This window comes from Scardinius erythrophthalmus (assembly GCF_964197995.2).
Source record: "Scardinius erythrophthalmus genome assembly, chromosome: 20".
NCBI lineage: Eukaryota > Metazoa > Chordata > Actinopteri > Cypriniformes > Leuciscidae > Scardinius > Scardinius erythrophthalmus.
Genome location: NC_138240.1, coordinates 26,743,455 through 26,887,633, shown reverse-complemented (window position 1 = coordinate 26,887,633; position 144,179 = coordinate 26,743,455). Strand labels below are relative to the sequence as shown.

Sequence of the window (144,179 nt, the reverse complement as noted above, 5' to 3'; positions counted from 1 at the left end):
GGATGACTTCCCTAATGAATATTCATGAGTCTTCCTCTACCATCCTGGGAAAAAAAATCGCTCCCAGGATGGACCTGCTGTGTCTTCATCCATTGTTTCGTCCATGGTTTCGTCTCTTATCTAAATCTGACCATGGAGTTGACTTTGGCGGAAAGCTGAAGGTGATTGCTGATAGGCTGTCCCAATCAGTGGCGCCTGCACAATCCAATCACATTTGAGAGGGTTTCCGAGATGTTTCTTTTTTCCTTTTTTTTTTTTTTTTTTTTTTTTTTTGAAGAAGTAACGGGTACTCACAGTTATGGATAGAAATGTAGTGGAGTAAAGAGTACAATATTTGCCTCTCAAATGTACTTGAGTAAAGTCATGAGTACTCCCCAAAAATGATACTCGAGTAAAGTACAGATCCCTCAAAATTGTACTTAAGTACTGTACTCAAGTAAATGTACTCAGTTACTGTCCGGCTCTGCTCTCAGGTATGCAGGAAGTTATGGCAAAACAACACAGTTTCTCGTTCCCTTCTACAATTGTTATTGAGACGTTCCCTTTTGAGGGAACTCAATGCTGCATCAGAATGTTGGCGCAAAGGGAATGTTCATACCCACTACGCCATACTGAACAAATGCCTGTCCAAGAGTGAATCATAATGAGCACAAACTTAAGTCACAAAAATTTGAGATCCTTCCGTGGACTCTATTAGCCTGACTACGTCAGACTTCCTACTTCCGCTCAATTTCATTTCGTTTCTGTAGTCAGTCTGAGATAGCAGCCTATCTTTCAGCCTATCTTTCCTATCTATCTTATTGGGATTAGTATGCTACCTTATCCATTTACATCCAGTCTTTGTGCTAAGCTAGGCTAGCGGTGGGTGCGTCAAATAACACTTACAGAACGCACAGAAATGAAAAAGGTATGTATGGACTTATCTAACTCTGGGGGATACTGTGAATAATTCCCAAAAAGTCGGAGTGTTCCTTTAAGCCATTCATGCGTGAGATGCCGTGAAAGTAATTTCATTGGGTATTCGCACGCTGTGATAAATTGTTTCTGTGCTCACACACAGAAAGCCACCTCTGAGACGGCATGTGAGTACACACAAAATTATGTCAAAATGCCTGTCTTGAGGAGTATCCACGTAAACACAGTCGGATATGTCTTAAGTGAACAAAAACGGTTAAGGAAATATCGGATGTGTGTCAATATAACGGATCCATGCATTAGGTCTTAAAGTGAAAGCAGCCTCATAATATAAGGTAATAGGTTTAGGGATAGGTTCAGGGTTAGTACCTAATTATAACCCAGTTATTGTAACTGCTATATTAAGTACATAGTATGTACATGGGGAACAGGACTGTAAAATAAAGTGCTACAGTTTTCTTGTATTTACTTGTGCTATTGCATTTGTTATTATTTTATTATTGTCTTTTATGTTTATTATTGTCGTTATATTAGTTGGGCTAGTGCTAGTTTTTGCTTGATCTGACCTGGCCAGAAGAAAAAATCCTTAGTGTTGAGCCCTGAGTCCATATTTGAGTTTTTTAGCTAGTTAACAGAAATTCTTGTTAATAATAATGATCTGATGACAATTTTCTGTAAGTCAAACCTAAACGTGTACCGATTTGAACTATATTGCAGAAAGATTGGTGTCATTACCGGTATATAATTTATAAAGTTTTTGTATTGACTTACTGGTAGGGTACTTTTGACTTACTATAAAGTAAAATAGTACTGCCAATTTAGAAGGGCATAGAAAGAAGGGCATACGGCATTATAACAACACCAGGGTGAGTAAATTATGGCTTAAATTTATTTTTAGGGTAAACTATCCCTTTAAGTCTTGTAAATTAAATCATACTTTGTACCTGTACTGTTATAATCCACAATTACCCTCAGTATCTTTTAGCACAGTTCCTAAGAAGATGACAGGACATGTCTATGTACAATGTCTAAGTAGTCATTTATAAAATGATAAGGTTAACATATGTTTCTTGAGAACCATATCAGCATATTAGAATGGTTTCTGAAGGATCATGTGACAATGAAGACTGGAATAATGGCTACTAAAGATTCAGCTTTCCCATTACAGGAATTAATTACATTTTATAATATATTAAAGTAGAAATCAGTTGTTTTGAATTGTAATAATATTTCACAATGTTGCTGTTTTTACAGCATTTGATCAAATAAATTGCAACTGGTGTCCATAAGTACACTATAAGTATACTCAAAACATTTCAGTGTAGGCCTATACTTTTTTCATAAGTTAGGTTTTCCCGTAGTTTGAGAACATTCCACTAAATCGTACACTTTTTTTGACATATCTAAGAATTGGGCATGTTTCTCAATTCAAGCCCTCTGCCTTTATTTGAGTCTATTTGTCTATTATCTGTTAAAAAATTTCTCAAGCATAAATTCACTTTTCACTTAGTCACTTCTGTCCTCCACTGGTTGGCCATGTATGGCCAGACACACATAAGCAGTGGCTCGTAGAAAAACAGTGGGGTGGGAGCGCAGGAAGGACAGAACAGAGCGAAATGAGAGGAGAAACGTCAGGAGGTGGATGTGGTTTGGTCTTTGAATTCTCCAGTCTTTAACCCCGTGCTGTGAAATATCACCTTATGGCCACAAAAGGCTGACTGCCTATTCAAATGCTCTTTAGTAAAGGCAGCCAAAAGTGAGCCAGGCCTCTGCACACAGTCTGTATGTTACCATAGTAACCCTTGTCAACCAGGAAGTCCTGTAGTGGTTGAGTGAGAGAGTGAGAGAGAGAGCGAGAGAGTGAGAGATCGAGAGCATGTGTGTGTCAGTATGTGAGAGGGACTTAACAGAGGTTAAGACGGGAGCAAAAACCAGTGAGGGAGAGAGAGAAAGAACTGACCTTAAAGCAGACAAAAAGAGAGAAAAAGTACAGAAAGAGCAGGCTGCTTCTACAGAGCAGACCAACCAGCACGTAGGGAATTGTGTGTGTCATCCTGGGAAATCTGTGCGTGTCACACACATACACACCCACACAAACCGGTGAGTTGATTTTTTCCATCTGACAGCCATCAGCCTGTTAGCGTGTGTATTGTAAAACACAGTAAAATGATAATGTAAACCAACTCATTAATTCATGCAGTTCTTTTTGGCCCAGTTTTGGCAGGGTTGTGTTGAACTGGTGGACCGCTTTACTTTTGAAGTTGATTCTTAACTCTCTTTGAAGGATTAAGGGTCTTTGGTGCGAGTTTTCAAAGCGGTGGAAAAGAGCATAAATGTTGTAGAAAAGCCAAAATGTGAAGTCCTGTATGGTGCTCTGTGTTTACACTGATATTTCTATGTAGCCTATGTGTTGGAAATAATTTGGTTTCAAGTGGATGGACCTTATTGAAACAGTTGTTCCTGCTTAGAGTGGTGTGATTTGATTGACATTTGATTATTGTAGTTTGACCCTAAATGCAATCTGTTCACGTACAGAGTTTGTTGTATTTACGATTTAAAATGAAAAACTTTTGTAAATTTATTCTGTTTGATATCATGATTTAATGTTATTAAATCATGCAATCATTTTGGCTGCACAAAGTGCAATTGGTTTATGTTATCCAATATTGAAAGACTGGACGATGCGGATAAACCATTAAAAAAGGTGATATTTAAAATTCTATGCTATTTTATATAAATTAAAAATAAAACACTGAAAACTAAAATTGTAATGAATTTAAGTGAACTTAAGCATCACAATAGCGTATTATAATGTAGAGTATGAAAAGTGTATTATCATCCTGAGATCTTCTCAAGATTACATTTAACAGTAGGCTATATTTTAATGATCAGTGTTTTAAAGATTCATTTTAAAGTTGGCATGAAATGGAAACATATATTCACCTAAATGTTCATATCTAATCCAAAAAAAAAGATTATAAACAATTATAAAATGTCGATCTTCAGTGAAATGACAGACGTTTTTATTTAGTCCGCTTAAACCCTTCCCTTTCTTACAATAGACTTCAACCTCGCTTTCATATTTGTCTCCATCCAATCAAATCCCTGCCCTAAATTTTCTTTTTCTTTTTCGATAACCTGTTACTTGGATGTAAATCACAATACAGAAAAAAAACTGTACATTGTGTTACATTGCAACTTTAAGATGACCAAATTTTTTTATAAATGTAAAAAGGGGGAAATGATAATGTGCAATATCAACTGATATTGATAAAAACAAAACAAAAAAAAAACAAGATCTCAGATAACCAACATATTGTGGTGAAAATATATTGTGCATCCATAGTATTGACCTTAGAGATATATAATATAATACATCAAGATATCAAGCTAATATTAAGACTGAAATAAATGTACAATTAGTATAATCAGACTGCTTTTCTCAACCTCACATATTCCCATGCTATAGTTAATGCTAGTTAAATATATTTTCCCAGAGTGCTTCTCAAGTCAGTGACTGACAGCTTAATCTCATTGAATATGTCCTGCATTTCTACACGTCTGTCTGGGTGTTTCTCACCGTTGTAAGGCAAATGAGTGCAAACTTCAGTGTCAGCTCCATTAGTGCGTGTTCCAGTGACAAAAGCATGGAGGGAAGGGTCTCCTTTCTCCCCTCTGAACCTGTCAGGTCCATGAGAACGACCTAAGCAACACACACTGATCTCTCTGAGAATATTCTCACATTGTATGTGTGTGCGTGAGTGTGTGCACGTGTGCTTTACATAAGCATGACATTCTATGGGGAACCTCATAGTATGGGGCATTTCCCAGCCTTTGATCAACAAATACATAAGAGTACAAAAAAAGCCATTTTCTTTACGAAGAGACGTCTTGCTGATTTGAATCATCTTCAACAGGTCCAAACAGGGGTTTCACAGTCTCCCCACTTTAAAGTGTAGTTGATTTTGGATGGTGCACAGAGTCCATGTGGAGGAGGAGCCCATGTTGACTCATCGCTATCGAATTGTTTGTGGGATCCATCCCTTCTGAGTCGAGCGATGGACGACCATACATGGTGATCAGACGGACCTGCTGCTGATTAATGTGTGTATCATGTAATAACAGGAGATTGTAAACAGACGCACAGCAAAGCCTTGTATGGTGTCCGCTTGCATTCATCAAGAAGTCAAGAGCAACAGACCTGTAAAAGAGAAAGAGGAGAAAAGTTAGCAATGAAACATATGAGGGGGTCGTTTGCTTTGTTCTGCTGTTTTTGTTATTTTTAATTTTAGAAAGCTTTCCCTTTTCAGCATGCAGAGACCATTTGTTGGCTGACTCCCTTGGAAAGTGTAACTTAAAGTCTTGAATAGTCAATAATTGTATCCTTTTAAAACTCATCTTTGATCACCATTCCGGTGAAAAATATGCATCATGCCTTAACATTGCTTGAATGCAACTCTACACCCTTGCTTCATTTAGTATACGCGGAGCATGAATATGCTAATTAGCCCAGCCTCCACCCACGCCAGCTCACAGATTCACTCGGCCAACTTACTGAGGTAAATGCTGCACAATGGTCTTTACAACGTCGGACACATAACGGTAATTAATATGATTAGCCTTTTGCTTGACTATGTTATGAAACAGCTAATAATGTGTGGCTAATGTTACACAAACTATGTTCCCGTTCACCATTTCAGTCTGCCTTCTAACAATCATCAGAAACACTTTGAACAACTTTACAGTTTACAGTATACTGTAGGTCATCATAACATATGAACATAGCTATATTGCTAAATCCACCTGATTTTTCATATCAACAAAAAAATATACCGGGATAACCTGGCATCTCTCAAGACTCCCCTGCTAGTTCGCTGTTAATGATATGCTAAAGCCCGCCGGCACATTGACGTGATTGGTTACGTCAGAAGTTTGTGATGTCAGAAACACCAGCGATTTCAAACTGCGTTTTTGAGACTATCTTTTTTTCACTGCAGTTTTAAAGAGAAAATATTCAGGAATGGTGCTGACTTATGAATTTGCACACGGTTTGTCTTAAAGCACGTTAAAAACCACCACATAGACATATTAACAACATTAAAAACTTGATTTTCACCAGAGGTGGACTTTATCTTCTTACAATATCCCTCATCTGTGGCATGGGTTGTCTTCGTTTCATTAGGGACTGTTTGTTTGGACATTTCTGTGTTATCTAAACATTGTTTGCTTGAACATCCAAACAGCCTAGCACAGCAACAGCTTGGCCAATGAAGTATTTGGGGTGGGGCAACCTGTTTTTTCAACCAATGGCAAAAGTGAGGAGTTTTAAATAAAAAACCTGTCTGAAAACAATCATTATTTTTGCAACTATGTTATGCACTGAAATGACACTTTTCCACTTTAAATATGTGTCTTTAGAATTTGTCTCTGTCTGTGTTCTTGCCTTAGTTTCTAAAGCCCAAACCGTACTTAAGGTTTGACAGAAATGCTAGTGAATGCTTTCAATACTTTAGTTTAATGGTGTTCACAAACACACACACACTAGAAAGTTTCATCTTTGTCTAGTTTTTGTGCTATTTCTTTCCAGAAGGCATGAGCAACAAAAAATCTCCATGTACACATTTAAACTAGAGTTGCGAATAACTCCTAATCACTCTGCAACATGGTCATTTAATGTTGTTGCGTCTCCAGTAGTTTGTTGTTATCGTTCGATCTCATCCGTTTCTTTTTCAACATCAACCCAAGGATTGGGGACTAAAGTTTTGGCTACGATGTGTTAAGTTTGACCTAACTGGTTGTTGATGTGCCATTGATTTTGAATGTGCCATTGATTTTACCCGAGATCTCACTCATATCGTCTAGTCAGATTCGATTAAGTGATATGATCTAATCATGATGTTGAATCTTTTGGCTCAATCTCATCCCATACTATGCTTTGTCTGTCTACTCTCTTTTATCTCTATAACCTTCACGCACACATAACATCTCTACAGAAAAGCTCTCTCAGACATTTACCTTCATTTGATAAACAAAGTAGCAAAAGATTGATATGACTCATTCAGATTTTATCAGACAATGAACTAGCCTATATATGAGGATTAATACAAAATACATGAATTACTTGCAATGAAATAAGTTTGTCTATATGTTGCTATAGCCTATTCTGTATAGAGTGGCCACCAAAAACTATTTGAATACTAAAACACGTAAAATGTATGAATTCCATTAAGTTGCATACAAAATATGATCTGCAAATTCTTTCAGAGCTTTCTATAGTGTTTTCTTATATCAGTGATAGATTTGTATATTCTGAGCGTCCAGATCGTTTTTGGGGTCACTGAATGTAGGATGTAGATGTGTATAGTATAAAATATGAATTATATAATAGATGTGAATCTAGAGTAAATGTGTTCACCGAATTGAAAGGCACAGTTAATTACTCATCATGAAAGTATGCTACATACTGTATCTGCTGATATATTTATATAAACTACATGATTGAAAAGTAATTTTCCCCATTGCAACAAACAAACCCGCCTACGCTCGGGACATTTTCCAGATGCCGTTGTGAAAATAAATGGAGATGCAGGGTAGAGTTCATTTGATCACTCGCTGGGGAATGGTGTGCAAGCGCTCTTATTTGGACAGTTGGGATTCACAAAAATGGCCAAAAATGTACTGAGCTGAGAGACAGTTCTTAGTTAAACAAAATTGTAATTTCATGCTGACTATAAACTGTAGTTAAACACATGGTTCCAATGACTCACATTAATCCGGTGACTGAGTCTGTTAATGATTGAATGGACACTTTTAAAGGCTCTGAAGAAGTAATAAATGTCTGCATACTCTGTATGACCCCTTACTCTGGTACCTTTCCAATAAGAACAATAAGGTGTGGTCAGTCAGTTTAATTCTTGAATCAAAGCTATTTTTAGTCATTTTCAGTATGCATTACCCCCACATGTAAGTCATTTCCAGTAAGAGGTTTTCTCACACCAAAGATTGAACTTGCTATTGTTATCAAGGTCAACCAGACAAATTTGACAAGTTTTTCCTCAGCATTTTGACATAGGAACAATGAAATCTTGTCAGTACAGTTCTATCTTAGGCTTGTCTATTATGGCTTTTGATAAAAAGGTCTGTGCATAAATTAAACCTGTCCTGAAAAGCAGAATGTTTAGCCTCAAACTGACCTGTGTCTCTTGTGACCTTTGATCTTTAGACAATGATGTAAAGATCCAAACTGCTGCCAACAAGACAAATGAATCACCATTCCATTCCCTCACTGATAATAATGCTTGCATGTTCAACGTGCTTCACTGCAATATACGCATTTTAAGTTTTAGTTTAAGTGTACATTCTTAAGTGGCCTTCTATTTAATTAATATTATATTATCTGCTGTCAGCATGATTGAGAAAGCAAAGAGGAAAATAAAGAGCTGGATCTAATTACATATTTTCTTTAATAAAACAAACTTAGGGTAACATAAAACCAAAACACATTACAATTTCAGACTAACTAAGGCCTTGTTCACACTTTCGTTTGAAAACACATCTTTTTCTCTCCGTTTTGGCCTTCAGTCCACACTGAAACAGCGTTTTTATTAACGAAAACTAAGCTTTTTAAAAACGCTCACAAACTTGAATAAATTTGAAAATGCCGTTTTCGCACTGTAGTGTGGACTGTGAAAACAGAGGTATTTAAAACCAATGTGAAACGAAAATGCAGTTTTCAAATGTATCCGGATTAATGTAGATGTAGCCTAAGGGGCTGTTTACACGACACCATTTTCAACTAAAAACGTAAAACTTTTTATGCGTTTTGACCATTCGTTTACACAACAACAGAGTTTTGGGTGCCTGAAAACGCAAGTTTTTGAAAATGGTCTCTGTAAATAACAAAAACGCTATCACTGAAGATGATGACGTCATGCACATGTGTATTACGTGTTCAGTCTATAGTGTTTAATTGCCATTAATTCTGGCAGAAGAATACTGCGTTTTTAGTATTTTTCGCGTATCCATATGAATGGGGATCGTTTTGAGAATGGAGTTCCCTTGGCCTTTGGAATTAAAATAGCCCCACATCATCACATAGCCTTCACCATACCTACACTGTTTGAAAAATCTGTAGAAATTACAGTATTACTGGCAGCTACTTGCCAGTAACTTACTGTAGATTTAAATTGATGTTATTTACTGGCAACAATTTGTTCAAAATTAAATGAACATTAAACATTAACAAGTCTTTATCTTTACAGAATAAAACTAAAATAAGATCCTCATGCAAAGCATTCTGGGAACCGAAATCTGAAGGAAAAAAACTGAAAAAGGTTGATGAAGATTTCTGGTTCCCAGAATGCTTTGCATTAGATTGTTATTTTATAATTTTATTCTTTAAAGACAAAGACTTGTTAATGTTCATTTAACTTTGAACAAACTGTTGCCAGTAAATAACATAAATTTAAATCTACAGTAAGTTACTGGCAAACAGCTGCGAAACTACAGCAAATTTTTTACAGTGTAGAGATTGGCATGGAGTACTTTCCATAAGATCATCTCTCAATGCAAATCAAACCAGCTATTAGGCTAACTGAAATAAAACCATGCCAATCTCTAGGTATGGTGAAGGGTATGTGATGATGTGGGGCTATTTTATTTCCAAAGGCCAAGGGAACTTTATCAGGATGCATAGTATCCTGGATCCATGAAGTAACTGGCCTTTAAAAATAAAAATCTGCCTGCCTCTATGGGAATTTAACATAGGGGTGTCCAAACTTATGCACCCTGTATTTTAAGGAAGAACATTTATTTATTTACGATACATTATTCATTCACAAAGAAAATTGGTGTCCTTAAAGGTAGGATTTTTCCAATTTTTTTTAATTAAGGCATTAAGTTCAATTTCCAAAAGATGATTTTTTATTCCTCTTTTTAGTCAACTTTAGCATGGGTGTCTAAACTTATGCATAGCACTGTATACATATATATAGGATTTGAAGTATAATACAATAAATCAGAATGTTACACTTTTTCACAAATGGATATTTACGTTTAGAAATATAGATAACTGGAAAACAAAATAAAAATGAATATAAAGATTTCTTTAACGATCAGACCCTTTGTTGACTACTCAAATTTAAAGTATTCTCAGATATTCTGGTTCGTTGAAACAAGTAGCTTTAAACACGTAGGCCTTGATCACTACACAAATTACAGATTGTCTTTATCTTATCAAATGCAATCATGTGTAAATGTGCTTGTGCATGCTAAAACAAACTGTCACGTCACAGCTGGCAGGAGCACTAGCAGTCATTATCTTTGAGGAATGATGTGTCTCTTGCAATAAATTCAGTTTGCACTCACCAAAATGTCATGCTGTCTAGAATAAATAATAGATAAATTGATAAACACTGGCCAAAAAGCATCTGTAAAAACGTATCATACCCGGTGTAAAACATGTGACTCAGTGTTATGTAAGAGCTGTTCACATGTGTTTAAACTGAAGTGCACTCCTTCCCCACTGAAGTCAGTGGATCTGCTGAGTAGACGGGTGGAGCTCGTTCATAAATGTTCCATAGGTCACTCCCTCATATCAGAGAACTACGAATACCAGGACACTGGTGACGTTGCCTTTAAAGGATTATTCAACCAGAAATGTCATCATTTATTCATCCTCCTCATTTTGTTCCAAGGTTTCTGTCTCCAAAAAAGGAAAAATTGACTTCAACATGCAGTTACAATTAAGGGGGACCAAAGCCTTAAAAGCTTCAAAAAGGACCCAAAAGCACCATAAAAGCATCATAAATGTGGTCCAGATGACTAATGCACTGTATTCCAAGTCAAACTATAGTTTTGCATAATAATCTTCCATTGTGCTGTTAAATTTGAAAAGATCCAACTCAAAAGAATTTGAATCTGACGTCGCTACTTCTCCCAGAAATCATATTCCATCAGAAGACTTGATATATAGCGCAAAAGCCATATGAACTACTTTTATGGTTATTTTGAAGCTTGATGGCCCCCATCCTCATTTACTTTTATTATATTAAAAAAAAGAATGCCTCCAGGATTTCCTTCATAAATTCACTTTTTGTGTTTCACGGAAGAAAGAAATTCATATGCTTGGGAACGACATGCGGATGAGTAAATGATGACATAACTTTTATTTTTGTGTGAACTATCCCTATAAAGTTTCCTGTGGAAAACATGATTTCACTTTTCTACCTATTTCCTAAAAGTCTTGGATTCCCACAGAGTTTGAGCATGTGGATAGTTTTCAATGCCATTTAAAAAGATATAAAAGAAAGGCCATAAAATAAAGATGTAATAAGATTGGATTTTCAATTGTTTTCTCGAAAATAAAACCACCTGAAGGCCAATGTTACAGCCATGATGTAATTGGGAGTATGTGCTCTAGAATTGACTACAGACAGGAGAATGTGAACGGATACTGTTCTGTCAGAGCTGTCATGGGTCACTATGAACACCACCTTGAATTTGTTGCTTAATATAACACAGCGTAGATGAATCAATATAACATTCCATTGCAGGGCTAATGCAGGCTATGGGTTTAAGCAGACCATCTCATTGATGAAAACTAATTAGAATGCAATTATACAATGAATGGAGTTTGTGCTTTATAAGGTTTTATTAAAAACAGTCTGACTAAAGCAACACACGCCTGCATAGAGCATCACTGCAGCTTGATTTATCATCAACATGTGCAAGTGATTTGACCGCAGTAATTAACTTACTGACCCCTGCAGTCTACCAGACATTCATTAAGCAGACTTTGTGTCCTAATCAAACTTGTTTCTCCTCACAGATGGTATGCATGTTCGCTGCTTGGAGCAAAAGGCCGTAATACTTAATAATGTTGGTGCCGGAACTCTTAGTGGATCGTAAAAAGCAGAACCCTGATTAAATGTTAATGATTTTTCATTTACGTGTCACAGATTTCCTGCATGTCTGTTCCTATAAAACAAGATGAAACGCAGATAAGAACTAAGTTAAGAGCAGAGTAACAATGTTTTGACAGATTGAAAACACTTAAATTGCTCTTTTCCCATGAAACAGGCCAGACTTTAACCTTAAGGGCCCTACACACCGGGACGAATATCGGCGCGCGTTATTCCTCAGCGTTTTTCAACGTGTTTTTTGTGTTCACACCCAAGCGATTTTCGCTGACGATGAGCCGAGTGAACATGCAAATTCATTTTTTCAGACGCTACTTGCCGTATATCTTCTTCGCCGTTACGTATGTGTGCTCGACAAGACAGTTTTGTGTTTGAGCGCCCCCAAGTTGTGTTTTACTGTAACTTCAGAAGCTCCAGACACGTGAGCAAAAGCACCAATCTCATTGGTTGGATAGTTTTTGACGCGGTGCGTCAAACCAAAAAAACTAACCCGAGGCGTTTTTTAAGAAAATGACGCTTTTACGCGTTGCCGTTTTTCGCGTCGGTGTGCACACTCACATTGGCGCCCTTTGTTTAGTCGAGAGGCGTTAAACGTCGGCGAATATCGTGCACAAAATTCGTCCCGGTGTGAACAGGCCTTTAGAACAAAACTTTGGTTTATCCTTGAGTAGTCGTAGAGATATTTTACTCCATGACAAAGGTTCTTTTTTTCTGCAGAACACAAAAGAAGATATTTTGAAGAATGTTTCAGCTGTTTTTGTACATTTAATGAAAGTCAGTAAGGTCCATTACAAAATTGGACCCCATTGACTTTCATTGGATGGACAAAAAAAGAGACATTCATTTTTTTTTTTTTTTTATTCTTTTGTGTTCCACAGAAGAAAGAAAGTCATATGGTTTTGGAAAGAAATTAGGGTGAGTAAAAGATGACACAATTTAAATATTTGGGTGAACTATCCCTTTAATTGGACATTCACAGACTGTCTGATACATATTGCACACTTCAAGCTTTTCTAAAATCAGAAACTCTATTGTAACAGGCTGGCTCATGTACAGTTTTCCTAAAAGTCAGGATGCATTGGTTTTTATGTTAAACCAGGATCCAACTGTGTATTGCAATATGACGGTCCCTTCCTGTCTAATGGGCGATTGTCAATTTTTTAAATCTATTTTATCTATCTAAACCATATAAAGGTTTTTATGACTTCGAATGCCCAAGCTTTGTTTAGATCATCCCTAGTAAATATTGTGCAGGTGACAAACACATGGTGCAATGTGGAGCTTTAAAGACTTTTCAGATCATTCCTCAGAGGACAGGCCAGTGGTCCCGTCTTGTGCCAGTGACCTCAAAGTTGTGGGAAGCGTGTGTGATGTCATTGCCAAGTCCTCCGCAGGGACATTCCTCATCCCACTTCTCCACATCATCCCAATACCTCCCCCCTTTTTCAGTCCGTACTGGCTGTTCCAAGCAAAACTCAGAATTGTGTGTTGTATACAATTATACATCACTGTTCAAAATTTTGGGGTCAATGTAATTTCTTAAGAAATGAATGCTTTTATTCAGCAAGTATGTATTAATTAGATCATTATCGACAGTAAAGACATTGATAATGACAAAAGATTTCTATTTCAAATAAAATAGATGTAGTTCTATTCATCAAAGAATCATGTTCATCAATTACTGTTGTTCATTTCTGATCAAAAAATCGTACCAACCCCAAAGTTTTGATCGGTAGTGTTTAGTACATGTACAAGTAGCTCTGATCTACTGAACTGATATCTAAAATCAGATTTTTTTCAATATTGTTGATGAAGATGAATATTGTGGGAAAGCTAGTCCCTTACACAATCCAGCGCAGTATGTCCCAGATGAAAACAAAGGATAAATCAGGCCTGTTAGTCTGCAGTCAGAAGAATGTAGCATTTATGCATTACAGATGCTTGTTTAAATTTTGTAATCTGAAAAAATTGCTTGGAGCGTAAAACAAACAACGTTAATGCTCAACGTGTTCTTAGGAGGAATCTGAACATATTTTACCAACGGATATCTGAGAGACGTGACCGTATTAGGTTGTGTTTCAGGAGTCCTCTAACTATTCCAGAGAGAATGTTGTTGGGTGCTGTGCTCTCTCTCTCTCTCTCTCTCTCTCTCTCTCTCTCTCTCTCTCTCTCTCTCTCTCTCTCTCTCTCTCTCTCTCTCTCTCTCTCTCTCTCTCAGAGTGCTCATTTAGGTAATAATGGTCTAAAGAGCCAACTGCATAGTTGTCCAGTATACAGTCTCTTCACTCACATGTCAAGGTGTAAAGTAAACTGTTTTGATTTAAAGACTTTTTGTTTAAGAATTTCACATTTACTTACCTTTAACTTACTAGTCAGTAAGTTTACTTAACAACTATTTGACTAATGGGTCTTCAGGAAGCCCGCATAATTAGTCTGATTGTGGGTTTACCTGAACATGATCGGTTGTTTGTCTTGGGGGAAGCTTATAGTAGACACGTTATTGTGTTATGAAACAACTAACCTTCCAAAAACACCTCTTCCATGGGGTGGTCTTAAAATAATTGAATTGTACACTACCATCCAAAAGTTTGGGGTCTTTTTTTGTGTGTGAAAGAATTCTTTTAAAATAATACTTTTATTCAACAATGATGGATTTAATTGATCAAAAGTGATAGTAAAGACATTTATAATATTTTTAATATTTATTATTATTTTTTAAATATTTAAATTATTTATTATATACATTTTTTAAAATCTAAACGACCCCAAACTTTTGCATGTTAGTGTGTATGGCTGCAGCAAGAGGGTTTTAGAGTGCAAACTAATTAAAAACCTCTAAAAATATAAATAATAATAATAATAATAAAATAAAGTAAAATAATACAAAAATAAAAAAATCTGTAAAAACATAAACTAGTCAAACTCAATAATGACCACCATGACCCATCCCTAGTTTAGTGTGGTATTATGTGCAGGATGTAGCTCACTGACAGGTTCATACACATGTATAATTACACACACACACACACACACACACACACCCACATACACAAATCTCTTTGTTTCCTCCATACATGTGGAGACATACAGTGCAATAAATCAACACTCCTTCACTCTCTGTTGTACCGTTTCTGAATTGGCTATTGAGTGTCATGATTCTTTCTTTTATCTTGACTAAATAACTCTTGATATATGACTTCCCAAAGCACGCCAGTCTGCAACAAAAGCTTTTCATATTTTTAAATGCAAAAACAGGCAATAGGTTGGGCGTCCTCATCTTTATTCTAAAACGTGCTGTATGAATGAATGGCCTTAGTGTTTAATTCAATGAACTGAAATATTTTACCCTTTTACAAACTGGATTAAATTGACTGCTAAAGAGTGAACATGAATAATTTGTTTGTAACATTTTGACATGTCAAATACAGCTGTGATCCTTGCGTGTGTCACATGACCTCATGAAAGGAAAATAGACACACTGGCATACAGGGTATTTGGCGTCTGCTATGCTAATTTATTTGGTAATATATATTTTTGTAATGTTTTATGTTCACCCTCACATTCCAAACCCACATTCCTTTTACTGTGTAACACAAATGGAGAAGTTTAGCAGAATGTCCTGGCTGTTCTTTTCTATACAATGAAAGTGAATGTGGATGGATGCAACCGAACTCCAAAAATGCTTTAGAAAAGTCTTCTGAAGTCATATGATAGCTTTGTGTGAGAAACAGTAAAAAAAAAAAAAAAAATTTCAATGCCTTTGCGTTCTCTCAGAAAAGTGTTGTGTTCCCTCGCGAAAAACCTTTGCGTTCCCCATAGAAACTTTGCATTCGCAAAGAATTCAAAAGGTTTGCAAGTGAACACAAAGTTTCTTGGGGGAACACAAAACATTTGAGAGAGAACGCAAGGTTTTTTGGTTGGAACGCAGAACATTTGTGAGAGAATGCAAATTCTTTGGGGGAACGTAAAAAATTTGCAAGAGAACGCAAAGTTCCTTGGGGGAACGCAACTCATTTGCGAGAGAACGCAAAGTTTCTCAGGGGAACACAAAACATTTGCAAGAGAATGCAAAATTTCTCGGGGGAACGCAAAACATTTGAGAGAGAACGCAACTTTTTTTTGGTGGAACGCAGAACATTTGTGAGCGAATGCAAAGTTTCTCGAGGGAACGCAAAACGTTTGAGAGAGAACGCAAAGTTTTTTGGGGGAACGCAAAACGTTTGAGAGAGAACGCAAAGTTTTTCAGGGGAACGTAATACATTTGTGAGAAAAAGCAAAACATTTGCGAGAGAAGGCAACGTTTTTTGGGGGAACGCAAACCATTTGAGATCGAACGCAAATATTTTTGGAGAATGCAAAACATTTGTGAGAGAACGGAATTTTTTGGGGGGGACACAAAACATTTGAGAGAGAACGCAAAGTTTTTTGGGGGAACGCAAAACATTTGTGAGAGAAAAGCATTCCTTAGTGAAAAATAAATATACCAATATAAATATTTTATGCAATGTATACTACAAATATATTTACATATTTATGTACTTAATATAAATACACTGCAATTGTACTTTTGGCATACTAAATGAATTTACTTAAAGTCTGCATTACTTAAAGTCTATTAGAACAACTAATTTTGTACTTAATGCACTTTAGTTATGCAGACGAAGTAATGCTGAGGTCCAAAGATATACTTAAGTATGGTTGTAAGGTTGACTTGTTATTTTTCCTCCCATCTCATATTTTTTTCCACCAACATGAACCTTTAGGGGCTCTGTATGATGGAAGTAAAATGAGACAACGTTATTTTAACGCAAAGTTTGTTGGGGGAATGCAAAAGTTTTGTGTGATCTTTGCGAGTGATCGCAAAGTTTCTTTGGGGAATGCAGTATTTTTGGAAGAAAATAAGTTCCTTGAGGGAACGCAAAACTTTCCCGACCAAATGCAAAAGCAGTGCAATATCTTTTTCCTTTTTTTTCAATCAGATGAGGGTGAATAAATGACAATGTCATTTTTGAGTGAACTCTTTCTTTAAAGGGGTCATGAACTGGATTGTTTTATTATTTTATAATGTTCCCTGGGGTGCCCTTATAATGTTAGTATGATTTTTACATAAAAAATTGTCATAATTTATAAATAAAAGCCATTTTTCCAAGCCTGATTTCTGCCTCAGATTTGAACGCTCCGTTTTAAGGGGCGTGTCTGCTGTGAGACTGCAGTGCAAACGCCCTCTGCTGTGATTGGCTGACATGCTTGCAATGAAATAGCTAGTATTACATGAACTCTCTCGAAAACTTTTACTACGTTTTTACTATTACAGCTATCGAGATTAACAAATCGTGAAAAGTATCGTTTAAAGCATTATATTTAAATCTATTCCATCACATGGAAGGTTGCAGCATGATGAGCACTGAGCAGATGACAGACAGTCTGTTGATCGCGTGAATAAAGATCTTATCATTGCAACGCAATTTTTGCACTCTCACAAATGCTTACACCAAATCACAATGCAAACACGATGTGAATACACAGTAAGAGCTTCGTTGTGTAGTGTAACAGTGTCATTATGTCATCACGAGTTTGGTGAGTGTCCAGATAAGCTCTCGCGGCTCGTGCTGTGCTGTTTGATTGACAGCTTGGGCGAAAGGGAAGGGATCGTTCTTTGATCGCTTTCTGTAGGCTATATAATTTAATAACAGTTTAAAAAAAGATTATTTTCATAATACTACGAGAAATTATGTGAAGTTGATCGTTTAGTCACTGATGCATAAACAGTATTGAACGATTTTAAGAGAAATCTGATCAGATCTGAACTTGAATAATTACACCGAAATCACTGATCGCAGACCAGGCATTAGAATACACATGGTTACTTACATGTTGCTGGCAGATCCGTGTCGGGAAATTGTGATTGACTGATTTAATAAAGTTTAACCATGCTGGAATCCGAAGGAAGCTTATGACTGTCTTCTTCCACAAACAGGCACTGCACAATATTTAGTAAACAGCATGTTTATTGCTTGTAAGTAGCTCGATCCGGTTTAGCAATTATCATGTCGTCCTATGTTATTTAGCATGTTTGGGCGAATCGGTGGGCGGGGCTAAACAGGCCGTGTTGAAGTAGGTGTTGATCTTCTTCTGCGGAGGCGGTGTTTTATCCTCTTTGACGTCATTGTTCCCCACTTTGAAAAACGAGTCGTTTGCTGAGCCTGATGTCTATAAAAGCTTTTATTGGACTAACAAGGTAGTTTTCAGTTCTGAAACTTACAGGATATTATTATAGTATGATGATCTCTTATATGTCAAAAGCTCAAGGAAACTTTGATTTCTCAGTTCATCACCCCTTTAAAGTTTAATGTATTTCACTTATGTCCCAGATTTCACTATCACTAATTGATACAAGACATAACTATCTATGTTAATAAGCAAATAAACACACCCCCATTGTGGGACCCTCACATACTGAGAGATCATTGTGAAGCACACATACATAAACCCACACTCAATTGTTGTTTTCTCTGTTATGTAATGGAGCTCATTCAAGACTGGTGAGTCATCTGGGCCAAGAGAACGAGAGACCAAGAGAGAGAGAAAGAGAATAACCCAACATATAATCCCCTGTGTGAAAAGCCCAGTGTTCATAGCAGTGGATACAACATTCTGGAAACTGATGGCAATCATTATGGTCTCCTGTTCATAGTTAATCATCTCACATGGAAAACACATCTCTAGGAGTGCTAGGTTTAGGGTTTTGCTCTCAGAGCGGGAAACGTTGATGTCAAATGGAAAGCTAAAGTCATGTGAAATATGACAACTCACCGGTTGCTATGATGACTACATTTTTTTGTGGTTTATAAACACCACTTTTTGTAGAGCAGCAAATTTTCAGCATTTTTGGTTCAGTTGTTTGTGAAGATTTCTACACCAGTTATTTTGATGGGTCTTCTCGTTGTGGTTTTCACACGGTTATGGCTTTTTGGAAAGTTTGACCCCTGGTCATTGTTTAGTTATTCAATTGCCACAGCAACAGGGCAGGAATGTCCACGTCGTTGGTTTCAAAGTCCTGGGGTTTTTGTAGTTGTTTCTGATTTTTCACAATTAATTATTATCAGACAAAACATACTAAAAAGGGGTTGAAGCAGTGAAACAAACTCTAAGACGTCCACGCCACAGATTGAGGTCGAATGATGGTACATTGAGCACAGAATGTGAATATAACAAAATCATCACAAAAAGCTTCCGTCCAACCAAATGCTCAAGCTCTTTAAAGCTTGGATTTATTCATCAGCTGGGAAACTTTTTCTGAAAGTGATTCCCACTATATCATTTCACTGTGCCATTTTTTTACGGTGATAGTTGTGGTGAAGACTCTCAGACTCTATTCTTTTATATTTAGAACGATTTGTAGCTATTTTAGAACTCTTTATTGTTATCGCTATAGTTCACACATCCTTGGTGTGAATGGGCCTTAAGAGTGCAAAACATGCAAACATTATTTTCATTGAATTCATGAATGTTATCAATGTGTGTGATGAGAGAGAAACATACTGTAATGGTTTATTAATCCACTTAACTTTCCTCTGTTGCTCAAAACGATGAATAGCACATATCAAACTGCAGTGTCTCATTGCAGCTGGTTTTGGTTCTGCAACTGATTATTCAGGCACATTTTATTTTATTTTCATTTTAAAATGGTCCAAATCATTAAGTTTTTAATTTGACGCTGTATTTGCACTAAAATATGTAAATTAAATAAAACTCAAATTCATAAATAACATAAACATAACATAAATTCATTTAACAGTGACCCAGTCTTTTGAATATTATTTCATTGGCAAGTTTAAGTTGAGCTTCATATATAAATTCCGATCTTAATTTCTTTTTTAATAAACTTTATAACTATATGTTTTATAATAAAGAACTCTGTAATGGGGTTTGTGCTTTCTCAGGGCAACAATGTTTTGATGTGAAAATTAATTTGGCTCTGATAAAGAGCTTATTTAAAAAAAAAAATAATGATTAATAAAATATATAAAAATTTTAGTGCGGTCAAAACGATTAATTGAATCTAACATAAAAATGTGTATATATAAAATATATAAAAAAAATTTAAATAAAAATGTATAAACTTTTCTATTAGATGCAATTAATCGCGATTAATTGATCTGACAGAAAGCAAATACAACACAATGACATGGCATATACTAAGTACTGCATGACGTCATCTATAGCAACTTTTCGAGCAGACTTTAGCTACTTTCCATTGAATGTTGTAAGCAATAGTGGTAGTGATTTAATTATTTTATGTATATAACAGGACAGTTTGAAAATTACCCCAAATATTGCTGTTGTCAATCACTGATTTAAATCAAATAGAAATAGTGAAGTCCATGAAGTCCTCATGATTTATTACTGAATGTTTTCCCTCCCTAAACGGTGCTTCATCACAATATGCATTTGAGTTAAAGTGTCTACATGATGGCTGCATTGTCAAGGAATAACAGTATTTTTAATGCATTGTGATGTACTGTGTGTTTTTTAGGCAGCGAGTCTAAGATCTGAGAGATTACTGACTAGAATCCCTGCTGATGACATGCAGTCTCAGGTAAGACAAACTTTCAAAGCATCTGTAGATCTGTTCTCTAATTGCTTAACTTATGTTAATGTGAAGTACTTTGCACTTGTACCTACTTATGATCCTTGGCAGCTCAGCATCACCTCGAAAGATGCCCAGGAAACACAGAAAGAAAGAAACGTTACAAACAACCCATTACACAATGACAGGAGGAGAGAAAGAGAGAGCTATTTATGGACTAGACTTGGATTTCCATGAAAAAGCCCCAGTCCCTGTTCCCCCAGCTCACAAAGGCATCTCCATGATTTAACAATATACAGTTTCACCATCTGTGAGAACACGGGGATCTTCCCATGACCCCTAGAGTTCAAACAGAGAACAGGAGCATTATTCAGGTCACAGAGAGAGCAGAAAGTGAGGTATGGTGGGGATTGAGTCAAGAGGGAGAGGAAAGAAGGTCAGGCAGACATTTGGGAATGCAAAATATATCCAGAAACGCTAACCTAACCTGTTATCACCACTCTGGTGACCTCTTCATGACCGTGTTGGTCTAGAATCATTCCTTAGTGAGATTGAATGAGGGACCTCACTTAAACAGGGCATTATAATGAGGTAGTAATGATGTTGTGGCACCTCTAACTGAAGGGAACATGGTCTTAAATCTAAAATGGACTAGGATGATAATTTCATTTTGATACTTCTTAGAAAAGGTAACAAACTGACAGGAGAGGATTTTTTTATCATTGCTAAAGTTTGGCCAAAATCTCAAAGCCCTTCTAACTGGTCACAGGAAAAAACATAATAATAAATATTACATAACACAACATAGCACAACATGCACCAATGCAAAATGTTTCTATATATCCTAATCATTTGTTAACAAACCTGTATTCATTACTTCAATGAGCTAATTGTTTCTGCCTTAAATTAATACATTTTTAAATAAATACATTATTAGCTAACCATCTGATTTGTATGTACATTTCTGAAATACATAACTAAGACAGTTACCTCTGATAACAGATCACTCTAAATTGTAATGTAGACATGCATTTTCTGCAAAGCTGCTTTGAAAAAATATGTATTGTGAAAAGCGCTATACAAATAAATGTGAATTGAATAACATAACATAGCATAACATAACAACATAGCATAGCATAGCATTAAATAGCTGTTAATAGTAGTGATGCACAGCAATTCCGAAAACTGAAATCGAAATTAAAGTTTCACTAATTAAATTGGGGTAATTAGGTAACTTGGGTGATAAATTAAACCAGTTCTTCAGCAACAAACTACTTCAATATTCCAGTCAAACATATTTCACTATTGCTACTGTAGCATTATTTTAACAGCACAGTGAATTGTGTCCACACTGCTGACATGTTTACCTGTAGTAGCATTTCCACATTGTGTGCATAAAATAGACTTTGAAGCAGTTCAACTGTGTCATCATAGCGCTAATTAAACCATTTCAGTCAATGATTTTGGCCCTCCAAACTATTTTGACTAAAAACTATTTTGGCCAAATATTTTTTGGAACATTTGGTGCATCACTACCCTTGTGAAAAAAGTACACTTTAGCATACTTTTAAAAAGAGTACTTGTTATGGAAATAATATACTATAAAAGAAAATACTTAATTGTGACCTGAATATAATGCTTTTGGACACTTACGGTGGCTTAGGCAACCAGTTCTCTTGGTTGGTTATTTTGATCCAGACCAAAAAAGAAAGAGATACATTTAGTCTTTTTAGTTCGCTTATCGTTCAAACTGTCATTGTTAAACCAAACCTAGAAATACAAAACAAACAAGCAAAAACAAAAGGTGTATATTTTGTGACAGAACATCCAAAGCAATGCTGTGTGCTGGGCTAAATGCCCTTGTTGTATGTGCGTACATGTTATGATATTTTTTCAAGCTGAGAACTGATAAAGTAAAACCCAGGTATGCTTGAGCATTCTGTCCTCTTTAGGGTCGCATCTTGTGTCATCACATCCTGTTTTTGGTACGTTTAGATGTCTTTGGTCCATGCTGCATTCATATTTCAGTCGATCCGTACCATAGTTCGTTAGGAAGTGCAGTGAGACCAACCTTTTCTCAGTCCGATTGTTTTGGATGTTTGGATGGCAGCCATCACACTTATTCAAATGAACCGCACTAACAGAGCAATCGTACCAGAGTTCGCTGTACTTGAACCAAACCTGCCAAGTCTGAACACACTCTTAATTGCATGTTATTTACATTTAAATTAAAATGAATTATGGTTTTATGCAATTAGTTCAAGTAAAGCTTGCTTCTTTGATCCATTTAGAACAGGATTCAAGTAATTTCATAATTACTCCCATTGACTTTGAAATATGGTTAAAGTGTACTGCCGAACGTACTAACAAGCACTAAAATATACTTTAATGTTATTTCTTTTGAAACTTGTATGTCATGTATTTAAATATATATTTAATTGCATGTTTGTAATGATTAAGTAATTTAGTACAATTGAAATAGTTTAATTGTAATATTGCATAACATTTATAATCTATTATAATCAAGTATTTACATGTGCTTTAGTATGTTAGTCAACACATCAAAATAAGTGTGCTGCTTTAAAATATGATAACGGATTATTAAAGCATAATGATTTAAAATGTACTTTCAAAATAAAACTTTTAATTTGACATTATTACATTTTTAAAAGTACTTAAGTGTGTTAAGAAACTAACTTAACTTAATTCTTATATGTGACCCTGGACCACGAAACCAGTCTTATGTGTAATTTTTTTTAAATTGAGATTTATACATCATCTGAAAGCTGAATACATAATCTTTCCATTGATGTATGGTTTGTTAGGATAGGACAATATTTGGCAGAGATACAACTATTGAAAATCTGGAATCTGAGGGTACAGAAAAATCGAAACATTGAGAAAATCGCCTTTAAAGTTGTGCATTTCTATTGGCGATAGTGCTGCATCCATTCACAAAAATAAATGTTTTATATATTTAAGGTGGGAAATTTACAAAATATCTTCATGGAACATGATCTTTACTTAATATCCTAATGATTTTTGGCATAAAAGAAAAATCGATAATTTTGACCCATACAATGTTTTGATGGCTTTTGCCACAAATATACCCGTGCAACATAAGACTGGTTTTGTGATCCAGGGTCACATATTATAATATCTGGTATAAAGTAACATTTTTGAAAAATATACTTTTAAGATTTGATAAACTACATGTGCACATTAAGTGCACTTCTTTTCCACAAGTGTGGTCAACAGAGGAATAAACAGGAAGGAATTGGGTCAGGCCAATCACATCGTGTATAGAGTAGGCGGGGGGGGTTTAACATAATGACAACAGAGTTGTGACGGTTCCCTGCTACTTGAAAACAAAGAATGGCTGATGACGAACAGCAGTCTTTCCAATCGGCTTTGGCCGCGACTCTGGAGGACTTGGAGTTAAGTTTTTCTTTGAGAAAAGAGCAAAGAACGCCACTTAAGTCATTCTTAAAAAAAGGAAGATGTGTTCGGAGTTTTGCCGGCCAGATATGGCAAATGTTGAATCTATCAACTGACGTTAGCTCCGCTGTTGGGAAAACGCTCTGGTTGGTTGAAGCGCTGTCCTATTGCGTGCAGAGGGAATATGAAAGACAACCGTTTATCCCACCCCTCGGATTGAGCCGTGTCTTGATGTAGGTCTGGCTTGCCAGGCTAGTATCTACCAGTAACTGCTGAAGATTCACTTCATGTTTTTGACAAAAAGACTGAGGGCCCTATCTTACACCCAGCACAATGCAGTGCCAGGCACTACACAAACGTGTTTTGCTAGTTTCAGCCCGACGCAGTTATCATTTCCACTATGCATTTGCGCCAATTTGTGCAACCATGTGCGTGCTGGTCTGAAAACGAGGTGTGTTCTGGCGCATTGTTGGCGTATTGCTATTTTGAGGCAACAGAAATAGACTCCGCCATTGACCAACTGAAACCTGGTATAAAGTCAATGGCGCAATCTTTTTTTTGTTATTTAAAGAGCGCATTAGTAATGTAAGCTTATAGGCGGGTCCACAACACATGTACACTCTGCTTATTACACACACAGGGTCACGCAGCAGCACACAAACTAGCAAAATATTAAAAATAAAAGGATTAAAATGTAAAAGATTATTATTGTGTACATAAAGATATGGTGGAATTGTACATAAAGATATGGTGGAATCCGGCTTGTCCCGTAGATGGTCCGTTTGCGCTCTGGAGAAGCGTTCAGTCTTTCCACTATCAAATTCTGCCATGTAAATAGCGAATGCAACTGGCTTTTAAAGGGAATGGGAGATGAGACTCTGATTGGTTTATTGCACGTTAAGCCCAAAACACACCCATAACTCATTAAGAGAATAGGGACAACCCTTTTAGATCATGCGCCGGGCGCGCCGACCATTTTTCCCGTTGTTAAACTAGCAAAAGTGGATTCGGACACGCCCTAAATGAACTTGCGCCGTGCGCTTTAGACCCTGCGCTTAGATCGTTAAAACAGGGCCCTGAATGTCTCATGCATTATTTAATTTCACGGAAATTGTGATTCTACTGTAGGTCTCTGAAAAAAATTCTAAAAATCTCTGTTTTTCTCTCAGAAAAGTGTGGAGGTATATGATCATCTAAATGGCTCGCGGATCATCTTCTCAGATGAGGCTCTTCCCAGCAGTGGATCAAGACAGCACTTCATGACTCCGGATATGAGCCAGGAAGTAGTAGTAATCTCTCCTGGTCTTCCTACACCTCCGTTAAGTCCGTTCCACAACAGTTCAGCCTCTTCATCTTCACATCACAAGGCAAGAGCACATCCGTAACACATTACTGTTGCAGACATTATTACATATGTATGTTTTGAACTTTACTATTCATATACACTGAGATGTATTGAAAATCGGGGGATTGGGTTTATAGATTTTCTTGTTTCCATTGAAGCACAAGATGCTCTTTAGAACATTCTCAAATTATTCTGGAGAACATGGTCAGGTTTTACTCTAACGTGTTCATGCAACTTGAGAGCTGCTGTCATTAAAGCAGAAAAGAGACATACCACATAATAATACTTTCTTACACTAAACTTTTTTGTTGTTAATTGAAATAAAATATAAATACTACATGGAAAAATGTAACTTAAAAACCTTAAATGAAAATAAAAAATAATAAAAACTAATCATGTATAAATAATCAATGTAAAAAGTCAACTAATAAAATGACAAAGCACATAACAAAAAATAAACATAAATGAAAACTGAAATTAAATAATTTATTAAATAAATACTATAATAGTAAATAAACAATACCAAAAAAATCACTGCTTTGACTGTTACAAGCTGACTTGGACTGAAGGTTTTCAGGCACATCATTTGTATTGTTCTGCCCCCTTGTGGCATTAATTAAAAAAGGATGATTCATTCATTACTTCAATGAGCTAATTGTTTCTGCCTTAAATTAATACATTTTTAAATAAATACATTATTAGCTAACCATCTGATTTGTATGTACATTTCTGAAATACATAACTAAGACAGTTACCTAAGACAGTTCACCCAAAAATGAAAATTCTGTCATCATTTACTCTCCCTCAAGTTGTTCCAAACCTGTATGATTTCATTTCTTCTGCTGAACACAAAAGAAGATATTTTAAAGAAGGTTGGTAATTAAACAGTTGCTGGTCCCCATTGACATCCATAGTATTTTTTTTTTCCTACTATGGAAGTCAATGGGGTCCATCAGTCGTTTGGTTGCCGACTTTCTTCAAAATATCTTCTTTTGTGTTCAGCAGAAGAAAGAAAGTCATACAGGTTTGGAACAACTTGAGGGAGAGTAAATGATGACAGAATTTTCATTTTTGGGTGAACTATCCCTTTAAGATACAGAATTCATTCTTTTTACAGTTTTAAAGATAGCACAAGCATTTCCTTGCACATGCCACTTGGATTGATATTTTATAATGCAATGGAATTCAGACATTTATAAGTGCAACTTAAGTGTCCAAATGTGTTATGATAACACATTAAGTGTTACTGATTTAATGTTTCCTATTTACCTGGATTCTCTTTAATTCACTGTGAATGTTTCATCAGGTCTCAGATGTCAATGGAGGTGGATTCCCGTCACACAGTTTCGGATCCTACTATGGAACGACACAGACAAATGGTAAATAATCTACTTGATTACAAGACTCAATCTGTCATGTTAAGTGCATCAAAACATCTGATTAGTGTTGGTGTTACTTGACTGAATTAAAATAATTATTATGTGCATCTTATCTGTGGTGATAAGTAAATATAAGAATGGGTTTCTGTCCTACAATTAGAGTTGTAAAATTAGAATTTAGAAATAAAATAGGTACAATGCAATTCCATATGTGTTTAATTCATCATCTCTCGTCCCTTTCAGTTGGATTGTCCAATGGTGGAATACAGAGTGGAGGTTCTGCCACATTGCCCAGGACTTTTGCTACCCGAGAGGAGCGCTTAATAAAGTTCTCTGGAATCGGTCCTGTAGATGAGACGGGCATGCCAATCGCATCCCGATCTGTGAGTCCCAGCATACTCTCTCTGAACCACTGCAATCCCAGAATGCATTCATGCTTCACACTAGCCTGGTTAAAACCAGACCATTCTCAGTAGTAACTGAGTTATGGTCTGGCAAAGCTTAATTAATAACTCATTTCCAAAGGGGCGTCACTAACGGACGTCGCTCAAATGCCTCTGGGCGCAATTGGATAGACCTAAAACCAATCAGAGCGATCGTCATCGTGTAAAGCCATATGTTGCGTCCCAAGTTACTACGCCATAAAAGTATGTACTCTTTTTGTGAAGAAAAGGTATTTACTTTTGAATGTGTAGCAAAAAAGTAGGTAAGCTTTGGGACATACATACTACTTCGTCATCTTTATCGGACGGATCTGTCGCGTACATCCTGTCACGTAAACTGCCCTGTCAATCATCTTGTCACTGATAAAATCCTCTATTAAATCTAATTTCATTTCCTGCCGTTTCGGAGAGAAATGTAGTAGCACATTCATCAGCCAGTGGGTCTTTCATGGAGACTGTCCTCATGTGTTTGTAATTTGAATATAATAATGCATTTAAAAGTTGGTGCGCTTCACCAACGGACGTCGCTCAAATGCCTCTGGGCGCAATTGGATAGACCTAAAACCATTCAGAGCGATCGTCATTGTGTAAAGCCCGCCCCAACATTTCTGATTGGTGCCGCGATTTCGACGGATTAGAAATGGGCTTGAATGAGCTCTTTGCCAGACTACTTGTAGAGCAAATCTAAATTTGCCGGAAGTTGTCTGGGTTTTCCCAGGCTAGCTTCACACCTTCAATGAGCTGAAAATTACAATGAAACACATGGCCATTTTATCCTGTTGTACTGTATGGCTGTAAAAACCAGCCATGCATGCATGCATACTAGTTATCACATCCTTAAATCAAGACTAATGTACTTGAGAAGCATAACTGTGTAAGATAATCTAAGGTAATCTTTATCTGTAGGTGTAGATATTAAGAACATCTCTTGTATATTGTTTATTTTTCTTAACTCATTAGCAAATTGTTTGTCTTGTTTTAAATATAAATCTTACTGACAAGACATATTCAAGATATAAAATATTATGTAGTAAAAATATAGTATTCTGAAGATGAATGGTAATATTTTATGCAGTTTTGCTTCTTAAAGGGGCTATATGTAGAATTCAGAAGGCTTTGTTATTAGTGACACCAGTGGCCGTTAAGTGAACTGCAGACAGCAAATAATTGCTCCTGCACGTGTACAAGAGACTGAACATGATTCAGTGTCACGATATACTCGCAGCAACGTTCCTTTTCATTCTTTGCTGAAGTGAAAAGAATTTGGAAATACATTTGCAGCGTTATACTGTTAACAAACATCCAGACGCCATTCATGCTGCTGAGAGCGACGTTTCAGATGAATATGTAACGTAAATGTGACCCTGGACCACAAAACCAGTCACATGGGTCATTTTTTTGAGATTTATACATCATCCAGAAGCTGAATAATGTATGATGTATTGGTTTGTTAGGATTGGACAATATTTGTCCGAGATACAACTATTTGAAAATCTGGAATCTGAGGGTGCAAAAAAATCTAAACATTTAGAAAATCGCCTTTAAATTTGTCCAATTATGTTCGCGATTGTGCTGCATTCAATCACAAAAATAAATGTTTTATACAGACCATAGACTATATAGATCTGGCTGTGTGAGAATGAATCCCTTTACTTTGCATGACACATTGATATTAACCTAAGCCTACAGTACAGAAGGTATCTTTTGGCATTATCCTGAACATTGACAATAAGCATTAGTTTCATGTGTCAGAACGAAAGTGAGGCTCTCAAGAGCGTGCGTAATCATGTCCTTGTGATTTTTCCGGCAAAAATGTCCCGAGTTCTTCACATGAAAATCAGTCTACAGGGATTTATAGACAACCTAAGAAATCGGGGAAGGTCTCTTCTTTTAAAAGTTCAATTATAAGTTGTGATTAATGCATGAAAATTCTTACATATGGGCCCTTTAAATGAATTAATTTAGTTTTAAAAACAATAGAACATTGTTAAAATAAATGCATATGTTGCACTATATGCATTCTTTATTTTAATGCTCAAGTATTTGATTTTTAGAACTTTATTAGAATGCATTGTTGAGCTTTTTTATCCTGTTGAGACATTTGACTTGTAAACAATACAAAAATGTTAATCACAAATATTTTGTATAGAGTTTATGCCATTTATATGTTTTATTTTGAACAATGCATTTTTTTGTCTTTCCCATCTCTTTCACCAGAGCGTAAACAAGCCTAAGGACTGGTATAAGAGCATGTTCAAACAAATCCACAAGAAACCAGAGGGTATGTGCTCTCACTCTCGCTCTCTCAGAAACAATGAGGAAATTCCTCTCTGTTATTGTCTGTCACATTTTACATGGTCCAGAAAGAATAAAGCCAAACTCTGGCTTAGAAATGTTAGACCTCATTTCTCGAACATTGTTAAACCTTTCACCACATGTGGAACTCAATGAGAAAGTGCACAATCGACCCCTTTGAAAGTGGAACCAGATAGGCTTTACTGAGCATGATGGGATTTAGGATATACCACACTGTGCCTCTCCTTCATCAGTGAACTCCTTCTGAGTTAGAAGATACCGATTTAAACTCTTAAAAATGTAAAGAGCACAGACTATAATTGTAAATAACAAATAAAACAGGACAACAGCAAAAGAACAGCATCAGAAATGTGGAGTGTTGCTGTAACACAAACTCCCGCTGAAATTTATACTGTGCTTTGCCACTAATTACTGTTACAAAACTTCACAAAAACCCTCTAGGATATTTGGCCAGAGTCCTGAGCTTGATTAATGTTCAGAGGTTTGCTGTTGCAGTTTAATATCTGGAAAAGCACCTGATGTAGTTGAGTAATTATGAACGGCATAATGCAGTGTAACACAGCTTTCTCAATGTATTTCCAAAGACACGTTGTTTGATTCAGACTTATTGAGCTTATAGAGAGAAAGAAGTTAAGAGCGGGCTGTCACATGATAAGCTTATGGTATCTGGTCTTTAAATAGTACTGTAAGTAGTTCATTGAAATGACACTTTTATCCAAAGAGACTTAAACTACAATGATTACACAGACAATCTGCCTTGTGATAGTGGAAATAAATCATGGATTGCTCTGTGCTAACCAGTAACCTATTGCTTAAAGCTTATGTCACTACACCACATCAAACCATAGATATTGATATAATTTTAGCTAATAACTATAAAGATGCAGCCAAATATCTGAAGTTCAGTACAGATAGAACATGTTTTCTTAGTTTCATGCATTTAATTGATTATTGGGATATATTGATTTGGCATTCGATATAATATTTCTGCCATGTTTCTTCTGCTTTTTTCTTTTTTGTTGTTATGGCCAATAACTGATACACAATGATGTTAAAATTCTATACTAATCAATCTATGCTACCAGTCAAAAGTCTGTTCTTTTCTGTTCACCAAGCATAAGAGATTTTATTTGATATAATGCATTTATTTTATAATGCTGCATTTATTTAATAACTTTTAGTTAAATATTATTTGATTAAAATTGTTTTCTATTTTATAGTTTTCTATTTAGAACTTTTATATTTAAAAATATAAATGATTCCTGTGATGGCAAAGCTGAATTTTCAGCATCATTACTCTTCAGTGTGATCCTTCAGAAATCATTTTAATACGCTGATTTGGTGCTCAAAAACATTTCTTATTATTATCAGTGTTGCAAGCAGTTGTGCTACTTATTTGTATTTTTTTCAGGATTCTTTGATGAATAGAAAGTTCAAAAGAACAGCATTTATTTGAATGTTATAAATTATAAATACTCAGTTTTGATACATTTTCAGTGTCCTTTTTATACACGTTGCATGTACTAACTCTAGTAATAACAGTAAATTATGCATAATTAAATACAACTAACATTAAACCAAACCCATAGTAAGAACAAGTTGTTAATTAATATTATTACTTAATTATATACCAGCTTAAATAGAGGTTAACCCAAAAATTCCCAATGTTTTTAACAGTAGTGTATACAATTCTATACTATTTTGTCTAAATAAATGTAAAATAAGTTTAAACCTAAAGATTACATTGATATTAAATCATTAGTGTTTTGTAAATATTAATTTTGAGTGTTAAAAGACAGCAATGCTAATTTAAATGTAGAAATAGGAAAAATGAGTCTTTACTATTTAATATCAAATTTAATATAATATAATACTACTACATTTTAAAAATTAAAATATCGGCTCATAACTCATTTTTAATTTCATTTTGTATGTTTTTACTCCTGTAGAGCCTGAGCTTGACTGGAGAGAAAGTAAGTAGCAAAATAGTTATATTTTATATGAAAACATTATCCTTATTTCCCGGGCTCTGTATTCTGTAACTCATCCAGACCGAAGCCTGAATTGTGCTGCAGTGGTTTACAGTTATTTGTGTCTAATGAAAATGTTAAAGCGTTCTGTTTGATGTATTCGGATAAAGACAGTATTCTCAAATTGAATAAAAGTGTGAAACATCTATAAGCTCTCATTGATATGCATTTTTTTAATGCCTGCAGGGAAGCTGTCATCATCATCATCGCCTCCCCCAGATTCTGCCCAGCAGGACAGGCGCTCAGACCCCTTCACTCTCACCCCTCACGGAGCCCTGCCTGACTGGTGAGAGAGAGATCGAGAGAGAGATAGAGAAGTTACAGATACACTGGGCAGGTTAGAATCTGTTGCTGCAAGAACCAACAGTGATTGTGTGTGTGTGTGTGTGTGTGTATGGGGTTTTGTTACAGGGCTGATCTGGGCGATACAGGGAAGCATCCAGAACCAAAGAGTATTTTTGACTTTGAGCCTGGAAAGGGAGAAGCGGTAGAAGATCGTAACAAGGTAAGAGACAGCTGTCATCCACCATCACCTGAGCATTAATGCAGTTTAACAAGAAATGTTGTCATTTAAACGTGCAAAAAGACTGGTGGGGTCTGTGTATTATAATGATTTCTTGGAAAAAGTATCAGATTTTTTTTAGTTTGCCAGTTCGTCCAAAGCAATATTGTGTGTGTTGAATGCCTTTTTGTCACTGTCCATTGGTATTTGCGAGTGGGTTTGACTGAACACTAGAAGTGGGAAAAAGGGTGAGAAGGTGCTGGGGAAAGTACAGTAGTTGTGACTGTTTTGCTGGGTAGAATCTGGATGACAGCTTCCCCATAGGCATTGAAAAAGACAAACTGTATCAATTGCCCCTTTCAAGAAACAATCCTGGTATACAGTATTACCGTAAAAATGACCAGAATTACTTTCCCGGTAAATACATGCGCTGTTCACACAAGCCTTCCGCCTTGTTACAGGTAAGAGTCCATTCACACATCAGTGCCAAAATACTGGTGTTGTGGGTGATAAAGTAACCCCGAAGCAGTGTTAGAGTTAATTAGGTACTTGATGATTGTTTGATTATTGAAGACACCTGATGATAATGAGCAGAATCACACAATTAAAGTTGCCAATTTATTGGACTTTCTATAACAGTGCTATCCATGTGTTCCCCTTGGACAAAAATATATAGATTTGTTGTATATGTTTTATATCAAAATGCATAAACACAATAAATGAAATCAAGTCAAGTCACCTTTATTTATATAGCGCTTTATAAAATACGGATTGTTTCAAAGCAGCTTTACAGTGACAACAGGAAAATGATTCAATGATGCAAACAGTTCATTTCAGTCTAAAAGAAAATAGTGTCATTGTTCAGCTGAAGTCAGTTAGTGTTGATTCCTTTCTCTTGTAAATATCATCAATTATTAAATTAGTTCATTTAATCTATTGTAAAGGATCCACTGGAGGCAAGTGTAAATGAGAACCCAAGTGCAGTTTATTATAACTAAAACAAAACATGAAACAAAAACATGGCATGAAATCAAAAACCAAACCATGAACTTACACTACAGCAGACCACAGGAAACAATACTTGACAAAGACACATGGCAAACATGAGGGCTTAAATACACAGACTAATGACAAGACAAGGGACACCTGTGAACAATGATCAGACAATTAACCAATGACAAGACACATGGCAGGATCACATGACAAACAGGGAATCACATTACTGACATGGAACCATGACAAGACACAGAAACATGACAAGAACAAACCCAAAATTGTGACAGAATCCCCCCCTTTAAGGGCGTCTCCCGACGGCCCAACAAAATCAAAACACAACATAATACCAGGAGGGTGGTGGAGCGGAGGAGGTCTTGGGGGAGGGATGGTGGGCCAGGCCCATGCAGGGGGACAGGACATGGGTCGTGGCATGGCGTGGACGGGCCTGGGCCGTGGCATGGCGTGGGCGGACCTGGGTCGTGGCATGGCGTGGGCGGACCTGGGTCGTGGCATGGCGTGGACGGGCCTGGGCCGTGGCATGGCGTGGGCGGACCTGGGTCGTGGCATGGCGTGGACGGACCTGGGCCGTGGCATGGCGTGGACGGACCTGGGCCGTGGCATGGCGTGGGCGGACCTGGGTCGTGGCATGGCGTGGACGGGCCTGGGCCGTGGCATGGCGTGGACGGACCTGGGCCGTGGCATGGCGTGGACGGGCCTGTGTCGTGGCATGGCGTGGACGGACCTGGGCCGTGGCAAGGCGTGGGCAGACCTGGGTCGTGGCATGGCGTGGGCGGACCTGGGCCGTGGCATGGCGTGGACGGACCTGGGCCGTGGCATGGCGTGGGCGGTCAAATATTTAATTTGAATGCTAGTTATAAATGTACAATATATAACTCCTTTTTAATGTCAGGATAATATAACACTATAGCCGGTTACAAAGTAATTTGTTACTGTAAACAAATGACCTTTTTAGTAGTGTATTGTAGTAGTGTACATTTTAAATATCTGGAGACTTCAGTCTTTATTACATTCACTCTCAAGACTTCTCACTGAGGTCTATAAAGTGGTGTCATTCAGGGGCCATGAGAGAATTGGGATTATTAAATTCTCCAAAAATTCTCAGATTAAGATGTTTGTCAGTACTTCTGATTGTTTATGACTGACTTTGTGTCTGGCTTTGTGTGAATAAGAGAATAAAAGAATCTATTGTTTCATCTCCAGTTGTGGAGCTGTGTGAAGGAGGGCTGTCTTGTGATTCGTATTAAACCCGTTAACCGCTTGTGTGATTTAAAAGCACCAAGTGCTGTTTCTTCTTTTCATTTTCCCTCATTTGCCTTAATGTGACAGCTATCATCTCATTTACTAAAGACAGCTTTGCTTTGTGAAAGTCCCCCTGTGTTGAAAATCCAACCATGTTTAAATGTCTGTTTTTAATATGCTTTAAGACAAACCATGTGCAATTCATAAGTCAACACCATTGCTGAGTATTTCCTCCTTAAAACTGCAGTGAACCAAAGACAGTCTCAAAAACGCGGTTTGAAATGGCTGGTGTTTCTGACGTCACAAACTACCTTGTAACCAATCATGTCAAGGTGTTATGTGAGTGAGTGGAGGCGGGGCTAATTTGCATATCCATTGAACCGCATATACTAAATGAGGCAAGGGTGTAGAGTTACATTCAAGCTATTTTCAAGGATTTTTTTTTTTTAATATGTCATTTTGGTGATCAAATATTCGTTTTAAGGGGGACAGGGGGACTTTAACATATTTGAAAGATGCATTACTTATCATGGTGTTCTGGATGCCTGACTTGGCTTTAGTAAGGTTGTTAGCTGCCATTCAATTCTGCTTTTTAGGTAACAATTAAATGTGTCTAAATGTGGCTTAAGTACATTGTATGATGTTGTAGTCTCAGTTGGTATTTGATTTGTTTTTAGTCTCTGAGGTCTGTGTCACAACTGCCTTTATATCACACCCCGGTTAAACCTCAACCCAGATCTCCATCTATAGAGGTGAGTGTCTGCACTTCTACATCAGACATCATTCTGAACACATCTCGCTTTCTGTTATTATTATATTAATAGCGAATCTATTACAAATAAATGTAATACTGTTAATATGGTCATTTTTAGAGGTACATTTGTTACAATATACAAACATGCCCATCATTTTCTGATTAAAGGTCCACGATCTGGTTAAGTCTTTATTCTGAAGAAAATATTTTCATGCTGTCGGACTATTCCTCTGTACTCAGCATAATCTGAATAAATGAAGGCTATTCTTTTTCTTTTCTCTTTTCTTTATCGCCAAATACCTTGTGATTTTTACACTGTCAAAAGTTCAATTACCATGAAATCACATGAAGTCCCAGATTACATTTAGATTTGTGTGGTACACCAATAGTTTTACATAAAATATAAATATCACACCAATAGTTTTACATAAAAATGCATATGTTGTGTGTGAACTGGTTATCATGCTGTTGTCCAGGCGACACTGGTGTCGGAGCTGAACCGCTTTGAGGCCGAGCTGGACTCAGACATTCGTGGTCTGGAGAGGAAACTGTCACAGAAGCAGCAGCGGCGAGGCAGGGGTGAGGTACTGACTCTCCATTCTACGCATTTATATATATATATATATATTTATATAATTCAAAAAAGTACAGCCAAACAATTTTCCTGTCATTCCAATTTAAATTTCAGTTCAACTTCTTGTGGTTTGTGGCCTGTTCATTTCAATACAAAACAAATACTTTTCTCAAAGGTTTAGAGAGTGAGCGTCAAAGAAAAACAGACACTACAGTTAGATAAGACACGGAGATCATTTGAGAAGTTGTATTTGGCGTGCTGTAAATACGTTGGACTTCATCTGAAAAAAACAAAAACCAAATGGTTTTTAAATCTTTTGGACTTCTAGTCAGACTTTAGTCATCCATTATGACCTCACCGATTTCTTAAAAATTCCTCCACCCTTCAGACAAGGTATTAGTCTTAAGCTTGTACTTGTTGTGCCAAAAAACCCACAAAAAAGTCAAAGGCTTTTTCTGTGTTTCTGGCCACCGCTGTTACCTTCCTGCCAGCGTGCTTCAGGCCGCTGGATAGGCCCTACTCTGACAGCTGTGCATGCTGATCCTCTCTATCACTTCCTGTCATGCTGAACAGACAAAGTCTGCAGCCGCCCACCGCTGATCTTGCCTTTGAATCACGCCAGCCTGCACAATGTCTGCTCTTTAAATCCCAGCCGTGTTTATTTGATCCTTTTCTTGCCATGACTCTCTTTCTGTGATTCTTAAAGAGACAGTTCACCCAAAAAGGAAGATTCTGTCATCAGCTGTCCTTCATTTCTTTCCACACACACACATATAAATAATATAAAAATTAGTACTGGGCAACGATTAATCGCATAGAGAATAAAAGTTTGTGTTTACATAATATATGTGCGTGTACTGTGTATTACTGTGTACTTTGTATATATAAATACACACACATGCATGTATACATTTCAGAAAAATGTGTTATTTATATATAAAATATTTATATTTATATATAATATACATTATTACACAGTATATATTTCTTAAATATATATACATGCACATACAACAAAATAATTATACACAGTACACACATACAGTATATTATGTAAACACAAACTTTTATTTTGGATACGATTAATCGTTGCCCAGCACTAATAAAAATGCATAAAAAAATAACAAAGACACAATATTAATAGACATAAGTTCTCTATATCATACAATATAAATAACAAAATATAAAACCATAGATTTTAAGTGAAGACAGACTGATATTTAAATTGCTATTCGCTAAAATTTGAACAGTTCCTTTAATCTAAAAGGAGCTTTTGGCTCAACGAATTCTGCACCTTTAATTGTTTAAGGCTTTATGATTCCCCATGTGCTTGTGAATTACAAACTGTGGAAATCTTAGCTGATGACCTCACATCACCAGTTCCATCTGATTCAGATTTACAATAGAGGTCTGCACGGGCTTTAAACTGAAACTCGAATCCGGCCCTTGCCCGAGAGCGTTTATCCCCACCCGACCGGACCGGTACGGTGACATTTTGATCTTGAACCCGAAGTCCGTTTCTCACAGCAAATACCTTTTTATAATATGCTGTATTTTAGGATTGCATGCAACGATTAGTAAACAAATACATGTAAACAAACACAGTTTCATCAAGACACAGCGGCCCCCTCAGCAGTTAGCAGACAGTCTAATTTACAATTGCAACCTAAATATATGGAGTATAGGACCCAGGGGAGCAGTGCAGCTCTCTGTTCAGGAATGGTCACCGCCTCTTGAGATTGCTTTCGAGCTACTCCCAAATACTCCTGTTGAATTGTGTCTTTAGGAGAGTTCATGTGTTTTAGAGGTGAATGAAATAGTGATTTCTATTTTCAGGGAGCTAAAGCCAACACAGCAGCCACAAGAACAGAAGAGAACAGACAAGAAAACAGGTAAGTCTCTGAGTTTACTTAATTATACTTTGGGGAAAATCTGGTCAGAAAAGTCAACAAAATATAACAAAACCTCATAAATAAGCTTTTTTTAAAAATTGTTTTTAATAGAAAATATAAATAGAAAAAACTCTTAGGAGATAGGGTCAGTCTTAATCTATAGTAATAGTATAGTTTTATATATGTTATATAGACACAAATGGCTTTTAAGTCATGGAAATATAAGTAATGTTTGAAGTTATAATATAATATAATATAATATAATATAATATAATATAATATAATATAATATAATATAATATAATATAATATAATATAATATAATATAATATAATATAATATAATATAATATAATATAATTATCCTGCATCATAATTTCTCTGTATCTGTACCATTATATTACAATATTATGTGAACAGGTGGAATGAAGTAGTTTAATCTTTTGACGAGGCCACAGTTACAAGTTTCGTCTTTGGAATGTTTTGTAGAAATAATATCTGATAATGCGTCTGTCTAATTAATTATAATACAGTGTGACAAATGCAGCAGATTTCCCTGTTGTTTTCACTCTCTTATTAAGGTCATATGACATGCCCGGCCTGTCTCCTCGTCTGATTGGTTAATTGTTGACTCTTTGGCCGTCGGCCCACATACCCGACCCCATGCTGAGCTCTTTGTGTGCCTGTTCATGTGTTTGTGTATTTGTGAGAGTGTCTAAGTGTGTGTGGCATTACATTGAGGATGTCTCAGACTTTACTCACATGCTTGACCTTGTTCATCCTGTTAATAAAGTAGTACAGTATTGGTTCTTAAACTGTATTAGACACAGTTTTTCTGCCCGCATCGCTGCTCCACAAGCAGTTATCCCCCTCTTTATGTGCTTTGACACAGCAGAGCTATAAAAGGCAAAGTTAGCTCCCTCCAGGCCTATACTTCAGATGTTCATGCCCATTCTGACACCTTAAGGTTCAGTATTTGCTCGCCAGGAGCCCATATCTCACTGGATCTGACACATTCTTGAGTTCTCCCTCTGTTTTTCTGTGGCATGTTGATGTTTTCTGCCCCCTTCAGCCCCCTGCTGACTTCCCCCCCTCCTCCCCCCTCCTCCTCAAAATGCCATAAATGCTACAAAAAGGATACAGAGTGAGGACAGTTTTACAGCTTCCGTCTTTCTGGAATGATTATCAACCCTGGGGCTGAAAACCTGTTAACTGGTTGTTGGGTTCAAAATTTTGTTATGCTGCCATTTCATCAACATCATTTTTTGTTATAGAACGCATTATACAGACAATGTCAAACATTCATCCCCACAAGAGAAAAAAAAAATCAGTAATATGTAGAAATATTGTTAAAAAGGCACATTTACTTGAGGAAAAGTAAAAATGAGTAAAACTATTTGGGATACATGGGATAAAAACAAGTTAATTCAAGAGATATTTTATATATACAGTGTTATCTTGCACCGTATTATATTTTAAGGATGTTTAGAGCAGCAGAAACCTCTACCATTAGTTCAATCTCTCAGGTCTGTCACATATTCATAAATATTCCCATAATTCTGGGTCCTCATAGCTGAGACAGACCATCTGTTGTGTTTTATGGAATTCTTCCTGTCTTCCTTGAGTCTCCTATGTAACTCAGAGGAAGGTTTTTTTTTCAAAGCTCAGGAGACTGAGATCTGTGTTGTTCATTTGTGTATCAGTGTACTCATTTAAAATAGGAATAAATATGAAATTGTTGAATATAGTGCTGTAAAATGAGCGTGAATAGCTTAAATTGTTTGGTCTTGAGAGTTTTGATGACAAATGTTGGAGTTCATGTTCATCTCGATTGCAGATTTTGGTGTCTTGCATGGCAAATTTGTTGCACATTTTGAGGCATTGTTGAGATTTAATCTGAAGTCACACATGAGATTAATGGTTTGTTTCTTTGGGGGAAAAACATGAGGAGACTCTAGAAAAGTCTCTAATTAATCTCCGTTTAATCTCTGCTGTCCAGGCAAAACATCTGAGACGTGAAATAGATCTTGTTCTTTTTCTTACAGTACATATTAATAACTAATAATTGTTTTTAAGGAATGATGTCAGTGTATTAGATGTGAACTTTCACCTCACTGTTTTTGACTTCAGTGTTCTTCATTTATATGATATAGATGTGTCACATGATAATTTTGTTTTTCTTTTCCAGCTATCCCATAATCCCCTGCTCAGCTGTAAAGCAGGGCACACCAGCAAGCTTCATGCATGCTGATGGTAAGATACAGTCATCTTCCTATCCCCTCCTGTCCTCTATTTCCTATTTCCTTGAACTTCTCGCCAATCTTCTCCTCTCCTCTCATTCCCCAAGGCACAATTTGCACAATTAATACAAAGTAAACACGTTTCTGTGAAATGAGGAAAACAAATGAAGTCAGGAAATGTGTAACAAGGAGCAGGATGCAGGTCTTGATTGCAGATTAGATTTTTCCAGTTGTTTTTCCTGGAGATTAATGCAGAAAGAGTCTGCCACTCTAAACACATTAACGTGTGCAGAGCTGGAGGCCCACTGAAATGGTCCTGAGCAAAAAAAAAAGTTAATTTTGATTAAAAAGAAAGCCCTGTCCCAAATGGAACCCTAAGCCCTCATGATCTTCCCCTGAGTCCGCTCTTTCGTGATGTAATTGCGCTTTGACTATTAGTTAAGTCTGTTGTGGAGCTCAAAAGTGCTCATCCAGGGCGCATATCAGCCGCAAATACTTCACATGATCACTACATTCTTCACCCTGAGATGTAAAAGTGCTTAAAGTTGAGGAAGCAACCAATAATTGCAAACAAACATGGATAATAGACACAATCCGCTATTGATTTTGGTATATGATGGGCTGATATCTGTTCTTCTCTTCCCTCTACAGGTCGCACGTCCTCAGACATGGATTTCCCACCTAAGAAAGAAGAGAGAAAGGTACAGCATTTGATCTTTTTCCTTGAAGTTTGGATGGAAAGTACATATTTGACACAGACTTTGAGAAAGAACGGCTGTTTTTTTTTCTACACAGATGAAAGCAGCCCGAGCCAAATTTAGTTTCCAAGCACAGTCACCAAAGTAAGTAGAAACAAAAGACACAACACATATTTCATTATTCATAATTATTTGCAGAACTGGATAGGGTAGAAGGTTACGGGGAAGACGTAAAAAAAAAAAAGGCAAATGCTAAATTTGTTATTCAGTATTATTAATTTAATACTTTTTTAACACATTTATAATCACACACCCTATCTTCCCTAATCCATTATTATTGTCTCTGACCTGTCATCCATAGGGAGCTGACCATACAAAAAGGTGATGTTGTGTACATTCACCGACAGGTGGATGCCAACTGGTATGAAGGAGAGCATCATGGGAGAGTGGGAATCTTTCCCACCAGCTATGTGGAGGTTTGTCAAGTCAAGTCACCTTTATTTATATAGTGCTTTATACAATACAGATTCTTTCAAACCAGCTTTACATGGGATAAACAGGAAAATAATGATCAATGATGTAAAGCAGCTCAAAAAAGACAAAAGTGTCATTTTTCAGATGAAGTCAGTTCAGAGTTGATTCAGTTCAGTTCAATAACTGTGTGTTCAATTCAGCTATAAAGCAGCTCTGTAGAAAACAGTGATGTCATCATCCAGCTCGATTCAGTTCAAGTTTACTTCACTTTCGGTTGTGTCAGTGCAGTCAAATCAGTGTCCATGAGTATGCAAATGAAACACTGCGTCTCGTCGTCTTTTGTCATTAACATCCCTTCCTATCTTTTCTTTCCAGATTATTCCTCCAACGGAGAAGCCCACTCCAATAAAGTCTCCTACCATCCAGGTGTTGGAGTATGGAGAGGCTGTTGCCCTGTTCAACTTCAATGCCGACCTGCCTGTGGAACTGTCCTTCAGAAAGGTGCCATACATATCACACACTCTACCATACACTACAACTAATTTATCATGTACAGTTCATTATCATCAAATATTTTACTACAGACTAATTTTCTCAGTTCTTAAATGAGCCGTGGAAACCTTATTAATACCATTTGCAGCTGGTTTGAAATGTATAAACAGTTTGTGACGTTTCATTGCCTTTAATCATGCTCTTGTGTTCACTTACTTCACAAGTTGTGTTAATCACTCAAGTAATAATAAGTGTGTAGCTACCATCCATTTATGGTATTTCAATCATGAACAAATCTGTATTTAAAACAAATGTAATCAACTTGAATCACTGTAATGAATCAAAATCACCATTGCTAGATGTTAAAGGGATAGTTCGCCCTGCCCGAGTGCCCGTACAGGTTTGGAGACATGAGGGTGAGTAAATGGTGACAATTTTCATTACAGTGAATATCCCTTTAAGGGAGTGGTTCTTAACCCTCTGGTGCTCTTCACATGTCAGTCAAAAATGACAGAATTTTTTTTTTCAATGAAATGAATCTACTATATTTTAGTATATTTTAGTTCGATAATATTTTGTATTTTAATATTTTGTATTTTTGGGGGATTTTGTGGTACTAAATTATATTTACGCTGTATTTATAATCTATATATTCACTTTTCGAGCATAGTCCTGAAAATTTTATTTCCAACTTAAATTGTCGTAAATCTTGAACGCTTTAGAGCACAGACTTGAGTTTGATCTCTTTTTAAAGAAGACACTTGACAAATTATTGCTGGTGAAAAAAGTTTAATTACGTGAACTTAAGAAAAGTTAGAATTTTATGTTTATTATAAAAATATAAAAATGCACAAAAATACTATTTTCAATTTTTATATGAAATATAATATATATGAATATAATATGAATATATATGTTCAAAAACACATTTTACTCTAAATCTGCACTGAAAATAAAAGCCATAATTCCAAATTTGAAGTTGATATCTCAAAAAAAATTGCTTTCAGTAAGAATTTGTTGGGCGCAGTACCAAAACTAGATGAAATTCGTATCCCATTCTTTTCCATTTTTGACTGTAAGGAGTAGGTGTGACTATTTTTTTTCAGGAGCATTTAACCTTTTTGAATCATGTCCATGAGTTTTTTGTGTGTTCACATAGCATGTGCCAAAACCTATACAAAGTTTCATACCATTCTGATGAAGTAAAAAAAAAAAATAATAATTTGATCAAAAATGACCGAAAAGCACCAGAGGGACAAACAGGGGTCCGGGGCCCACTAGGGGTCTCAGCAACATTCGAAGGTGACCTCAAGATGACAAAAATGAACATTAAAAAAATAAAATATTTCTTTCTTAACACCCTCAACCAGTGTTTTTTCTTTGAAGAACCAGGATTCTTCAAAAACTGAATATATGAAATAGCCTGATTATTAGCCTAATACATATAAAACATCAATCAAATTTAAATATTAAAATCCCTTTCCAGTAAATCATGAACAGCTTGGGGAGCCTTGGAGTCAAGAAGGCTGAGAACCACTGCTTTAAGGCTTAAGTTTGGTAACTGGGGTAATGAATCTTAATCATGTCATGTTCAGACATGTAAATCAAGTCTTTGTGATCGACTTCCAGCCGTAACTAGCACAGCTATTTAGAGAAAATGGTTGCTTGGAACAATTATAGTCAATTATAGTAAATTGTACAGTTTCACCATTATACACAAATATCCAACCACAGAAGCCTGCAAATGACCAATCACAGTCAAGAATTCCAAAGAACCGTGTAATAAGCGATGATATTTCACATCCAAACATCTTCTGTTCGGTGTCTCTGTCTCAGGGTGAGATTATCTCAATCGTCAGGCGTGTTGATGATCACTGGCTGGAGGGTCGTATCGCCGGAACCACCCGAAGTGGAATCTTCCCCATCAGCTACGTCCAGGTCAACAAAATGCCCCGCACTAAAAGCAGTGATGAGTTTCCATCTTCTCCCACTCCTACCCCAGAGCCCCTCAGTCCTGGCCGGCCACAGCACTCCCCCCTGTCTCCTCTGTCACGCTCCCCCGAACCCCAGCTTTCACCTCACAAACACTCCAGCCAATCACGCTCTCCTCTGTCACATGCACAGCCCATCTCTCCAAAACCATCAAACCACTTTTTGTTCTCGCCTGGCCCCACTTCATCCACCCCACCCAGCAACAACTGGACGGGATCGCTGCACCCTCACAACCCACTGGAAAAGGACACCAGATCACCTGTGTCACCCTCCAATCATGTGCTGACATCTCCGCAGGGCCCGGGACTGCCAGCGAACACCGGCGCAATGCCAGCGCACCCTTCGTACATCACACAGGTTTGTGCAGAGAAACAATACTATACTGTAAATTTACATGTATGAACTTCTGTATCAGCCAGGCAGATGTTTTGGTAACACTTTACAATAAGGTTCATTAGTTAACAGTAGTTAACTACCTTAGTTAACATGAACTAAGAATGAACAATACTTCTACAGCATTTATTAATCTAAGTTAATATTAATTTCAACATTTACTATTACATTATTACAATCAAATGTTGTATTTGTTAACATTAGTTAATGCTCTGTGAACTAACATGAACAGCTGTATTTTTATTAACTAAGAAGATTAACTAATACAGTAACAAATGTTTTGCTCATTTTGTTAGTTCATGTTAGATAATACATTAACTAATGTTAACTAATTAACCTTATTGTGAAGTGTTACTGATGATTTTTTAGTAAATACTTAGTATTGTGGTAAATAATGTGGCCAATGTACAATACATTGGTACACTACTGTTCAAAAGTTTGGGGTCAGTACGATTTTTTGAAGAAATTAATATTTTATTCAGCAAGTATGCATGAAATTTATCAAAAGTGTCTGTAAAGACACTTATGTTACATCAAAAAATCCTAAAAAAGTTATTAATCCAATAAAAAATATTAAAGGTGCAGTAAGCGTTTTCTGAGAAACACTGTTGATATATGAAACTGACACCCAAACAAACCCCTCCCTTCATTTCTCCACACCCAGAATAACAAACACACCATGCAACACCAGCAACGACTAACATCAGACATCTCACGCAAATATGATGTGATTCAACAACAACAAAAGCATAACTTGGTTCTGTGAAACAGCAAAATAACCAATAGCTGTTTCTCAATTCCAAGAAAGCAAAGAACGGACTTGTGTTAACCTTGAAAGAACGAACTCGGGAGGACGTGAGGACACAGAATGCATCTTTGTGAGAATTGAGATGTGCTGCGATCTTGCTGCTCAACTGACCAATAATGCAGCTAATGCACAATAAATACAACATAACATCACAAACAAGCTTCATAACCTAATAAAACAGTTCTTTCATATTAGCAGGCTTTCTAATGGTTCGATTCTCTCAAGTCTGTATTCGATGCATCCTCGATATCAATGATGATGACATAGTATGAGAACGCATAATTAGAAACAGCCAATGTTACTCTAGTATTGAGCAAAAACAAGCAACCTTTCTGCTCTCTAATGTCGCTCCAGCGCTGGAAAGCTTTTCCAATATCGTAACCCTTCCTTTCCCAATTATATTCCTCTGACATTGTCTTCTTTGGTAATATCTCAGCCATCTCTCTTTCCACAAATATCCCGCTCTCTCACTTTCTCTCCATCATGAGCAGATACGTTGTTTTTTTTCAGCACACACAGAACAGACATCTAGCAAATAGTCACAAAATGGTTTGTTTGGGTGTTGATTTACAGTGTTTCTCAGCAATAACTCACTGCTTTGCTCTAGAATGTCACACTTTTGAGCAAAATATGATGTGCATTTCATATAATTTTTGCTTTCGACAACAATTCGTAAGGTGAAGGACTCTTGTATTATCCCTTAATTACAAAAACATGATTCCTGTCTTCCACTGAGACAGGTCACATCTGTTTGTTCAGTTCTCAGCCGATTTTCACATTTAGGCTATGACATTATTTTATGCCTAATCCTGATCTCATGGTTTAGAATTATGGCCAGTGACAGAATAAAACGCAATCATGTCCCAGAAATTTGCTGCTACATCTCTGGGTATTTTACTACATCCAAAAAGTGACAGGAAAAAAAATCTTATTTATAAACTTGGGTTTATGTAAAGTTCTTTGCCATTAAATGGGTATTTAAGCTTATTTTTCCCTTTAAGTCCCTCTGTAGTCAATTATTGTACCTCTTAAAACTCATCTTTGATCACCAAAATGACACATTTAAGGTTTTTTCCTTGAAAAAAATTTATTCATGCCTTAAAATAGCTTAAATGTAACTCTACACCCTTGCCTCATTATATGAATATGCAAATTAGCCCCGCCTCCACTCACTCACTCACGCCAGCTCAGAGATCCACTCGTTGACGATCACACGTTGACGTGATTGGCTACAAGGTCGTTTGTGACGTCAGAAACACCAGCGATTTCAAACCGCGTTTTTGAGACTGTCTTTGGTTCACTGCAGTTTTAAGGAGAAAATATTCAGCAATGGTGTAGACTTATGAATTTGCACATGGTTTGTCTTAAAGCATATTAAAAACACCACATAGACATTTAAACAACATTAAAAGCTTGCTTTAAAAGATTTTGGATAGCCTACTTCTTTTTGTCATTAAACTTTTTAAACTTTCTCACGGTTTAGATTTTTTTTTATTCTGTTTTTAGTTTGTGTTTCTCTGCTCCATTCAATTTATTGATTATCTCCTCGTTTGTTTCTATGATTACGTATAATTATCACCTGTCAGTTATTGTTCGTCTTGTATGTAAGCCCCCTGTTTTGTTCAGTCCCTTGTCGGTTCTCGTTTCAGTTTATGTTGTTTGTGTTTTTACCTGTGTTTCTCTGGATATCTCCTGCGTATTTATTACTTGGAATAAAGACTTTGTTTGTTAACTCGGCGTTATCGCTGTGCGTGCTGCATAACTTTACCAATTACAGGCTGTATAATAAGAAGAAATGTTTCTTAAGCACCACATCAGCATATTAGAAGAAAGGATCATGTGACACTGAAGAGTTGAAAATTCAGCTTTTCTATCACAGGAATCAATATGTTTTTAGAATATATTAAAATAGAAAACAGATATTTTATAGTAAAACAAAACTAAATGTTAACAATCATTTTTAGGATGGGACCAGAACACAATATCCACAGCCCAACGCACAGGTTAAGATTCCCTCCACATCACGGTCTACTGTGAACAAGGGTCATTCACAACAACTGTGAGTACATTATTCACTACTTCTGACCTAATTCAAGCAGACATAGATGTATGATTTACATTTATTCATTTTATGATTGATTAAAGGGAGAATTAAGTCAATTTCCTTGTTATTTACTCACCAACGTTGTGAAAGAAAGTCATAGTTTGCTGAGTAAAACATGACAGGATGTTAATTTCTGGGCGAACTGTTCCTTCAAATATGTGCAAAAAACTGTACACAAATCCAGCTATATTGTACTGACATCATTCTTTTTCATTCACTCTTTCTCTTTGCATTCAGGTATAAAGCGGTTTACAACTATAACCCCCAGAATAAAGACGAGCTGGAGTTGAGAGAAGGAGACCTGGTTCAGGTCATAGAGAAGTGTGATGACGGCTGGTTTGTAGGTAATCACCCTTTAAGAAAACTCCACTTGCACTATTAGCATAAAGTCTGCTCCACTTTACAGCTTATTCTGGCCACTGTTTTTACAGGTAAAGAGACTAATCATAGTTTCTAGCAATGCATGATACATTTGTATCATATCAACTATCGCTTGTATTATAGATCAATTATATTTGATAGTTATATATTGATCATAATTTTGCAATGCCTAAATTGACTTTTAGCATTTTAAACTATTGATATTATTTTTGTGTAGTAGAAGAGAATTGTAGGTGCTTTTTAATCTGAAATTGTCAATAATAGAATATTATACAGTATTATAGAATTTTATTATGAAAAATATAAAAATGTGTCAGAATTTACAGTCCAGAATTATTACAAACACTACCGTTGAAAAGTTTGGGGTCAGTAAGATTTTGTAATGTTTTCGCTGACTCTCTTATGCTCACTAAGGCAGCTTTTATTTTATTAAAAGTTACATGATCTTCTTAAATCATTTTAGTATGCTGATTTGGTGCATTTCTTATAATTATCAATGCTGAGCAGTTGTGCTGCTTAATATGCTCATTGAACCATGATACATTTTTTCAGGATTCTTTGATGAATAGAAAGTTCAAAAGAACAGCATTTATTTGAAATATAATTTTTTTTTGTAACATTATGGGCCCTATCACACACTTGGCGCAATGCAGCGTCAAGCACGACACAAGTGTTTTTTGCTAGTTTCAGCCCGACGCAGTTATCATTTTAATGTCCTGCGCCATGTTGTTTAAATAGCAAATGCATTTGTGCTCCCATGGGCGTGCTGGTCTGAAAACAAGGTGTGTTCAGGCGCATTGTTGGTGCGTTGTTATTTTGAGGCAACTGAATTAAACTGTGCCATTGACCAACACAGACCTGGTCTAAAGACAATGGTTCAATATTTTTTTTTATTTAAAGAGCGCGTTAGTAATATGCGCCTATATAGGCAGGTCCACAACGTGCGTACACTCTTGTCGTAGATTTTTCCCTTAACCTAACTAAGTCCTATCTCATCTGACCTAAGTCTACCTGGGCCTATAATATTTATACTCTAGCGCATCTACACATCGATGTCGGCTGAGTCTAATCCTGTACCCTAACGCGTCTACACATCGACGTCGGCTGGGTGCTAATACCTGTTCCTGTAACTAGCTTACTTCCTGCGCAGGAATAATCGACAAACAGACCTTAGCAAATGTCCTTTAAATGCTTTAATCACGGCCGGAGCATCTCTCGAGCAGTTCTCAGAGAATTTCCCCCAAGATGAAGTAAGGCCGGAGGATCTCTGACAAATTCCACTGAGAATCCCACCAGTTAACTCGAATACAACAGTTTTTATAGAATAGGGAGGTGTGGCAAAATGATATGAATTTGACTGGTTCTTCACATGCAAACCCTTCTGTGACTAGGTAAAGCAAACTTTGTGTTAATGATTACTTCATTGTTAATCACAAGGTTCAAATTTAGTTATCTGTCTAGTTTCAGTTCCCAAATGTGTTATTTATACACTCACACAACCAAAGTAAAAGGGGTATGGCAACACAACATGCAGCATTCAAAAACACAGGACACAACGTTTTAGTACATTGTGTTTCAAAGTGTTATCATGTTAGGCCTGAAAAAGGAATTATAGGTTAGATGTTAGAGACATGGTTAGTTTGATATACAGTTTACTATTTTATCTATTAAAAATCCACCACACTCTGCTTATTACAGACACAGGGCATGCAGCAGCACACAAACTAGCAAAATATTAAAAATAAAAGGATTACAATGTAAAAGATTATTATTGTGTACATAAAGATACGGTGGAATCCGGCTTGTCCCGTAGATGGTCTGCTTGTGCTTTAACCTCGCGCACGAGCAGATCCGTTTGCGCTCTGGAGACTCATTCGGTCTTTCCACTATCAAATTCCGCCATGTAAATAGCGAATCCATGGCACCAGCGCAACTGGCATTTAAAGGGAATGGGAGATGAGACTCTGATTGGTTTATTGCACGTAAAGCCCAAAACACACCCATTACTCATTAAGAGAATAGGGACAACCCTTTTAGATCATGCGCCGGGCGCGCCAACCATTTTTCCCGTCTTTAAACTAGCGGATTAAGTGGATTCAGACACGCCATAAGTGAACTTGTACCGTACGCTTAGTGCGCAATGCGCTTAGATCATTAAAATAGGGCCCTATAAATGTCTTTACTGTCACTTTTGTTTAGTTTACCGCTTCCTTGATAAATAAAAGTTTTAATTTCTTTCAACAACAAAAAATCTGAACCCAAACGTTTGAATTGTAGTGTATATAAATTGTTGCAGATAATAACACAGCGGAATATACAGTTCTACTCATAAACAGCATGTAACAAAACTAAAATATGTATCTTTTAAAGACTTTCCCTGTACTGCCCTCTATTGGCCGATTGTGACGTTACAGTAACTTCCACCATCGGTGCATCTCATAATCAACAGATGTTTTTTTTTTGTATGTATTAGCATTGCGGTAGTTATTTGTGCCATCTGTTTTCTTGCTTAAATGACATTTAATTTCTCTTCCTGTCAGGTACGTCTGGAAGGACCAAAGCTTTTGGAACATTCCCTGGCAACTATGTGGCACCAGTTTAAGAGCTTCCACCAATTCTTCCTGGCAGATTCTATTTCACTGACACTACAGGCTCAACCACTAATCAATGCAATATACATTCTGTCTGTACTGTCACTGTACACTATTTACAAAACTACTGCCCCTCTTCACACACAAATATATACTTACAAATTCTTCCTTCACATCATCCACCAAGCATGTGCACTCCTCACCTTATTACAATGGTGCCCATGTTTCCCATAGTAACTACTCTTACAGATGTTGGACACAGATGGGTTTGTCACAGTATGATCACTCACATGTGTGTATTTGTGATGAATCCACCAACACTATTGACGTTATCTTAGCTTACTTACCCAATGTCTTTGTAAAATTTACCTCCATTTTGGTTTCAGATTTGCTATGAACACTACATATCCTGAGGATCTGGATCTAAGACATGGTTAAAAAAACATCAATGTTTTTTTTTTTTTTTAAACGATCATCACAGTTGTCATTTACCTGCTGGCTTAGCTGACCACCACATCATATTATAAACACCGCCGCAGCCTTTGCAATCATTATCAAGTGTATGTAAACGCTTAATGCAATTGCCTCCAAATGTTTAAACTGGTTCACGTTTATTGTGTAACAAATCCAGCATGCAACATTATCTTAAGCTTTAGGACAGGGTTGAAAGTGTTGAGGCAGTGCTGTTTCAAACTCTTTTGTATGGGTAAGTCTCCTGCTCAGTGAAAAATCAGTGGTGGGCTCCATCCAAGCTAGATTAAACATGGTTTCTGACTATATAAACTATTTTAATCCATAGGCCTATCTAAAACCATATTCAATTGAACATACATTAATGCAATTGAGGGCAATTCACACCAATGACGATAACTATAAAGGCCCGTTCACACCGAGGATGAAAACTGTAAAGATAACGATAAAGATAGTTCTGTCACTTTAAATATTCGAGCTTGTTACAGCAGGATGGATTCTGATTGGCTGTCAGTGTTTTTATCGTTTATCAGCTGGATAAAATCGTTCTGAAAGTGATTCCAACCTTTTCTCTGCTGCTATCATTATAGCGTTGGTGTGAACTCTGCTATTCTTTAATACTGAGAACGACTTTTAGAACTATATCGTCATCTTTATGGTTATCGTCTTGGTATTAATAGGGCTTAACGATAAAGATACAGTTAGTTATAAAAATCATTATAAATATAAAAGAACAGCAGTCCACAATCCACATCGCAACAAAAATGGTGATGGGACGGCACAGTGAAACGATATTGTTGGGATCACTTTTTGAATTTCTTTTCCAGCTGATGAACGATAAAAACATTGACATCCAATCAGAATCCATCCGGCTTGAAAGCAACACTAAGGAACATTTTTTATCTTAAAATAATGTTTCCAAAATTGTATCAGTGGTTCATCAAGTCGTAACGGGGTGAAAGGCACTTCTGGATTCGCTTTTCGGCCCTATATCTGCTATAACCACACCATGCAATTTTGCCAAACCGGGTCGCGTTTCTGTAGTTCGAACGAGACATAAGAAAACTACAAATTTGACTTGCTTTACGTCAAGCGTTACAATAGTCATTATTTAGTTTTCCTTCGTTTCTGATGTCGCAATACATCATACTTTCATGAAATCATGCAACATACTCTACCTTGTCTGTGGACATCGTTCATTCCAAAGCTGGTGCTAGATAAACAGCGAGTGTGCGTGCGACAGTTGGCTGCGGGCGGCGAGCGGTAATGAACAATTCCGCTTCCAACCTGTAGGGCGACCGAAGAGGAAAAGTTCCTTAGTGTTGCTTTAAAGAGCTCAAGCATTTAAAGTGACAGACGACAGAACAGCGCGCGCATAGAATAAACAGACCACTATCGTTTGCTGGTGTGGACGCTAATAAAGTTATCATTGTCGTTATCTTTATAGTTATCGTTCTTAGTGTGAACGGGACTTTAAGTCTTGATCAAACAAACATCATGATTTGCAGTTAGTCAATCACAGTGCAAAAAAAAAAAAAAAAAAACGATGTTCATTCTATTCATTTGAATTCCATCATTAACTCCTTTTGTCTTCTGTTTTAATTTTTCTGGGAACTGAAGTAGCTGACTGCATTTTGTTGTACAGATTGTTGAATCGTTATTGCACAGTTATCGAATAATGGGAAAAAAAGATAATATATTTTTATTGACACACAATGTATTGTAGTATGTAAGGTACTCACAGATTTTGATAATGATCAAATAAATAATGAAAAAAAAAAAAAAAAAAAAAAAAAAACATTGGTTGCTTGTTACTTTCATTAAGAGCCTAATTCGAATCATTGCAATTATTTACACAGTCCAATCTGAATACCTTTCAGTGCCTGGTCTACAGTAAATGGTTCTGCTGTAATTCATAAGCTGTCTTTCATTAGTCAACACACCTACGGAACAAATGAAATCATTAGCCTTGAGAACATGATGACAGACATATCTTTCAGCGAAAGGCAATTGTCATTTTCCAAAACACATACGTAGATGAACAAGTGTGTTTTGAGATTGTACTGATTGATTTATACTGATTTTATGAGATCTGTAATGCTGAATGACACATAAAGCCTGTTTATGTTACAAAACATAAACAGAAAAATATTATTAAATATTTAATATTATAAAAAAATATTAATATAATATTATAAATATGAAAAATATTATATTAAAAAAATATTATTATCTAATTATAATTAATTGATTAATATTATCTATCTATCTATCTATCTATCTATCTATCTATCTATCTATCTATCTATCTATCTATCTATCTATCTATCTATCTATCTATCTATCTATCTATCTATCTATCTATCTATCTATCTATCTATCTATTTATCTATCTATCTATCTATCTATCTATCTATCTATGTATCTATCTATCTATCTATCTATCTATCTATCTATCTATCTATCTGTCTGTCTGTCTGTCTGTCTGTCTGTCTGTCTGTCTGTCTGTCTGTCTGTCTGTCTGTCTGTCTGTCTGTCTGTCTGTCTAATCTGTCTATCTATCAATCTATCTATCAAACTTTATCTATATTATTTCTGTGATGCGTAGCATAATTTTATGCATCCTTACTCCAGTCTTCAGTGTCACATTATCCTTCAGAAATCATTCTAATATGATTTGATAGTTATTATCAATGTTGGAAACATTTGTGCTGCTTAAATTTTTTATAATTTTTTTTGTAACCTGTGATACTTTTTCCAGGATATATATATACAGAATATATATATATATATATATATATATATATATATATACATACAGAAAATTAATGCAGGCTTGATAAGCATAAGATATAATGTTTCGTAAACATTATAGTAAAGTTATAGTAAAAATAGTAGTTTGGGACAGTTTGGGACAATACTATTTTTAATGTTTTTGATAGAAGTCTCTTATGCTTATCAAGCTTGCATTTATTTGATAAAAAATATTCAAAAAGATAAAAAATTATTTATTTAAAATAATGGCTTTATATTTGAATATACATAAAAATATCATTTATGTCTGTGATGCAAAGCTGAATTTTCATTAGCCATTACTCCAGTCTTCAATGTCACAAGATCTTTCACAAATCATTCTAATGTGATGATTTATTATCAAGGTTAGTTCTAACAGTTTCAGGGGCGGACTTTACCATTAGGCAAAGGTCGGCAATTGCCTTGGGCCCCGAGCTACCTAGGGGCCCCCAAAATGCCCTATTAACTTATGTCTAAGTTTTTTTTTTTTAATTATATATTTCTAAAACTCCATTTGCGAAAAATGGCATCAAATCATTAGTGTCGCAGACAGGAGGGGGCCCCCCCGCCTCACTACATTGGATTATTCCATTATCTCACTTACTGCGCATCTGCGAAAGTGACAAGGCTGTGCCAAAAAACTGACGGAGAAAAAGAAGTGATTGACAGACAAGAGTGTACAGAGTGACAGAGACAGAGTAAAAATGAAGCGAAGCTAGCTACCCAAGCGGTGCTGAAAAAAGGAGGAAGCGGGAGGAAAGCAAAAAGTCCGTAAAGGTGCGCGGCGCGAAAGATAAACAACACGCAGTAACAGGAGGACTGGGAAATACACAAACAGAGCAAGACGAGTCTAAACGCGAAAATTTAAAGTTTCGAAGTTACCCAAGCGGCTCAAATAAAAGAAAAAAGTGAAAAGACGCTGATAAGTATTATTACGGCTACTGTTGGGGATACAGATCAGGAACAACAACGTCCAAGTCCAACGCACAGAAAAATCGTGAAGCAAAGAGGACACGGAGATCGACAGACAAAACTGAGCAGTTTATGAATCATGATATTTAAAAAAATCTCAGCTCTCAGATTCTGTCAATTCTATAACGAAATACAAACAATAAATACCGTTTTGCCGTTTTAATGTTACGTGACAGATTCCTTTAGCGGCACGTGAACTGATCATCTCTAGCTAATAGTAAATAAACACGAATTAACAATGTTGAAAGATACAGTAAGTTACCGAAATGTATATTCCTCTTTCATAATATCGATCAATAAGTGTTTTTCAACCGTGGAAAGCTGTAAAACAGCTGGAGAGCAATCGTCACATAACTTTACCTCAGGAAAGCCATTTAATTGGCTAGAAAAATAAGAGCTATTATAGAGAGTATTTGGCTAAATATGTGTAGGCTACTATATTACTTATTTTAACCTTAAATTATACCAGCTGATAGGGCTTTTTTTTCTTGAGAAAAAGTAACGCCTATCTTGTGAAACGTTACCTAATATTTATCCAAATAAGTCAATATTGAATCAAATCACAAGAATTGAATCGAAATGGTGAAATTTGTCAAGCAAAAAAAAAAAAAACATAGCTTACCAGAAATTGTACCATGTAGGCTAAACATTGTAACATGTTTCTGTTTAGGAGTAAAGAAGTGTATGCAGGGTTTAAAGGGGACGTTTTTTCTCCTCTCTAACCTTTACATCCCCGTAGATTAGCTTTACCTGCCTATCCACCATTCAGTCCATACATATTTTTTTCGCTCTCTTTTAAAGATTGGATGGGGAGGGGGCCCATAGCTCTACCTTGCCTTGGGCCCCCGATTTGCTAAATCCGCCACTGAACAGTTTCTAAACAGTTGTGCTGCTTGATATTTTTTATAACCTATGATACTTTTTTTTTATTCTTTGATGAATAAAAAGTTACAAAAATAATAGCATAATAGCAAAAATATCTATCTTTTTTAATATATATATATAGAGAAGGCAGAATATATAATATTGTATTTTAAACAGAGAATAAAGCACATTTCCCTTTAGTTACCATCGTCAGCAGGTGGCGCACTAGCACTGAGTCTCATAATAATCGCTTTTAAAATCATATTTCTGTTTCATCCCACCTACTCGACCCGCCCCGCGTGCCACCCTCGCGTGCCCACCCCCAGCCTTTATTTTGACAGCAACACGTGGCATGTGAGTGAGGACCGCGCGCATGATGCTTCATCATCTCTACAGCGGAAACATTCTTGGGAAAAGTTTGAAAAAAACCTGGGCGGTGTGGGAATTTGGTCACATGGAGTGCACAGCCTAAAAACTGACGCGCTGAAAGTGTCTCAATCAGTTCTGCATTAGGAAACTGACAAGAGTGAGACTCTCCGCGCTCACACAGAACGCGTGCGTGTTTTTGACGTCATCCGCACAGGTGTCAAACCCGGCGTTGTGATTACACTCCTCACCGCGCGCCAACTCTTTACCAGGTAAGCGCATTTTCCCCTTAGGTTCTACAAGTTTATGAAACATATACCGGTATTATGTTGTATTTTTAATATTTAGAAGTGCTACCTATGTTCATACTGTGCATTTGCGTACTTCAGGTGAGAAACATGGCATCAGTTCAGCATCCTTTAGTCTTTCACTGTTACCACTGCGGCAACGCAACTGTTATTGCATCCGGAGTTTTTTTCTTGACAAGTCTAACTATCCTACGCAGAAACTGTCGAAAAACGGAGTTTTTCAGCTTGTTTAAGTGATGAATTGCGTCTAATGTGCCATGTTAATCGACACAACAGCTGTAACACTGCAGCTTGATTCAGAGGAGTATGAGCATGTAGTTCTCCATCACTCAAAAGCCCAGTTTACAATGGGATTCTTTACGGTTTGTATACATTTTTCTTAAAGCAGATTTTTAAAAACTTCAAAATTAGACCAAACTACTGTACATTTAATGAGATAAAACTAGATAAATATATAAATTCATACAAATAGATACAAATTGTAAATGGTTCAAAGGTTTCTTTTGTTTTGCACACTATGCTCTCACAAAGACCAAAGAGAACAAATGAGACTATGTGGATTTTAAACTAGTTGATGGAGGTGGAGGTCCTAATGGATTGTGAAAAACCTTGGGACACCCTTACACTTAGAACATGAATAAGGAGTTGAGTTTAGAATATAACCAGATGTTACTCCATCTAAAGCTTTAAAACGTATTGCGTTATAATGGAATCGAATTTGAAACAGTAGTAAAGAGAGACTATATATATATATATATATATATATAATTTTTTTTTTTTTTTTGGCGTGATAAACATTGAGATTCTGTATGTCAGTGTGCACTGCATTTGCTAAGAACATTTCATTTGTTCTGCCTATGATGCCCCAAAATGTTGTCAGGCAGCTCATTTGGTTTTGAGACATAATTTCTTCAATTGACAGCGATGGGAAAGTGTACACAGTTGTTTTTACTTTTTGAGGGTATGGAATTTCTTGTATTCTGGTTGAGGTTTTACCCTAGGACAGACTGGAATAATTTAGATTCAGTTATGCAGAATAATGTGAAGGGTTACAGCTTAACACGTCAGGCATCAACACTGTCCAAAGGCGCATGGTATAGCCTCAGAAATGAATATAGATGTCTGGCTTATCGGAGGTTGTATTAAAAAAAAATCACCAGTTTCTACCAGCTGCTGTTGTATTGTTGCTTTAACACAGCTCTCTGTAGGTTTAAAGTGAGCAGAAAGCAGTTTTGAGGCTGGGCACTGAATGCGAATGATGACTGAGCAGTGCTTTTGAATGGATGGGGGGAAAAAGCCAGACATGTTTCTGTATTCACATGACCAAACCCATTGGAAGTGCTTTTGTACCTCTCTATTGTCTCCACCTGTGCAATTCTTCTCTGTCATCCCTCGAATTTACCTTCTCCCTCTCTGTTACTCTACCCAATTTCCATCACCTCAAAACACACATTCTTCTTATTCATTAGTTTTGTTTACGTTCAATCCAGTGTACTTTTTTTGGCGTGGCAATTAATTGGCACTGCAAACAATAGTGTAAATTTCAGTCTCAGGATTATCGTTAACTACTACATTTTTCTTAAAGTAAAAATCCGGGTATTTTTTGCCTTCTCTTTTATGAGTACTGTGAATTCGGACATACTTTTGTCACATACTGTTTTTCGCCTACTATACAGTAGGGAAGTATGCGATTTCTGATGCAGCCTATGTCTCTAAACCCCTCCCTTTCGTGAACCTACTCTGCTCTGATTGGTCAGACGGTCCAGTTAGTTGTGATTGGTCTACAACTTACAGCGCATATCAGAAACGAAACGCCCATTACCAAATCTGAATTTCTGCTCCGGAGGCTTTCTTAGTGAATGATACAGTGATACGAACATGTTTTTTTTCCGTATCAATTCCAGCGTCGATTCTTATCCTTTTAAAATGCGTGGAAAGTGGATTCGCAGCGCTGAAAACAGCGATTTCTTGACATTTCGACAACATGAAACCAAACTCTTCCAGGCTCTTCTAGTGTATTAGGGTGGGTCAAAGTAGATGTTCACCAGCAGCCAATGAAGAGCATTGGCTGGCATTATGCAAATTTGTTAGATTGTTACGTAGGTATGTAACAGGAACTAAGATTGTAACTTTCGTCAGTTCAGAATCGGTTCTTTCTTTTAGGAGACAATAACTTTATGTTGTGTACTTTGTTCTTTAAAACTTTGCAGACCTTTTATATTCATAAACCGCTATATATGCTGCATGAAAGGTAATAATCAAAAACCATAATTGGGCACTTTAAAAGTAACAAAAATACTAGCTAATTCAAAATATCAATACAACTGGTGATGTATAAATGCCAAACTAGCTCAGTCAGTAGTGCTAAAATAAAAAGTAACCATACAGAGTAAACTTAAAATAGCAACTGGCATATTTCTACCAATACGACTTCATTAGAGGTAATATAAATAATATTTATTATACATTTCATCTGGTGGGTCAGACCTAGACTTGGGACTGGATTCCCACCCAGTGAGCTTGTTTTCCTTTGAGAATGATGCCTCCAGGCTCTCGCTCTCTATGCAGATATACTCAGTGCTAACAGGCTGTGGAAGACATAACATCCACAAACATGTCTTATAATTGCACTCAGCCTCTGCGCTAAAACCCTGTCAACTGTACAATAAATCAGCCGTGTACAGAGACCACTAGGGCAAGTATACAGTACCACTTATGGTTTTGATAGTCAACTGGACCACGAAATAGCATCCCATGCAAAACAACAATTCCCATACAGTTCCGTATTCAGATGGTTATTTCATAGTGGGCAGCAAACGGAGCGTTTTTTCTTCGAAAATGGCGGTTCTTGGATGTTTTCAGCATGCAGTATGCAAAATTTCGTGTCTCACTTTGGTTTTGCAAGAATTTGCACCATGTGTTCAAATAGAAAGGAAATTGCACACTGACACTGATATGACCTGTTATCTGCTGTTGATGATGAAAAACCTTTTTCAATTCATAATCGTCTTTTCTTTTATGTGCAGACATAGAAAAGTATCTCACGCAAGGAGGTGCACAGGCACACATTTGTCTTTAAGCCTTGTTCTAAAGGTGAATAATCCAGACTATACAAAGGTGCGTTCACACGTAGGCCTTTGCTTTGAGCAAATGAAGGGATATTTTGTAATAAATTACAAATGTGAAAATATACCATCTACTTTCCCTTTAATCAAACAGGGTAAATGTTTGAGATCGTTTAGTCAATGCTCATTGACTAAACATCATCTTGCTGTGTGAATTTGCAAGTCGCAATTGCAACATACTTTCGAAGACAAGACACTTCTTTGCATGCCTTGCATTTCCTCTTAACTGTGAAGTTAAGTACGAGTGACTGCATCTTTAATGAGGGTGCACAGTTATTAGCATAATATACGCCCAAACCATCTCCGTACAAGGGCAAAAAAAAGATGCACTCACTGAAGATCACACTCTGCATGATGGAGAGCAGTTGTCTCTCATTTCTAGTACTTTCAGTTGTTTGTGCGCACAATGTGGTATCTTGTTGCTGGTTGTCTGCGTGTCTTACCACATTTCCTGTGTGCTGTGTCTCTGTTTTGTATCAGTTAAAAGGCTGTCTATGTTCTTATTTAAAGTCTGTGAACAGGATAATATGGTAGTCGTAATGATGGCGTGTCTGTCTGCACCACCACAGTTTCTCTCTTCAGGGAAAAATCTACCCTGTGTTTTCTGTAATTGAACTTGTGCTCTATTCCAGCCATACTTTACCAAAAACTTCTCCTCTTACCACTTCCTCTGCAAAAAGAGTCACGACAGTTTAACCACTGCCTATCATTGCTACTGAGACCGTTCGGATGATCTGAACTCATGACTGTATCTGCATATGTAAATCATTACAATCATTACAAGCTTAAAGGAGAATCCTGCACACTGCATCTGGATTGAGATTTGATCTATATTGTGGTGAGCTCAGTAGTCACTATTGTTTTAAGTTTTAACTTCTAACCCTTGGTATTCAACTTTAAATGTAACTTAATTTGAGTTAAATTTAACTTTTAATGTAGTTTAATTAGATTTAAATTGGTATAATATTTAGGCTACTTGTTGGTATATAGGTTTTGGTATAAACTACTGAAACTTTGCTGTCGTGACAGTCTTACATTATGCTATGTCTTGTAAAGCAAAGGACCACCGTTGTAGCCTATTAACTAATTTTCTTTTCTTTTTTTAAAGCTTTTTGTGACTTTGTGGCCTGTGGGGAAGAATGTATCATACTTGTCAGAACGTAGAGCTTGTGAATACCTCCTGCTCTTGAGTCATGTTCATAATATCTTGTTCTGTTTCTATGACAGCCAAACAAAACATAACAGTCAGGAGGAGTGAATCCTTTAAGCAACCAAAAATCGAAAATTCACAGTAATTAGCCGATACTGGAATGTGGAATTGTAATGATTCATTAGGTGAAATTTTCAAATACAAACACACAGTCCATTATTCAGACTTAAGTCATGGCTTCTATTGTTCGTCCCCACCCAACGCCCTTTGCGTTCTTTTCTTGTCTGCGGTGTTGTTTGATGTTTCTACATCATTAAGATGGAAGGTAGCAGAGTTGACTCACTGACATTGAAAGTGATAAGAATGTGAGGAATGTTTTATTTTGGCTTTTTTTTTACCAGAATGGGGAGGTGTTGATGTTGCTGTGGCATTAGTGCGCTGCTGTACTGACTGGGTGTGTGTTGGGCAGGTGTGACTGTTAAGCTCACTCATGGGAGTGGATCATGTGAGAAAAAGCACAGCATGTTCAGTAGGTTTGGTGTGTGCTGCAAGACTAGAATCACTGTATGGATTTGCTACAGTAATGCTCATTCTTTAAATCTTTTTAATTGTAATACTAAATATGTCCTACGTCTGTAGAGTAATTTCAAACTGGGAACACACCCTGGTCACATTGTTTAAAGGTGCTAGCAATGCAAGGTCATGAACTTGAATGCAGTGTACAGTATGTTGCTCTGGATAAAAGCATCTGCCAAATGTTTAAATGCATTTAGCTGACATACTTTGCAAGTGAGACTTTGAAAAGTCACAAATTAGTCTGTGGTGATGGAAGGGGAGTGTGTAGTTTCACACTATTTCACAATTCTTGATACCAGTTTCACATCAATAGCAAGAGCTAATAGTATTAAGTTAAATATGAATAAATAATCAATGTACTTGTAACATCTAATAATTCAAGCTATAGAACAAATCGTCTATTATCACAAAAACATAGTGATAGCAAATCAACATTTAGGAATTGAAAGATTTAATCAAATGCAAAATAAAACTACTTATTGACGTAGTCTCCATTCCCCATTGCATTACTGTCAAATGTAATAAATTACCGAACGTTGTTGAAGTTGGAGTGAGAAGCAGGTTTGGTACTAAAATAATTTTTCTTAATTGAATTTAATGCTTAACTTTGTTTTAGCATTAAACCCTAATGTTCAACTGTAGGGGACTTATTAAAGTCTTTGAAGTTTTTCTGCTAACAGCAATGTTTTTAATATTAGAAAAACTGTCCACTTCCTGAGATGGTCTGAATATGATTTCCTCTAAAGTTAATTTAAAAGCCAAAATGTATGCAAACTGCTCTCAGTCCCAGTGAAATGAACCAAATTAATAGTGATATCAGTTTGAGTCAAGTGTAAACGAAAAATCCTAGCTATTTTCGAGCGGTTGGAGGACTTTGAGTTGTGTGAGAGAGAGACAGACAGACAGACAGAGAGACACTATATGCTAATTAATACACCATGCCATATCTAATTTTGATCATCTCATGTGGTATTGTTATACTGGAATTCTCTTACACATCTTCCACCAGAGTTGTTTAATTGTAATCCAAAACAACTCCAGTCAAATGAGGGCAAAGTTTAGGAATAGAGCCTCGCACAGGCACTCAAGCACCCACTGAAGACATTCACTTCATTGAATCAAAACTGCTGTTATATAACTGCTTCCGATTTAATAACTTTCCCACAGATCCGAATACTGAAATTGGCATCTTTTCCCGTTACTCTTGGAGAACGGCTTTTTAGCCCATGTTGAGTCACTCAAGGTGTTTACTGTGTGAAAATAAAATAATAATTATGCTTTATTTACCATGTCACAACTTTTTTTTTGATTAAATGCCAGAGATGTACCTCAGGGTAAATGTCTGCAAATTGCAATGCACAACAATTGCCTTGGCTGAACTCAACACTAATTTAACTTGTTTAAACAGGATGCTATGCTTTGATTTGGGAGAGCATTATGATGATAACATGAGGTGAAAAACACCTTTTGCAAAAGTATATTGGATAGTTTCTGATGACTGTAGGCCATAAAGAAGTTTCAGTTGGAGCGGTTGCAGGAGCAGTAATTACTGCAGAACTAGGCGTTCAGACTTAAATGGCACCTATTATGCCCCTTTTCACAATATGTAAAATAAGTCTCTGTCCCCAGAGAGTGTATGTGAAGTTTTACCTCAAAATACCCAACAGATATTTTTTTTACAGCATGTTTAAAGTGTCACTTTTTGGGGCTCAGAAAAATGTTTTAGTGTGTATGCCTTTAAATGCAAATGAGCTGCTGCTGCCGGCACAGGGGGCGGAGCCTCACAAGACCCCTCTAAGTGTCAGGACAATCTCATCTCACGCAATGATAATATTAAAACATAAATTCTGAGTAGCGGTGTTCATTTCGACCCGGAGTCGGACAATAATGCCCACAGAGGCAGAGAATAAATGCTGTATGGAGATAGAACAGGTATAGTTTAGTTTAATTACGGTTATAACTTCCAAATGATGGCCAAAAATATACTGATGAGTTCAATGAAGTGCATTGTACATCTCACAAAAGATGAAGCGTCAGTTCTACTCCAGAAAATCACTGTAAGGGCTGAATAAACACTGTATAAGAAGTGCGCATTAAAGTCTTATCCTTAAACTCGCTCTCTCCCTTTCATTATCATCAACATACACAGTGAATTAAACAGAAACACTCATTACAACTAACAGTAAACAAATATATACACAGCTTTTCAGGGGGTGCTTAATAAACCGGGTAAACTTTATATCCGTAAAACGACTCGATGAACTGTAATAAAGTGCGCACTCTCCATTCCATTACTGCCGTGTCCAGTAACGTTAGGCCTATCGCTCCAGAGACTATAAGCTGGATCACGAACAGTTGGTACAGATCCATTCTCGAGTAACAACGAGAGTAAATGAAGACTGCCATGTTCATTCTTACATCTTATAACAAAACACCTTAATCGCTTAGGAAACATTCTTGTCTTCAGCTGCTCCAGCATCGTAACAATGGCGGACTGTGTGTGTACTCACTCAGGGCGGGTCTATGCTAAAATGGCAGTGTCAGTCAACAGTCGTGGGAGGGGCTTGTGCAAAAGTACGACTCACTGCCCAGAATCTGAGAACGGGTTGTTCTGAGACAGTGCTTATGATTTATTGGGATTTAAAAAAAAGTACTGGGTGGATTTTTATCATTAATGGGTGATTGTGTACACACACTGCCAACACACATTTATGTTCAAACGCCATGTAAAAGTGCGTTTTGCATAATAGGTGCCCTTTAAAGCACTAGATATGATGCTTACAGTGAATATATAGTTCATTTCAGTTTCAGCCTTATTTGTTTCTTTTTAGAGTCTTGAGTGCTTCCTGGCTGACCTTACTGTCTGGTCACTTAGTTTTTACTGTAAATGAAGCAGAGTAGGATTTCTGTAAGCATTTCTGAGCAGCATTTGAGAAGACTGATTTGCACCAGGGTGGGAAATAATTAAAAAAGCTTGACAAGATTTTAATTTAGAACTAAACAGATGGGGAAATCAAGTAATCTGGATTAATCTCACAGAATTTGTGTTTTCAAAAAATTATATTTTGCTTAAAGAAAAGATTATTATGCATGGTACCATTACTTTCATGACAGTTATGCAAAATTAGCTAAATTTCCTATCCAAATCTCATTTAATTCATGCAAAATAGCATTTGAGTTTTTTCGTTCCTTCTCACAGTTGCTTTTGGCTTGCATGCTAGTGGACAATAGAAGTTACTGTTACTGAACGATGTACCGTGTTTTTATTATAATTATGCCATGGCAATTAATAATCTCCTCAGTTACTTAGAGGGTTGTGATATTATTGAAATTTTAACCCTATCATTTATATGCATTATTTAACCATGGTAGTGATATAAACAAATAGCAATTAGGCTTGTCACTACACCAGAAAAAACTTCCAAGTTTCATAACCCTCAACATTACCACATAACAAACTAATACTTCCAACCTACAACTATAAGCAGATAACTGTATCACAAAGCGATATACTGTACTTTACAGAATATCTCAGCTGCTTGATTGTGAACCATATAATTGCAGTTGTAATCTACTAAATGCGACTAACCATTGTTCTAACCAGACACAACACGACAAAGCAACACATGATAAAAGTTATCTTTTCCATGTCAATCAGATTTTTAGTCCTACACAGCCGTGACTGCGATATGCAACAATAGGCCTATACTCTGTTTAGAAACGTTTTTTTCTTTTTCTTTTGCAATGTTGTGGGAACAACATGCAAAGTATGACATTGATAATACTAGGTACTGTTTATGTGATTTATTTAATGTTAAAACCGTCTAATGTGAGTTTGAATAATTTTGTGTGACCTTTATGGTGGAAGCAACAACGGAAATTCCACCTCATATCTTGAAAATAAATGGAAGGAAAGAAGAACGTTCAATCTGTAAACCTAGTGTGAACAAACAAGTCTATTCTATGACAGATTGTTTGTCACTCAGTATGTATTTTTAGTTTATTTGTTCTGAGAATTTCACAGTGCAAAACATCATTAGTACTAAAATAGGCTTAAGTTTCTTTTATTCTTTTGCTTTTGGGGTGAAATATGACTCCTTATGAACCTTGACAGGTTTTGTGAGATTCTACCCTTTCTCCATCCTCAATCTAACTTATGATAGGTGCTAAAAACTAACGTTTGCTATATAATGTTTCACTAGCTCTTTAGCCTTTCCTCAGAAATCCTCTGACCTTCTCAAGTTTAAACTGAGTGCCAACGTACCACACAAAAAAGGCAGCTTTATGGGTTCCAACACCCCCTCACTTGGATGTGAAAGGGTTGTAACTACGCAAATGTTTTTGACTTATGTCCTGTAAGATTCAAACTTTCAGCCTTGGCCAGTTCCTGCTCAGAATGTTTTCTTTCTTCATGATGTAGTTCAGAATACAGACCTCCAGGCACTGGTTGATACTTGATGATGATTTTGATTTAGGGATGCACTGAAATTTCAGCCATTGTAATTTAGGTTTAAAAAAATGCCTTAACTCTCTACTTTGAGTTTTTAAATCGGATTACAAAAAAGGTTGAAAATATGAGCAGAAAAATAACAGGAGGAGACGGTGTCTAGGCCTATTCTATTCTAGATGTCTATTCCTCACTATTTCTTTACTTAGGTCTGACATACTATCTTAACATGGTGTATGCTAAATATGTTTTGTAAACTTGAACTTTTTTTTTTTTACATTTTTAAATACGCTTGTAAATGTGACGCGACAGATCCCTAGCGACCCGATCATCTCTACTAGCTAGGTCTAATAGTAAATAAACACGAATGAACACTGTTGAAAGATACAGTACAACTTACCGAAATGTATATTCCTCATACATAATATCGACCAATCAATCAAACAAAGGGGTCAATAAAACAGCTGGAGAACAATCATGTCACATAACATTTACCTCAGGAAAGCCATTTAATGACCATAATAGACTATAGCACATTAGTTGGCTAGAAAAAAAAGAGCTATAGAGTATTTTGCTAAATATGTGTACTATATTACATATTTATTATATTTTTACTTGTATCATTAAATAAAGTTGTTATTATATAAAAAAAAACACTTTATATTTAATTTGTTATTTTTAACCCTTAAATAATACTGCCAGCTTATAGGGCTCTCTGTATGAAGAGTTCAGATGCAAAAACCTCTAAATGCCATCTGAAATTTCCTCCTAGAATGATCATTTTTATGAAGTTCGTATATTTAAGTTCAGTAATTTCACTTAAATGGCAATGAAAATTACCTATTAAAAAAATGATCATTCTAGAAGAAAATTTCAGATGGCGTTTAGAGGTTTTTGCATCTGAACGCTTCTTATGTTTACAGCATTAGGTGAGGAGTTTTTTTCTTGAGAAAAATTAACGCCTATCTTGTGTACCTAATAATTATCCAAATGAGTCAATATTAAATCAAATCACAATAATTGAATTGAAATAATAAAAAAGCTTAGCTTACAGTACCATAAATTGTACCATGTAAACATTGTAACATGTTGTCACTAAACCTAATAAAATTGTTTAGTTACTAAAATGTTAGTGACAATCACAATACACTTATTGATGAGACTTTTTCTTTTTTACACCCCCCCCCCCACCAATCCCCCCGCCGCCATAAATCTCACTCCAAGCTAAACTCAGAAGTTGGCAGCTATGGTTTATGTATATGTTTTTGTATTGACTTGTTTGTTGCATTGACTGCTTCAAATTTTGCTAGAACCTCTATTAAATTGCATGTAATTGTTTAGGTTTTGTGAATTACTAAAATAAAAAATGAAAATTTGTAAGAGATTTGTGATATAAGGAAAAAAATTTTTACCACTCATAGTTTATAAATTTAAACTTAATATATCCAGAATCATGTGTTTATTAGACTAGTCAAGACTAGACAGCTTCTGCAAGTCAACACTTACATTGTTACATCGTCGTTTACATTGTCTTTTTTGCACATTTATGTTTTGCTTTACATTTTTACAAAGGCTATATTCAATTTATTCTTGTGTTGATGTTACAGTTTAAAATACATTATTGTAGGTTATATCTGTTTTCAAACTGGCATGTGACAAATTAAGCTTGCTTATAGGCTTGTTATACTACCAGTTGTAAGGGAAAATAGCCTGCTGATATAAAATTTTATACCAATTTAAAGGGGAACCATTATGAATGAAACTCACTTTACAACAACAGCCTGCCATGTGTACAGGTGTTTTTCATACACTTTCAAACCTGGATGCGCATACGGTGGTAACGAACAACAATACCTTGATGTACCTTGACTAACTTTTATTTGAGGCATCCTGTTCATAATAAGCTATTAAGTTTTGTATTAATTTGTCCTGCATTGATTCAGTTGATTTTAGTTGACCAAGTGAACACTTAAGTTTAATGTATAATAATCATAATGCAAGGAAACATAATGCCAATGAAAAATATATGCCATTCGTAATGGCATTTGACTGTGTTTGATTTCATAGATTAAGTAGACCAATATTTTATATGCATATTTTAGTTTCGATGTTCATTTTAAGAATTAAATTTATAGACTGAAAATGAAATGTATGGAATTTATTTCAGAGCATCATTTGTGAGGCTGCACAATAAATTGAAATTGTCAAAATATTGCATATATATGTATATATCGCAACAGCTTGCAATAACTGGGGTCATGAGTAAAAGACAGAGAATCACTGATTGCTCTTGGCTGAATAACTTTTGTAGCTTTAATAAGAATCTCTCTCTCTCTCTCTCTCTCTCTCTCTCTCTCTCTCTCTCTCTCTCTCTCTCTCTCTCTCTCTCTCTCTCTCTCTCTCTCTCTCTCTCTCTCTCTCTCTCTCTCTCTCTCTCTCTCTCTCTCTTCTCTCTCTCTCTCTCTCTCTCTCTCTCTCTCTCTCTCTCTCTCTCTCTCTCTCTCTCTCTCTCTCTCTCTCTCTCTCTCTCTCTCTCTCTCTCTCTCTCTCTCTCTCTCTCTCTCTCTCTCTCTCTCTCTCTCTCTCTCTCTCTCTCTCTCTCTCTCTCTCTCTCTCTCTCTCTCTCTCTATATATATATATATATATATATATATATATATATATATATATATATATATATATATATATATATATATATATATATATATATATATATATATATATATATATATATATATATATATATATATATATATATATCATACAGTAAAACTAAGCAGTGTTTTATTTTTACATTTGATTATTCAGTTTCTGTTGTTAAATAAACCTAATGTAGGCCTACCTGAAACCTTAAACCCTGTGGTTTACACTGGTGTTAAAATAACACTTCTTAAGCTACAGTAAAACAGTGCAGCAAAAAGAATGTGAAACATGTAGATTATGTCATTTTAAATATAATTTAAAGATAATTTGTTTATTATACACACTTTAAGCATTATCATATCGCATATTGAATTTCGCATTATTTAATGAGATATCACACTTTTCTTCAATATCGTGCAACCCTTAATCACTTGTTCAACAACGTTCTAAAGCCGTGATTCATCCACATCACCATTCCATTCCGATCCTCTCACTAGCTTTTTAAATGGACACAAATACCTGCTAATAGTTTATAAACATACTTGATGTAGTTCTGAGGTATTTTGATTTATCCCTGTATTATCATAGCATTATGCCTCACTAATAAAAATGTCATAACACTGGCCACTGTGAGTAGTCTGTGAAATCATGAAAGATGTGGGAAAGCTGGCAGTGTCATTTGGCCAGTTTGAACCAGTAATACCAGTCTCTGATGGCCCTAACCTGTGATCTTTTGTTTGTGGTGGAATGTGTCGTATTGTCTGCTAGTTTACATGGGCTCATGCTGACATGAGCAAAATCAGAAGTGTTGTTAGGAAACAGCTACTCAATACTCAAAAATTTGCCCCAAGATGACACAATTTCCTTTCACAGTTAATGAATAAGAACAGCAAGAGGATCAGCTTAAATCCAATGTGCCGTTACTATGTATTTAAATGGCACAACTGCACATTACAGGTTCGTTTGCCAGTTTTCCGTTCTCACATCTCCTTAAATTTCCTCCCGCTGAAAAGCCAAAGAAACTTAAACTAATGGACTTTCGGCAAATGCCAAAAGGGGAAAATGGAAACATGGACTCCCCTAAACTTGCCATTTATTTTTGAGATGTAAATACTTTCACTTTCCCAGTCAGCTGAACAATGTCTATTTTTATCTTGCATACAGTAGTTACTCTCCCTCCCTGCCTTTCCTTCCCTTTGTGATTGAAAATGACTGATTTGAAAAATGTAACAGAAAACAAGTTCAAAACCAGGTACAAAATCATGGTTGTTGTGGCTCAAATGTACAACCGCTCATGTGTCGGGTTGGTAAGATTTTGTAATGTTTTTGAAGGAAGTATTTTATGTATTTTAAGACTGTTTGATTAAAAATAATAGTTTATAAATGTAAATATTATTCATTTAAAACTGATGCCTTTCTACTTAATTGCCATTCTCAGATCAGTCCAGAAGAATTTGTCTTCTACATTCAGTGCAAAAAAACCAGCATAAGTGCACTGAACATGATAAAAGAGCATCTAGTAATGTTCTGTTCTGTTCCGCTGGTGCTAATGAGAGCAGCCGAGGATCCACTCTAACATGTTGGATTAATTGAGGTTCTGAAGGGAGGGAAATGTGGCTGCTGCCTCCTCTGTGATTACATAAAAGCTCAATAGCTACGCAGAGCAACCCGAGTCTCTGGAGCCCTCAGTAATTAAGAGAGATCCTCCCGAACAGAGGCCTCGTTAAGGCTGCTAATTGCCTGGAGAGCTAATGATGGGGTAGATTTGCATTCCCTCAGACCAAACTCTCCAAGAATGCAACGACATCCGTAGCCTCAACTGGGTCATGGTGGTAGGGGAGACTGCACTTGGTGTGGGTTTGTTTGTCCCATGAATGGAGCCAATTTCAAGCTTTCACACACTTTCTCCTGTTGATATTAAATTCAGGACAGTGTGACACAGACGGTGACCTATCTACGGTGTTTACATGCCCAAATTCTTTAAATTCCTCCTTTAATTACATCATTATAAGGGTTGAATGAACCATGTGGTCCTTTCAAAACCCAGTAAATGCAATAAGGTCTGGTTGTATGACACCATATGCCGTGTAACTTTACAAAGGTGTCAGCTGGTAGAGATTATGCTTATTATATTACAGCTGAATATACTGGATTTGCTGTATTAGTAGTCATCATAAATACTTTACATGTAAGAGTTAGTAAAAACAATACAAAGATGTGTTTCAAATGTTTCAGAGTAGTTATATTGTCTCTTAGTTTGTAACCATTCTTTTTAAAGTATGACATTTAGGGATGCGCTGATATTTAAAGGGTCATGATATGGATTTTTTTTTTTTAACTCTTTAAATTATTTTGACATGTTCTTTGAGGTTATAATGTTGTTGTTGTTTTCCACAAAATATATAAAACATATACATGTGGAAAATATCTATGAAATAAATATATATTTCACTTTTGGTTTTAAATTCACAATCACATATATAGGCCTATATTTTGAGGGCATCAGGGAGCCACTATCAGTATGTGTGGTATTAAAATGCATGCTCACTTTTTACTTTTTACATTTTTTCCGAATTTGCTAACAAGCGTCAGCTTCTTTGTGTATAGGCTGAAACAACAACAACACATGCTTATGTAATGTGAAACAATTTGCTGTGGAATTTCCAGATAATTATGATGTATAAGATAAAAGTGCTAAAATATTTGTCATAGCTCTCCTAATGTTAATAGCTCTCGGCCCTTTAATGACTGGAGACTTTTGATGAGAATTTTTCGGAGTTGCATAAGAATATCAAAACTATCAAAGGTCAAATCAGGGTGAGTAAGCGGACAAACAGGGAGAGATAAAGGCTGTAAACCTTAGTTAAGTATCAAAGAAACAATCTGCCCACCCCTTAAAACAGTAGTTTTACAGCGTATTCCTAATCTGAGATATTTACAATAGCTAACTACCTTATTTTACAACACAGAAGATATTTTCTGTGCTGCACTCCTGAGTCATTAGCTGCTATAGGAACGTAACTAGAGGAATAACAAAGTGCAGTACAAGTTATTTGCAATACAAACCAGTACGTTTTATAATTATTATATAATTAAGACATTAAACCGGAAGCCTCGCACATTTAAGTTACAAATGGCTGTATCTGCTATTGCATTAAAAACAAGGTTGATAAAACGATTATAGATAACATTTCAGAGCCAATATGCAAATAACGAATTCGATTCTCATACAGTACGTCACTTGTCTTGGTTTTTGAAGCGTCCAGGCATGTTTTAGCTGTAAGGTAAATAGTTCAACACCTTGGTGAGATCTTGTACAAGGCTGCTGCAGGCCAGTGCTTCACTAAGTCTTCAGTATTCTTTAAGGGATCATTCAAAATTCTTAGAATATTTCTTAAAACAGTGTTTTTCTAACATGGGCCCTTGGTCCCTAGTGCCAGGATTGAAAACCACTGCCTTAAACATCATTTAAGCCTGTATTAAAGCTACAATGCACTCGACATTAAGCCTTATGTGCTTTTTATTTGGTGTAAAAAAAAAAAAAAAAAAGCAATATTCTTATCAGTAATCTCTATCAGCTCTTACTTGCCCCCTTGAATTGATTTCCAAAGCATCTTTAATCTTTTAAAGGAGGGCTTTTTCCCTAAATGTTATCTTTCATGTAAAATTCTTACATTTTATTATTAAATTCAATTAGAATAAGACGACACTATTGGGCTGTTTCGAATGAAATCAGTACTGAAATCAGCATCTTTCTTCTTTAGAGGAAACAGAAACTGCATTTGAAGTGGCGTTTAGATGCATTTAGATAGACTGTTTAATGAAGCTCAAGAGACTCCATAATGTTTTGAGATTTAATGTTTTATATATTTATTTTCAGAATACACAAATATTAAATATTGGAAAAAATGCAATGATACTTTTAAATGAAGTTCTCGTCACAAAGCTCAGTGCAAGTAGTCCATTGCATATTGAAGAGCGACCGGGCGCAGTCTTGGCCGATCATGGAATTTAATGTATCCTTTTATGTTCTATGGAAGAAGGAAAGTTTTGTGGTTTTGGATCGACATGAGGCTGTGTAAATGAAAAGAATATGCTTTGGTCCCAATGGCATTCAAGTGGGAACTATGAACCATCATGTCTCCAAAGAGCTCATCGTTGAATGTTCAAGAATGTTCAAAGATGTTCAAGATCAACACTAAGGCTGGCTGAATTTTTAATATGAATGTTTGCTTTAGCTGCAATATTATTTTGTTGATACTGTATAACATTGCCAACATTGCGAAGAGTATGGTTTAATGCACTTTTATTTTGCCATGAAGTTTTCTTGATTGTGTAGCTTTGTAGACATTCATGTCTGTGAATAAGTACATTTAAAACGGATTTCATCTATTTATCTGTTTAAAACAAACTCTAAAATGGATTTATTTTAACATTTTAAATCTACTTTGAGCTGTGTCAGACTACTTGATGATGATGGCTCATCAGTGGAAAAAAGGCTAATAAATGAATTAATACACATTTTAACACTCAGTTAGGTACTATACGGTTATCTGGACCACACGTGACCACAAACGCTCTTGGTTGGTCGTAACCCCAGTGACGGGTAGGTTTAGGGGCGGGGTTGGGGTAGGTCATCACATGTGGTCCGGATAACCGTATAGTACCCTCAATTATCTAAAATAGTTGTTCAATCATTTAAATTACACGAGGCAGTTTTTATATCAACTTTTCATAGCATAATTGTTTCTACTCCAGTTTGTTGTGAAATATAAACGTTTAAACAACAAACTGTTATAGCTTGTTTTCATGACAGATTTATTCAAATATACATTAAATGAAGACATCACTAACAGTTAAGTAAAAATATGAGTATGTAATACAGTGCATATAGCCTATTTAGAAAAATGCTCTGAGTTCATGGACATTAAATAGCTTTCATGAGGAAACAAACGTTAAGTGACATTGTATAGCCTACAAGCTGTTTTATTGATGTCTTTCCCCGGTTTAAACACTGATTGAGCGATTACATGAGGCAGGATTCATTTTGGTAAGTTGTAATGTATCTTTCAACATACATATTGGTGTTCATCCATGTTTATTTCGAGCTGTAACTAGTAAAGAAGAGATGAGATGATCGGTTCATTTGCGTTTGATCCTTGATGCCACTTAAACTGAGGCGCTGATCTGTCACACCATATTAAAGATCGCCAAAAAGACGTTTGTTTGAATTTCATAAAATCGTCAATTTTAAAGTTGAGACTACTTATTGGATGGCAGGCTCGCTACAAATGTTTAGTGAAGTTTTGTTCACGCATCAACAGAAAACAGAACAGACTAAAAGGTTTTCGATATAAGAAACCATATCATTACCGATTAAAATCAAGAAATTAATATCGTCATATTGACTTTGATCTTTTTGTGAGTGGCAAAATGAGACAAAGCGTGGATATAATGGTTTAATAAACGAAACTACGGTAGGCTACACATACAACTAAACTATGCAAAGATTGTATACAGAATCAAGAAGTAAAGAAAAGTGAAGAAGGAGCGAGAAGAAAAGAGAATGGCAAGATTACAATCAGTTAACCACAACCTACAAGAAACATCAAAGAATCAGGGTCACCTTAAAGGGGCACAATAACTTAGAAACGCATCTAAAGGCTGCGAACGGGTACTTGCATTGACTTTGGTTGCTGAACAAGTCCAGTTGCAGGAGGTTCTTGAGATCCTTGATGATTTTGCCAGGAGTGCGCTGAAGCGTTTGTTTGGGTTCTTGGGGTGGTCCACGTTGAATCCAAAGAAGTTAACTTAAAGTTGCCTGAAGGAGACAGGAAAATGTTGTCTCAAAGAGATTGAGCTAAGATCTGAACTAATCAGACACTATTAAAAGTCCAATCAGTTCACACCCATTTGGTGAGGTGGCCAATCAAAGATGACTGGGAGAAAGTCTTTGTTCCTTTGGAGTCTTTGGAGAATCTGTGCAGCCTTTACACAAAAGTATGGTAAAAATACACATATTATGCAATTTATCATAACACATTGTACACCATTGATTATAAAATCAAGAGGATTCTTTTGATACCAAGAAAGAGGGGAGTTAAAGACTTTAAAGCAGTGATTCATCATCTTTAGATATCAACATTTGAAGTTACTCTAACATAACCAAAGAATCATAACTAGGCTATAAAACATAGGGACATGCATAAAACACAGGAGAAATACTATAAACATTTGGGAAAGTTTGTGGGTAAGAATGGAGTAAATATCCTTGTTGTGTGTTGGAAGGTTATCTCAATGGCTAGTGCCGTCTGGTCTCCTGTGCTGTCTTTGAGGGTTGCAGACAGTCTCTTGCTGAGATCGGGAAGCAGAGGTGATAACGGTCTTTGAAGAGAACTGGTTTGAGGGCCGATGACAACGGAAGAGGGGGAAAAATGTCTAGAGCATTTTGATTAAGTCCATTCGTTACACAGCTGACTGTTGTAGATTATCCATGAACAGTCAAAATGTGCCATCGGAGAAGCGCTAATTAAACATCCGTTTCGGTCATTGATTTTGGCAATCAAACCATTTCATTTCAGGCCGAAATTTCAGTGTATCCCTAGTTAAAATGACTTAAAAAAAATGTTTATCATTAATAATGAAGACAATATTACATTTTTACACAACGCAAACTGACTCTAGAGTGCTTTCACATTCTCCTCATGGGTGCTACATCTTTAACAACACACTCCAGGAATGTCAGTCATTTGGCACCTTTCTATGATTCTTGGTTGCTACAGTGTCGGTGGATTTGAGCTGCAGTCATGTGGAATGGGATGAAAGGTGTTCTGAAGAACAGGTGAAAGCAGTTTACCTTTCAACAGCAGCCAGTTGCTCAGAGTTGTGGAAACTATGAGACACATCTGTGGCAATTCAGCTTGATGTCAAATTAAACTTGACTGAGTCTGCATCTGTTGGTTTTTTCCACCTTTTTTTGCCCCTCTTCTCACACTCATTTTTTTTTTATCACCCCACAGCACTCCTGAGAGCATTGGGTAGCAGCCTGTCATCACATGATGCCATTTACAGTGAATTTGATTGGCCCGTCTCCCTGGGGATTCAGAATATCTGGAGGGCGAGACTTCAAGAAGGCCATAACCGTTTCCAAGGTAATTTTCATCCCTGTTTACCAAAGTTAACCAGTCAAGAACATGGTTCATCTCTTTTTTTTCTTTTTTTGCTTTAGTGATCAAGGCAATGAACCTTCATACCTAAATGCTTCATATAACATCTTACTTTGAGTTATTAACTGGTGTCTTACTGTTTTGCATTCTGTCTCCTTGACTGCTTCAACCAAACAAGAACTGGATAATTAAAGAGGAAGTTCCTGGTTATTGTATTGCATTGCGGATGGTCAAGCTATTGTTTTCCCCTTCTTTTTCCTTGCCGGTATTCTCCATTCTCTTTTTAGAATAATAGAAAATATTTTGAACTTAAGCTACAGTTAGGTTTAGCCACAGTATTAATCATTAGGTTCACACTTTTATGTAAATCTGAGTCTCTCACAATTGGTTAATCAATCCACTTTTTTGCGTTCAAGCTTTTAAGACTCTGGCATTTTTGAAAGACTGTTTTTCATTTGAGAAGTTTAGAATCTGCTGTACTTCTGCCACCTAGTCTGGAACCCATTTATTTTTGTTTTTCATGGGCTTTGGGACAGTTTTCCAATTAAATTAAAACAGTTCCTCTCAACTAAATTTTTTTTTCTCAGTTTTTACAAAAACTAATTCCATGTTGTGATCCAAAAATACACCACAGTGTTTCTAATTTAAGGCAGCTAATGGAACCTTTCATTTAATATCCTGGTCACATCTGCACTGTAATCCAGAATACCATTGGATTTAAACTTAAACCACTTAAAACATTGAGACTTTAAAATTTTTTGCCTCTTCAAGTCATCATAAAAGGTCTTCTGGAGAGACTTGATCGCTTTATATGATATACAGATTTAATTTAGACTTATATTCACACATAAACATTGATCAATGCACACCTCTCTCTCTCTCTCTCTCTCTCTCCCTCTCTCTCCCTCTCTCTCTCTCTCTCTCTCTCTCTCTCTCTCTCTCTCTCTCTCTCTCTCTCTCTCTCTCTCTCTCTCTCTCTCTCTCTCTCTCTCTCTCTCTCTCTCTCTCTCTCTCTCTCTCTCTCTCTCTCTCTCTCTCTCTCTCTCTCTCTCTCTCTCTCTCTCTCTCTCTCTCTCTCTCTAATCACATGATGCTTGCTTGATGCAATTTTCCCTTTTAGGTGAACTATTCCAAGTCAGAGTGTAGTGGCAGGAGTTTGGCATGGGCACAAATATTGTGCTCCCCTCCTTGCATTGTTTTTGTCTGAACTAACCCTTCCTGACCCTTCATGATTCCTCAAGTTTTTCACGTTTTAACACTGTTGTGATTTGGGTTGCTTGAGACAAACCTCAGAAACTGCCTCCTGAAAACTACCAATTGACTTATATTCCTATAAAAAATACTTGACACCACTGACAGTCATTGCATAATTCAAATTCTGCAGATAAGTATGAGGGTAATCTGTTTCTCATGTCATTTTTGCCATCATATACAGAGGGTAAGTATATTCCAGAGGTATAGAGTACCTGAAAACCATACTTGAGTAAAAGTACAGATACAGCAAAAATGACAAGTCACTAATTCCAGTAATTCAAGTATGACAGTATGACATTAGGAATTATCGGGAGGAGCAAGATGGCAGCTGGCAAGTTTGGTGTGCTTGTGATGTTTTTAGTTTACATAATTATAAAGAAATGTCTTAGACAATGGCCCTAGAAATGGCATGGATGAGTGCTTACAAAGCAACTGTGTCCACCCAAACAAATTTTTAGTTACTAAGCAGTTGGACTATGGAAAGAAAACTCTGTTGGAAATGTTCCTGTATCCTGGCTGGTACTCAGCCAGGCGTAAATCAAATGCTGGAGTTAAGCGACAAATTAACGGTGGGGCTTTAATCATCTGTTTGTACCTGCTATTGTCTGGGGATATACACCAATGTCCCGGTCCGATGCCCGACTTTGGACCTAGAAATACGATGGAAAGTGCAACAGGTGTGATGGTATGTAGGCCTTCCAGTCGACGCAGTGATGGGAGCAAACATTTGTCCATGAGTGTAGCTGAACTGGGTGGAGGAGTGCATGGAGTCTTTGAGAGAACAGAGCTGGGCTTGGGAAACACAACGCTATCCCTTGATGAGTGCAAACAACCCAGGAATTCAGACCCACAGCTCCGTTCAGTTCAGTCACCCTATGCGGTTTTGGAGGATGCCTGCAAGGTTAAGCCAAATGTGGATTCATTCCTTTCGATGAGGAGACTTCACTTGCTTCATCTTAACATCAGAAGCCTTCTCTCTAAAATCACTGAGATACGTCTCCTCAGTAACCGCAATAAGGTGTTTTACCGAGACATGGCTGGACAACACCATTAAGGACGCCGAAATTGAAATGGAGAACTATTTTTTAATCAGAAGAGACCAAAACCGTAAAGGTGGAGGTGTGTGTGTCTATGTGAGATTGGACATTTGTTTTAAACAGAGAACAGACTTGAATAATGACCAAATTGAAGCGGTCTGTTTAAACATTCTGTTGCCGAAGAGCAAGCCAATCTTAGTTGAAGCTTGCTACAGGCCACCCGACCAGACAATGTTTTATGAAATTCTAGAAGAAGTCTGCTCAAAGTGTGTGGACTTTGTCAAATCGGAAGTTATCATGATAGGAGATTTTAATACTGATACTCGAAAGACTGACCTTTCCGGCTATAAGGCGTTAATTAATTTTTGTCACTCATTTAGTTTACAATAGCTGACCAAAGAACCAACGCGTGTCTGTTCTTCCACTCAAACTATTATTGACCTTGTTCTAGTGTCAGAAAAGTCTAGGATAGCAGAAAGTGGGGTAATTAATTATGGACTGAGTGATCATTCTATTGTTTTCTGCTTTCGAAAAATAAAGCAGTGCTTAATTGTCAAAGCTCTATAAGAATCAGTAGTGATGGGGACGAGACCGCCTATGCCGAGTTCGAGTCAAGACCGAGTCTTTGAGGAAGCAAGTCCGAGTCGAGACCGAGTCTTTAGGAGTCGAGACCAAGACCATAAAAACATGTCAGTTTTCATATTCATGATTTAATATCACCCCAGTTAATAATCAACAGTTAGGCCTACTGACTAAGCTAGATTGGGAATTGTTTAGAGGATCAGTCTTAACGTCTTAATATGGACTATGCTTTTACTATCATTAAAAAAAATCCCTACCACATGCATCATCTTCTGCCTATTTTTCTAAACTGCTTCAACAGTGCTGCTCTGTCATCAACATAAGCCCACCCTGACTTTTTTAATCATAGTTAGGACATGCAGAGCAAATAAAAATTTTCTAGTGGTACGTATTCTAGTGGACTAGTGATGGGGACGAGACCGCCTATGCCGAGTCCGAGTCAAGACCGAGTCTTTGAAGGGTCGAGTCCGAGTCAAGACCGAGTCTTTGAAGGGTCGAGTCCGAGTCAAGACCGAGTCTTTGAAGGGTCGAGTCCGAGTGAAGACCGAGTCTTTGAAGGAACAAGTCCGAGTTGAGTCCGAGAAAGCAGAAATCGGTCTCGAGACTGGACTCGAGTACTACATCACTAAGAATCAGGTTGCTGAAAAGGTATAGCAAAGAAGCACTTGATGACTGCTTGAATTTAATAAACTGGTCTGCTGTGTTGCAATGTAAGGATGTTAATAAAGCATTGTGCTCTTTTAAATGTATGTTTTTAGAAGTTAATGGGGCTAAGACAAATTAGCCCCATTTAAAGTAGTAAGAGTTAAACAGAGGACAGAACCCTGGATAAATGATGATATTCTCGAGGCAATTAGGATGAGAAATAAGAAGTATGACACATTCAAGAGAAACAAGGATGATCAGAATTGGGCAGAGTACAAAAAGGTGAGAAATGAAGTGAGCAGATTAGTGGTCAATGCTAAAAAGGCCTTTTTAATTAGAAAATTGTGGAATATAGAAATGATTCAAGTAAGTTATGGAAGTCCCTCAAGCAGCTTGGCCACAGTAACCGGTTGAAAACAAAAACTAGTAACATAACTCTTGATTTGGGGAATAATGTCACAGCAGAAAAGGTGACAGTGGCAGATAGTTTTAACAACTACTTTTCATCAGTTGCTAGTAAACTGGTGGAAAAACTACCTGACCAGTCAGGGCAGTACAGTGAAAGTCACATCTTTGACTTTTATTCTCAGCAAGAGGTCAAAGCCAGATAGCTTCTCTTTTGAAAAGGTGTCAGAGGCAGTTGTACTTGAGAAGCTTAAAAACCTAAATAGCTCCAAAGCCACTGGTTTTGACAATATTCCATCTAGATTCGTAAGAGATGCTGCTAAGGTTATCACCCACATAAACATGTCTATTGAGCAAGGGCATTTCCCTAATGATTTCAAGCTTGCCAGAGTAATTCCACTTTACAAGAAAGGGAGTAAATTAGACCATGGAAACTATAGACCTGTTTCTATTCTGTGTAGTCTGTCAAATATAATTGAAAAGATTAGGCTATTTTGAAGAGATTGACAAATATTTAGCATCACACAATCTACTCTATGAGTTACAGTCTGGCTTTCGTAAATCACATTCCACTGACACCTGTTTATTGTATCTAACTGACCACATTTGAAGGGAGGTAGATAAAGGTCATTTTTGTGATATGGTCATGTTAGACCTGCAGAAGTCCTTTGATACTGCTGACCATGGTATTTTGGTACGCAAATTAAAAGCCATTGGTTTTAATGACTTAGCAGTTAGATGGGTGAGTTCTTATCTGAAGGATAGGAAGCAGGTGGTGGATATTGGAGGAACAATGTCTCAGCCACAATGTATAGAATGTGGGGCCCTCAAGGGAGTGTCTTGGGTCCACTTTTTTTCTTTCTATATATAAATGACCTTAAGTCTGTATGTTCATGTGAACTTTTTTTATATGCAGATGATTCTGCGTTATTGGTTTCACATAAAGATAAGAACATAGTTGAAAGGACTCTCAGTGTAGAACTATCGAATGTTAGCAGGTGGATGTCACACAATAGGCTATCGCTTCACTTAGGGAAAACGGAAGCCATACTGTTTGGGTCAAAAACAGTTTTTACTGTTTTGTCTTGGATCTATTAAATATATATGGATGTGATGATTGATGCTTGATTTGCTGCCACTTGCTCTGTATATTCTTCAAAAAGTTCTCTTCAATTTAGCAGATTAAAAATAAAATAATGTTTAGTCAAATTAAAATAATTAAAGCCTACATTACTGGAGGGTTTAGCCTCATTTGTCCTCATCTCGTATATAAGGGTGCTTTCACACTTGTTTTAATTCCCCCGCTGGATTGTGTTCACATTATATTATTTGGGTCCGAACCGCAGTTCATTTGCGTCATCAAAGCAGCAGCTTTTTACCCCTGTTGCTTGGTAATGACGAGGCAGAAGGTGGCAAAATGCATAGCGTTGCTCACATCACTTTTATATGTAGTTTTTTTTTATCTTTGGTTTTGTTTTCAAAGCATCAGTGCTGTCTCTATCTGCCGTGAATGTACTGCAAATAGTCTTAAGAATGTGGGAGTCTATTTCTGCTAAGGGCAAGCATAAATGAGATATACATTCTCTCTGTTTGTAGTGCATCAGTCACGCTCCTAAGGAAAGTGAGATGCACACAAACACACACGTTTTTTTTTTGTTTGTTTTTTTGACCGTAGGTGAACTGAGAAGTAAATTTCACAGAGTATTCCGAAATACTAAAGTGAGATTAAATACTTAAGTGAGATTTCAATCCGAAGAGAGCGAACATGTTCAGTTCAGAAGGCATAGGGAATTAGGGAACATCGATGCATCACTTCACAGGAAGTGGAGAGTGAAAATCAACCAACTATTTTTGCTCCATTTTAGTGTTTGTTCAGACTGGTGACGCGATGTGCAGAGCTGTTGGAACTGATTTTTTAAATGGCTCTGTAATGGAGTTTACGTGTGCATTTGAGCATTCATAAATATTTTATTATAAAAACTAAAATATTTATGAATGGTTATGACGATGAATGGTACATGTGCGTATTCTATTGAATGAATAATTATGTAAACTAAGTGTTGAGGCAGCTGAGGCGCTGTCATTTTTTATTTAACTTTACCTCAGGAATGTTTCGATGCAGCTGCCCATGGGAAAGAAAGCGCACAAGATGAGACGGCTATAATTATTACGACCATCAATTAAGAACAAATTTGTAAATTAACAAATCAAAATCTATTTTCATATGGAATGACAGTTCAGCTTTAGTTTAGAATGATTGACTATTAACAGATTTGAATCTGTTCTGTCAATTAATAGCTGCAATAGTCAATTAAATATACAAGTAGTCTAAGTAAATAAAGTTCTAATGTGAAAGCACCCTGGAACCCGCCATTCACAACCTGCTTAATGCAGTCACATTTGTAGCCTTTTTGAAAAGTTTGTATGAGCAAGGGCAAACTGCACAAGATAGAGTATCAAAGAGTAATTGCACTACTCATCACAAATATATTGAAGTAAAGAGTGTATTTATACTTATTCAAAAATGTAGTCCAGTAGAGAGTAAGTTGATAATATCTTTGATTCTCAGTAAAACAACAAAGTAGCCAAAAAGATTCTCAAGTACAGTAACTAATTACATCTGCTCAAATACTTTACACCACTGGTATATTGACGCTCTGCGTGAAGCGAGGCGTACTCTGATTACATAAGGCGTGCTCCGTGCGTCTCTGTAGCAACAGTTAATTGGCACTCGAGCAGGTCCTCAGACATGGCACCTCTGCCCTACTGCTTTCAGCTAACATCAACAGCTGACTGGCAGTCCTCAAGGCCTCTCTGTGCTATGCTGTTTGAGTGTTTTGAGTCAAGCTGCTTTCCTCTTCTGCTACTAATGAGGTTGTGACCCTATTGACGGAGTCTTGAGGGAATTCTAAGCTTTGCTCAACTGACAGCAGTCCTTGTAGAGTTGTTTTTAAGATTATGCCAACTGTAACACCACTATAAGTAAGCCCATTGGTAGGTTGATATTGTAAAAGTTAAAAGTCTGTGGCACAAAAACTAAATTTGCACACTGTAAAACAATTTTTTACATATTTATCATTTTTATAAATATGCACAATAAAAAACATTCTAATAATTCAACCCACGTGTTGGTAAGTTACATATAGTTACCTTAGTATAAGCAGAATTGGCAAAAATAATTGCATATATTATGGAATACCTTATTGACACTAATTCAATAGCTTTCTTCTTATTGGGCCACATACTTTGAAGGTCTGTTAGCTATTTAGAGTCTGAGTTCTAATTGGTTGAATTATTATTTTTTTGTCCCAAGGTGAACGCTGGCAGTAAGGCAGAGATGGCCTGTCTTCAGCCCAGTGACATCATCATGGAGATTAATGGAGTCAATACTGGCGAGATGCTGAATGTAGAGGCACAAAACAAAATCAAGAGCTGCACGACACAACTGCAACTGCTCGTAGAAAGGTGAGGGTCCCTTTTTTCTTTATTTACATTGCTTTATTTACATTACTTTTCTTTCAATACTTTCTCAGGTGGTCAGTAATGGGTATAAGTGCATTAGTACTGGACTGAAATGACAGCAATGGTTGTATTTTGAAATATCAAAATCTTTTCATTCAAAAGTGACTTCAGTATGCTCAGCGGCCATATTGTCAATTCCTCCAGGCAGCTCTTTTGGACATGCAAAACTCCTCTATACTTGTATTGTGGAAAACTGAAGTCTCAAAAATGGCTTGCCAAACTCACATTTAAACAAGGTTTTAATTAACTAATCGCACATTTTTCATGTGTGATTAATCGCACAACGGTTCAAAGCGCGCTTGATTTGACCCTTGTTAACAGTGCTTTAAGATACTCTAACAGGTAGATATACAGAAATTGAATAATCAAACATTGCACAGTCTTTACTGCACAAATTATAAATTGAGTATAGATTAATCCTTATTAAAGCAAGAGCAGTGAGCTATTTTCTGTCTTTTGTGTTCTGTCTTTGATCAATATATGACTGACAGCAACAGGTTTATTTGGCTGCTGTCACTTTAACACCCAAGCGCACATCTCAGGATACTCACTTTTCGATTGGCAACCAGAGCTTCTAATAGCAGCTGCAGTGCTGTTAAGACTTTAAAACATTGGCTCTTTTATTTAGGAGGCAGCACTTATTCTGCTGTATTGCACTTTCTTCCATTTATAGTAATCCGTCTTGGTATATATACTGTCTTTGTCAAAATTCAGTAACAACTGAATGTTTGAAGGAGCTAGAAATTTGTTCCATATGATTAAACTGCTCCTAAACACCAGTTCCATAAACACCCCCTAAAACACTTTGAGGTCAGATGAACCCAAAGCCAGTCTTATTATGCAGGACTTTCTTAAGATCAATTAGCCGACTAGTTTTTCAGTAATCTTACTGACTTACGGTAGTTGAAGTCTGCAATTTTGCTCATCTTTAGATGCCAGCTCCAGTAAACAAAGTTCTGGCCTCAATTGTACCTTTGCTCTCTCATACACATGCACTTTGTCCATGTGAGTACATTTTTCCCTTCTGACCTCATGTCTCTGACCAGGCCAGAAACAACACTGGGCCGACAATGGCACTCTAGCTGTGTGTGTGTGTGTGTGTGTGTGTGTGTATCTCCTGTAACCCACAGTATTGGAGGAAGAGGGTGTGTGTCTGCCCTCTAAGTTCAAATTAGTATACTTGGATACAGAGTTATGGAAGTTTCCTGCTCTACTTGTTCCTTTAGTTTTCTGAAAAATCCATCCTACCAAAAAAACTTGCCTACATTATGTAATAGTGGAGGGACATTGACTCGTGTCTTGAATTCAGTTTGAAGAATTTGAAGAATTGTTGGCATGAATGAGAGTTTCCTTAAGCTGTTTTTAGAGTTTCCTATTGCATATCAGACTGCAACAAATCAGTTAATAGCACACCTACTGAAACTCGCACAAAACATTGGCCTGAACACCATTAAACCGTTTACTGCAAAAGCTACTGTACTCTGTTTTGAAAGTATCTGAGCTACTTTCACACTACTGAAAAAACGTAGTTGGTATTGCTGTTAGAGTTGGTTTGTTACTCCCAACACTGGTCAGGAGGTCTTCATCTCTTTATGGTCACGAATAACTATTGGCTTTGGGTTATAGAGTCTAGTTTTAATGGCTCCTGTGCTGACTCTCCTGCTGGTGAAGACCCTTTGATGTCTGTCTCATGTGGTTTTACAGTTTTTTTTTTCTTTCCTTTTCTTATTTTATCTTACATTTTTCTGTGACATTCTTATGCAGATTCTATGTAATGATTTAATTTCCAGTGAGTTGAAAATATGACCAGAATGCTGCAGTACATGTAGCGCATTAAGACGCTCTGATGCAACGCTTTCTAAAGAATAAATGCCTAGCAAGAAGTTGCTTCAGAAACCATGTTGCAATACGGAAGAATTTGCTAAGAATTTTTCTGGGAATTTATGCATGATTTCAGCCATGCTGCTGCATTTGTCTTTCAAAGTGTAGATCTTTGCACAGGAGCATCAGAAGACAAACTGTTTTAGTCCTCTTCAGTAATATCATGCTAAACATGTAAAAATGCCTTGCTGTTCCAACAGTTCTTTGAGTGAGGTGTTGAGAATCGACCAGAGTGAAAGCAGTTGGAACAGGATTGTTGTTTTCTGATTTGTTCTTATGTCAGCTCAACAGTATTGAGCTTTCACAGAATTATAGGGCTGGTATCGCTGTATGTATCTGTACAGTGTTGATTAGGGGTGTAATGTTTCAAATTACTCATGGTTCGGTTTTTATCACGGTTTTAGGGTCACGGTTTCAGTAGGTTTGTGCCATGTCAAATAAAAATAATGAAAATAAAAACAAGTAATCAAACTACAAGTACAAACAGCACAAATAAATACAATAAAGCAAAAAGATACAAATAAAATAAAGTGCTTTTCAGCTTTTTTAAGGTATCTAATAGTAGTTCTCTTACGAGAGTCCTCTCGTACTGCGTTTTATTCAAAACGCTATGGGAAAAGTCTCTTTTCACGAAACACTGAAGCAAAAAATTATCCTTTAATTTTCATATATGTAAAACGCGTTGCGGCAGCAGCAGACAGCTATGGCGAGACGGCTTGCTCGCTCATTGGCTGCTCTGCGGCAACTGCTTAAGCCAATCGAGCGAGGCCTGGGATGACATCAGGCCAATGAGGGCGCTTCGCGCCCTCCTCGCCACTTCCCGCCGAAACGGGCGTGGCTTACCTCTATAAAAGGAGCTCGAGAAGGCTGACTCACTTGATTTTAATCTCTTCAGCGAAGCGCACGCATCGCTGGATCACGGAAGCAGCGTCGTTGAGGCAAGCACATCAGCGGGACGAGCCCTCGAAGCCGCTGGCCAACGCCGCCTTCTACAGCCGTACCTGCTGCGCTTTCCGACGCCTATATCCTTTTCATATTATTGCTTTTCTGTGTGTGTGTGTGTGTGTGTTCTTCGCAACACTCACCCCTAAGAGAGCTGCGTCTTTTTCAAGATGCCTTCCTGCGGCTCGTGCCGAGCCCCACTCACCGAGGGAGACAAGCACGTCATCTGTGTTTCCTGCCTGGGTGAGGACCATGCAGCGCTCGCGCTTGCTGACGGCGGATGCCCTCACTGCGAGCTTTTGCCGATGGTGACTCTGAGGACTCGCCTGGCATCCTTTTCCAAGCCTGCATTCACCGCCGCGATGCCGCGCCGTAAAAAGCGCCGCTCGCAGCGGGTCCCGGAACCCGCTCCAGCCCGACCCAGCTCGCCGGTTCGCCCGCCAGCTTCACCGGCCTCTCTCGAATCACTTCCTGATGCTCAGCGCCCGCAGTCTGCCGCCGCTTCATCAGAGGAAGTCGGTTCAGAGGCCGCGTCGGGGGAGAAGGATTCCTGCTCTCTGCTAGCTTCAGGCAGCGAGGATTGGGCGAGCTTTGAGGATCTCACGCCCCCTGCCCGCAAGCCCTCAACGAGAGCCAACATTGAGACGGAGCTCATGCGGGTACTCGCACTGGCCGCGGCGAGCCTCGGCCTCGAGTGGTCTGCACCGGAGCCCCCCTCTCGAACCCGGCTGGATGGTAGTTTCCTCCCTGGTGAGCGCACTTCTCCGGAATCTAAGCCCGCTCCTTTTCTTCCTGAGTTACACGAAGAAGTTGCGAAGGCTTGGAACGCGCCCTACTCTGCGCGGACGCGCTCATCTGTGTCACCCGCATTTTCCTCTCTGGATAATGCCAGTGACCGAGGCTACCTCTCTCTTCCGCCGGTGGAACAGGCGATAGCGACCCACCTTTGCCCGCCCTCTGCTGGACGGCGGACTAAACCGGTGTTGCCTTCCAAAGCCTGCCGCATGACGTCGACGCTGCTCGCGCGAATCTTCTCCGCCGCTGGGCAGGCCGCGTCATCGCTACACACCATGGCTACGCTGCAGATTTACCAGGGTGATCTCCTCCGTAAGCTGGACGAGATGGGACCTGACGCTATCTGCATCGCGGATCTAAGGAGCGCTTCAGATCTCACGCTCCGAGCTACTAAAGCCGCCGCACAAGCCATGGGACGGTGTATGGCTTCCGCCACTGTCGCTGAGAGGCACTTATGGCTGACGCTCACGGAGATGGCCGATTCCGAGCGCACTGCGTTTCTCGATGCCCCGCTGTCTTCCACCGGCCTTTTTGGTTCTTCTCTCTCCGAGTTCGTGGAGAGATTTACCGAGGCCCAGAAAGCGTCTCAAGCCTTCAAGCACTTCCTACCGAAGCGCTCCGGTTCTGCAGCGGTTCGTGACAAACGGACCCCGCGGAGCTCTCAGCCTCAGCCCCCGCCTTCGGCCGCCTCTTCGCAGCAGCCACAACAGCGCAGCTCGAGGCCCCGCTCTCGGTCCAGCGCCCGGCGCCCCTCTTCGCGAGGGGCCGCGATCGAGGGTTGTGGTAAAACCGGAAGTGCCGAAGAAGTCCTAGCAAGCCTGGGAAAGCGCAGGTGTGTGTGAGTCCCGTTGCGGCCGGCCTCCCACCCAAGCGCCCCGCTGTTTCAGTCCCAAGATTTGCGACTGTTCCAGTGTTTTCTGCAGAGAGCAAGCCTGCACTGCCGCCCGCTTGCCTGCACGCAAAAGCCGTTCTCACGGCTACCCAGATAAATCTCGAAAAGAGTGTGTTTTCTGGTGTCCCGGCCACGGCCGATGGTGCTATAAATGTAGTCTCGATGCCCACTCCTCAGTGCCCATCACTACACATAAGCACAGCCCTACACGTAGGGCTCGCGCACATAAAATCGACTCAGGTCGGTTGCGCTTCCAGCATAGTGAGAGTGCCCACTTCCCAGTGCCCACGAACACTATGTCTAACACATCACAGGCTCTCTGTAAAAACGAGAACTGTGAGCGCGCGCTCTGCTCAGGCAGACGCCGCGCCCAAAGCAGTAAATGTGCCCGCTCCCAGCCCACATCTACTCGCTCACATGGGTCCTATGAGACTTTCTCAGTCCTCCCTCACTCAGCCAAGCACTGTAGTAAGGTCGAGGACGAGCGTCTCGCCCGCTGTATTAAGTGCGCGCCCCGCCTCAAATGCCACAGGCATAACGCCTATGTTTGTATCCCCCGAAGCACCTCTGTCGCACGGCGATCAGAGCGCGCTCCGTATCCAGCCCCTAGCCAGCCATGCAGAAGCATGGGCAGCGCTCCCAGGGGTTTCGGACTGGGTGCTAGGCATTATAAAGAGAGGCTTCTCGCTACAGTTTTGTCGACGCCCTCCCCGCTTCATAGCGCGCGTCGAAACTACGGTCTCGTTGGAAGTAGCTCACCTACTTCGAGCCGAAATATCAAAACTGATAAGCAAAGGGGCGATAGAGCGCGTTCCCCCAGCTCTAAGCGAAGGAGGGCTATACAGCAGATACTTTCTAGTCCCCAAAAAGGACGGCGGTATCAGACCCATACTGGATCTAAGACGGTTGAACAGAGTGTTGGTGAAACGCAGTTTCAAAATGCTCACAACCAGCAAAATTCTCGCGCATGTTCGCCGAGAAGACTGGTTCATGTCAATAGATCTGAAGGACGCGTATTTTCAAATACAAATAGCGTCACACCACAGGCGATACTTGAGATTCGCCTTCGAGGGTCAGACATACCAGTATACAGTCCTGCCATTCGGCTTGTCCCTAGCACCCCGTACATTTACGAAATGCATGGACGCAGCGCTCGCTCCTCTCAGACTCAGAGGCATGCGAGTGCTGAACTATTTGGACGACTGGTTGATCCTAGCTCAATCACGATCACAGCTCGTGGAGCACAGAACCATTTTACTCGATCACCTCGAGAATCTTGGTATCACAGTCAACTGGACAAAGAGTTCATTGAACCCCAGTCAATCGATTTTGTTCCTGGGCGTCGTTCTGGACTCACAGTCTATGACAGCGCGGCTGTCACCACAGCGCGTGTTGATCATTCAGCGCGCGGCGAGGTCTTTCCGCCGCGGCGCTGTCACCCCGCTCAGGAAGTTTCAAAAGATGCTGGGTCTCATGGCTTCAGCATCGTCAGTTCTCCGGCTGGGCTTGCTCCGCATGCGCCCGCTGCAGTTCTGGTTGAAAACGCGGGTACCGCGCGGAGCGTGGGCGTCCGGTCGATTACGCCTCAAGGTCGATCAGAGCTGTGTTTCAGCCCTGGTGCCTTGGACGGCGGACGACTGGTACCAATCAGGTGTAAGCCTGGGGACTTCCTCGAGAGTGAGGATGGTGTCGACAGACGCATCCACCTCGGGATGGGGGGCTCTGCTCGAGGGCAGACCGTTCTTCGGCCTGTGGTCGGAACGAGAAAAGCTCCTACACATAAACTGCCTAGAAATGCTGGCAGTGCACAACGCGATGACGCGTTTTTGTCCCCGCATCAAGGACGAACACGTCATAGTCCGTTCGGACAACATGGCTGTGGTGTCCTACATAAATCGCCAGGGCGGTCTGAAATCCATATCCCTGTACAGGCTGGCGAAACGCCTCCTACTATGGGCTCAGCACAACTTACGCTCGCTGAGAGCAGTGCATGTACCTGGGCTTCAGAATGTGGGCCCAGACAGACTGTCCAGGAACAATGTTCCCCCGGGCGAATGGTCTCTACACCCACAAACAGTCCGGCTGTTGTGGGAGAGATTCGGCAGAGCGGAGGTGGACCTTTTCGCATCCCGCGAAAACGCGCACTGCCCCGCGTTCTTTTCAAAGACCGACAGCGCGCTGTCCCGGAGGTGGCCGCGCTGCCCGTTATACGCTTTTCCCCCCGTCTCCCTCCTGCCACAGGTGCTGGAACGGGTCAGGGAAACGAAATGCCCAGTCCTGCTTGTAGCTCCGTTCTGGGAGAACCAAACATGGTTCCCAGTTCTGATGCAGTTGGCAGATATCGCTCCATGGCCGCTGCCGTTGAGGAGAGATCTCCTCTCGCAGGCCGGGGGCTCAATTTGGCACCCACACCCGGAACTGTGGTCCCTTCATGTGTGGGTGCTCAACGGATACCCGTTGGTCTCACAGAGGGAGTCGTGAATACCATCACTCAGGCTAGAGCACCGTCGACACGGCGGCTTTATGCTTCGAAGTGGTCGGTTTTCTCCGGCTGGTGTGCAGCTCGGAGCATTTCACCCCTCGAATGTGAGGTAACGGAGGTTCTCTCCTTCCTACAAGAGCTGTTGGATAAGGGCAGATCCCCTTCCACGCTCAAAGTGTATGTGGCGGCTATTTCAGCGTTCTTTGGTTCAACGCTGGGTCAGTCGCTGGGAAGGAATGATTTAGTCATCCGCTTCCTCAGGGGAGCTAGGAGACTGAATCCACCCAGACCTCCTTCAGTTCCTTTGTGGGACCTTTCTACGGTCCTAGCGGCCATGAAAGGTGCCCCTTTCGAGCCTATCCAGTCTATTAGCCTCAAACATTTGTCTTTCAAAACAGTGTTTTTGATGGCTCTCGCTTCAGTGAAGCGCATAGGCGACCTGCACGCGCTCTCTGTGAGCCCGGCGTGCTTGGAGTTTGGTCCTAATGACTCTAAAGTCATACTCAAACCTAAGCATGGCTATGTGCCGAAATCCCTCAACACGCCTTTTCGGGCTCAGGTTATATCCCTGGCTGCCCTGCCGGCATCGAGTGAGGAAGGGGACTCGAGTTTTCTTTGCCCTGTTAGGGCTTTAAGAGCTTATATGTCCCGCTCTGCTGTCTTCAGACAGACAGAGCAACTCTTTGTCTCGTTCAGCGGACGTTCTAAAGGAATGGCTGTTTCGAAACAAAGTCTATCCAGATGGATAGTTGACGCCATAGCGCTGGCTTATACTGCCAAGGGCATTCCATGCCCGTTGGGAGTCAGAGCGCACTCTACGAGAAGCGTTGCTTCTTCGTGGGCTTGGTCCAGCGGGATTTCCCTACAGGATATATGTACGGCGGCAGGTTGGGCCTCGCCGTCTACATTTATCAGGTTTTATAACCTAGAGGTTCCCGCCTTGCAGGCTAAGCTTTTGTCGGTGTAATCTGTTCAGCCGTCTAATCAGACCGCTGAAACTCATGCGCTATGCGCTACCGACTATCTTGGGCAGAACTGTGTAAGACCCACACTTTCCACATTAGTTCAGGTTCCCTACCCTGTCTATGTGATGATTATACTTGCGTCTGTGGACATGTTTTTCTACGACGCTAAAATATAGGGATTTAAGGCTCTCACCCTTATTCCCTGACTCTGTGTGAGTCAATCTGGTGATTATGCACTGTATGCCTGAAAAAGCTTCCGGTGATCAGTGTTTTTATCCCAGCACGCACGGCGTTTTGCAAGGGGTTCCCGTAGCGTTTTGAATAAAACGCAGTACGAGAGGACTCTCGTAAGAGAACGTACTCGGTTACTAACGTAACCTCGGTTCTCTCTAGAAGAGGGAACGAGTACTGCGTTCTCTGCCGTGCGTACGGTTCACTCTGGTTCGCTTCGGCGATCAAAATCAAGTGAGTCAGCCTTCTCGAGCTCCTTTTATAGAGGTAAGCCACGCCCGTTTCGGCGGGAAGTGGCGAGGAGGGCGCGAAGCGCCCTCATTGGCCTGATGTCATCCCAGGCCTCGCTCGATTGGCTTAAGCAGTTGCCGCAGAGCAGCCAATGAGCGAGCAAGCCGTCTCGCCATAGCTGTCTGCTGCTGCCGCAACGCGTTTTACATATATGAAAATTAAAGGATAATTTTTTGCTTCAGTGTTTCGTGAAAAGAGACTTTTCCCGTAGCGTTTTGAATAAAACGCAGTACTCGTTCCCTCTTCTAGAGAGAACCGAGGTTACGTTAGTAACCGAGTACGTTTTCAGGTACAGAAATTGAATAAAGTAATCAAATGTAAAATAACATTGTGTATAATCTTCACTATAAATTAAAGATTAATTTAAGTTACAAAAGCTATTCAGTCAAGAACAGTGTGATTTTTCTTATCTTTTGTTGTTTGATTAACATTAAAACACAGTAGGAATATTAGGCTGCGGCCTTTCTCGACTGCTTACGTTCACTTAAGACGTGTTTGTTCGCATACTCTCCAGGATGGGCATGTCGAGAGAATTTTAGTTAATTTTTCCGTTTAAGTGCAACTGTCTCTTTTCAGAATATCTCTTCTCCTGTCTCTGAAAATGTCTTTTTAATGAGGACATGTTACGCAAAATTCACTTTTACATGGTGTTTGAACACAAATGTGAGTCAGTAGTGTGATTTTTAACAAATCAGAAACCATGGACAATAGTGTTGATTAGGTAGACTGTGCTGTTATAATGGAAACCATTTAGTTTTGCAGTTTGATGTGCAGTCATGCGGAGAAAGATTTGTGTGCATCAGCACAGTTCAGTATTTTACAAGAGCTTCAGTCATGTTTATAATGTATTCCCGTACTGTTTTGAGTCTCTTTTTTAAAAATACCTCAACACGCATCAACAATATTTCTGCATTTAGATGCTTCCAAAGCTCAGCTACAGACCACCTCAGCTTTGAGCCAGAGACAGAAGAAACTGTGAAAGGGGAAACCGGAATATCCAATAGGAGGAAAGAATAAATCAAAGGGAGTATGACATTAGGATGAAATGGAGTGAGACAAAGTAAGAGAGATAAAGCAATTGGAAGTAGAAGCAGCAAAAGGTAGAGGCTGAGTCAAATGTATGTGTCCACCAGGGCTGTTCACGTCTTGTTTTTGCTGGCATCACTAGGAGGATGTTCTCCCTTAGCCTCGCAGTAAAACATCTCATTAACAGGAATGGAAACATTCCATTTCTTTAGTTTAGGATTAAATCTGACTGTTTAAAGCACTCTTAATGAAGTGTGGTTTTCAGGAGTGTCAAGCATCTTCATTTGACCAAAGCTTTTAGTTTAGTTTGAAGCGTAAATAGTTAACAAATAAACCAGATTTGTGGCCTGAGGGAATCCATTTTCTTAATTGATGAACTTTTACTTTTAAGTAACTGGTGGAGTGAAGGAATACAAGTGCAGTGGGTGTTTTATATAGCAGAATTTTCAAGAAATAAAATGATACTTTCCCAAAACAGATCTTGGCTTCATGAGAAATAAAGCCTTCCTGGGTTTGACTGGTTTCTGAAGATGCAGAGCACCAGCTCTGAATCAGGCCCTTGTGGCATTCCTTGCTCAAGCTATAAAGAGCTTTCTGTAGCGAACATATGCCAGGGATTAATTTTAAGATAAATAAACGTTTTCAGACATGTGCTGCTTCCTGGTCACGAGTTCTGCTAATGTATTTAAACAAGTCTGTCTTTTCTCTGTTGAATTTCATCAACTTGTATTCATGCACATTATCATTCTGCATTTTGTTAAATATACCAGTATCTGCACTTCCAGATGAGAAAGAAAATGTCACTACCTTTAGTTCCTGAAGAAAGGCAGTGGGGATTCCAATGTGGTTCTTTCTGTCAGTCTGTGTCAGATTTACTTGGTAGCCGAATAAGTCTCAGGATAACATGAGATTTTCTTTCCTTTTGAAGGAAGTTTTAAGTTTATCCAGCTACTTTATCACAGGATCGTACTGTGTCTGACTTATAAAATATGATTGCATCTCCTGGTTGTCAAATTTGTCCAGAAATGTAATCATAAAACTATGCTTAGAAAGTGACCCAGATTAACCGTGCACTAAAGTTACAGATTTTGGTTTTACACACACTGATCCTTTTAATACTAAAATAAAATGCCTTGTATTAATGTTTGAATCTTTCCACACAGACCTGCTCCTCCTACTCCTGGTCAGACAAATGGAATCACAGAACAACTGGTTGGCCGCTTCCAGGTCAGTAAAAAAGCAAATATTAAAGGGTTTGTTTACCCAAAAATGTGAATTTTAAGAGATGTGTGTGTGTCTGTCCATACAATGGAAGTCAAAGGGGACCAAAAAAATTCAAATGGTTACCAACATTCTTCAGAAAAAAGTCAGCAGAAGGAAGTCATACAAGTTTGAAACAACATGATTATGAGTAAATGACAGAATCATTTACATTTGTCCATTTTGGGTGAACTGTACCTTTTAACTTTTGATATTTGACTCATGCAAAGTGGCTGTGCTTATGATCAGAGGTTGTAAGAGGGAGAGGAGTGGCTAAAATAATAAATTGTATTATTATTATTTAAATGTAGTTGTTCTTCAGTCACATATTTGGTGTTCGCTTTTTGTACTATTTAAATTTTTAAATTTGTTCAAGTTAATCTTGAATATTTGTTTATGCCCTTGTGTCTGTATAATTAAATGCTGGATTTAATATTTTAAATGGCACGAAACACTGTGTTACTCTTCATCACCCACTGTTGTACTGGTGAATCAGAGGGCGATATCCTGCGTTATATGTTCTTGTCTTGAGGCCGTCTACCCTAGACGCAACAAAGCGAACGTTCCAAATCCATTTGTGCTTTGTCCTGTCAGAAGTTCCACGAGTGCTTGGAGTACATCAGAATTGGAACGGGGCATCAGTTTACTGTCGGAAATTTGTCATGTCACCTCGCGCCGCATCCAGTAGACAGCGGGTTTTATCTGCTTTGGTTGCATCGTACCGCTCAATTCTGATGTTTTTTTTGGTAGTTGTGACGTTTGGAGTAGATTTATCGTCTGCTTTGTTTACCTGGCATTGACATTCCTTTTACAAAATTGTTCATGCATCGTGCACAAGCGTGCCGCACAAGCCCTGAAAAGTGAAGCCAAAACGTCTCGACCGCCCCCCGGTGACTGGTCCTAGTATAGGTCATAAGCCCCGCCTCCCTGTGTTATTCAATGGGACGTGAGACCAACTAAACAATTAAATTACACTTCAAATATCTTTTTTCCAAAGGTGGTTTCTTTCATTTGCTGTCGTTTTTATCACGCTGGTGTAAGTTCAAGTGTCTGTTTAAAAAATAAGTTGGTTTTTAGTTAGTTACGTGATGCGGTGGTGTAACATCATGATGGACAGCTGTGATTGACAGGTTTTCTGAGCGAAGTAGTCACTGAAGCACCAACGGACATTTTTTCGGGATCTTCGGAGGAATGAGGAGATTTCATTTACTTTATTTTAACAAGCCTCTTGTCATACTGCAATCAATTTTTAAAAAAGTGTGCAGAATGCACTCTCCCTGAGTGCATTCTGCGAGAGTGAGGGTGGAGCGTTGATTTCGCAGCTTTACTTCCTGCTCACTACTGCGCAGGTCTGGTCCCGAGATCGCTACTGCGCAGACTCAAGTTCCAAGATGTCAGCGCCATATCGGGACCAAGCCCCCAATATTTCGGAAAACATTGAAGCTTCCCCGGGCGCCGCCATTGATTAGCAGACCATCACCTGCTGTTAGCATTCCTTTGACTCCCATTCATTTTGGCGTCACTTTGACAGTGAATAACTTTACATCTGAGGCGTTTAAATTATGGCCCCGTAGAAGCCGTTTTTGTAAAAATAGGCTAACGATTGCGTCATAACCATGCGACTCTCTGTCGCACAGTAGAGAGATTACCGCATGGACAGGAGGAGAAGCTCGCAGGCAATCGGGGGGACGTGGAGGCAAAATGACAAAATAATTAATCAGAATACTTAGCAAAAGTTGCTCCTGCTCCTAGCTCATGGACAGCTCCTACTCACACTTTCCATCTCTGCAAGTTTCGGAAGGGAATGATTCAGATTTCTCTTGGCAAAGCTACTAGAAGACAGACGGGTTGCTCACGTCACATCTACGTCGTCAAGCTCAGTTTGAGTCTGCGCAGTACGCTCGACCATCAGGAAGTGAGAGCTTCTAATTGACTTCACTTCTCTCCGTTGAATCCGATGGGGTCGCTGTGTCCATTTCTTTTACTGTCTATGATCGGGACACTGGCAGCTTCAGTTCTCATCAATGGAAGAGAGCGAATGGGCGTCGTCCATCTTTTTTTTACAGTCTATGATTGTGCAGAACCACGCATCATTCATTTATATTCTGATTCCTCAATCACGCCATCTAGTGGTCCATTCCACGACAACCAGCAATACAACTGATAATAGACTGCTCAAGCTGGTACTACGAGTCATCTTGAGATGATAAAATGTCAAGATGATGTAAAATGTCAAATTTTGTGCCACATAAGCAGCATAATTTCGCAGTGGGCTCTTATAAGTTTCTTTTCTATAGCAATCTGGTGACTGTACACCATCCCTTAGCCTTGTCACGCCCCCCATTTTATAACTCTGCATGCACCGCATAGTTTGGAACCACTGATTTATACAGTATTTTACAGTTCAAAAGGTTGGGGTCCGTACGATGTGTTTTTTTTAAGGAAACTTATGAATTAAATGTATCAAGTTACAGTAAAAACCATTTATAATATTGCACAAAAATTCAATTTAAAACAAATGCTGCTCTTTTGAACTTTCTATTAATCAAAGAATCCTGAAAAACATTATTACGGTTTCCACAAAAATATTTATATTTGAATATAGATATTTGAATATAGAATATATAAATATAGATATTTGAATATTAAGCAGCACAAATGTTTTCAACATTGCTAAAAATAAAATAGTATGTTAGAGTGATTTGTGAAGGACCACTAAAGATTGGATTAATGTCTGCTAAAAATTTCAGCTTTGCCATCACAGGAATAAATTATGTAAAAAACAAAACAAATGTAGCTTTGGTGAGATACTATATTGAAGTAGCATATCCTTTTCTTTTTTCAAAATGTTGCTTTGAGTGCAAGAAGCAACAAAACAGCAGTCCATCGCTGCCACAAGCCTATCGTGAGTGTGCTACTCTACTAAACCACTGACACAAGGCTTAGTGTTTGGATCTCTCAGATTTGAAGCATGCCTGGTATCTATTAAGAGAAGGTGGACCACTATCTGCTTATCAAAGATTTATAGTTTGTCAGGTTGAGCTCAAATAAGACACTTTTTCTTTCATTTTTTTTCAAGATTAATTTATCTTTTTTGTACGGCATTAATTCTGCATGTCTGCATCTGTGACGTGAGAAAGGAACTTGGGAATGTTATAAATCAGACAGAGTTCCTGTCTTTTAAATGCTAAAGGGGCTGCTGATGGGTCTCTGTTGTAACAGATACTATGATCGGAAGGATTGGGAGCCCCATAAGTCTCGTAGTCCTTCCGTACGACCATGAGAACTTGTGAAGAAAGAACATGGTGAAGGCACACAGGAGGGTTTAACAATAAGCAAGACCTGAAGGCCCAGGGCTAGAGATGGAATGGTCATAATAGTCGTCACCACATCATGTTCACATTTGATCAACATATCCCGTGTTTACCAGTCAAACTGTGTGATTCAAAGAGGAGGATCTGTTACTGATCTGTGTTTTTTCCCTATGGATGTGCAGGAGGCTGTGCAGGTGAGTCGAGATGAGAACCAGAACTACAGAGAATACACCATCTCCAGCCCAGCGTCTCTGTCTCCTGGCCCATATTCACCTGAGCCTCCATCCAGCCCCGAGCGCAAAGGGGGCAGGATCACACCCACCAATAAGAGGTACAACTGAACAACTTTAGTAGAGTGCTGAGGTTTGCTACTATAGTAGTAACACAATAAGATGGATTTACGTTTATACAGGATTGCTTGCTGGCAGTGCTTTTAGATTCAGAGTTTTAGTATTGTACCTTGACCCACTAATGGACATTTAAATAAGCATGCTTTTTTTCTCTTTGTGGTCCTTCAGTATTATTGATAATGTAAAGGACAGCACTGTAAAAGCATGCATAATGCAGTAATGAAATGCGTAATGAAACTCCATTAGGATTAATGTTCCATGAAGATTCTAGGGAATCATGTTCTAGCACGCGGCTGATGTTTTCATGACTGATGCTTTATACCGTGCTTTTAATTACTTAATTACTTCAAATGTTCAGCTGTACAAACAGAGAGAGTATTTCTGTAACAGAAATGTTTGCTAAGAAAATACAATCCATTAATTAAGAGTAGATTGGATGACTGAAATTAGTTGATATTAAGACTTTCAGCAAATGTTTTTTTTTCTTCTGTTGAAAACAGAGATATTTAGAAGAATGTATAAGGTGCTTTATTACATGCATTGAAAGTGGATTGTAACTACGGCTTTCAAGCTCCAGGAACACTAAAAAAGTGTGCCAAATGACTCGTCTGCTGTATTCCAAGTCTTCTGAAGGTATATGTTAAATTTGAGTGAGGGATTGACTAGAGGTCTGCACAGGCTTTAAAATGAAGCCTGAACTCAGCCCGTACCCGAGATTGGTTAATCTGACTTGACCAGTACAGTTACATTTAAAGCCCGACACAAACCCGAAGTCCGTTTCTCACCTCAAATATCTTTTTGCAATAAGCTGTATTTTAGGATTGCATGCACCGATCAGTAAACAAACACATCAAGAGACAGCCAGCACACTGCAAAAGAGAAAAAGCAGATGCTTACCAATTATGAAACTTTGGTGGATAACCGGTTGTAAAAGTGACATAAATGTGCAGTTTTAAATTCAACTGACAAAGGGAACTTTATGATTAGAGTGTAAAGTTATTCTACAGGAGACATGTTAAGACTCCTCTGCTTCCTCAAGAAGTTCATTGTGGAGATTTTTTTTTTGTACCAGGTTTCCAGTAGAGTCGGCACATGGTTGATGAATGGGTCATAGCTCAGTGCTTGACTGCAGGTGAAATGTTCGCTTGTCTGTTTCCTGAAGCCCCCCCCCACACACACACACACACACTCACTCACACTCTCTCTTTACCTGTTCTTCTCAGACTTAACACTGCAGATGTCTGACCCCTTACAGACTGCACCACATTCCACATGTCACTGCTGATGAAGCTCATTTAATTAGATTTAGCGACGGATTATGAACTAAATTAATGAATTTTGGATTAAGCAGGCAAATGCATTATAGCACAGCATGGTGTTGAGACAATAACATGTTGCTTTTGATATCGCCCAGCCAATAAGATCATTGTTGTACATTACAATTAATGCTGTATGTTTTTTTTTAATTCTATCATTTCAAGGCTAAAGGGATAGTCACCCATTCTGTAATTTGCTCACCCTCATGATGCTCTTTTAAGTGTGTATTACTTATTTCTTCTGTGTAACACAAAAGGTACATTTTACTTAAAATGTACTTAATTTGCAAGTGCACTGGTACTAGAGCAGGCTCCAAAATTAAAAAAAAAACTCAGTAAAAGTATGACTAAAGAAATATTTATGACAAATGAGCTTGATGATCTCATACTCTTATTATTATCAATGTTGAAAATGGCTGTGCCTGCATTTTTTTTTTTTTAAGAATTTTTAAATGAATAGAAATAAAATAAAATATGCACATTTGAAATAGAAATATTTTATAACATTATTAGTCACTTTTGGTCAGTTTAATACATTGCTGAATAGAATATAATTTTTCTGAATAAAAATATTTTTAGAATTTTTATTATAAAAAAATAAAATAATTGACCTCAAACTTTTGAATGGTTGTGTATATTATACAATAATTATGGTAGAGGTAAGTGGGGTAGAGGTAACTCATGATTGGTCTCTAACACGTCTGTGTAGTTTCACATTCTTGTTTACTTCTCTTGAGTTTCTTGGTCCAGTTTCTGCCTTCTGAATTGTTTAAAAAACTTAAACTATATGGCTCAAGTTCATGTAACTGCAACCCATTTCATGTCAACTGTAGTTTGCTTCAAAGTGTTCTTGGATTCAACACCAGTTCAGAAATGCCCCATGTTCTTTGTAGGGTGTACTTTTGCTAAATTCTGTTTGTTTTTCAGCCTGCAGCTCTATTCCTGGTCCTCAGAAGAGAAGAACGTACAGAGTCACAGACTGTCCCGACCCCTCTCTCAGGTACAATCACTCTCTGAACTCTTTTATATAAACCCCAAGAACAAATGAAAGATGAACTGACAAATTAACCAATAATGTTTCCATGAAATGGTTTGACAAGTATTCTTTTGTGTTGATGTATGTCCTATTGAAGCAGAAAGTCAGGGCAGGACATTCTGAAGGGCTTGTTCTTTTTTTAAATAGCCGGTAGCCTTCACACAAGTGAGGAGAGATCTGGAGCACTGATTGCAGGATGTCTTAGGTTGTGAAAAACTGAGGGTTCTGCTTGTACCAGTTTCAATCAGACGTGAAAAAGACAACAACACAGTGACCTAAAAAAACACAACACATATACATTTAGGAGGATGTGACATTCTCATTTTGAAGACTATTTTATTGGATAAAATGTGCATATACACTTATGAACAAGATGAGTCATCAATATATTTTCTAGGATTATACATTTTTAATATAAACATATATTTTGCAGTTCGTATTAATTTATACTACTACTCGTGAATCATTACATGTAAGTTGTCAGAAACGAGCAAGTGAAGTTGGTGAGATGAGGTCTGATTAGTCTCAATGTTGATGGGATCTGCGGCGGAAAATTGATGTTAGTTCTGCCTGATGCTTCTGAGGGGCTTCCATGTGTGTTCATGTTCGTAGTACATGGTACATTGAGTCTTCTCACGGAATGGGATTGCTTTGCTCTGCTCCTGAAATGTGGCCCATAAATCCCTTTAGTCGCTGCCTATATATGACTTCATGGGAAAAGCAGGGTTTCAGTGGTACAATTTAACTGGGATGCCTCTTCACAACAAGCTCCAGGATCGCACACTCAGGAAATGAGATTACGATTTCCATCCGTAAAAAACGTCTGCAATAAAAGGGTTAGCATTTCCAATATTTTCATAGGGGGCGGTGAGTACATAAACTCAAAAAGGTCACCTCACTATGCTGATGTTCATGGGAGCGCAACCTGGAAATGGTTAATCAAGAACATCATTGAAACGATGTGGTTGACCTTTCTTGTAGCTTCTTTTAACCTCAGGTTTATTAGCATCATAAGTAGTGCAGTGCCCATGAGATCTTTATTGTACTTATTAGTGCTGCTCCACTATTCTCTGCTACACTGATTCTGTAGCATCTTGCGGGATATATAGAAAATGGGATGGGAGAACGGGCAATAATCTGAAGGGAAAGCGTTCCAGAGCCTGTCCCAAAAACTGAAATTGAGTAAATAAAGTTTGTGGGAAAGTTATTGCGAGATATGTCAGCTATTTAGTAAAAGGCTCAGTCCCACAGATGTTTCTACAAGGCAGATGTCAGAGCAGGAAAAAACAGCCAGGACCTTTGATGTTGAAGACATTCCAGTCATTTTATCATTGCTGTAGATGTTAAATAAACACACATTCATGACACAGCTTATTAAACTCAAAAACATCCCAATTCCCCTGTCAGAAATGTTTGGTCCTTCTAAAGATGACCGTTTGAATGCTTCTAAACGAAACTCATGGGAGGTCTGGGAGAAGCCAGCATGATGATAGTGACACTGAGCACTGGCCTTTGTCAACAAAACGTCTCAATATAGATGCGTTATGCTGTGAAAATATCCGTGCAAAACTAGGCAGGGAGAAAGAAAGAGAATTAAAGGAATAGTTTGTCCAAAAATGATAAAGCTGTAACCTGTTTTCATGTAGTTCAGAGGGGATTGCCATCTCATTTAGATTCATACAGTCCTGCATGCGTGTGTTGCCAAGATGTCTAATCCATGAGTTTTCATCTGGACTCAAGACACTCAACAGATTTAGCAGTGTAGATATAACATGGAGACACCATTGCAATTGAAGTGGACCAAAAAAGAGATTTGTTCATTTTAAGGTCCAGGTACATGTGAACAGTGAGTCCAAGATCATATTTTTTTATGACTAGTCAATACAGCTAATTCGAGTCTGAGTCCAGGACGATGCTCCTGAAAATATTGGACTCAGACTTGAGATGGACTTAAGTGTGATGATGCTTCCCAAATGGCATATCCGCCATGTTGTCATTGTAACCTACTGCATCAGTTGTGTCGTTTTACCGCCATTCACAGATCCACTCCTGTGACCTAATGGGATATTTAAGTGTCCATTGAAAGCGCACTTCAGAATCTCGACAGTAGCAGTAAGCCATCCAGGTACTTTTCGCCTACTGTTTTCTAACTGTATTTGGACATCTACTCTGTTGGTGTACTGTTTTTCGCATACTGTACTGTTTGGGAAGTATTAGATTTTGGATGCAGAGTTGTCTTGTCTGAACTTGTGTACTACAACACTGAATGCAAGGAGAACTGGTATGTTTTGATTTGGTAGGCGTGAACACCTGTAAAGAGTAACTTTTTTTTTTTTGATTTTGAAAAAAGGCATTTCTTTTTTATTTAGCTTTTGCACATCTTATTTCAATTTAGTTTTTTTTTTATTCTATTTTTCCAGGATTTTTAGACATCAGCAATATGAGAGGTTTATCATATTGCAATTCAAACCACATTATATGACAAAATAATTGCAATAGGATTTTTGTTGGCACAATAGCGCAGCCCTAATCATACATTCTCTCACAGACATCCCACCAGTGGACATGTGCTTACTGGGAGAGTGTGGTGTAGACGGAGCCTTAACCATCATGTTCAAGACACCCTACTTGCATGCCACTGTTGAAGTATGAAATATCTCAGCTATTATTTTGACCCACAGACATCCAAACTTTGGGCCTCCCAATAAATCTAAGCCAGCCATCCAGTTAACCCTACTAATTTACTGCCGAAACAAATCCAGTCCAAATTAGGGTCGTCACCTTCTGCTCATAGCCCTCAATCTCTCTCGGCACAATCAAAACATTTTTCTCATTCTTCTTTCTCATGCTCTCTCATAACATGTATGATACAGGGTACAGCAGCATCTGTTGTTTAGATTGTTTTGCTATAGAGCAGGCAGTTTTAGTGGAGGGATGAAAGGCTAGAGTTAGCCATGCCAAACAATGGATTAGATGTATAAGGGAAATTCTGTATTAAATGATGCTGAAAGGCAGGAACAAGGAGGCAGCCAATGAGGTGTAGCAGCAGGGTTGATTTGCTGCCACGTCTGTGGTCAGATACACTGGACACACAAACATGCACATAAACAGTCGGCTTGCTCTTTACTATCAGTGGGCTCAGAGTCTTTATGTTCGTCTGTCATGAAGGTCTGTTGTGGGGGACTCTAGTATAATTGTGGTATTTGTTAGATCCCAAAAGGCACTTTGATGCCAGAGAGGGTTAGGATCTTTGCCTCACATATTTCTACTGGAATTTTAAGATCGGTTCAAGCTCTCTCCTCGTTTTTCATCCTCAGACTGGAATCCCTTCAGTCCTACTCCTTCCTCTCTTCTTCTTCTTCAGGGAAAACTTGCATTCTTCTAGTCTTGGGTTGCTCCAGCATTTAACACTGAGAGTCTTGGCATAATGTCTGTGTAAGGATGTGCTTTGAGTTTGTGGGTGTGGGTGTGTGTGGTGATCTTTTCGACATCTTACACACATTATTTTGAAATGTGTGGCATGATTGGTGCAAAGAGTTCCTTCGTTTTTTGTGTGGTTTGGCTGTAGAAATGAATGGAAAGCACATTGTGCACCAAATGAGTTTTCTTTCTCTGTACTTACAAGTACATGTTTTTAGCAGCATAGGAGGCGTTTCCTCCAAGGAGGCAAAAAAATTGGATGAGAAAATCCATATTGCAAAATTAAAACACAAATATTACAAAATGTGATATTAAAAAGTGTATAAATCACATTTATTTGTGATTTTATACACAGTCCAGCTACCTTTCTGTAAAAGAAGTTAGCTATACTATGAGCTAATAACAACAAATACACTGAAGCTACTGTATTTAAGCACATTAAAGTGAAATTATGAAATTGTTGTATGCTACCTTTGAGCAGTCTGTGTGATTGACCATGCCATATCAGATGCAGCTTCTGTACGTCCTTGCAGTGTAAAGATGACTTTTGGAGATCATTTTATTGGCAACAATCTATAGTGTTCTGATTGATTGAGTTAATTAAATGAATACTATAATTTAATTATAAGACAACATGGATATATTCAGGGCCGGAGTGGGGCCACTTTTCAGCCCTGGAGTTCAGGCCCAAGACCGGCCCACTTTTTCCATGGTGGAATTCCAAATTAGCACTTTTTCCAATTTGGATAAATGAAGCAACAGTTCAGCTGAATGAATGAATGAATAAATGAGGCATTTATATAGCGCTTTCATATGTACTACTGTACACCCAAAGCGCTTTACAATCATATCAGGGGTCTCTCCTCAACCACCACCAGTGTGCAGCATCCACTTGGATGATATTACTATTGCTATTACTATTGTGTAGTTTGTATTAATACTATAGTTCAAGAAATAATGTAAAGGTTAAATAATAATTCACTTAGACATTATAAGAAGCAATTGCGACTTTATATCACACAATTCTGACTATATCTTGCAATTCTAAATTTCTGACTTTAAAAAGAAGCAATTGCAACTTTATTTCACGCAGTTCTGACTTTATATCTTGCAATTTCTGACTATAAGAAGCAATTGCGACTTTAATTCACACAATTCTGACTTTATAACACGCAATTGCGACTTTATATCTCACAATTTTGACCATCTCGCAATGCTGACTTTATAACACGCAATTGCAACTTTATTTCAGGCAATTCTGACTTTATATCTCGCAATTCTGACTTTATAACACGCAAGCGACTTAATATCACGCAATTCTGACCATCTCGCAAAGCTAACTTTATAACACGCAATTGCAACTTTATTTCAGGCAATTCTGACTTTATATCTCGCAATTCTGACTTTATAACACGCAATTGAGACTTTATTTCACGCAATTCTGATGTATACCGAGATGTAAACTCGCAATTGTGAGATAAAAAGTCGCAATTATCTTTTAAAATGTTTTATTCTGTGGCGGAAACAAGCTTCCATACCTCCTGGCCTCTTCCTCCCATCCATCCTCCCTGACGCGTACCGTTACGGTAGGGCCGGCCCAGCTATCGGTAGGCGCCGGCGATGCCGCGGGCCCGCGGCCGCAGTAGCCTACCTAAAAACGTTTTGGAAAAGACTGGCTGTGGACCCAACCAACTCTGTAGTAGGGGAGGGGAGAACTCCCTCACATGGTACAACCCATGCAGAGACTGCGCGCTGCAGTATCAGAAGGCGGAACGTGTAATGTTACTAACGTGACATTGAAATGTGAAGAAAAAAAAAAAAAAAAAAAAAAAATCCTCGACCGGCCCAAAAGTGAAGCGGCCCACCGGGAATTCTCCCGATTCTCCCGATTACCCAATCCGGGCCTGGATATATTAAATAAGGAAATTCTAAGAATTGCCCCTGTAAATCAAATATTGCCCCTTGATGGAAAAGTTCATTTCTGACCTTGCCACCATCTATCGGTCACTTAGTTAATCTTTAAAAAACAAATGTTTTCTGTACTTTTTTGTATTTTAATGTGATGCCTAAATTCACTTTGAAAAACATTGTTTTTAGTTTTTAAACAACTTAAATACTGTCACGCTACTGAAATACTTGGTAGCGTCTCCACTTTTAGTTACTCCACAACACTGTCTGTTACATTCATACTCATGTATACACACATCTGTACACCAGTTGTGCCTGGCGCAGGGGGTCTTTTTCCTCTAATGGTCCGTTGTGATCTTTAAGTGTGGTTCAGGTAGAGGTATAATCTCCAGAGAGTGAGCTAAGGGAGGAAAAGATAGCAGGAATATCCATTAGTCCTGCTTCGGGGGGTGTAGGGTATCCTGGGAAAAGTGGCGTGTACAATAAGGGCTCTGATGCAGATCGTTCGAGGTGTGTGGTGTTGGTTTTCTCGCCCTTCTGAGGCACAGGCTTGTCCTTGTCCGGCTGAGCCTGGTGGAGATGGGCTGAGGAGGCCTTATTCATCCCGTCTGCTTGCTGTCTCTCATTTTCACTTTCTCTCTCTCTCTCTCTCTCCCTCTCTCCCGCCTTTCGACACTGCTCGTTTTGGTCAGACCCTCCGCTCCTCCCTCCTCTCCTCACGTTCAGGCGGCTGTACAGGCACAGAGGCGGCCATTGTACCACTCTCCTCTTTTCCACATCTCTCTCTGTTGCTCCCTTTTCGTCCTCCATCATTCTGTGAGAGTGATAGACGATGAGACATGAGTGAGACTAGAAGGGTTGTAAGGAAGGAGGAAGACTGATCATGTTTCTGTTGAAAGACTGCACAAAGTGCCTTTGAATCTACTTCCTGTTCTAACAGGAAAAAAAAGTTTTCCAGAAGCTTGAACATAATGGCTACATCACTCTTAGGCCTGTTTTGTGTATTTATTCTGGCAACCATATTACCAGGTTACAGTATTCATGCTACCCGTATGAGCAGAGCGGCGCTGCGTAGCTGGAGCATGTTTCAGCTGACTGTTGAAAATTATTAACCTATTTTATTAACAATCTTTTGCAGCATAAGCTTTTAAAAAGCATCTAAAAATTCTGGAGTGAACTACTCATTGTTTAAAAAAGATGTCTGTCGGGTGCAATACAAGTGACCGCCACACAAACATAAGTTTCTGTTCAATAAATCTGACGGAACGATATAAACTGCTTTAATTATCTGGATTCAATGTAAATTAAATGTAACTTTCTTCATGAAAATTTGGTTTTACAATGATCAACTTTGTAACAATTCTTAGTGGCAACTGGCAAACGGATAATTATTTTATCCTTTATGGCTTTATAATAATTATAGTAGTAACCTATAGAAATCACTTATTCATCTTTTTATTTTTATCCAGAGCTCTGTTATGCCTCATAAATGTGTAGCTATGTTTACATAAAACCAAATAGCGATTGGTCTGATGACTCAATCTCAAACTTCATATCCTTCATGTAAACGTGATCTGTCTGAGCTCAATCCAGATAACATTTTGATAGTATTGGAAGGGGTGGTGTAGACCTGAAGCAAATGTGATCAATAGGGGAAAAAAACATGTAAACACTGGAATCCAACTATTTTTTAAATCAGATTTACACATGCACAGTGCATATAGCACTGCAAAAGCACATGCATAGCATGCATAGCAAAATAGTCATAAAATAATCACAACAGATGCATAAGACATAAAAATAACAAAAGCAGAGAATCCTGAATCACTAAATTCCTGGTGCCCGTCTGAATGAAAGAGTCCGAGAGTTTCGGTTCACAAAGCATCAAAAAATATCCTAATTTAAAGTAATAAGCTAAATAAGAAGTAATTTTCTATCCTGTTTTTGAAATTTTTTTTGAATTTTTTTTGCAAACACTCAATTTTAATGGGCGTGACGCATTCAAGAAGTGGTTAGTAAACACCCATATGATTGTGTAATTGTTAAAAAAAAATACTTAAAAAAGAAAAGAACAAAAAAAAGTACCAGTTATAATTGACCAAGATGTCTTGATGTGTTTCGTGTAAACAGATTTATGAACATTGTTGTTCTTTTAGGCCATTTATTGTTGACAAAACAGATGTTGCTCACTGAATCTTTTATTCAGGATAACAGCAAATGGCTTAGATCAGAACAACAAAAGCAGAATTCCCTACATGCTTTTTATTCAGTATCTGATAATACAATGCATTAACCCCATAAATGGCGAAACAAAGGAAAGAACAGCAAATCACAACTATTAAGTTTGACTGCGGTGCTACAGTATAAATACTCAGTACATCAAATTATCTGTATCAGACAAAGCAATAGTGGTAAACTACACATGGTAAAAACACTGTTACACTTGAGTATTACGACATTGCTGTCTGATCCAATGTAGTCGTCACTGCATCTTTTATTTTCAGTCTCTCTGTAAAGCCTGTATCGAACTGTCTTGTTTAAAAAATGAATCCACACTAAAATGTAGTAAATAAACGGACAATCCCTTAATGTAATCTGAGTGGAACTTCGTTAAAAATAAAGTTCTGTTTTGCAAAGAACTTTTTTTCCACACTTAGCACTTCAAAAGGTCTTGTAATCCTCACAGGCATCTCTATGGTTTTGTTGGTGGAGCAATCCTGTGTACTTGCATCTCTTTAGTATTTACTACCTCATGTGTGAATCAGTGTGCGGGGCTAAAGAGGCAGTGATGAAGTAGGCATTGATCTTCTGCAGAGGCAGTTTTTCATTGCACGTTTCAATAAAAAGCTGTTTTGGACTAACAAGAAAGTTTTGAGTTCTGAAGCTAACGGGATATTTTATAGTACAATGACCTTTTATATGTCAAAAGATCAAAGATTCTCAATTCACGACCCCTATAATTGAAACATACCTACTGTGAAAGCCTATGTCGAGCCTGCTGTTGTAGAAATGCTTTTACTTTGTAACCGTGAGAAAAAAGCTTTCACCATTTGCAAGGTAGCATGACCGTTCACTTGGTTTTGGAACATAGCTAAAGTTTGCTCAACTTTGCTGCTTATTTTGGCTGAGATTGTCTTTTTATGTAACATCTTGTGGAAAAATTAGACATGCACTTACTGAGAACAAGCAAAGCATATAGTTGCGCTGAAGGATGTCTGGTTTAATTTCTACTGTAGAAATAAACCTTGAGTCAATGAACCTTGTAAACTTTGTCAAATCTAGGAACACATTTTTCTTTTTTTCTTTTTGGAAATGACCAAACTGATGATTTCAACCAGCTCTCGCCATATTTATGAATCATACGGTCAATGAACTGTTTGCTGATATGTCGAGTACTTTCCATCTACCATCTCTCCTCAGCCTTCCACTTCCGAGGGCTGTCATTTGGGAATATTCCTGTTTACAGCACACTCACCTTGAGGAGGAAAACAGTGGGTGGAGAGAAGTGTTCAGTCCATCAGGATATGCCCATGCTGATTATGGTACTCTTGGGAGGGAGATGTGCAGCCAAACCTAGAGTGGCTTTGGCAACGGATCACTCCCTGTTCCATTGCTATTAGTGCCCGATCACCCAGCTGGGTTGCCTGCGGTGACTGTTTTGTGGTTGCTGTGGGTTGCCATAGTGGCAGGCCTCATCCTGTGAAAGGGCTTAAGGGTTCAGATAAAAATAAGCAATGCACCAAGCTGGTTTAGGCTGGGCATGCACTGTGCGATTTTCGTCCGATTTTGAGCCAAATTCTGACTTGTGCGAGTCAGGCCGATTTTGACGTTTGTCGTGCAGTGTACGGGGGAAGCGAGAGGCAATTAACCTCTCCCAACCAGCAATCGGATGTTCAGATGAATTTCTGGCATGTCCAGAATAAATTTTGGTCTCCCTTCATGAGGGTATTGCACAGTTGAGCAGAGCTGCGAAACTCAGTGTTTTTAAGTTAAACCATTTCATCTTTAATGCAGCAAGAAAGAAAATTTAAAAGAGGGATATCTATAAACTAGCTATCAAACTAGCTGCAATGTACCTCTGGTTCGTGTTGCAAAATAGACAAACCATTACCCACGTCTTCCTAGTCAACTGCGTGTACACCGGCGCCTCTTTTATTAATTTACTTGATCAGTAATTTACTTGTTTAACTTTCAATTTTATTTACTTTATTTAATTTTATTATCACTGGAAATGTGAACTGTTGTTTATCATTTTGCAATTGTGATAAAGAAAAATGCTATGTGGCAATAATGGAAATTGTTCCATTTAAGCCATGAAGGCGAGTCAGTGGATATCACACAAGCAATATGCAGTTATCCTGGTGAAGAAGTCTCTAACCCCAGTCAATTATTCACTACAGAAAGTGAAAGTAAAAACTGATGAGCTTTCGGCGCATATTGTCTCATAGACAACGAGAGAGAGAAATGCCATATGCTGATAATGGTATATAACTGTCTTAATTTATTTTCTTAATATTTCTCTTGTGGCCCATATAGGCCTACGTAGTGAAAAAAAATTAGAAGATTATTTTGTTTAACAAGTTGTTTTTGAAATAAAGCTGCTCTTAATTCTCATTGATGACTACTTATTGCAGTGTTCGGACATATTATAGACTGATAATAATTTTGATTAATTCATTATTCATTGTATAACCAATCTAAATGTTTTTAAATAATTTTTAAAGAGGAGTAAGCTAATCCATCTAAACTTTTATCATCCCTGCAGCGCGTCGGTTATGGGCTATGAATTATTGCGGGGCAAATTAATTGTAATAGCAATTTATTAATAATAATAATAATAATAATAATTGAATACATAAATTGGAAATGCTAAATCCTCTTGATATCAATAGCTGATGCTTTTGACGATATCTCTGGATACTCAATATGATCTATCAGCGCAACCCGTCACGGTTATCGCACATATTTCACACATTATAGTGTGAGCAGCTCGACGATCGGGCTGTATAGTTGTGAGCGCATAAATTGTGAGGTTTTCTTTACATCGTATGTGATCTACTTGTACAGTGTGAGATGGTAACCTTGCTGAAATCGCAGAGTTTATGCCTGCTTTCACCCAAAGTAAAAACTGTGCACTGACAGTGTTGACAGAGGTCTGAAACTGCTTTCAAAAGTTGCGAGCTAAATTAATGTAGTTAAAAATAGATACAATAGTCATGTTCAAAGATAGCTATTTTAAGTATATATGTACTTACAATCTAAGCAGTTTCTACAGAGCAGTATTTATCTGGAAAGAAAACATTTAAGGTGACAGCTCTACACAAACTGAGAACATCATACTAAATACAACTGATACAACTAACATTCATACTTAAACACTGTCGTCACCTGCTTTCGACGCCTGTTAATGATTGTTTAACTAAATTTTTATTTATTTATTATTATTATTTTATTATTTTTTACAATAACACAACACAGTGGTACCGGTATCTCATAACAGCACGTACAGCCATATAAGCTATATCATCTTACAATCTTTGGATATATATGTTCATACATAAGCATATAAAATAGAAAAACAAAATAATTATAATAAAAATAAAAATACAGCAGGGCATATCAAAGTAAATAAATAACAGGGACAGTTATATAACTAAACATTTTGCACAAAAATACAATGTTAAAGCTCACTTGGTGACCATATTGCCTGCATATATACTATATGTACGCTGCGTCTGAAATCAAATACTTCCCTACTATATAGAATGTGAAAAACAGTACGCCAGAAGAGTAGCATGTCTAAATACATAGTATTCGAAAAACAGTAGGTGATAAGTCCCCGGGTGACCAACTACCTCTGCCGAGATTCTGAAGTGTGCATTCGATGGACACTTTACTATCCCATGAGGCCACGAGAGAGGATTTATGAATGGAAGTGAACTGATGCTGGAAGGTCACATGACCGTAACAGCATAGCGGATATAGTACGTCCAGATTATATGCATACTACCGATATTTAGACTATAACGTATGTTTTTAGCGGTCACAGAGTAAATTTCAAATGTAGGACCTACTCAGACAGCACGTGATTTCGGACGCAGTGATAAAATTATGCGATTTTGAGCCGGTGCCAATTATTTTACAGAAAATCCGGTAGTTACAATCTATCACGGGTGCAAACACACATTCTCTTAGCCATATATAATAAAAATATCAGAAGTATCATATGCAAATGTGATATTTATATTCTCTTTACCAAAGTTCCTCTCTTAAATATTTTTCTCTCATTTGTGTCCATTCAGTGTGGCAGAATACTGGCATGCTGTATCTCCTCTCTCAATCAGTTCAGCTGGGTGAAGTGGCCCTTCTCTTATAAAGATGGGCTCACCCTCTATTTTGTGTTTGATGGCAGACCATCCAGTGTGTGTGTGTGTGTGTATGCGTGTTTGTGCATGCTGGAGCACACTCATTCGGGGGGTGTGGCTCACTGGAGCGCTCGCTTGCGGTCTCTGCCTCAGAACACAAATAAAGGCTTGGCCCACAGCAGACGGTCGATCAGTTGCTGTCCCAGCCCCAAAACAAGTCTCTTACCCGTCAGCTTCCTTTCTTCCTTAGACTGTTTCTCGGGGAAGATTTAATAAGATTTGCGCTTCCAGAGTACAGACTAAAATCATTTTTGGCTTGGTCAATCTTCCTCCACCCACCTCTCTTCCTTTTTCTCGTTTCCTGAGATGGGACAAAGTACTATTTCAGGTTGGACTTGAAAACATGGGGGCTCTGTGTTGAACTTTGCAAGTGTGTTAGACACTAATAGTCTGCTGTTGATAAATCTAGAGGTTTCTTACCATATCAGTTTCACCATACCGTCCCATGGCAACTGATCTGAAAGACCTAAACCTGCTGGGGTTTATGGGGCAGTTTTTGCTCGTGCAGTTTTACTGAATAGACCTGGATGGACTGGCAACATTCCATTCATTGTCGAGGTAACCAATAATCTTTCTCTTGCTCTGTCACATCAGGCTCCAAATATTGTTCCAAAAATGACACTTTAAAGAGTAATCATAGAAAAAAATTAAACATGCAGATTTGAAACAACATGAGTTTGATATTTTTAATTTATAATTGTCATACCCTCTCTATGATGTTGTTTCAAACCTGTAAGACTCTTGTTTTTCCAATAACACAAAAATGTATATATATTAATTTAGTCATTTCTAAAGCCGTATATCAGTATATGTTAGTATTTCTTATACTGTTCAAGATATAAGTATATTTCTCTTGTCTGCATTCTGCTTCTGCTCAAATTTTCATCATAAGAGCAGTATAAAATTTTGGTGCGCACCGTGCATATGCAGTTTACTTTTTGAAAACAAGGGACCAGGTTCAGGGCCTAAAGAAAAGTATTTGTGACGTTAACCCCTAAAGCCTGCATGACAACATCCTTAGAAACAGTTACTATGACTGACTTTCTGTAGTAAAGAGGTGGAGAGACACAAACAGCAAATTAAACCGAAAGCAGACAGACAAAGTGATACTGAGACCAGTAGCAGAGAAGGAGACACGGTTCATCCAGGTGGCTCCTATCAAGCAGTGGTTTATAAAGCTCACTAATTACTCCATAAACTTCATCAACTGTCAGGCATGGTTTAGATGGAGATCATTATCTCTATTAGCATGAGTGATGCAGAGCCGCCGGGCCAGACTTTAAGCTTTAATTCAATAACTTGTTGTTTTTCTTTTGTCGTCTCTTTCCTGTTCATTCTTCATACTGTAGACCGTACAACAGATCATGCCTGTGCTTGGATGCATACCCTCTTTTCATTGGAATAAAAGCATGGTTACGGTGAATTACTATTTGTATCGCTTAAAATGTGTATTATTTCAACCTTTAGAACCGTTTAATGGTACATAGATTCTGAATGTACACACTTTGATGTCACGACTTGATCTGACATTTAACATGGTTCAAGCTCGACTTACTATGATTTAGCTATGACTTACATGAAGCATTAACTAGTGGTGACAGAGTCTGTCTCTGTCTCTGTTTTTGTCACTCAGTTTTTCTCTTTCTGGGGTTAGATTCAATTCAGTGTGGAAAGGAGGTTCGGGGCCATAATAATCTTCATGAAGTCCACAGCTTTAACAAGGTCCTAATGATTACCAGATGCCTAATGAGTTTGATTCTCGGCTACAGTTGGACCACTTTCACATTTCTTCATTAGAAAAGAAGTGTGTGCTAGTATTGTCCAGCATGCTATGCACTCTGAGGCTGTTATGGTAGCACTGTTTTCGACCACCGTGTGCACACTGAATTCCTTGTGGCGTACTTTGAATATATGCCCTTGGCATTGTTCTTCTGTTAACTTTTTGTGTATCACAGTTTCTGGCCACACAAATGCAAATGTCCCAGTTCACCTTGTTTACAACATGATGTTTTAGTCTTCTGGCAGGATTTATTTCTGAATGTGAGACTGTAAAACATGATTCACATAAATGGAAAAACTGCAATCCAGTTGGACACCAATAGTCATTATGCATCAACCACCAAACCATTGTAGGTGTACCACCAGCGGCTCTGAGCGCCATTTTACATTCTTTCCTTTTTTTCTTTAAAGAGGTCTACTTTTGTGTATTTTGAACCTTTCACTTAATTCAGCACTTAATTTTGAACATGGTATCAACAAGAGAAGTTCTGCCACATTTTACACTGGGTAAAATGGGTTCTTACACAGATCTGCACTGGGTCACTTTGCTTGTAACAAAATCCCATAGTCTAAGACGGTATTTGAAGGCCCTCAAATATACTTCTGTGTGTGTTCCAGGAGTGTTATATTATAATATGCAATATTTTTTTTCATTAAATGGAATATTTTCAAATAATTAAATTCCAGACGTTTCAATAACTGAACGTTTAACCTTTTTATTACCAATGAATTTGATGACTTTTCTAGCAGTTTGTGATTATTTTTTATTATTTAAATAATTTTTACTGTCAAAACAATCCCACAAAATGAGTCATAATTGGAGCTCAGTTAAATAAATAATTTTTCACGTGACTTATCGCGGGATGAGTAAGGCGAGATGACTGACAAAGACTGTTGAGGATTTGATGCACACAACCTTGCACTTCTCTCCCACAACAAACAGCAGATGCAAGAGAAAAAATGGATGTAGTGTCAACTATATAGTCTCAGATTGGCCTCAACATTAACAGTGAATAAGACAAAGATCCAGTCACGCTGAATGGAAGTGCCCTGGAAGATGTCCAGTCCTTCACCTACCTGGGCAGAATCATTGACCAACAGTGTGGTACAGATGCAGATGTCAATGCAAGGATTGGAAAAGCAAGAGTGGTCTACATACAGCTTAACAACATCTGGAACTCCAGAGACCTGTCCTTGGCAACAGAGATCTGCCTATTTAACTTAGCCGTTGGGAAAGGACTCACCAACTCCCTGCTGAGGAAGAAATCAGGAAAAGATGGGGATGGATAGGGCACACTCTTCGTAAAACATCAACCAACATCAACAGGCATTGAAGTGGAACCTCCAGGGAAAGCGGAAAAGAGGCCGTCCAAGAAACACCTTGCGACGTGACCTTCAGGCTGACATCACCATGATGGGCTACACCTGGAACCAGCTGGAAAGAATGGCCAAAGACAGGAATCTAGAGATCTGTGGTTGGCGGCCCATACCCTGGCAAGGGAAACAGGCATAAGTGGTAAATCCACCCCCCGCCCCCAGTGTTGCAAGTCTATTTGCCGATGTGAAAATTCCCCCACCGTGACATTGACTCCTTTTAAGAAAAAAAATAGTTTAGAAAATAGTTTTCTTAACTTCGTTCTTGAAGATTTTTGTGAATCTGGCCTCTGGTTCTTGTTATAAATGGCACAAGTTAAAAATAAGAAATACACTGTCATTTTTATCCGTTTAGCTTATTTTAAAGCTTGGTAAGCCATCCATTGGAAGTGTGCTTCCCTTGGTCTTGGCCCGCTGGTTGAGAATCCCGCTGGTTGAGTCATTCTTGCCCAGAGGAAGTCTCACTCTGTAAGTCTATACACCTTTGTCACCTTTATGTCTTGATTGAGTCTTGTCAATTTCCCATCTGCCTGTAAAACGGTCACTCTTTGGATGTTTTTGAGGTTACGGCATCGTTGTTTTTAAACCGTAGAGACCATAGTGTATAAAAGTCTCTGGAGGTCAGCCCTTTGTGCCCCACAGAAACCGGCACAGCTGGCATCAACTACCATCACAGATTCAACTAAACATCTTAACCATGTTCGCATGTGTTCGTTGCAGCTGTATGATGCATATCCTTTGGTTATTTGTTGAAATTGTATTTTAATTTTGACGTGCTATAGCTGTCATGCATAGTTGCTGCATAGTATTCCTCACATAAACATAATAACATTGTTGTGACACTATTGGGTCAGGACTGTGTCACGCTGTCTGGAGTAGCAACATGCAAACACATGCTTAGAATTTCTCTTTCATTGTCTCTGTGTTTCTCTACACATGTTGAACGTCTGCGTTTGATGTACTTTAAGTAAACATGCGTGTCCTTACACCACACTCACACGCAAATCAAAAGCATCTGAATGAGTTCAAAGTCACATGTATCTGCCCAATGAAGATTGTCTGAATTAGTTTAAGGAGATAAGAAGGGCATGTGTTATGTACACAAACATCTACATGAATCTAGGTTTAATTTACATTTTTTTATTGTAAATTACGGATCCTTTAACATTCCTGGATCATATGGTCAAATGATATCCTATTTCTGTCTTGATCAATTTCCACTGTTTTCTTTAAAAAATGCTTTTCTAACATTTCTAACAGACCAAAACGGTGACACAATCCCTTTTGAATCTCGGCAGATGTTTTCGCTTGTTACTCAGATTCCTACAGCATACATGAATCAGATGGTCACATGGGTTTTCATTTTGGAATTTTGTTAATTTCATTTTTTCATTAGAAGCCATTGGTCCAATTATTACAGCGTTTGGCATGTATCATTTAGAGCAGTGGTTCTCAAACTTTTTGACTCAAATCGGCGTGTCAAAAAAAATAAAAAAAACATTTCAAAAATTGTGGGTGGGTCACGGGTGGGTGAGAAATAAATAATTTAATGTGTTGATATTTAATAAAGACACAGACCTCTCATTTTACGGTAAACCACAACAAACGCAAACAAGCTGTAAGTTTTGCTTTGAGTAAATGTTCATTTAAAAGCAGCCTTCAGCATAATATGTTACCATATCATTGCGCTTAACACTTAGAATTTGAATAAGAAGTCTAAGAATTACATTTAAAAAATTAGGTTTCCTCATATATTCAAATAAAGTTCAAATAAAGTTCAAATAAAGTTATCTTAATTTGTCATCTTGAGGTCCCTTTTGAGGTTTTCTGACACCTGGTTAAGAGCCACTGATCTAAAGACTCTTGTTTTTTCTACTAAATGATTTTCTAATACGTTTGTAAAACTTCTATAGACTGTGGTGGTCAAGGCCAAGAACAGGCAGGACCGGTAGTGAATGGATAAGATTTATTTCTTCCAACCAAAAGGACCAAAAAATAATATACGGGGCAGATATCGAAAGTCATTTTCAAACAAAGTCCACACAAAAAGATGGAAGTTAACTGAAACGAACAAAAATAAATGAACACATTTTACAAACTTAATGAAACACAAGCAAATTTAATTAATTTCCAGAAAAAAAGTTGGAAGAAGAAAATAACCAGGAAATCCTCATTACTACTCTTTTCCCATCTGTTTCTCCATTAGTCTTGTGATGATCTTCCCTTGAGGTAGATGAATGTTATCCGGTGATGATGTCATGCTCTGGGGGCATATGGATGATCTGAAACACCAGAACTAGTGTTCCTCATTTCTGCGTTTTTCATATCACTGTGATGCAGCTAAGGGTTTTAAGATCTAGGTGAGTTACCCTAAAGCTGTACTTAAGGTTCTTTTGAGAAGTACCCACAATTCATTGCTCCAATCAGACCAAACCATTCAGTGTTTCAAAATGAAACATGCTGACTACAGCATCTGTAAATCCTGATCTGCAGCAAGAGATCTTAACTTCTAATAAACTCTACATCTCCATGAAGCTCTGCTGAAGACTTGGCTACATACAGTGAGTGTGCTAAACCCCAGTGCCTAATCTCAAAGTGAACAGAGTTTATTTTTCCCCCTGCATGTGCTGCACCATGTCCTCTGATACATATTCATGCCATATGTACCACACAAAATGAATCATGCAGCAGGAAGCCCCAAACAGAGATGTTATGGCTCGTGTGTCAAAGGGAGTTGCCGTGCACAAGTGTGCCGCAAGGGTGCTAAATCAAAATCATACGTGTGGTTTTTACATTATTATCTTAAACAAACCCATGGCACGTCACTATAAAAATACTCACAGTGATAGCTTTGGAAATTAAAACCATTATAAAAAGCAGGCTAAATCTAGTCGCATGCAATTGTGTGCACATTTTTGTATGGAAAAAGCAGAGACCGAGTAAGGAGGGGCAGAATAACTACTCGTAGAAATGAATGAGAGAAATTGTAAAGCTCAATATAACGCATGTAAGGCAGTCTTACCTTTCAGTTAAAAAGAGCCAATTACTTTTTTGATTCTTTACCCATTTTTCATTGTGTTAAACTGTGTCTATATTAAAGACCTGCAGCTCCCATGATGCACTGCTGACCGCAGGACAAATCTGAAATCTAAAGTGTTTGATGAAACTCAGAAAATGAATGCCCTAATGCAAGAAGAGGACTAGATAAACATCACTGTGCTGCAAGTTTAATCTTTTGCACAAGCAAGTTTTATCAGAAGAGGATGTATGACATATTAGTTGCCTTCGCCTACATGTTATTTAGGTTACAAAAAAAAACTGTTTCTCGAGAATATTGAAGCCTTTATTTTAAAACGCATTGCTGCAGCACATGCGAGAGCTAGAAGCTCGCGTGAGCGTGCTGATTGGCTTGTGCAAAGCAACTGCACGAACCAATGGCGGAACAGCAGAGGAGCGTGAGCCAATCGGGGCGCTTGGCACTCTGCCAGAGTCAAGCGCGCGGAACTGCACGTGACAGAAGAGTATAAATACACAGAGAATCCGCCATTTGACAGATTTTATCTCCTTCAGCTTTCGACTCACCTCGTCGCTGATTCTCTCCGAGTGAAGCCGCTCGTCGTCGAACAGCCTTCCAGCGGAACTGCTTCGCATCCCGGCGTCTGCCAAGCTGAGCGTTTCCCTGTGGCATCCGACGAGTATCCTTTTTCTAACTCAAAAAGAGCATTCTAAGAGAGCAAATCGCTGTTTTCACAGCGCGCGGCGTTGTTGCAAATGCCGCTCACCGTGTGTGACTCATGCGGGGTCTCCCTGCACGCCTCTGACACACACTCTCTGTGTGTTGCCTGCCTCGGCCCTGAGCACGCCGAGGCAGCGCTCACTAAAGGCGGCTGCCTTCACTGTGACGGAATGCCTGTTGCCACGCTCCGTGCCAGATCTTCCACCGCCTCGCTGAGTGTTCCCGCCCACCTTCCATCTTCGGCGCCCCGTGAGCCCCGTAGGAAGAAGCGGCGCGACCAGAGGCCTCCTGAACGCGCTCATCTGGATGAATGCACGCCGGGTCTCTCCCCGCACGCTTCGCCCGCGCCTTCATCTCCAGTCCTGTTCTCACAGAGCGACCAACGCCCCTCTTCTGAAGCGGCAGGTCTCGTCTCTTTCGGTTTGTCCGAAGAACTGGACGACGCTGTTTCTATGGCGGCATCTGAAAGTGAGGAATGGTCGGGCTCCGCGGACCCCGCCCCCCTCTCTCAGCTGGATCCTGTTGACACTCGAGCGAGCATCGACGCCGAACTCTTCCGTGTCATGTCTCGCGCTGTCGAAGAACTGGGACTAGACTGGCTTTCCCCAGCTGAGCCTACCAAAAGCCGCCTCGACGAATGGTACCTGCCGGGGCGCCAACAGGCCCCTCGTCAACGTGCCGCCCCCTTCATGCCCGAAGTTCATGATGAGCTCACTAAAAGCTGGCGCGCGCCCTTTTCAGCGCGAACGCGCTCTTCAGCTTCTTCAACGCTCTCCTCTGTCGACGGCGCTGAAGAGAAAGGGTATGTTTCTCTACCTCCTTTAGAGGAAGCGGTCGCTGCACACTTATGCCCTCCCACTGCTGGGAGTTGGAGGGCTAAAACAGTGCACCCCTCTAAGCCGTGCAGGACCACTTCGGCTCTCGCCAGCCGCGCTTATGCTGCCGCCGGCCAAGCCGCCTCTGCACTCCACGCTATGGCGACCCTGCAGGTGTTTCAAGCTAAGCTCCTCCGCACTATGGACGAGTCTGGCCCGGACCCAGACACCTTCAAAGACCTCAGGAGTGCTACAGATTTGGCGCTGAGGGCCACAAAGACCACCGCGCAAGCACTGGGCCGCAACATGTCTAGCCTGGTTGTCTTAGAGCGCCACTTGTGGCTCACGTTAACGGAGATCAGGGACGCTGACAAAACCGCCTTCCTCGACTCTCCAGTCTCTCCATCCGGTCTCTTCGGCCCTTCTGTTAATGGCTTCGCTGATCGCTTCACGGAGGCTCAGAAAGCTTCAAGTGCTATGAGGCACTTCCTGCCCAAACGCTCTAGCTCGGTCCAACGGCGCCCCAAGAGCACGCCGCGACCAGAAAAGCCCGCGTCTCAGGTTCCCCAGCCCCTCCCCGCGGCTGACACCACTCGACGCCTGAAGCCTGCAAAACGATTCCCGTTTCCCAGGCGCCAGGGCCCTCGACCGAAGCTGACGCTCGACCTCGAGCCCAAGAAGCCGTCCTAACCGGCAGGAAAAGGGGTCTATGTCCCGCCGCGGCCGGACCAGCCCCGAAGATCGCTCGAGTGCTTCTCACAGCTCCCTCTTCAGTTCAGGCGGCTGGAGCAGTTGTGTATGCAGACAATGGGCCCGTCACGTGTTACGCACCCCTGCACCCAAACGCTGTTTTAACAGCGACCCACACAGAGCACAAAACGAGCAAAATTTCTCCCCTGACTTCATATCAGTTCGAGCCCCCGTCTCCGGGCGTTCCAGATATAATGATGCCTCTGGCTCTTCGGGCTCTAGCTTGGCAGGCTATCCCAGGAGTTTCAGAATGGGTGATAAACATCATAAAGCGCGGCTACTCGCTTCAGTTTGCACGCAGACCCCCGCGCTTTCGCGCTGTGGTTCAAACCTCGGTCAGCAGCACATTACGTCATGTCCTCCGCACCGAAGTATTAAGTCTGCTAGCAAAAGGGGCTATCGAGAGGGTTCCCCCCTCTCTAAGCGAGTCAGGCTTTTACAGCCGTTACTTTCTCGTTCCAAAGAAAGACGGCGGCCTGAGGCCCATTTTAGATCTCAGGCGTCTGAACAAGGCTCTCATGTCACGGCCGTTCTGGATGCTCACGACCAGACATATACTGGCGCAAATTCGCCCAGGCGACTGGTTTTTCTCAGTAGATCTGAAAGACGCTTACTTTCACATTCAAGTGAATCCCCACCACAGGCCATTCTTGAGATTCGCCTTCGAGGGGCAGACATACCAGTACACGGTTCTACCGTTTGGACTGGCTCTGGCACCTCGTACATTCACGAAGTGCATGGATGCAGCTCTCTCCCCCCTGAGACAGCGGGGAATGCGCATTCTAAACTACCTCGACGACTGGCTCATTCTGACTCAGTCAGAGGCGGAGTCACATACTCACAAAGCCTGGCTCCTCAGCCATCTAGAAGGTCTAGGGCTCAGGGTGAATTTTTCAAAGAGTATTCTGTCACCCAGCCAACGTATCATGTTCCTGGGGACAGTATTCGACTCCGTTCTTATGAGAGCATGGCCCTCCCCGGCCCGTGCTCTATCGATTCAGCGGCTCGCCGCATCGTTCACGAAGGGCTCTCATGCACCCCTCAGAACGTTTCAGAGGATCCTTGGCCTTATGGCCTCAGCATCATCAGTACTCCAACTAGGCCTACTGCGCATGCGTCCTCTTCAGCTGTGGCTAGCACCTCGGGTGCCACCCCGCGCCTGGCACTCAGGCCGATTGACTATCAAGGTGGATCAGCGCTGTGTTCAAGCCCTGGCCCCTTGGACGAACGCCAGCTGGTTTCAGCAGGGCGTGAGTATGGGGGTGGTCTCCAAGAGGAGGATGATTTCAACAGACGCTTCCAACTTAGGTTGGGGAGCCCTGTACAAGGGCAGGCCTGCCTCCGGCCTCTGGTCGAGCTCGGAGAAACGCCTACACATCAACTGCCTCGAAATGAGGGCAGTTTTTCTGGCCCTGAAAACCTTCCTCCCATACCTGGCTGGACACCACGTATTGGTCCGGACGGACAACATGTCAGTGGAATCTTATATAAATCGCCAGGGCGGCCTCAGGTCCCGCAACCTGCTTGCCATAGCCACCCAGCTACTGTTATGGGCTCACACCAATCTGCGCTCGCTCAGGGCAGCTCACGTGCCGGGCACGTTGAACACGGGAGCAGACATGCTCTCTCGGGGCAGGGTTCCCCCAGAGGAATGGTCTCTCCACCCTCAGACGATTCTCCTGCTTTGGGAGGTCTTCGGGAAGGCAGAAGTAGATCTCTTCGCCTCAGAAGACAATCGTCACTGCCCAATCTTCTTTTCAAAGAGCAGGGATGCGTTGGCCCACGACTGGCCCAGCCTTCCCCTCTATGCTTTTCCTCCGGTCTCGATGCTCCCTCAGGTCATCGAACGGATCAGAGACACGAAATGCGCAGTGCTCCTGATAGCTCCTCTATGGCGAACCCAGTCTTGGTTTCCGGAGCTGATACGGCTGTCTGTGACAGACCCTTGGCCAATCCCAGTGAGGCGCGACCTTCTGGCTCAGGCCAGCAGGACTATATGGCATCCCCGTCCCGATTTGTGGGCCCTACACGCTTGGCCACTCAACGGGTACCCCAGGACCTCCCAGAGGGCGTCCTGAACACGATCAGGGAAGCTAGAGCTCCGTCTACCAGACGCCTCTACCACCATAAATGGTCAGTGTTTTCCAGCTGGTGTTTAGCTCGAAACCTCGACCCACACACTTGTGAAATTCCAAGAGTGCTATCTTTTCTCCAAGAGATGCTGGATGCGGGTCGATCCCCCTCCACTCTCAAGGTATACGTAGCAGCCATTGCTACACAGCATGTTTTGGAAGCAGGAGCCTCCTTAGGAAAATGCGACCTTAGAGTTCGCTTCCTTAAGGGCGCCAGAAGGCTTAACCCGCCTCGGCCGCCATCTGTCCCAGCATGGGACCTTTCTTTGGTTCTGCGGGCTCTTAAGGGACCTCCCTTTGAACCACTTCGGTCAGCCGACCTAAAACCTCTCTCCCTGAAAACCGCCCTGCTGTTGGCACTGGCGTCAGTCAAGAGAGTAAGTGACTTACAGGCGCTCTCTACTAGCGCGTCCTGTCTGGAATTTGGCCCCAATGACTCTAAGGTCATCCTTAGGCCAAGACATGGATATATTCCTAAGGTGCTCTCAACTCCGTTCAGAGCCCAGGTTATTTCTCTGTCAGCTCTTCCCACCTCAGAAGAGTTCAGTGATGTTCTCACACTCTGCCCTGTCAGAGCTTTGAGACTTTATTTAGAGCGTTCAGCCTCTTTCAGACAGTCTGAACAGCTTTTTGTTTGCTTCGGGGGCCGAACCAAAGGTCTTCCTGTCACGAAGCTCACGCTGTCCAGGTGGATAGTGGATGCCATCGCTCTGGCCTACACCTCGCTGGGCCTTACATGTCCCATAGGTGTTAGAGCTCACTCCACGAGAGGCGTCGCCTCGTCGTGGGCCTGGTCAAGTGGTGTTCCTATCGAAGACATCTGTGCGGCGGCCGGATGGTCCGTCCCGTCCACATTTGTGAGATTTTACAACCTGGAAGTTCCTGCTCTGCAGGCACGAGTTCTCTCCATCTAAGCTCTGGCTCTGCGGATCCAGGCTGGTTTTGACATTCTTTCTGTCACACTTGTGCGACGACCGGCTAGTCTGTTTCGTCCACATTTGTGAAACATTACAACCCAAAAGTCCCTGCTCCGCAGGTACGAATTCTCTCTAGCTAGGCCCTGGCTCTATGGATCCAGACTAGTTATGAAAATGTCTATGCAGGACGTTATGCGGCGGCCGGCTGGTCCGTTCCTTCCACATCTTAGACCTCTATGGTACCTGCCTTATAGGCATGAGCAGTCTCTATCTAACGCTGGCTCTGTGGACCCAGACTAGTTTTTGACTCAGACACTGGTTGTCATCTCGTGTTGTGGGATTCTTAAGACTGGCCCTTGGCCCAGCTTTATCTGTTTGGATATCTAAGGGCCCGAAGATTCGGTCTCTTTATCCTAGGCTATTCTGTACTTCCTGGAACTCGGTGAGTCAGATTGGCCAAAGACGACAAGCACGGCGTTTTAAATAGTGTTCCCACAGCGTTTTCAACGCAGTACGAGAGAACGTTCTCGTAAGGGAACGTACTTGGTTACTTACGTAACCTCGGTTCCCTTAGAGATAAGGGAACGAGTACTGCGTTGCCTTGCCGTGCTATTGTCTCTTATGGCAGGTGTCTTTTCGCTTCAGTCGATTTAAACCTGTCAAATGGCGGATTCTCTGTGTATTTATACTCTTCTGTCACGTGCAGTTTCGCGCGCTTGACTCTGGCAGAGTGCCAAGCGCCCCGATTGGCTCGCGCTCCTCTGCTGTTCCGCCATTGGTTCGTGCAGTTGCTTTGCACAAGCCAATCAGCACGCTCACGCGAGCTTCTAGCTCTCGCATGTGCTGCAGCAATGCGTTTTAAAATAAAGGCTTCAATATTCTCGAGAAAAGGAGTTTTCCCACAGCGTTTTCAACGCAGTACTCGTTCCCTTATCTCTAAGGGAACCGAGGTTACGTAAGTAACCAAGTACGTTTATCAAAATAAATTAGGTTTATAGATTAGGTTACAAGAGATATTTTTGGTTATATGGCTATTTTTCTACAATAAAGACATTGGTTACTGTGGTAACATGGTATTTAAAAAAATATAGGAAACAAACTGATATGTTCTTAACATTGTTTGAAAGAGATCTGATATATGTTAACATCCTTTTTAACTATTGTATTTTTGTGGACACTGGTTACCATGGTGAATTATTGTAAGTGTCCTTACCATACACACCCATTTGCATTTGTTTTTTGGAAATGTTCTCATTTTAATATTAGTACATAATCTACTTAATATTCATGAGCTCATCCTTCACCATTTTGAGTAATCAGAAGCAGAAGCGCCTTTTAAACCGAAGTGCCACCGATGGTCTTGTAGATAGTCTGGTGCGTGTTACTGTTTGTGTATGTGCAGTGCTTTCCTGGGGATGTTTAGAGATCCTGATTATGGTACGGATGAAAGCTAATCAAGCACACTGACCTGTGCCAGCCAGAAGATAGACTTGAGTATGTGTGTGTGTGTTTGGTCTTTGAGGAAAAGCCTGTGATTGCACATGGACTTCCTTTCCTTTCCTTCTCATAACCTCAGTCCAACACAAACACAGCTTACATCCTCACAGACACAGGGCACGAAGGGAATGCACCCCTTCCCCAGTAAAACAACACTTCACCAACGCTATAAATGGTCAAGCACAAATCCGATTGACCTGTTTGGATTTACTTCATTGGTCACTGAACAGCCAAGGTCAAATTCAAGTCAATTAATGGAATGGCAAAGGCACTTTACCTTCTCTTCATTCCACCTCGATGTCTGAGTCTGTTTGTTTCTCCCATTCTGATCATGTTTGGGTTTGACTACATTCCTGGCAAGCTTGTCTAGATCTTAACTGTGTGCTGTTGATGGGTACCGTACCGCATCTATAAGCAGGCGAGAGCAGTGCCAGCTCAGTGAGTTACAGCTGCAAGCCCTGTTTTGGGGGGTGTAATCTTGTCATACCTAAGGCCTAGAAAATTCCTCCTCTTTTCACCAGATCTATGTTATGTCCAGCTGTCAAGTCTCCCCTTACTGAATTTTAAGTGTGTTCCTCACAGACTATTGTTTGAACCATTTTGCAATATCGCTGTTTTAGGGTGCTTTCACACTTGGTTCGATTTCTTGGTCCAAAATAAATGTTCCCTCTCCCCCCATTGTTTCCCACAGGATTTTGTGAGACTATGGGCACGTGAACCTCAGTCCATCTTATACATTGTTGTTTAAGTTGTGCTTTGAAAGTTCAAAATTGAGTGATCAAATTGACCAGAGAAAAAAGTCTTTGCTTTGACTTCTACCTGGACTTTAAAGTAGACTCAAACCTCTTTTTAGTTGTGATAGTGTCTGTCCATGCTATATTTACAATGGTGTTTTTGAATAATAATAATAATATTCTCCCTAAGACAATAATATATTACTGTTGTAATACAACTGCACTGTGAAATGTAAATGAAAGTATAAAGGAAGTATATTACGGAAGTATATTACAAAAGTATAACGGAAGTATATTACTTATTTTACTGTACAGTAGTAAAATTACAATACTTGTGTCTTAATTTCTTCGCTTTCATGCATTAAACTTGAGCTTTTATTTTGGTGGAAAACAGGTTTACAAACATGTCTAATTACAAAACTATGATATGCTGTAATACAATAACAAAGTGCAACAATACATACAGTACAGCGTAACTGGCGCAGTGGCGTACGTTATGTTCCCAACTCGCTTTACTCTGAAACATGCTGTGCACAGACTTTAGTTTAGACTCATTTATAGTTAAATCGCAGCCTTTTGCAATTTGGTTAGGGCACTGCCCTAAGCATCACCCACTTTAATTTTCTTCATTTTCAAACTCTATTCTGTTGCATTGTTTCTCCATTACCTCATCGCAACCCTGCATCAATGCTCTGGACTAGTTTACTCCCGGTCTGTGTTGGTTTGTGACAGAAGTCCTTGGCACGGTCTATTTCCAGAGATTTGTTGCCTGGTTGTGTGTGTGAGGATAAACATGCTCTCTGCCAATCTTGTCAGATTGTGTTAAGAAACGGCAAAATAGATCTGCTTGATTTTTAATTTAGGTTGACTCGTTTGTTTTAGGGTAGAACTAACCGATTGCTAACCGATGACAGGTGACAGCTTTATATTACATAACGGGAAGGAACAAAGGGATAGGGTTGATGGATGAAAATATTGTAAACTAGAAAAAATGTGACTGGTGCCAGAGTATTTTTAGTGGTTGCAGTTGATGCGAGTTTGAAAACTTCACATATACCACAAGTGTGCTTTATGTGATTCGCATTGATTATTGGACCAGTTAAGACCTATGAACATGCACTGAAATTAATAGTCACATACTTATTGTGAATAAAAATGTGAGAATGATGAGAGAGAGTGGGGGTGGGGGGAGAAAAGAAGAAAGCAACACAGTGAGAAAGGAGTTCCCAAACTACGGACATACAAAAGCAAATACTTTTCCATGAAGTTTGTTTGAATGCCTGGATGCCATTGCTGCCATCCAGAAGAAGTTTAGACTACAGGAAACTTTTGTTTGGATCAAGGGAAAATGGGCACTTTCCTTCTTACAACTTATCCAAATAAACTAATCCATTTTTTGACTCAGAGACATGTTGTTAGCAATGGGTTACTCATAAAAACCATAACAATGCTTAAGGAAAAATTATTGGAAGCTGACTGTGTCCTCCTTTATAAGATTGATATTTAACTTGTATATGACTCCCCCTAGTGGTCGGATTCTTAATTTACACCTCTCTGCATTTACAACCCTCTCCTCCTGCCTTTTTTTCCTCCTCAATGTCAAACCGTTAAGGGGTAGTGGGGATGATATGTCAGTAGGTTTACCCCCAAAATGTATACATCTAGTCTCCCAATTAATCTATTAACAATCTTATGTATAAAACTATATATGAATCTAATGTATAAACCTTTTTTTATTAATATAATACATAAGAGTTTTAAAAGAAGCAATTCTATATAGATATAAAGAAGTTTACATTTAAATATTTGTTTCACCTTATTGAAATATGAAATATATATTTTCTGGCTGCATATGAAAATAATATGCCGCCAATAAGACTTTGGATTGGGGTTGTGCATTAGTTCATTGATTTCCCCATTCATTTTTATTTGAAATGTAACTTTTTCCCACGACTTGACAGAAAGTAACACCGTTTACCTAATTTTTCTTACTTGCTAAATGTGTTTAAAGAATTTTTGAATGCAAATCTGTTCTCAGTTGAGTTTGCTTTAGTGTTTACCGCCAAAACTTTCCAGCAGTGTAACTGATCGTCACAGCAGCTGATAATTGCTTCAAGTGGGCGGAAATGCTCTTGGCTGCACTTTTGTGAAACTTGATGGATGGAGCCAATAAGCCCCAGGTGGAAGTTGTCATTTTGGAGCTGGCCTGGGAACAGACTCCTCCATTTAGTACAGCTGGTGTCAAAAGAGCTGCCCAAGACAACATCAATCAGCATTAGGGCCAAACATCTGTTAGCATGCCTTCTCCATCACTCTCATCTCTTTCCCAACAGTTCCGGTAGATATGCACGGCCATCAGGAACTCACAAGACCGGCACGAAAAACTTTCCACACAGCTGCTCCTCTTGTGAATGTGAAATCGATTGTACTCAGTCTCTGTGGCCAAGAATCCTGCTAAGATCACAGTCAAAGATTATCTGGACACTAAGACCAGCTGAAATGTTGACAGATCTGCATACTTCCAGCTTTAGGAATTAGGAATCAATTTTTCATCCTTTGTCCTGATGTGTGAGGAAAGCCATGAGGTGTTGGAAGTGTGTCTCGTGGTCTAAGGAAGGGGCGTTACACAGCATTTTCAACTAAAAACAGAAAACTTTTTATGCATTTGACCATTCGTATACACGACAACAGTGTTTTGGGGGCCTGCAAACGGGATTCAAAGCGCAAGTTTTTCAAAACAATACCTTTATCGTTTCTGTGTAAACTACTAAAAAAGCGAATTTGTGAAAACGGTGACATCATGCGCATGCATGTTCAGTCTACAGGCACGTAGTGTTTCTTTACTAAGTGACATCTCCAAAAACTGACCTGACATGAATAGAGCTTTGTAGTCGTTTTCCTGGATCCGCATGGAAGGGAATGGTTTTGACAACGTTGTCGGCTGTCAAACTTTTCCGGTTTTACATTGTTGTCATGTAACCATACTCAGGTCAGGTGTGCAAAACTCAGTTCCTGGAGGGGCCACAGTTCTTCAGGATTTAGCTTCAACCCTAATTAAAAGCACCTGATCCAGTTAATCAAGTGCTTCACGCTTATTTGAAAACTACAGGTTACAGGAGTGTTGAAGCAGGGTTGGAACTAAACTCTGCAGGGCTGTGGCTCTCCAGGAACGGAGTTTCGCACCCCTGGTGAACAGTTTCTCCCACCTGCTCTGTTTTATTATCTTTGTCCCCCTGTTTGTGTTCTGTCTCCACATTAATTATTCTTTTAAACAGTCTCCAGAGTTGATCAAATCATGTTCCATGAGGAAACTCTTAGGAATTTGCCTGTACAAAATCTGACTCACAGATCTGAATGGATTTCTGTCCTTTTTGACCTTTTGCATTTTTTTTTCTTATCAGCTAATGGAGCATTTTTCCCCCCCAGTATATTCTAGAACAACTAAAACATTCTTCATTTTCACATGTGTGGGATCCAATCTGGAATACTTATTGATCTGGAATAGGGATCTTATCTTGGTATAGTGTGATTTATGGTGTGGAATTTTTGTATAGTGTGTGTATGAAGGTATCGTAAAGGTAATTTCGTAACTCGACCTTTTGTTGACACCACAGACTTCTCTCTGGTGACGGATGCAGGACTTCTCAAATCACATTGTCCGTTTAATGCCCTTCCCTTTCTTACAGTCACTGCAGATGTGCTTTCATCCAATCAACAACTAAGTCCACGCTAATTATATTTCATCTGGATTTTGAAATACATTTCTAATGTTCAAACTGTCACTCTGTTCTAACTGTTCTGGTGTGAGCTGGAATGTGATTTTCAATGCAATATAGATCTGGGTTGATTGCTGGCTACTTGAAGGAAGAGCAGTATTTCACCCTGCACACATACAATAAAAAAAAAAAAAAAAAAACCTTCAAATTGCAAACCTTCATAAATAGCACTGTATCTGTTTAAAATATTATGATAAACACAAAAAAATATATATTTTTTATTTTTTCCCAGAATCCTGTCTTTGAAAGTGTGTAGTTTTTTTTTTTTTTTTTTTTTTTTTTTAAAAGTACTTTCTGATGCTGGTTACATTTGCACTTAAATATCTTGGTACTCCCTGGATTTTATCATTATTAAGGAAAAAACAAGGGTGGCAGTATTTCTGGCCTTTGGACTGAGCTTACGCACACACAAGGTTGCTCAACCCCAGACGTCTCTAAGCAACTGCAGGTGCCTCAGCATGGGGTATGAGACCGAGGGAACATCCTGGGATTTTTCCGACATCTGCTGAGCATACACGCACACAATCTTAGGGATGTACAGCTAACTGACACAGCTATTCTGACCTGTCCTATGTTCTGTGTATTCTGTAGGAGATCTCTTCCGTGGATTTCCGCAGTAACTCCGTATCAAGTCGGACTCCAACTCCCCCTGGACGATACTCTCCACACAGCCCCATTGAACGAGAGCCTCCAGTTTCCCCTCGACGCAGGTACATAAATGCACATTTGCCTTGTTTCTCCTCTCAGGTCACCCAGAAGAACATTTTAATCTACATTACTAATAAAATTATGATTCAAATTATAATTTTACAAATTAATATGTAATATGGAAATAAATTGCAAACAGTATTTGATTATTTATTTAAGATAATTTCTTTCAAATGAGAAGAAAGTTAGGTCTGGTTCAATTGCATAGTTTTTATTGCATCAATTTAACAGTTGTCAGAACAGATTTATATTGGCTCCTTCTGTCAGATGGCTAAATGACTCGCACTACATGGCTACTGTCCCAAAAATGCCTTTACTTTCTCACTTTGTCTTGCTTTCTAGAAATGGATTATATTATTTCTGCCCCTAATTTCCCCCCCAGCCTTCTCCCTTTTCTACATACAATGACCCCACCCCCTTTTGCTCAACCAATAAAAAAAGGCGAAAACTATTAACTACACCCCTTTTCTGCTGTCAACCAATGCTAGGCAGCCTAAAGTCACACCTTTCAGACTGAAACTCTCAACTTTCGTACATCTCGTCAAGACTCGACAGAGAGGGGTGTGTGTGTGTGTGCGTGTTTGCCGGAGTTTTAGATGTGTGTGCAGTTGTCACCGTAGGCTCTGTTGTTGTTCTAACAAGAGTTGAACTAGTTGGATAGGAATTTGTCTTTGTTTGCTTTTGAGGTAAGTCCAAACTATTCAGACATCTTCCTCGAACTTACATGGCAAATGACAGGCTAGTCTGCAGGGGAAGATGAAATATCGTAATGTGAGACTAGCGCTCTGCTCTGTTTTCTGCACTGTAATGTAATGATGCTGCGTCGACTGTTTTCACTTTTCAATCTAAAGCCTGTTTAGCAAGATTGTAATCATATTTCAGCTGTGGGGGGTTGCAGATGGATGGAATGTTCTTTCTATGCATATGTCTTCTTTACTTCAGTAAATGGTGCCGTTTAAATATTCAGAATGAGAAACTTGAATACTTCCCCACTGCAGCACTTATTTATGTCAGGGGATTATGAATGCAACACGAGAGGGACAACCGGTTCCTTTGACCCCCTATTCTATAACCTACTCTTTGGTCCCAGACAGTTGAGGTGGCGCACCCATAAAAATGTTGTCCTGTGCCCCATGAATTTAGCCGTCGACCCTGTGAGGAACTGAGAGGTGCTGGGAGAGTTTTCAGCGGAAAATCAAACTCACTGTCTGGTTTCAATTTGAAGCATGTCTGCATGAAGATAGTGAACATGCCATTTATTTGGAGATTTACAGTGTCTTCAGATGCTTTTTCCTCAGTAATGACTATTCCAAATGCTCGTTTCTTTTAATTTTCGGTCATTTCTTGGACATGCTACTTTTTGTCCAGTACCATACCAGCACACATTCCAACACGCAAACAGTCATGTCAGTTATGAGATGCTGTCATGCAGGTTTCTTGTGACAACCACACCCAGAAACTCAATAAAACCCTCAAGACGGACACTTTAAATCTTTAAATTTTACTCTGATTTCGTAATTTTCCGCCTCTGTTTGACATTACGGTAATAAGCATTCACTTTTTGTCAGGGCAAGAGTCCTGTTGGATTGTTTTGGCTACTGGTTAATCATTTCTCACCCCATATCATGGCCTTTGCACAAAACAGAAATCCTGATAACATTTGTTTTGACAACTAACTCATTAGCAAACTATCACAAGGCCAATCCTGTCAATCCCGTTGTGTGCTTGCTCAAAAAAAAGGAACGAAAGTAGGAACCAGATACAGCAAACATTTATTCAAACAAACATAATATTAAATACAGACATGCAGGGTTTGAACTTAACTTTTTTACCCACCGGCCAGTTTGGCTTCTAAATTAAGTTACCGGCCATTCAGATCTTCTTCTAGCCAAAGAAAAGAAAAAAGAAAAAAAAGAAATGAAAATGATTAGCAACATCGCAGCTTATATGTGTATATATGTGTATGTATGTATCAGTGGGGATTTCTTTAAGACTGCAAGGGAAGCTCGGCTTCCCCTATAATGTAAAAAAATTAATGGTCAAATGTGTACTATTGTGTTAACATTGTATTGACTAAAAATGCGTTAGAAAACGTTCATCTCAAAGATGAGTTCATTCAGAATCAGTTACATATAGCAGATCGGCTGACTCGATTTCCTTCTCATACATTCCCGTAGCATCACAGTGCATTTCCCTGTTGAAGCCCAGTGTCCATTGACTTCAATGGGGCTGCTTTGAACAGTATTTTTCAGTGCTTCGAAACTAGACGGGCATTGGATAAAGGCTGCGATTATGTCCCGCTCACAGATGCTCATCGTCTCTGGGGGTGAGTGGAGGAGTGGGCTTGCCTGGACTGATTGGAGGGTCTGTCGAAAGACTGCATCTCCTTTTGATTGACAGCGATTTCATACAATAAAAAGTCGCTGATGCTGAAGCTATTCGAGCTCGATCAGTTCCATTGTGGATTTTGCAATTGTAGTCGAAAGACAAACTGCTGCAACCTATTTCATGGTATTTGCTTGTCGAAATTGCTAGCCGATTTTCATAATACATTTCACAAAATTATACATTTATACCTTTATTATATTATTACTTATTATATTTTGTATATTATTAGTAGTAATTAGTAAAAAAAAAATATTATTAATATTATTATTATACTTTATTATATTATTATTTATACCTTTATTATATTATTACATTTATACAATTATACCCAGCTCTGCTGGCCATTGAGAGGACACTGGTCAAGTCACTGGAAAAGGCGCCTAGTTGGTACGACAGGGTCACAGAGCATTTTCTTGAAAAGGAATGTAGAATTTACGTATAAATAAATGGACAGTTTTTATGATGTAGGCCAAAAATGAGCTTCCCCTCTTTGAAAGACCAGCAGTCTTATATCTTATATTATATATAATATAATATATATATGTATGTGTACATATACATATTTCACATGTACATGTACATTTCATATATTAATTTCTTTTTCAAACAAAATCCTCATCCTTTTCACCAAAAACATGTTTTAGGTGGACAGATCAATACAGTACACAGAACATGTAGGATGTTGGAAAATAAAAATGTCTTTTTTGATTCTGTTAACCAAATGCTTTTTAATCTTCGCTATTGCTTCAATGCAAATGAACCATTTGTTGCGTAGTGACGGGCATGTTCAAGTAAGCCAGATATGCGCAGATTCTGCGCAATACGCTGTATTTAATAGATCACGATGACTCACAAGTTGAGTCTTTTGCGCTAAATCTGCCCAAATTTGGCTTACATAAACTTCCCCAGCAAAGTGAGTAAACATAATAACACGGCAAATTTGCTAGTGATTTGACAGCGTTACCTGCCACAGTTGATTTTTACCCGCATTTGGTGGGTTAGCAGGTGTTCATTTCAAACAAGGAATGCAAACAAAATCGACAAGCACACATGCAACATCCATAGGAGGACAACACCAGACAAAGAACATGAGAAAATATTGGGTATTTATACATAAAGGGGGTATTTATACATAAGGGGTGATTGGCAAACAATACATACCTAGGAACAATCAGGAGGTAATCAGGGTAGGGTAACAAACAAAGCAGGCAAGACAACATTGGAAACCGAACACGAGTGAACACAGAAACAACTGGGAGCATGGAATAGACTTCAACATAAGTCCTTTACAAGACTGGGGAACAAAGGCTGGGATCATGAGACAGACTCTCACTCTGCAGCCCAGTCTTTACTCGATAAAAAATGCAGTGCTACCAAATGCGCCCCATTTCTCTTATACGTCCACTGATATGCAGTAACAGTCTTCCCTGGCTTATTAAATGTTGCAAGAGCAGTTTTTGAATGTGTTAAAGGGGTCATATAATGCCATTTTTGTACAAGCTAATATGATTCTTTAGGGTCTAAATTAAAAGTTTGTAATATACTTTAATTAAAAATTCTCATTAGTATTGTAAGAAAACACTAATTTTACCTGGTCAAAAACAGCTCTGTTTTCAGCACGCCGTTTCAGTGCATGTGTCTTTAAATGATAATGAGCTTTGCTCACCCCGCCCCTCTGTTCTGTCCGTACACCGTTTCTAACACAATAACCACGCGTTGTTCATTATAAACGTGGGATTATGAATTATATTGAGAACGTCGTAGGCTACATAGAAAACATGCCGTAATGTACCCTGTCCCTGAGTGTAAACCTTAGATGCATTCATCGTGAAGCCTGCAGCAAGGTTTGCAAATTTCGCAAAGATTAATATAAATACTAATATAAAGGTTAATAAAACATTACACTCACATCTTCTGGAGGTTCAGCAGTAACACGTTGGTACCGATCCGTTTTTTCTCGTTTGTAAAGCTGTCTGTTGTGAAATGATTCGCGTAAACATGAAAGCATGGACGATCGTGGGGAATCCCCGTGAGGGAATCCCCGCGTCAATCCTTTGGGCATATTGCTTCAAAAACAAAACTCAGCCACTGCATCTATAACGGCTCAGATTTAGGAACATCCAAATGACTGCTGTGTTTCTTATTACATCTAAGAATCGCGTAGACGCCATTCTACTCCAGCATATCAACAATGGCGGACTAGTATGATGACGGCTGTGACAGCTTGCTCAGGGCGGGTCTTGTGTTGAAACACGGCTGTCAATCACAATCGCGGGAGGGGCGTACGATCTTATGACGTCACAATATCGAACGGCTTGATTTCAGAGATGGTCAAACATATAAGGAGATTAAAACAAAACCACTGGATGGATTTTAATCATGATAGGATGGTTGTGTACAGGCACTGCCAACAGACATTTCAGTGCAATCAACTTGTAAAAGTGCATGTACCATTATATGACCCCTTTAAAGAATCATACCACTTATCAAACACACCATACAAACTTGGGTGATATTGATTTTAGAAGTCTTTTAATGCTTCCCAAGATTGCATTTATTTAATTTAAAAATAAAGTAAAAACAGTAATTTGTTAAATATTTCAATTCAAAAAGTTCTATTTTACTATATTTTAAAATTTACTTTATTCATTTGATGGCAGAAGCTGATTTTTCAGCAGCCATTTCTCCTTTTAGTTGTTTTAATATGATTTTGTTGCTTAAGAAAAAAATCGTATCAATGTTTAAGTTTTTGCTATTCATTTCGTTAAAAAAAGAAAAAATGACTTATCTTAACTTAACTTTTGAACAGTTGTGTATGTTTGTGGGTAAAGTGTTTATTTTCATGCGTGTATGTTTTCCACTAGGCTGTATAGTTTGTCTGTACGGCAAAGGCCCAATATGTGTAAAGCAGTTATAGGATGCCCATGTGTACAAGAAAGCTCTGTTTATGACTGCATAAAAATGCAGCCATAAACCTCCCGCTGGACGGCTACTGTAACTGCACTCTAATCAGCCCATTAACCCTGTCATCATAAAACAAACACCATTTCTCAAAGCCCCACTCATATTCTTCCCCAATCTTTTTACTCCCCATGTACAGTCTGCTGATTGCGGCATTCAGAGAGATTAGGGTCGACCACAGGAGTGAGCGAAGAACAATGGAGAGAACAAAAGTCTTATACTTTGATGGAAACATCATGTGCTGAGATTTACCAGGCAGGAATGACTCAAATCCACATGAGTTTAGTTAATACAGAGATCTCTGTTACCAAGTAATGTGGAAAAATGTGTTTTTCCATAATGTAAAATACCTAATTATCTAACACACCGTAGCTTTTTAATATGAAATCTGTCATAAGGAATATTGATTTTGTAGTCTTTGAAAAGATTGGTTTCTTGTCAAGACTGAGTTATAATATGCTCAAAATAGCACAGCAGACATTATACACTATCCATAGACTCAGAATCACTTGTGAAGTTGCCATGAAAGCATAAGCACTTTTGCCTTAAAGGCATCTGTAATTATATCTGTTCTGTAGTACAAAACCAGGACTGATCCCTCCATAATGTTAATATGAGTATATTTTGATGGATATGGAGATGGAAGATTACTGAGGCCCTTCATTCTTACTACAGATATACACATCACTGTTGGATTGTGTCTTGCTGGTTGGTTGTGTTTTTAAGGTGGTGTCAAGTTTAACTTGTAGATGAATAAACTCTCTTTCTCTCTTTCAGCTCAGACTTTGCCATGCAGAGGTTTGACAGAGAATCAGAGGTGTACAAGATGATTCAGGAAAACAAAGAATCGCGTGCGGCTCCTCGCCAATCCAACACCTTCAAGATGCTGCAGGAGGTGCTGGAAGCTGATGAGAAAGGTTTGTAAGACAGTATAAAAAGAGTGCTTTGGGAAATTAATGTCACAGGCTTAGACGCTCAATGAACGTCAAACAAAGTCTAGTTCACATTTTTCACAATTGTTCAGAAATTATTGAAACAATAATAATAATAGACCAACTTGGGTGTTGATTATAAAAAACAATCAAAAAAGAAAATCATCAGAAAGTGTTATGTTTTATTTCGGTTGTCAGAAGACACCATGGTGTAAAAGCTTTTAGCGCATGCTTAATGTTTTAAAGGACATTAAGCATAAAGTGAAAACTGCTAAGTGAAGGTGAGCTTTGGACAAAGTCAATGTGGGTGGAGGTAAAAGGAAAATGATGTAATTTTATTTTTGTATTCACAGAGGGCGCCATCCTTTTTCCAAGCAAGTTGTCGCCAAGCCCTTCCAAGGTCACGTCCTCTGTTTCTGGAGTGCAGAAACACCACACCTGTGAAAAATGTGGCACCAGTATTGTGTAAGATAAAACTCCTGAATCCCTCAGTTTCTGCACACACTCCATTGTACTATATGTCCTTTGCACAGGCATGCTGGGATTGCTTGAGAGGTTAATGAGCCGGTAACTTGATGAGGGTTGTGTGATGTTTAGCCTTTAGGGAAGAATCGTTCTCATCATCTTTTCATGCTAATTAAAGTTGATGATTGAGTACGACTGAGACAAAACCTAGACAGCATTTTAAGGCACCTTAGGTGCGTCATCAACAAGAACATTGTTCCAAAAGGTACCACCTTTTGACAACAATCTAATTTACTTCAGTGCTGTTTAAAAGGCATCCCATAAAGCACCTAATGAACTTGGTTCACACACTACCAGACTTTCAAGTTATTCAGAACACAATAAATTAATAGAGAAACATGTTCTTTATTGCTAGGAGATGCCTGTAAAATGAAAACAATGTGTTCTAAAAATCAATTCAAAATATCAAACATGTTTGATATCCTCCAACTGGATGGACTCAGAGTTTGAAGCTAAAGAAATGGGTGTCTGTGTCCATCATACACTAAATCTGTCTCTGACTGCTCAAAATCTGTAGACTGGCTCTGATTTTCGGCAACTAGCATCAACCAGACTATAAATCAGGCAAAAATCGAGGCTATTTCAGCCTTAATGAGATAATGAGCTCTTCTCTGACTACTAAGTAGGCAGCTAAGTTATAGAACAGACCTTGTGTTCAGTGACTTTAAAAGTTCAATTTCTCCTTCCCCTTTCAGCACTCAGGCTGTGAGGATCACAGATGACTGTTTCCGTCATCCAGAGTGCTACACCTGTACAGAATGTGGACTCAACCTAAAGATGCGCGGTCACTTTTGGGTGGAGGACAACATGTTCTGTGAGAAACACGCCAGGGAAAGATACCTGGCTCCCGGCGGTAACCCTCGCTCTGTTGTGTCCCCACACCACTGAGACGCCCAATCAGCCGCCCTCCTGACACCACCTCCAACTCCTCTAGTTGGCTAGGAGCATAGGGAGGAGATCATTTCATTGTTACGTTGTCCAATGTTAGCCAAATAAGAGTGGTTTGGCAAAATGTCACTTGAAGCTTTGGGACCTGGCACAGTTGAGTCTTCTCCTCCAGGTATTGTTACACCCCACAACTAGAGACTATTGGATTTGGAAGGGGGCGTCTGCATTAGAGTGTGTGCTATTTCTATAACAGTCAGCATATTACAGTTGAATTTCTACATTGCCTGCCACTTCCACATGTTGTATTATGCTTAGAAAACAGCTTGTTTCGATAGACATTTAATTTGGGTTTATCTTAAATAGTTTGTATGTTTGGCTGAAATTTGTAGAGCTTTTCCATAAACCGTGACTCAAATGGTTAGATGCTACAAGTGGGCATCAGCAGCGCTAATGCATACGGGACTGGTTTCCTTAGTGTGTTTGTGTGTGTGAATAGTTGCAAACGGTTTCATATATTTCAGTTTGCACCTGTTTGAAGGGTTTGATGATTACTTGGAAGTGATTCTTAGTTTGATGTATATTTCTCCCTTCATAAAAAGAAACCATCATCCACAACAAATCCTCCATCCACACGCATTTAGTTTATTTGCCATTTGCTTTGTATTAAATAAGGGAAATCTAAGAAATTATAATAAATGTGTAAATATGTTTATTTTTCACTTTAAACTGTATTTGGACTGAGCGAAGGGTTTTGCACGCACTTGTTTGTGTTCAGGGTTGCATGTTTCATTTTGACTGTATTGTGTATTTTTGGGTGAGAGAGGTTTGATCATGCTCCGATACACAGCTGTGACCTTTGAATGCAGGAGAAAAGAGTATCAGAGTTAAAACATAAAGCCAAGGTCAGATGAATCGTGAATCCTCACATTGTGTTTGTAGGGTTGCCTCTCTTTACCTTTTCCGTTTCAAATAAAAACTTTGATTATCAGCGGATGAATTGTGTTTGGTCTATTTTGCTTCATTAGGTTATTTTGATTAAATTCCATATTCATTTGCCCATTTTGTTTAACTATAAGATGCTTCAGTAAGAATCAAAGTGAACTGATATTTTTCCATTAAAAAGTTTGATAATTAGTAGTAATAAAAGAACTAAACAGAACTTAAAGTATTAACAGAAATTTTAATTCTGAAGTGATCTAATCCTTTATTTCGATAGTCCACTTTAGACATTCTACTAACTATACATGTAAGTAACTTTGCAGCTACATTGTACTAACCCGAACCCTAACACTTAACCATAACCTAGCAGTCTACTGAAAGTTTACTACAGTTTACTAACTCTAATGTGAGTTAGTTGACATGTAGTTGTAAAGTTACTTATAGTTAGCAGAATGTCTAAAGTGAACTACCGAAATAAAGGATTACCGGAAATTTTAATTCTGAAGTGAACTACTTCTTTAAGTTCAGTAGTTTAGTAGTATGTCTAAAGTGGACTATCAAAATAAAGTGGAACCAAATTTCCTGATAATTTACTCACCAAAGATCAAGTCATTAAAGGAGCATTTTCTTTTTCCATATCATATTGAGTACCTTCTGCCATTGTCGTAGCTTCACATCTGTCTCAACAGTGCCTGTTAGCTTAGCTTCCAAACAAGATGGTGGATATTGTTTTTAGTTTCTGCAAGTGAAGTCCCACCCACTGATCTGTAATAGGTCTGTAGCGTGAGTGGGTCCCACCCCCTGGAAAAATGAGGAATGAGTGTTTGTCTCAACACCTCTACATAGATATGGGACTTCCTGCCTAGAATGACGCTAAATTACGATTTTTACATCATTATAAGCAGGAACTGCAACACTGAAATCCGTATTTCTCCCGTCTCAAGGGAAAATGATGGAATAATGCACGAATAGGTGGAATATGACTGGGTTTCTAACGATACAAAGCTTAATGCAAATGGGTGAAGTGTTCCTTTTAAGACAAGTCATAAAGATTTAGTCATCCAAGATGTTCATGTCTGTCTTTCTTTTTTTTTTTTTTAGGTTTTTGAGTAAAACATTCCAGGATTATTCCTCCATAGAGTAGACTTCAATGGTGTACAACGGTTTTCAAGGACCAAATTGCAGTTTCAATGCAGCTTCAAAGGGCTTGCGATACCAGCTGAGGAATAAGGGTCTTATCTAGCGAAACGATCGGTTATTTTCTAAAAAAATAAACAAACATTTATGTACTTTAACCACAAATGCAGGTCCTGCTCTAGCTCTGCGATGCGTCACACATTATGTAATCATGCTGAAAGGTCACGCGTGACAGGTGGAAGTACCGACCTAGTGTTTACAGAGCGAACGTGCAAAGACTAAATCAAACAGCATGTAAAAAAAAAAAAAAAGAATAAATAAAAGGTAAACCGACGATTTTGAATTTGGAAGAGAAAATGAGATGGAGTTTTTCGCCCTACACTACCTTTTTGAACTGGAACACGAGTGACTTTCAACGTGATTACTTTGTAATGCTGTTAATACCGAAGCCCTGTTTGAATGCACCGGGGACGGTCCCATGTGCTTGAAAGTCATTTGCCTATATTGAAAGGTGGAAATTCTCATGTTAGTAATTATAGACCTATTAGTATTTTACATATAGTCTCAAAGATTGCAGAGAAATTGTTGGCTGTGCAAATCACTGATTATCTAAATACTAGTTAATTTGCTATGCATCCAATGCAATTTGGCTTCAGAGCAAAATATTCAACTGAGATGGCAAATAGTTATTTTGTATTTATCTCTCTTAAATTTTCTTGACGGCGGCGTTTCTTGACGTCACAAAACTTTTGACACTGTAAACCACACAATTCTTGTTTCTAAATTACTTCAGCGACTTTGAGGTGGATAAAATATTTGTCCAGTCGCACACAGTATGTCTGAGTTCAGAATTATAAATAAGCTTCCTTAAGTATATCCACAGGTGTTCCCCAAGGATCTATTCTGGGTCCATTGCTATTTACGTTGTATATCAGTGATCTTCTATCCGTTTGTCCCAAACACTAACATCCAAATGTATGCGAATGACACCGTTATTATGCACGTGAGCAGTGTGTCACAAGTCGGAAATGAACCTACAAAATCCCTGGTTAATGTCACAGCTTGAGGGGACTATATTATTCCTTTCAGAAAAAGTAAATTTAGTCAGTCTGTATTTTCTTTCAAAGCCACAAAGGAATGGAACTCCATCCCACCAATAATTAGACGACTGGATACATATGGTTCTTTTAAGTTTCATCTCAAAAAATGGTTACTTACTACTCAGCACTTTCAACATTAGTATCTTAATATTCTGATTTTGGCTTCTTTGTAGTAATTGCTCTTAGTTATTTGCTTTCTCCTGTCGCTATTTTTCTTACCTTCTATGTAGCACAATATATGTTTAGACAAAATGTTCTGTTAGTGTATTTTAGCCCCCTCTCTTTATTCTTTCTCTTTTCTGTGTGTATGAAAATAAGATGTTTTGTTTTTAGGGTGACTTTAACATTCAATTAAGGGTCTACAGATGAAAAATAGCCTTTTTGGCAAATTCTTTGGCCTTTGCCTTTTCACTTCAAACTGACAAAAAATAACCTTATACGAGTTTGAAACAACAAGAAGTTGAGTAAGTAATGATGATATAAATTTAAGTGATAGAATTTGTTTTTGGGTTACTATTCCTTCAATTTTAAAGATTTGAGACCTGAATATTTCTGATAATACAATAAAGGAAATGAAAACAGAGGCTGACTTGCTCCACATGCACAGTTATTATTATTATTATTATTTTTAACAACCATGGCGAGGGCTATCACGCACCTAGTTCCCTTTCGAAAGGGAGAGAGAACATGCCTAGAGAACACGTCTGAAGGGACTGTTTTGTCTGTTTTGCAATCATCTGGAAAAGGTAAAGAAAACAATTATGGCAAGTGATAAGAAATGTGTGGATCCGTGTCTCAAGTATCTGACACCAGTTGACACGCACAACTTGTGCGTTTACTGTCTGGGCGAAGAGCACGCACGATCAGCTCTTGAGAGACCTGATTGTGGAGATTGTGAGTTTTCCTCAAAGAAAACTCCACTCTCGTCTGTCCCTGTAGAGCTGTTGGGTGTTATGGAGCGTTCTTCAGCGAGGCTTCAGCTGCCGTGGGAGCGCGTGAGGGATGGAGCCGTTCGCAGCAGGCTTGATGGAACTGTTCCTTTCTGGCCATAATTCCCCAGCTCCCGTGAGCTACATACTGAGATCAAGAAGGCATGAAAGAACCCGTATCCAACACGCATCCATCACCATCAGCGAGCAAACTATGCTGGTGTTGAGGGGATGCATGAACACGGCTATGTGCCGGTGCCCCCATTCAACGAGATGTTTGCGAACTATCTCGTCGCTGGAGAGGCATCAGCACTGAAAGCTCCGGCCCTGCCTTCCGAGCCACTCAAGATGACATCTCACTTTAATGGCATGGCAAACGCTGCAGCGGGTCAGGCTGGTGCTGCTTTACACACGTTGTCTGTGACAAGCATACCAAGCCGACCTGCTGGAGGATTTGGACCAGGGTTTCTCCCCTGACGCAGTGGACGAGCTGCGCCGCACCATAGATCTGGCTCTTCGGGCCACCAAACAAACCGCTGCCTCAGTTGGAAGGTCGATGGTGGCCACGGAGAGACATCTGTGGCTGAACCTGGCTGACATCGGGGTGAAAGAAAGGGGTTTAAAGCTTTTCTTTCTCCTCTGTGACGGTTTTGCCATCTGAACTTTTCGGCGCCTCCATTGAGATAGTGGTGGAAAAGTTCAGAGAGGCATTAAAATGCATTTAAATCATGCATTCCGCTGCTGTACGAATCCACGCCCAGACAGCCAGGGACTCCTGGCCCATCCCGGTTCGAGGACCGGAGACAGGGCCAGAGGTTCAGCGGCGCCTCTCGCACCCCTCCTCCTCCTCCGAGTAGGTCGCAGAGAAGGCGCGATTCGAGGAAGGATCTGAGGGAGGTGATCCAGCACAGGCTCCCTCAGCGTCAGTGAAGGATCCCCTTCCTCTGAGGGTGAACCCTCTCCTCTCTTCTTTTCTCTCCCCCCTCTTCTTCACCCCAGGCGCTTCTTACATCAGGCTAAATAGGCAAGGCAAGGCAAGTTTATTTATATAGCACATTTCATACACAATGGCAATTCAAAGTGCTTTACATAGAAGAAATTAAAATAATAAAAAGAAATAAGAATAATTAAAACAGTTTAGAAAAATAAAAAATAAAATACAGTACAAAGAGTCGGACGAACATTGGCACAGTGCTCATTCAGTAAATGCATAGTTAAACAGATGTGTTTTGAGTCTGGATTTGAAAGTGACTACAGTAGGAGCACGTCTGATCTCCTCTGGAAGCTGGTTCCAGCTGCGGCTGGCATAATAGCTAAAAGCGGACTCGCCATGCTTAGAGTGAACCCTTGGTATTTCTAGCTGATATGATCCTAGTGATCTGAGTGATCTGTTGGGTTTATATTCAGTGAGCATATCTGCAATGTATTGAGGTCCTAGGCCATTGAATGATTTATATACCAGTAATAATACTTTAAAATCAATCCTAAATTTAACTGGGAGCCAGTGTAAAGACCTGAGGACTGGTGTGATGTTCATATTTTCTAGTTCTGCTCAAGAAAGCTGATCATCTGTGCAAGCCAATGTTATAGCCAATAATAGCCAATGTTAAATATATAAAATATAAATAAAGGGGAGGAAAAAAACAGCAAAATATATCGATGTAATGACATAGTAGTGTAAAATCACACTACTATACAAAAAATGGTTTTAAAACAAAGCAAATAATCAATAATAATAAATTTATATAGCACCTTTCAGACATAAAATGTTGTTCAAAGTGCTTTACATTAACAAAATTGCACAGATGATCAGCTTTCGTTTCTTGTTCTAAGTTGGGGAGGTAAACCTTCATTAGACAATCTTAAATTTCTTGATGGAATATAATTAATGAGAGAGCTAGTAAATATAGTTAGGTCCTTGTCCGTTTCGAACTTTGAACGTGATGAGTAGAACTTTAAAATCTATCCAAAATTGTATAGGAAGCCAATGCAGTGCAGCCAAAACGAGATGGTCCTAACTGCGGAACATGAAATCCACGGGGAGGAGTCGGATCCAGATCCGACTCCTCCCACCTTACATATACCTAAACCTACCCATCTCCACCCCCTGATCCCTAAACCTACCCATCTCCACCCCTTAATCCCTAAACCCACCCCTAAACCTACCAATCTCCACCCCTTATATCTGGATCCAACTCCGCCCCCCAGATCTCGTGTACTGCATTGAGGTGCTACTGGCCAAAACTGGTGTTATATGTTCTCTCTTTTTTTGGTTCTAGTTAATAACCGAGCTGAAGAGTTTTGGATAAGCGGGAGTCTGTTAATTGATTTTTGTGGGAGGCCAGTAAAAAGTGCATTATAATAATAAAGCCTGAGATAAGAGCTTGAATTCATATTTCTGCATTTTTTGGTTTAAAAAAGGACAAATTTTAGCTATGTTTCCTTTGAGAAATAAAGAAGATTTTGTTACCTTATTAATGTGCGCGTTAAAACAAATCTGAGTCTAAAATAATGCCCCAAGACTAGTAACCTCTGGTCGTACCCGAGGAGTGAATTTAACTAGATTCTTAAACAACAGTTCTCTTTTAGTTTTTGGGCCAAGTAATAAAATGTCAGTCCTCATTTAATTTTTGAAAATTGGTACTCATCCATTTATTTAGTGATCGAATTAATAGCCTCAGTGTCAATTGGCTTCACAGAAATGTACAGTTGTGTGTCATCGGCGTAACTATGGAAACATTATGTTCTCTGGTAATGTCACCAAGTGGCAGCATGTACAATGAAAACAATAAAGGACCAAGGCAGCTTCCTTGTGGGACTCCAAAGTGGGTTTCATGTTTCTCAGATACATGCTGTCTGATTTTAACATAAAAATGTCTCCCTTTATTATACGTTTTAAACCAATTTAACACAGAATCAAAAAGACCTACTAGTTTTTCTAAACGATTGATTAAAATGTCATGAACGATCGTATCAAACGCTGCACTTAAGTCTAAAAGAACTAGAATTGAGACCTTATTTTTATCAGTTTATTCTGGGGTCACTAATTATTTTTGTAAGGGCAGTTTTAGTACTGTGATAAGCTCTAAAGCCAGACTGAAATTCCTCCATAATGTGATTTTCTTTTCTCTTTTTTTTTTTTTTGGTGCTGCAACTCCCTTTTCTAGTATTTTACTAACTTTGAGGAGAAAACAACTGCTAACCCACCACCCTTCCTGTCTAACAGCCTGCTAAAAACAAGTTAACTTAACAACTTAACAAGTTTAAGATTGTGTACACGTGTTGATTTATAATTGTTAAAGTTTGTTCGACCATGCCACCTTCTATTTGTAGAAATGGCATTGAATCGGTCTCATCTCTGGTGGGTATGTGAATAATGTCTCTGACGATCAGATTGACTAGACTTCTGCGTTGTGGCTACGGCTACCTCTATAGTTGGTGAACATGGATAAGGAGGAGAAAGATGGGAATATGGTTGTGATGACTTGATGACTTCTTTCCAGTCTTGCAGTCTCTCTGACTAGACAATGACAAGAACATTAAAATTAACTCTGTTCACTACACAAATTTGAATCTCACTACAAAAAATCCAGAATTGAAGATAAATGATGATAATCCTACTTAGTCTGTTACACTTCCTCACACCTGAAATTCTCCAATCTACAAGATCATTTCTAATCCATTTATGTCGTAACATCTGCTCTAACGTCAGCCATGTAGTTGGATCCTTTGTTAGGCACTTGTTAATCAGATCACTGCATTCTGTACAAATTTTA

The 144,179-nt window shown here is 38.8% G+C and overlaps 2 protein-coding genes across 5 annotated transcripts in view; both read left to right on the top strand.

The window, feature by feature from the left end:
• Positions 1 to 51,521, top strand: part of sorbs3 (sorbin and SH3 domain containing 3) — a 58,247-nt gene extending 6,726 nt beyond the window's left edge. For 2 of the 3 annotated variants that reach the window (XM_081349372.1, XM_081349373.1), the window contains exons 2-21: positions 20,371 to 20,433; positions 25,032 to 25,229; positions 26,514 to 26,586; positions 26,830 to 26,969; positions 29,247 to 29,310; positions 31,295 to 31,318; positions 31,562 to 31,661; positions 31,787 to 31,880; positions 34,811 to 34,885; positions 35,364 to 35,471; positions 37,298 to 37,353; positions 39,541 to 39,605; positions 40,244 to 40,293; positions 40,388 to 40,434; positions 40,652 to 40,766; positions 41,140 to 41,265; positions 43,093 to 43,605; positions 46,414 to 46,508; positions 46,791 to 46,897; positions 49,475 to 51,521. In XM_081349372.1, coding sequence (XP_081205498.1) covers positions 20,371 to 20,433; positions 25,032 to 25,229; positions 26,514 to 26,586; positions 26,830 to 26,969; positions 29,247 to 29,310; positions 31,295 to 31,318; positions 31,562 to 31,661; positions 31,787 to 31,880; positions 34,811 to 34,885; positions 35,364 to 35,471; positions 37,298 to 37,353; positions 39,541 to 39,605; positions 40,244 to 40,293; positions 40,388 to 40,434; positions 40,652 to 40,766; positions 41,140 to 41,265; positions 43,093 to 43,605; positions 46,414 to 46,508; positions 46,791 to 46,897; positions 49,475 to 49,536 — 2,175 coding nt within the window. In that variant the 3' untranslated portion in view covers positions 49,537 to 51,521. Of the gene's footprint in view, positions 1 to 2,738; positions 3,016 to 20,370; positions 20,434 to 25,031; positions 25,230 to 26,513; positions 26,587 to 26,829; positions 26,970 to 29,246; positions 29,311 to 31,294; positions 31,319 to 31,561; positions 31,662 to 31,786; positions 31,881 to 34,810; positions 34,886 to 35,363; positions 35,472 to 37,297; positions 37,354 to 39,540; positions 39,606 to 40,243; positions 40,294 to 40,387; positions 40,435 to 40,651; positions 40,767 to 41,139; positions 41,266 to 43,092; positions 43,606 to 46,413; positions 46,509 to 46,790; positions 46,898 to 49,474 lie in introns of those variants that run through there. The other variant, XM_081349374.1, reaches the window with a different exon arrangement.
• A 3,396-nt stretch (positions 51,522 to 54,917) lies between these two features.
• pdlim2 (PDZ and LIM domain 2 (mystique)) lies at positions 54,918 to 137,289 on the top strand. 2 transcript variants are annotated; one of them, XM_081349106.1, is made up of 10 exons: positions 54,918 to 55,263; positions 74,261 to 74,392; positions 81,644 to 81,795; positions 92,521 to 92,584; positions 96,114 to 96,262; positions 98,525 to 98,597; positions 128,488 to 128,606; positions 134,731 to 134,870; positions 135,239 to 135,350; positions 136,106 to 137,289. In XM_081349106.1, exons 2-10 carry the CDS (start codon positions 74,297 to 74,299, stop codon positions 136,296 to 136,298), a joined length of 1,098 nt encoding a protein of 365 aa, XP_081205232.1. In that variant the 5' UTR covers positions 54,918 to 55,263; positions 74,261 to 74,296; the 3' UTR covers positions 136,299 to 137,289. The 2 variants fall into 2 exon arrangements, with proteins under 2 accessions (XP_081205232.1, XP_081205233.1); XM_081349107.1 differs by lacking the exon at positions 54,918 to 55,263 and adding an exon at positions 59,104 to 59,262.
• Positions 137,290 to 144,179: the final 6,890 nt, after the last annotated feature.

Bases quoted from the DNA above. Each gene is read 5' to 3' on its own strand.
- pdlim2 (XM_081349106.1), top strand. From the start codon at position 74,297: ATGATGCCATTTACAGTGAATTTGATTGGCCCGTCTCCCTGGGGATTC. The intron at 81,796-92,520 runs GTGAGGGTCCCT...CTTTCCACACAG, and splicing joins CTGCAACTGCTCGTAGAAAG to ACCTGCTCCTCCTACTCCTG. The intron at 134,871-135,238 runs GTTTGTAAGACA...TTGTATTCACAG, and splicing joins GCTGGAAGCTGATGAGAAAG to AGGGCGCCATCCTTTTTCCA.